The 120,000-nt window shown below is 39.9% G+C and overlaps 36 non-coding genes across 36 annotated transcripts; all 36 read left to right on the top strand.

The window, feature by feature from the left end:
• The first annotated feature begins 178 nt into the window (after window positions 1-178).
• On the top strand, window positions 179-251 carry TRNAF-GAA (transfer RNA phenylalanine (anticodon GAA)). The gene has a single exon. It is a non-coding gene; the product is annotated as a tRNA-Phe (tRNA).
• Window positions 252-1,340: 1,089 nt separating this feature from the next.
• TRNAF-GAA (transfer RNA phenylalanine (anticodon GAA)) lies at window positions 1,341-1,413 on the top strand. The gene has a single exon. It is a non-coding gene; the product is annotated as a tRNA-Phe (tRNA).
• A 2,046-nt stretch (window positions 1,414-3,459) lies between these two features.
• Window positions 3,460-3,532, top strand: TRNAF-GAA (transfer RNA phenylalanine (anticodon GAA)). Its single transcript has one exon. It is a non-coding gene; the product is annotated as a tRNA-Phe (tRNA).
• Window positions 3,533-4,042: 510 nt separating this feature from the next.
• TRNAF-GAA (transfer RNA phenylalanine (anticodon GAA)) lies at window positions 4,043-4,115 on the top strand. Its single transcript has one exon. It is a non-coding gene; the product is annotated as a tRNA-Phe (tRNA).
• A 510-nt stretch (window positions 4,116-4,625) lies between these two features.
• TRNAF-GAA (transfer RNA phenylalanine (anticodon GAA)) lies at window positions 4,626-4,698 on the top strand. The gene has a single exon. It is a non-coding gene; the product is annotated as a tRNA-Phe (tRNA).
• A 1,093-nt stretch (window positions 4,699-5,791) lies between these two features.
• Window positions 5,792-5,864, top strand: TRNAF-GAA (transfer RNA phenylalanine (anticodon GAA)). Its single transcript has one exon. It is a non-coding gene; the product is annotated as a tRNA-Phe (tRNA).
• Window positions 5,865-6,373: 509 nt separating this feature from the next.
• TRNAF-GAA (transfer RNA phenylalanine (anticodon GAA)) lies at window positions 6,374-6,446 on the top strand. The gene has a single exon. It is a non-coding gene; the product is annotated as a tRNA-Phe (tRNA).
• Window positions 6,447-8,121: 1,675 nt separating this feature from the next.
• TRNAF-GAA (transfer RNA phenylalanine (anticodon GAA)) lies at window positions 8,122-8,194 on the top strand. Its single transcript has one exon. It is a non-coding gene; the product is annotated as a tRNA-Phe (tRNA).
• A 4,003-nt stretch (window positions 8,195-12,197) lies between these two features.
• Window positions 12,198-12,270, top strand: TRNAF-GAA (transfer RNA phenylalanine (anticodon GAA)). Its single transcript has one exon. It is a non-coding gene; the product is annotated as a tRNA-Phe (tRNA).
• A 510-nt stretch (window positions 12,271-12,780) lies between these two features.
• Window positions 12,781-12,853, top strand: TRNAF-GAA (transfer RNA phenylalanine (anticodon GAA)). The gene has a single exon. It is a non-coding gene; the product is annotated as a tRNA-Phe (tRNA).
• A 2,838-nt stretch (window positions 12,854-15,691) lies between these two features.
• Window positions 15,692-15,764, top strand: TRNAF-GAA (transfer RNA phenylalanine (anticodon GAA)). Its single transcript has one exon. It is a non-coding gene; the product is annotated as a tRNA-Phe (tRNA).
• A 1,091-nt stretch (window positions 15,765-16,855) lies between these two features.
• On the top strand, window positions 16,856-16,928 carry TRNAF-GAA (transfer RNA phenylalanine (anticodon GAA)). The gene has a single exon. It is a non-coding gene; the product is annotated as a tRNA-Phe (tRNA).
• Window positions 16,929-30,493: 13,565 nt separating this feature from the next.
• On the top strand, window positions 30,494-30,566 carry TRNAF-GAA (transfer RNA phenylalanine (anticodon GAA)). Its single transcript has one exon. It is a non-coding gene; the product is annotated as a tRNA-Phe (tRNA).
• Window positions 30,567-32,818: 2,252 nt separating this feature from the next.
• On the top strand, window positions 32,819-32,891 carry TRNAF-GAA (transfer RNA phenylalanine (anticodon GAA)). The gene has a single exon. It is a non-coding gene; the product is annotated as a tRNA-Phe (tRNA).
• Window positions 32,892-42,711: 9,820 nt separating this feature from the next.
• On the top strand, window positions 42,712-42,784 carry TRNAF-GAA (transfer RNA phenylalanine (anticodon GAA)). The gene has a single exon. It is a non-coding gene; the product is annotated as a tRNA-Phe (tRNA).
• Window positions 42,785-46,783: 3,999 nt separating this feature from the next.
• Window positions 46,784-46,856, top strand: TRNAF-GAA (transfer RNA phenylalanine (anticodon GAA)). The gene has a single exon. It is a non-coding gene; the product is annotated as a tRNA-Phe (tRNA).
• Window positions 46,857-49,691: 2,835 nt separating this feature from the next.
• Window positions 49,692-49,764, top strand: TRNAF-GAA (transfer RNA phenylalanine (anticodon GAA)). The gene has a single exon. It is a non-coding gene; the product is annotated as a tRNA-Phe (tRNA).
• A 13,309-nt stretch (window positions 49,765-63,073) lies between these two features.
• On the top strand, window positions 63,074-63,146 carry TRNAF-GAA (transfer RNA phenylalanine (anticodon GAA)). Its single transcript has one exon. It is a non-coding gene; the product is annotated as a tRNA-Phe (tRNA).
• Window positions 63,147-64,817: 1,671 nt separating this feature from the next.
• TRNAF-GAA (transfer RNA phenylalanine (anticodon GAA)) lies at window positions 64,818-64,890 on the top strand. The gene has a single exon. It is a non-coding gene; the product is annotated as a tRNA-Phe (tRNA).
• Window positions 64,891-68,310: 3,420 nt separating this feature from the next.
• Window positions 68,311-68,383, top strand: TRNAF-GAA (transfer RNA phenylalanine (anticodon GAA)). Its single transcript has one exon. It is a non-coding gene; the product is annotated as a tRNA-Phe (tRNA).
• Window positions 68,384-68,893: 510 nt separating this feature from the next.
• TRNAF-GAA (transfer RNA phenylalanine (anticodon GAA)) lies at window positions 68,894-68,966 on the top strand. Its single transcript has one exon. It is a non-coding gene; the product is annotated as a tRNA-Phe (tRNA).
• Window positions 68,967-71,592: 2,626 nt separating this feature from the next.
• Window positions 71,593-71,665, top strand: TRNAF-GAA (transfer RNA phenylalanine (anticodon GAA)). The gene has a single exon. It is a non-coding gene; the product is annotated as a tRNA-Phe (tRNA).
• Window positions 71,666-72,175: 510 nt separating this feature from the next.
• TRNAF-GAA (transfer RNA phenylalanine (anticodon GAA)) lies at window positions 72,176-72,248 on the top strand. The gene has a single exon. It is a non-coding gene; the product is annotated as a tRNA-Phe (tRNA).
• A 3,421-nt stretch (window positions 72,249-75,669) lies between these two features.
• TRNAF-GAA (transfer RNA phenylalanine (anticodon GAA)) lies at window positions 75,670-75,742 on the top strand. The gene has a single exon. It is a non-coding gene; the product is annotated as a tRNA-Phe (tRNA).
• A 3,423-nt stretch (window positions 75,743-79,165) lies between these two features.
• Window positions 79,166-79,238, top strand: TRNAF-GAA (transfer RNA phenylalanine (anticodon GAA)). Its single transcript has one exon. It is a non-coding gene; the product is annotated as a tRNA-Phe (tRNA).
• Window positions 79,239-80,328: 1,090 nt separating this feature from the next.
• Window positions 80,329-80,401, top strand: TRNAF-GAA (transfer RNA phenylalanine (anticodon GAA)). Its single transcript has one exon. It is a non-coding gene; the product is annotated as a tRNA-Phe (tRNA).
• Window positions 80,402-81,492: 1,091 nt separating this feature from the next.
• TRNAS-GGA (transfer RNA serine (anticodon GGA)) lies at window positions 81,493-81,565 on the top strand. The gene has a single exon. It is a non-coding gene; the product is annotated as a tRNA-Ser (tRNA).
• A 1,674-nt stretch (window positions 81,566-83,239) lies between these two features.
• On the top strand, window positions 83,240-83,312 carry TRNAF-GAA (transfer RNA phenylalanine (anticodon GAA)). The gene has a single exon. It is a non-coding gene; the product is annotated as a tRNA-Phe (tRNA).
• A 5,165-nt stretch (window positions 83,313-88,477) lies between these two features.
• On the top strand, window positions 88,478-88,550 carry TRNAF-GAA (transfer RNA phenylalanine (anticodon GAA)). Its single transcript has one exon. It is a non-coding gene; the product is annotated as a tRNA-Phe (tRNA).
• A 1,091-nt stretch (window positions 88,551-89,641) lies between these two features.
• On the top strand, window positions 89,642-89,714 carry TRNAF-GAA (transfer RNA phenylalanine (anticodon GAA)). The gene has a single exon. It is a non-coding gene; the product is annotated as a tRNA-Phe (tRNA).
• Window positions 89,715-92,547: 2,833 nt separating this feature from the next.
• TRNAF-GAA (transfer RNA phenylalanine (anticodon GAA)) lies at window positions 92,548-92,620 on the top strand. Its single transcript has one exon. It is a non-coding gene; the product is annotated as a tRNA-Phe (tRNA).
• Window positions 92,621-100,435: 7,815 nt separating this feature from the next.
• TRNAF-GAA (transfer RNA phenylalanine (anticodon GAA)) lies at window positions 100,436-100,508 on the top strand. The gene has a single exon. It is a non-coding gene; the product is annotated as a tRNA-Phe (tRNA).
• Window positions 100,509-102,180: 1,672 nt separating this feature from the next.
• TRNAF-GAA (transfer RNA phenylalanine (anticodon GAA)) lies at window positions 102,181-102,253 on the top strand. Its single transcript has one exon. It is a non-coding gene; the product is annotated as a tRNA-Phe (tRNA).
• Window positions 102,254-110,903: 8,650 nt separating this feature from the next.
• On the top strand, window positions 110,904-110,976 carry TRNAF-GAA (transfer RNA phenylalanine (anticodon GAA)). Its single transcript has one exon. It is a non-coding gene; the product is annotated as a tRNA-Phe (tRNA).
• A 5,748-nt stretch (window positions 110,977-116,724) lies between these two features.
• Window positions 116,725-116,797, top strand: TRNAF-GAA (transfer RNA phenylalanine (anticodon GAA)). The gene has a single exon. It is a non-coding gene; the product is annotated as a tRNA-Phe (tRNA).
• A 458-nt stretch (window positions 116,798-117,255) lies between these two features.
• Window positions 117,256-117,328, top strand: TRNAF-GAA (transfer RNA phenylalanine (anticodon GAA)). Its single transcript has one exon. It is a non-coding gene; the product is annotated as a tRNA-Phe (tRNA).
• The last annotated feature ends 2,672 nt before the right edge of the window (window positions 117,329-120,000 follow it).

Genomic DNA, 120,000 nt, shown 5'->3' with positions numbered 1-120,000 from the left:
AAAAAACAACTACCTAACCTGGATCCCAAAAATGCTATTTACCCATTGCACCAGTTAATTGCGGAATGATACAGGACTCCTTAAAACATATCTCACCATATGAGGCTAAAAATCCAGGTCCTGCATCTGTTTTGTTAAATGGTTTAAATTAAAGTATGAAGACCACAGCTATAAGCAGGCCGAAATAGCTCAGTTGGGAGAGCGTTAGACTGAAGATCTAAAGGTCCCTGGTTCAATCCCGGGTTTCGGCACAGTTGAGAGGTTCCTTGCTTCTAACAAAATAGGTCTTGGAATCAGCTGTAGTACTTTTTTCTCTATCAACATTTTTATCAACTGATCTACAAAATGATCAATTCAACATAGACTTTGCTTTCTTTCCTCCTTTTAAACTTTCTTCCACCTATCTTGCCTTCAGGTTTGACTATGAATGTTTTCCATTTCGTCCTTTTTTGTAAAGTAAACTCTTGTCTGCATCACATTCCACTTCCCCTTGAACACAGATGTCAGTAGTCAGATGACATTGCTTACCTACTCATGCCAAATATATCTGGGTAATATAGTGCTAGTCCATTCAGAGTTAAAAAAACAACTACCTAACCTGGATCCCAAAAATGCTATTTACCCATTGCACCAGTTAACTGGGGAATGATACAGGACTCCTTAAAACATATCTCTACCATATGAGGTTAAAAACTCCAGGCCCTGCATCTATTTTGTTAAATGGTTCAAATTAAAGTATGAAGACCCCAGCTATCAGAAGGCCGAAATAGCTCAGTTGGGAGAGCGTTAGACTGAAGATCTAAAGGTCCCTGGTTCAATCCTGGGTTTCGGCACAGTTGAGAGGTTCCTTGCTTCTAGCAAAATAGGTCTTGGAATCAGCTGTAGTACTTTTTCTCTGTTAACATTTTTATCAACTGATCTACAAAATGATCAATTCAACATAGACTTTGCTTTCTGTCCTCCTTTTAATCTTTCTTCCACCTATCTTGCCTTCCGGTTTGACTATGAATGTTTTCCATTTCGTCCTTTTTTGTAAAGTAAACTCTTGTCTGCATCACATTCCACTTCCCCTTGAACACAGATGTCAGTAGTCAGATGACATTGCTTACCTACTCATGCCAAATATATCTGGGTAATATAGTGCTAGTCCATTCAGAGTTAAAAAAACAACTACCTAACCTGGATCCCAAAAATGCTATTTACCCATTGCACCAGTTAACTGGGGAATGATACAGGACTCCTTAAAACATATCTCTACCATATGAGGTTAAAAATCCAGGTCCTGCATCTATTTTGTTAAATGGTTCAAATTAAAGTATGAAGACCCCAACTATCAGAAGGCCGAAATAGCTCAGTTGGGAGAGCGTTAGACTGAAGATCTAAAGGTCCCTGGTTCAATCCCGGGTTTCGGCACAGTTGAGACGTTCCTTGCTTCTAACAAAATAGGTCTTGGAATCAGCTGTAGTACTTTTTCTCTATTCATCAAATTTTTTCCAACTGATCTACAACACAATCAATTCAACATAGACTTTGCTTTATGTCCTCCTTCTAAACTTGCTTCCACCTCTCTTATCTTCAGGTTTGACAATGAATATTTCCCATTTCATGCTTTTTTGTAAAGTAAACTCTTGTCTGCATTACCTTCCACTTCCCCTTGAACACAGATGTCAGTAGTCAGATGACATTGCTTACCTACTCATGCCAAATATATCTGGATAATATAGTGCTAGTCCATTCAGAGTTAAAAAAACAACTACCTATCCTGGATCCAAAAAATGCTATTTACCCATTGTACCAGTTAATTGCGGAATGATACAGGACTCCTTAAGACATATCTCTACCATATGAGGTTAAAAATCCAGGTCCTGCATCTATTTTGTTAAATGGTTTAAAATAAAGTATGAAGACCACAGCTATAAGCAGGCCGAAATAGCTCCGTTGGGAGAGCGTTAGACTGAAGATCTAAAGGTCCCTGGTTCAATCCCGGGTTTCGGCACAGTTGAGAGGTTCCTTGCTTCTAAAAAAATAGGTCTTGGAATCAGCTGTAGTACTTTTTCTCTATTCATCAAATTTTTTCCAACTGATCTACAACACAATCAATTTAACATAGACTTTGCTTTATGTCCTCCTTCTAAACTTGCTTCCACCTCTCTTACCTTCAGGTTTGACAATGAATATTTCCCATTTCATGCTTTTTTATAAAGTAAACTCTTGTCTGCATTACCTTCCACCTCCGCTTGAATACAGATGTCAGTAGTCAGATGACATTGCTTACCTACTCATGCCAAATATATCTGGGTAATATAGTGCTAGTCCATTCAGAGTTAAAAAAACAACTACCTAACCTGGATCCCAAAACTGCAATTTGCCCATTGCACCAGTTAATTGCGGAATGATACAGGACTCCTTAAAACATATGTCTACCATTTGAGGTTAGAAAATCCAGGTCCTGCATCTATTTTGTTAAATGGTTTAAATTAGAGTATGAAGACCACAGCTATAAGCTGGCCGCTATAGCTCAGTTGGGAGAGCGTTAGACTCTAGATCTAAAGGTCCCTGTTTCCATCCCGGGTTTCGGCACAGTTGAGAGGTTCCTTGCTTCTAACAAAATAGGTCTTGGAATCAGCTGTAGTACTTTTTTCTCTATCAACATTTTTATCAACTGATCTACAAAATGATCAATTCAACATAGACTTTGCTTTCTGTCCTCCTTTTAAACTTTCTTCCACCTATCTTGCCTTCAGGTTTGACAATGAATGTTTCCCATTTAGTCCTTTTTTGTAAAGTAAACTCTTGTCTGCATCACATTCCACTTCCCCTTGAACACAGATGTCAGTAGTCAGATGACATTGCTTACCTACTCATGCCAAATATATCTAGGTAATATAGTGCTAGTCCATTCAGAGTTAAAAAAACAACTACCTAACCTGGATCCCAAAAATGCTATTTACCCATTGCACCAGTTCCTTGCTTCTAACAAAATAGGTCTTGGAATCAGCTGTAGTACTTTTTCTCTGTTAACATTTTTATCAACTGATCTACAAAATGATCAATTCAACATAGACTTTGCTTTCTGTCCTCCTTTTAATCTTTCTTCCACCTATCTTGCCTTCCGGTTTGACTATGAATGTTTTCCATTTCGTCCTTTTTTGTAAAGTAAACTCTTGTCTGCATCACATTCCACTTCCCCTTGAACACAGATGTCAGTAGTCAGATGACATTGCTTACCTACTCATGCCAAATATATCTGGATAATATAGTGCTAGTCCATTCAGAGTTAAAAAAACAACTACCTATCCTGGATCCAAAAAATGCTATTTACCCATTGTACCAGTTAATTGCGGAATGATACAGGACTCCTTAAGACATATCTCTACCATATGAGGTTAAAAATCCAGGTCCTGCATCTATTTTGTTAAATGGTTTAAATTAAAGTATGAAGACCACAGCTATAAGCAGGCCGAAATAGCTCAGTTGGGAGAGCGTTAGACTGAAGATCTAAAGGTCCCTGGTTCAATCCCGGGTTTCGGCACAGTTGAGAGGTTCCTTGCTTCTAAAAAAATAGGTCTTGGAATCAGCTGTAGTACTTTTTCTCTATTCATCAAATTTTTTCCAACTGATCTACAACACAATCAATTTAACATAGACTTTGCTTTATGTCCTCCTTCTAAACTTGCTTCCACCTCTCTTATCTTCAGGTTTGACAATGAATATTTCCCATTTTCTGCTTTTTTGTAAAGTAAACTCTTGTCTGCATTACCTTCCACTTCCCCTTGAACACAGATGTCAGTAGTCAGATGACATTGCTTACCTACTCATGCCAAATATATCTGGGTAATATAGTGCTAGTCCATTCAGAGTTAAAAAAACAACTACCTATCCTGGATCCAAAAAATGCTATTTACCCATTGTACCAGTTAATTGCGGAATGATACAGGACTCCTTAAGACATATCTCTACCATATGAGGTTAAAAATCCAGGTCCTGCATCTATTTTGTTAAATGGTTCAAATTAAAGTATGAAGACCACAGCTATAAGCAGGCCGAAATAGCTCAGTTGGGAGAGCGTTAGACTGAAGATCTAAAGGTCCCTGGTTCAATCCCGGGTTTCGGCACAGTTGAGAGGTTCCTTGCTTCTAACAAAATAGGTCTTGGAATCAGCTGTAGTACTTTTTCTCTATTCATCAAATTTTTTCCAACTGATCTACAACACAATCAATTTAACATAGACTTTGCTTTATGTCCTCCTTCTAAACTTGCTTCCACCTCTCTTACCTTCAGGTTTGACAATGAATATTTCCCATTTCATGCTTTTTTGTAAAGTAAACTCTTGTCTGCATTACCTTCCACTTCCCCTTGAACACAGATGTCAGTAGTCAGATGACATTGCTTACCTACTCATGCCAAATATATCTGGATAATATAGTGCTAGTCCATTCAGAGTTAAAAAAACAACTACCTATCCTGGATCCAAAAAATGCTATTTACCCATTGTACCAGTTAATTGCGGAATGATACAGGACTCCTTAAGACATATCTCTACCATATGAGGTTAAAAATCCAGGTCCTGCATCTATTTTGTTAAATGGTTTAAATTAAAGTATGAAGACGACAGCTATAAGCAGGCCGAAATAGCTCAGTTGGGAGAGCGTTAGACTGAAGATCTAAAGGTCCCTGGTTCAATCCCGGGTTTCGGCACAGTTGAGAGGTTCCTTGCTTCTAAAAAAATAGGTCTTGGAATCAGCTGTAGTACTTTTTCTCTATTCATCAAATTTTTTCCAACTGATCTACAACACAATCAATTTAACATAGACTTTGCTTTATGTCCTCCTTCTAAACTTGCTTCCATCTCTCTTACCTTCAGGTTTGACAATGAATATTTCCCATTTCATGCTTTTTTGTAAAGTAAACTCTTGTCTGCATTACCTTCCACCTCCCCTTGAATACAGATGTCAGTAGTCAGATGACATTGCTTACCTACTCATGCCAAATATATCTGGATAATATAGTGCTAGTCCATTCAGAGTTAAAAAAACAACTACCTATCCTGGATCCAAAAAATGCTATTTACCCATTGTACCAGTTAATTGCGGAATGATACAGGACTCCTTAAGACATATCTCTACCATATGAGGTTAAAAATCCAGGTCCTGCATCTATTTTGTTAAATGGTTTAAATTAAAGTATGAAGACCACAGCTATAAGCAGGCCGAAATAGCTCAGTTGGGAGAGTGTTAGACTGAAGATCTAAAGGTCCCTGGTTCAATCCCGGGTTTCGGCACAGTTGAGAGGTTCCTTGCTTCTAAAAAAATAGGTCTTGGAATCAGCTGTAGTACTTTTTCTCTATTCATCAAATTTTTTCCAACTGATCTACAACACAATCAATTTAACATAGACTTTGCTTTATGTCCTCCTTCTAAACTTGCTTCCACCTCTCTTATCTTCAGGTTTGACAATGAATATTTCCCATTTTCTGCTTTTTTGTAAAGTAAACTCTTGTCTGCATTACCTTCCACTTCCCCTTGAACACAGATGTCAGTAGTCAGATGACATTGCTTACCTACTCATGCCAAATATATCTGGGTAATATAGTGCTAGTCCATTCAGAGTTAAAAAAACAACTACCTATCCTGGATCCAAAAAATGCTATTTACCCATTGTACCAGTTAATTGCGGAATGATACAGGACTCCTTAAGACATATCTCTACCATATGAGGTTAAAAATCCAGGTCCTGCATCTATTTTGTTAAATGGTTCAAATTAAAGTATGAAGACCACAGCTATAAGCAGGCCGAAATAGCTCAGTTGGGAGAGCGTTAGACTGAAGATCTAAAGGTCCCTGGTTCAATCCCGGGTTTCGGCACAGTTGAGAGGTTCCTTGCTTCTAACAAAATAGGTCTTGGAATCAGCTGTAGTACTTTTTCTCTATTCATCAAATTTTTTCCAACTGATCTACAACACAATCAATTTAACATAGACTTTGCTTTATGTCCTCCTTCTAAACTTGCTTCCACCTCTCTTACCTTCAGGTTTGACAATGAATATTTCCCATTTCATGCTTTTTTGTAAAGTAAACTCTTGTCTGCATTACCTTCCACTTCCCCTTGAACACAGATGTCAGTAGTCAGATGACATTGCTTACCTACTCATGCCAAATATATCTGGATAATATAGTGCTAGTCCATTCAGAGTTAAAAAAACACTACCTATCCTGGATCCAAAAAATGCTATTTACCCATTGTACCAGTTAATTGCGGAATGATACAGGACTCCTTAAGACATATCTCTACCATATGAGGTTAAAAATCAAGGTCCTGCATCTATTTTGTTAAATGGTTTAAATTAAAGTATGAAGACCACAGCTATAAGCAGGCCGAAATAGCTCAGTTGGGAGAGCGTTAGACTGAAGATCTAAAGGTCCCTGGTTCAATCCCGGGTTTCGGCACAGTTGAGAGGTTCCTTGCTTCTAAAAAAAATAGGTCTTGGAATCAGCTGTAGTACTTTTTCTCTATTCATCAAATTTTTTCCAACTGATCTACAACACAATCAATTTAACATAGACTTTGATTTATGTCCTCCTTCTAAACTTGCTTCCATCTCTCTTACCTTCAGGTTTGACAATGAATATTTCCCATTTCATGCTTTTTTGTAAAGTAAACTCTTGTCTGCATTACCTTCCACCTCCCCTTGAATACAGATGTCAGTAGTCAGATGACATTGCTTACCTACTCATGCCAAATATATCTGGGTAATATAGTGCTAGTCCATTCAGAGTTAAAAAAACAACTACCTAACCTGGATCCCAAAACTGCAATTTGCCCATTGCACCAGTTAATTGCGGAATGATACAGGACTCCTTAAAACATATCTCTACCATATGAGGTTAAAAATCCAGGTCCTGCATCTATTTTGTTAAATGGTTTAAATTAGAGTATGAAGACCACATCTATAAGCTGGCCGCTATAGCTCAGTTGGGAGAGCGTTAGACTCTAGATCTAAAGGTCCCTGGTTCCATCCCGGGTTTCGGCACAGTTGAGAGGTTCCTTGCTTCTAACAAAATAGGTCTTGGAAGCAGCTGTAGTACTTTTTTCTCTATCAACATTTTTATCAACTGATCTACAAAATGATCAATTCAACATAGACTTTGCTTTCTGTCCTCCTTTTAAACTTTCTTCCACCTATCTTGCCTTCAGGTTTGACAATGAATGTTTCCCATTTAGTCCTTTTTTGTAAAGTAAACTCTTGTCTGCATCACATTCCACTTCCCCTTGAACACAGATGTCAGTAGTCAGATGACATTGCTTACCTACTCATGCCAAATATATCTAGGTAATATAGTGCTAGTCCATTTAGAGTTAAAAAACAACTACCTAACCTGGATCCCAAAAATGCTATTTACCCATTGCACCAGTTAACTGGGGAATGATACAGGACTCCTTAAAACATATCTCTACCATATGAGGTTAAAAATCCAGGTCCTGCATCTATTTTGTTAAATGGTTTAAATTAAAGTGTGAAGACCACAGCTATAAGCAGGCTGAAATAGCTCAGCTGGGAGAGCGTTAGACTGAAGATCTAAAGGTCCCTGGTTCAATCTCGGGTTTCGGCACAGTTGAGAGGTTCCTTGCTTCTAACAAAATAGGTCTTGGAATCAGCTGTTGTACTTTTTCTCTATTCATCAATTTTTTTCCAACTGATCTACAACACAATCAATTTAACATAGACTTTGCTTTATGTCCTCCTTCTAAACTTGCTTCCACCTCTCTTACCTTCAGGTTTGACAATGAATATTTCCCATTTCATGCTTTTTTGTAAAGTAAACTCTTGTCTGCATTACCTTCCACCTCCCCTTGAATACAGATGTCAGTAGTCAGATGACATTGCTTACCTACTCATGCCAAATATATCTGGGTAATATAGTGCTAGTCCATTCAGAGTTAAAAAAACAACTACCTAACCTGGATCCCAAAAATGCTATTTACCCATTGCACCAGTTAACTGGGGAATGATACAGGACTCCTTAAAACATATCTCTACCATATGAGGTTAAAAACTCCAGGCCCTGCATCTATTTTGTTAAATGGTTCAAATTAAAGTATGAAGACCCCAGCTATCAGAAGGCCGAAATAGCTCAGTTGGGAGAGCGTTAGACTGAAGATCTAAAGGTCCCTGGTTCAATCCCGGGTTTCGGCACAGTTGAGAGGTTCCTTGCTTCTAAAAAAATAGGTCTTGGAATCAGCTGTAGTACTTTTTCTCTATTCATCAAATTTTTTCCAACTGATCTACAACACAATCAATTTAACATAGACTTTGCTTTATGTCCTCCTTCTAAACTTGCTTCCACCTCTCTTACCTTCAGGTTTGACAATGAATATTTCCCATTTCATGCTTTTTTGTAAAGTAAACTCTTGTCTGCATTACCTTCCACCTCCGCTTGAATACAGATGTCAGTAGTCAGATGACATTGCTTACCTACTCATGCCAAATATATCTGGGTAATATAGTGCTAGTCCATTCAGAGTTAAAAAAACAACTACCTAACCTGGATCCCAAAACTGCAATTTGCCCATTGCACCAGTTAATTGCGGAATGATACAGGACTCCTTAAAACATATCTCTACCATATGAGGTTAAAAATCCAGGTCCTGCATCTATTTTGTTAAATGGTTTAAATTAGAGTATGAAGACCACAGCTATAAGCTGGCCGCTATAGCTCAGTTGGGAGAGCGTTAGACTCTAGATCTAAAGGTCCCTGGTTCCATCCCGGGTTTCGGCACAGTTGAGAGGTTCCTTGCTTCTAACAAAATAGGTCTTGGAATCAGCTGTAGTACTTTTTTCTCTATCAACATTTTTATCAACTGATCTACAAAATGATCAATTCAACATAGACTTTGCTTTCTGTCCTCCTTTTAAACTTTCTTCCACCTATCTTGCCTTCAGGTTTGACAATGAATGTTTCCCATTTAGTCCTTTTTTGTAAAGTAAACTCTTGTCTGCATCACATTCCACTTCCCCTTGAACACAGATGTCAGTAGTCAGATGACATTGCTTACCTACTCATGCCAAATATATCTAGGTAATATAGTGCTAGTCCATTCAGAGTTAAAAAAACAACTACCTAACCTGGATCCCAAAAATGCTATTTACCCATTGCACCAGTTAACTGGGGAATGATACAGGACTCCTTAAAACATATCTCTACCATATGAGGTTAAAAATCCAGGTCCTGCATCTATTTTGTTAAATGGTTTAAATTAAAGTGTGAAGACCACAGCTATAAGCAGGCTGAAATAGCTCAGTTGGGAGAGCGTTAGACTGAAAATCTAAAGGTCCCTGGTTCAATCCCGGGTTTCGGCACAGTTGAGAGGTTCCTTGCTTCTAACAAAATAGGTCTTGGAATCAGCTGTTGTACTTTTTCTCTATTCATCAATTTTTTTCCAACTGATCTACAACACAATCAATTTAACATAGACTTTGCTTTATGTCCTCCTTCTAAACTTGCTTCCACCTCTCTTACCTTCAGGTTTGACAATGAATATTTCCCATTTCATGCTTTTTTGTAAAGTAAACTCTTGTCTGCATTACCTTCCACCTCCCCTTGAATACAGATGTCAGTAGTCAGATGACATTGCTTACCTACTCATGCCAAATATATCTGGGTAATATAGTGCTAGTCCATTCAGAGTTAAAAAAACAACTACCTAACCTGGATCCCAAAACTGCTATTTGCCCATTGCACCAGTTAATTGCGGAATGATACAGGACTCCTTAAAACATATCTCTACCATATGAGGTTAAAAATCCAAGTCCTGCATCTATTTTGTTAAATGGTTTAAATTAAAGTATGAAGACCACAGCTATAAGCAGGCCGCAATAGCTCAGTTGGGAGAGCGTTACACTGAAGATCTGAAGGTCCCTGGTTCAATCCCGGGTTTCGGCACAGTTGAGAGGTTCCTTGCTTCTAAAAAAAATAGGTCTTGGAATCAGCTGTAGTACTTTTTCTCTATTCATCAAATTTTTTCCAACTGATCTACAACACAATCAATTTAACATAGACTTTGATTTATGTCCTCCTTCTAAACTTGCTTCCATCTCTCTTACCTTCAGGTTTGACAATGAATATTTCCCATTTCATGCTTTTTTGTAAAGTAAACTCTTGTCTGCATTACCTTCCACCTCCCCTTGAATACAGATGTCAGTAGTCAGATGACATTGCTTACCTACTCATGCCAAATATATCTGGGTAATATAGTGCTAGTCCATTCAGAGTTAAAAAAACAACTACCTAACCTGGATCCCAAAACTGCAATTTGCCCATTGCACCAGTTAATTGCGGAATGACACAGGACTCCTTAAAACATATCTCTACCATATGAGGTTAAAAATCCAGGTCCTGCATCTATTTTGTTAAATGGTTTAAATTAGAGTATGAAGACCACATCTATAAGCTGGCCGCTATAGCTCAGTTGGGAGAGCGTTAGACTCTAGATCTAAAGGTCCCTGGTTCCATCCCGGGTTTCGGCACAGTTGAGAGGTTCCTTGCTTCTAACAAAATAGGTCTTGGAAGCAGCTGTAGTACTTTTTTCTCTATCAACATTTTTATCAACTGATCTACAAAATGATCAATTCAACATAGACTTTGCTTTCTGTCCTCCTTTTAAACTTTCTTCCACCTATCTTGCCTTCAGGTTTGACAATGAATGTTTCCCATTTAGTCCTTTTTTGTAAAGTAAACTCTTGTCTGCATCACATTCCACTTCCCCTTGAACACAGATGTCAGTAGTCAGATGACATTGCTTACCTACTCATGCCAAATATATCTAGGTAATATAGTGCTAGTCCATTCAGAGTTAAAAAAACAACTACCTAACCTGGATCCCAAAAATGCTATTTACCCATTGCACCAGTTAACTGGGGAATGATACAGGACTCCTTAAAACATATCTCTACCATATGAGGTTAAAAATCCAGGTCCTGCATCTATTTTGTTAAATGGTTTAAATTAAAGTGTGAAGACCACAGCTATAAGCAGGCTGAAATAGCTCAGTTGGGAGAGCGTTAGACTGAAGATCTAGAGGTCCCTGGTTCAATCCCGGGTTTCGGCACAGTTGAGAGGTTCCTTGCTTCTAACAAAATAGGTCTTGGAATCAGCTGTTGTACTTTTTCTCTATTCATCAATTTTTTTCCAACTGATCTACAACACAATCAATTTAACATAGACTTTGCTTTATGTCCTCCTTCTAAACTTGCTTCCACCTCTCTTACCTTCAGGTTTGACAATGAATATTTCCCATTTCATGCTTTTTTGTAAAGTAAACTCTTGTCTGCATTACCTTCCACCTCCCCTTGAATACAGATGTCAGTAGTCAGATGACATTGCTTACCTACTCATGCCAAATATATCTGGGTAATATAGTGCTAGTCCATTCAGAGTTAAAAAAACAACTACCTAACCTGGATCCCAAAAATGCTATTTACCCATTGCACCAGTTAACTGGGGAATGATACAGGACTCCTTAAAACATATCTCTACCATATGAGGTTAAAAACTCCAGGCCCTGCATCTATTTTGTTAAATGGTTCAAATTAAAGTATGAAGACCCCAGCTATCAGAAGGCCGAAATAGCTCAGTTGGGAGAGCGTTAGACTGAAGATCTAAAGGTACCTGGTTCAATCCCGGGTTTCGGCACAGTTGAGAGGTTCCTTGCTTCTAACAAAATAGGTCTTGGAATCAGCTGTAGTACTTTTTCTCTGTTAACATTTTTATCAACTGATCTACAAAATGATCAATTCAACATAGACTTTGCTTTCTGTCCTCCTTTTAATCTTTCTTCCACCTATCTTGCCTTCCGGTTTGACTATGAATGTTTTCCATTTCGTCCTTTTTTGTAAAGTAAACTCTTGTCTGCATCACATTCCACTTCCCCTTGAACACAGATGTCAGTAGTCAGATGACATTGCTTACCTACTCATGCCAAATATATCTGGGTAATATAGTGCTAGTCCATTCAGAGTTAAAAAAACAACTACCTAACCTGGATCCCAAAAATGCTATTTACCCATTGCACCAGTTAACTGGGGAATGATACAGGACTCCTTAAAACATATCTCTACCATATGAGGTTAAAAATCCAGGTCATGCCTCTATTTTGTTAAATGGTTCAAATTAAAGTATGAAGACCCCAACTATCAGAAGGCCGAAATAGCTCAGTTGGGAGAGCGTTAGACTGAAGATCTAAAGGTCCCTGGTTCAATCCCGGGTTTCGGCACAGTTGAGACGTTCCTTGCTTCTAACAAAATAGGTCTTGGAATCAGCTGTAGTACTTTTTCTCTATTCATCAAATTTTTTCCAACTGATCTACAACACAATCAATTCAACATAGACTTTGCTTTATGTCCTCCTTCTAAACTTGCTTCCACCTCTCTTATCTTCAGGTTTGACAATGAATATTTCCCATTTCATGCTTTTTTGTAAAGTAAACTCTTGTCTGCATTACCTTCCACTTCCCCTTGAACACAGATGTCAGTAGTCAGATGACATTGCTTACCTACTCATGCCAAATATATCTGGATAATATAGTGCTAGTCCATTCAGAGTTAAAAAAACAACTACCTATCCTGGATCCAAAAAATGCTATTTACCCATTGTACCAGTTAATTGCGGAATGATACAGGACTCCTTAAGACATATCTCTACCATATGAGGTTAAAAATCCAGGTCCTGCATCTATTTTGTTAAATGGTTTAAATTAAAGTATGAAGACCACAGCTATAAGCAGGCCGAAATAGCTCAGTTGGGAGAGCGTTAGACTGAAGATCTAAAGGTCCCTGGTTCAATCCCGGGTTTCGGCACAGTTGAGAGGTTCCTTGCTTCTAAAAAAATAGGTCTTGGAATCAGCTGTAGTACTTTTTCTCTATTCATCAAATTTTTTCCAACTGATCTACAACACAATCAATTTAACATAGACTTTGCTTTATGTCCTCCTTCTAAACTTGCTTCCACCTCTCTTACCTTCAGGTTTGACAATGAATATTTCCCATTTCATGCTTTTTTGTAAAGTAAACTCTTGTCTGCATTACCTTCCACCTCCGCTTGAATACAGATGTCAGTAGTCAGATGACATTGCTTACCTACTCATGCCAAATATATCTGGGTAATATAGTGCTAGTCCATTCAGAGTTAAAAAAACAACTACCTAACCTGGATCCCAAAACTGCAATTTGCCCATTGCACCAGTTAATTGCGGAATGATACAGGACTCCTTAAAACATATCTCTACCATATGAGGTTAAAAATCCAGGTCCTGCATCTATTTTGTTAAATGGTTTAAATTAGAGTATGAAGACCACAGCTATAAGCTGGCCGCTATAGCTCAGTTGGGAGAGCGTTAGACTCTAGATCTAAAGGTCCCTGGTTCCATCCCGGGTTTCGGCACAGTTGAGAGGTTCCTTGCTTCTAACAAAATAGGTCTTGGAATCAGCTGTAGTACTTTTTTCTCTATCAACATTTTTATCAACTGATCTACAAAATGATCAATTCAACATAGACTTTGCTTTCTGTCCTCCTTTTAAACTTTCTTCCACCTATCTTGCCTTCAGGTTTGACAATGAATGTTTCCCATTTAGTCCTTTTTTGTAAAGTAAACTCTTGTCTGCATCACATTCCACTTCCCCTTGAACACAGATGTCAGTAGTCAGATGACATTGCTTACCTACTCATGCCAAATATATCTAGGTAATATAGTGCTAGTCCATTCAGAGTTAAAAAAACAACTACCTAACCTGGATCCCAAAAATGCTATTTACCCATTGCACCAGTTAACTGGGGAATGATACAGGACTCCTTAAAACATATCTCTACCATATGAGGTTAAAAATCCAGGTCCTGCATCTATTTTGTTAAATGGTTTAAATTAAAGTGTGAAGACCACAGCTATAAGCAGGCTGAAATAGCTCAGTTGGGAGAGCGTTAGACTGAAAATCTAAAGGTCCCTGGTTCAATCCCGGGTTTCGGCACAGTTGAGAGGTTCCTTGCTTCTAACAAAATAGGTCTTGGAATCAGCTGTTGTACTTTTTCTCTATTCATCAATTTTTTTCCAACTGATCTACAACACAATCAATTTAACATAGACTTTGCTTTATGTCCTCCTTCTAAACTTGCTTCCACCTCTCTTACCTTCAGGTTTGACAATGAATATTTCCCATTTCATGCTTTTTTGTAAAGTAAACTCTTGTCTGCATTACCTTCCACCTCCCCTTGAATACAGATGTCAGTCGTCAGATGACATTGCTTACCTACTCATGCCAAATATATCTGGGTAATATAGTGCTAGTCCATTCAGAGTTAAAAAAACAACTACCTAACCTGGATCCCAAAACTGCTATTTGCCCATTGCACCAGTTAATTGCGGAATGATACAGGACTCCTTAAAACATATCTCTACCATATGAGGTTAAAAATCCAAGTCCTGCATCTATTTTGTTAAATGGTTTAAATTAAAGTATGAAGACCACAGCTATAAGCAGGCCGCAATAGCTCAGTTGGGAGAGCGTTACACTGAAGATCTGAAGGTCCCTGGTTCAATCCCGGGTTTCGGCACAGTTGAGAGGTTTCTTGCTTCTAACAAAATAGGTCTTGGAATAAGCTGTAGTACTTTTTTCTCTATCAACATTTTTATCAACTGATCTACAAAATGATCAATTCAACATAGACTTTGCTTTCTGTCCTCTTTTTAAACTTTCTTCCACCTATCTTGCCTTCAGGTTTGACAATGAATGTTTCCCATTTTGTCCTTTTTTGTAAAGTAAACTCTTGTCTGCATCACATTCCACTTCCCCTTGAACACAGATGTCAGTAGTCAGATGACATTGCTTACCTACTCATGCCAAATATATCTAGGTAATATAGTGCTAGTCCATTCAGAGTTAAAAAAACAACTACCTAACCTGGATCCCAAAAATGCTATTTACCCATTGCACCAGTTAACTGGGGAATGGTACAGGACTCCTTAAAACATATCTCTACCATATGAGGTTAAAAATCCAGGTCCTGCATCTATTTTGTTAAATGGTTCAAATTAAAGTATGAAGACCACAGCTATGAGAAGGCCGAAATAGCTCAGTTTGGAGAGCGTTAGACTGAAGATCTGAAGGTCCCTGGATCAATCCCAGGTTTCGGCACAGTTGAGAGGTTCCTTGCTTCTAGCAAAATAGGTCTTGGAATCAGCTGTAGAACTTTTTCTCTATTCATCAAATTTTTTCGAACTGATCTACAACACAATCAATTTAACATAGACTTTGCTTTATGTCCTCCTTCTAAACTTGCTTCCACCTCTCTTACCTTCAGGTTTGACAATGAATATTTCGCATTTCATGCTTTTTTGTAAAGTAAACTCTTGTCTGCATTACCTTCCACTTCCCCTTGAACACAGATGTCAGTAGTCAGATGACATTGCCTACCTACTCATGCCAAATATATCTGGGTAATATAGTGCTAGTCCATTCAGAGTTAAAAAAACAACTACCTAACCTGGATCCAAAAAATGCTATTTACCCATTGTACCAGTTAATTGCGGAATGATACAGGACTCCTTAAAACATATCTCTACCATATGAGGTTAAAAATCCAGGTCCTGCATCTATTTTTCTAAATGGTTTAAATTAAAGTATGAAGACCACAGCTATAAGCAGGCCGAAATAGCTCAGTTGGGAGAGCGTTAGACTGAAGATCTAAAGGTCCCTGGTTCAATCCCGGGTTTCGGCACAGTTGAGAGGTTCCTTGCTTCTAACAAAATAGGTCTTGGAATCAGCTGTAGTACTTTTTCTCTATTCATCAAATTATTTCCAACTGATCTACAACACAATCAATTTAACATAGACTTTGCTTTATGTCCTCCTTCTAAACTTGCTTCCACCTCTCTTACCTTCAGGTTTGACAATGAATATTTCCCATTTCATGCTTTTTTGTAAAGTAAACTCTTGTCTGCATTACCTTCCACCTCCCCTTGAATACAGATGTCAGTAGTCAGATGACATTGCTTACCTACTCATGCCAAATATATCTGGGTAATATAGTGCTAGTCCATTCAGAGTTAAAAAAACAACTACCTAACCTGGATCCCAAAAATGCTATTTGCCCATTGCACCAGTTAATTGCGGAATGATACAGGACTCCTTAAAACATATCTCTACCATATGAGGTTAAAAATCCAGGTCCTGCATCTATTTTGTTAAATAGTTTAAATTAAAGTATGAAGACCACAGCTATAAGCAGGCCGCAATAGCTCAGTGGGGAGAGCGTTAGACTGAAGATCTAAAGGTCCCTGGTTCCATCCCGGGTTTCGGCACAGTTGAGAGGTTCCTTGCTTCTAACAAAATAGGTCTTGGAATCAGCTGTAGTACTTTTTTCTCTATCAACATTTTTATCAACTGATCTACAAAATGATCAATTCAACATAGACTTTGCTTTCTGTCCTCCTTTTAAACTTTCTTCCACCTATCTTGCCTTCAGGTTTGACAATGAATGTTTCCCATTTCGTCCATTTTTGTAAAGTAAACTCTTGTCTGCATCACATTCCACTTCCCCTTGAACACAGATGTCAGTAGTCAGATGACATTGCTTACCTACTCATGCCAAATATATCTAGGTAATATAGTGCTAGTCCATTCAGAGTTAAAAAAACAACTACCTAACCTGGATCCCAAAAATGCTATTTACCCATTGCACCAGTTAACTGGGGAATTATACAGGACTCCTTACAACATATCTCTACCATATGAGGGTAAAAATCTAGGTCCTGCATCTATTTTGTTAAATGGTTTAAATTAAAGTATGAAGACCCCAGCTATAAGCAGGCCGAAATAGCTCAGTTGGGAGAGCATTAGACTGAAGATCTAAAGGTCCCTGGTTCAATCCCGGGTTTCGGCACAGTTGAGAGGTTCCTTGCTTCTAACAAAATAGGTCTTGGAATCAGCTGTAGTACTTTTTCTCTATTCATCAAATTTTTTCCAACTGATCTACAACACAATCAATTTAACATAGACTTTGCTTTATGTCCTCCTTCTAAACTTGCTTCCACCTCTCTTACCTTCAGGTTTGACAATGAATATTTCCCATTTCATGCTTTTTTGTAAAGTAAACTCTTGTCTGCATTACCTTCCACCTCCCCTTGAATACAGATGTCAGTAGTCAGATGACATTGCTTACCTACTCATGCCAAATATATCTGGGTAATATAGTGCTAGTCCATTCAGAGTTAAAAAAAACAACTACCTAACCTGGATCCCAAAACTGCTATTTGCCCATTGCACCAGTTAATTGCGGAATGATACAGGACTCCTTAAAACATATCTCTACCATATGAGGTTAAAAATCCAGGTCCTGCATCTATTTTGTTAAATGGTTTAAATTAAAGTATGAAGACCACAGCTATAAGCAGGCCGCAATAGCTCAGTTTGGAGAGCGTTAGACTGAAGATCTAAAGGTCCCTGGTTCAATCCCGGGTTTCGGCACAGTTGAGAGGTTCCTTGCTTCTAACAAAATAGGTCTTGGAATCAGCTGTAGTACTTTTTCTCTATTCATCAAATTTTTCCAACTGATCTACAACACAATCAATTTAACATAGACTTTGCTTTATGTACTCCTTCTAAACTTGCTTCCACCTCTCTTACCTTCAGGTTTGACAATGAATATTTCCCATTTCATGCTTTTTTGTAAAGTAAACTCTTGTCTGCATTACCTTCCACTTCCCCTTGAACACAGATGTCAGTAGTCAGATGACATTGCTTACCTACTCATGCCAAATATATCTGGGTAATATAGTGCTAGTCCATTCAGAGTTAAAAAAACAACTACCTAACCTGGATCCCAAAAATGCTATTAACCCATTGCACCAGTTAATTGCGGAATGATACAGGACTCCTTAAAACATATCTCACCATATGAGGTTAAAAATCCAGGTCCTGCATCTATTTTGTTAAATGGTTTAAATTAAAGTATGAAGACCACAGCTATAAGCAGGCCAAAATAGCTAAGCTGGGAGAGCGTTAGACTGAAGATCTAAAGGTCCCTGGTTCAATCCTGGGTTTCGGCACAGTTGAGAGGTTCCTTGCTTCTAACAAAATAGGTCTTGGAATCAGCTGTAGTACTCTTTTCTCTATCAACATTTTTATCAACTGATCTACAAAATGATCAATTCAACATAGACTTTGCTTTCTGTCCTCCTTTTAAACTTTCTTCCACCTATCTTGCCTTCAGGTTTGACTATTGTGAGAAGGTGGCCTGATATGCAGTGGTCACTATTCTAGTGCCCACTATGTATCAGTCCAGCAACCCTTATTGATGATTGGTTGTAAGTCAACCTTATAGACCAGCTATCCTAGTAGCATGGATACGAGCAGTCTAAGGCTAAAGACTCGAGAGGGCGTGTTAAGCCAGCTGTTTACCACACATATACCCCTTGAATACCAAGTGAAAGGACACCACACAAGTGTTATGAAAATAAACAGTTATTTATTTAAAGATCACAACAGCCCTGTACTCTTTATGAGGACAGGGTACTAAGCACAAACCAAAACTCTTACAAAAATACTTAAGTTAGCACAGTATATACAAATGCCCGAGGGGCACGGAAAACCATATACTCTGAAAGTGGAATGCGAAATTCCTAGCAGGTAAGTACAGTACTAATAGCTTTTGGAATCGCTAGGACTTGACTAGGGAATCGTTAGATTACTTCTAGGAGGCCTAGGGGACTCGGGTGCAGTGTGTGCACTCTCACGCGAGATGCGGGACAAAAGTCTATGGTAGCTAGGAAATAGAAAGTTAGTGTTCTCGGGCGAACCCGACCTGGTAGGGAGAAAACGAAAGTAGATTCTGACCCTTGGATAGTGAGGCTATGCTGGGGCACCGAAATGCCGAAGTTACCTAGCCCAGGGGCTGCAGCTGCATAGGTCTGAAAAGACGTCGGGAATCCTCGTAGACGGACCAGGAGCCGGAAGAAAAGATGCTGGCCGGTGACCAGTGAAGAAAGTTCAGTCGGATCCAAGCCTGGATCTTGAAGATAGATGACACCTGAAAGCAGAGGGGACCAAGTTCGAGACTACTAGCCAGTAGTCAGTGGGCACCAGGAGGGCACCGGATGGTAGCCACCTCGACTAGGTGAGTGGGTGACGCTTGACTCGAAGATCTCACGGACCAGGAGGCGTTGTCGGCGACCAGGATGGAGGATCGAGCTGTCCCACGAAGATGGAAGCTGTCGGCGTCGCTGAACCCAGGATTGGGCAACAAAGCCTTGGCAAATTCAAGCCCACGCGGTGGACCTAAAATGGCGTCTGGAGTGGACCAGGAGGGTCCGGGGTGCCTCTCTTGAACAAGGAAGCAAGGGCCAGCCTGGAGCAACCAGACCAGCAGTCGTGAAGTCGTTGGGCGTCGTTCAGAAGGCCACAAGCCAGCCGGCTAGTAGCCAAACAACGCGGTGCACAGCAAACAGCAGAAGGGCCCCACGCCGATCGTGGAGATGCAGGGAGGCTGATCTTGGGTGCTGGAGCTGCGCAGGGTCGGGGCTTCTCGGACCCCAAAGCACTCACCAGTGGAGGACACGGTGGGCTTGCAGTAAAGATGTCGTGCAGTCTTGGCGATCGTCGGTCCCTCGAGGTCTCGTCGCACTCACGGTTCTCAGCTTGGCTGTAGAGGTGAGTAGAGGTCAGAGGTGCCAGGGAAGCCGGGTCTCGTCGTGCTGGGTCGTCGGATTCGTGATGAAGGACTTGCAGCAGGCCGCAGTGTTCTTTAGGATGGTGCCTGCGGATGCAGGGTGACTACTCCTTAGCCACAAGGGAGAATCTTGAAGAAGAAATCGTGAAGTCCTTTCGAAGAAAGTGGTATCTTGATTCCAAAGATGATCTAATTTTAACAGGGGGCCCGCTCCCATCTTTATACTAAAAAAGGGGGCTGACCCGGTGACTAGGTCCTGCCTATGGGTGGGACTAGGTGGGGGGTGGTTACACCCCTCAGCCATGCCGGACTTCCCCAGGCCAGGGGCTGGTGTGCCCCTGGAACTGGTTCAGACCGGCCTATGCGTAGTGAGCACCGGGGTGCCACTCAGCAGTCACCTTCCTGTAAAGCCCTGCCTACCCAGGATACACAAAACCATGTCTGGGACGGTGCTAGCACCGCCCCTGACAGGAAACCCTTTGTCCAGGCTCCCCTCGCTGGAAGGACTCCCAGCTGCAGGGGGTCAGACTCGTGTCTGTGGTGGCAGCATCCATTTTGTGGAGCTGAGGCTTCAGTTAACTTTAACCGGGGTTCACAGTTACATACATGTCGTGTCCCTCTAGAAGGGTGGAATGCTAACCCCGTCGCCAGAATTGGCGAGGGGTTAGTATTCCAATTCGTATGACACCTTACTCGACATGTTTTGATAAAGCAATACCAAAGATAGCATTTAACCGCGAGGATTATAATGCACTTAAGAGTATATGGTATGCGATATCATGGAACAGCTATTAGGACTTGATTCCGCAAGCTGCAGACAGGCTCAGCTCATGCCAGAGCACCATCTCACATGATTCCAAGCACTCTGCCTTCAGGATTGTCAAGGCCTGCCATAGGAGTGACTGATAGGAATCTGTGTGTCCATTTTAGGGTTAGGTATAGGTATACTACACCTACAGCAAAGGGTGATTACACGACTTTGCCCCAGCTGTCATGCAGCCAGTTGTGTCAAATTTAGGAGGCCAGCCAGGGGTGGCACAATACGTGCTGCAGCCCCTGGCAGCCCTGGGTACACCTATGCCCTGAGTTACAGGGTCTGATAAGGTGGCCCAGTACCAATTGGTAGATGCACCTAGGGTACATGAGGTAATTTAGAAAGAGAACAGCCAGGCTGTGGGTCTGATTGGCAGGCCCACAGCCAGAGAAAGTCGTAAACCAGTGAAACAAAAGCAAAAAATCTGGGTGATCATAGGATTGCAGACCCTACTCTCCTACATGACCCCCCCCCAAACTTTGGGACAATAAGCTAACCTTGACCAGGTGAGTCTTCTTGTTCTAAGTGGAAATATCTGGAGAGCCCATCGGCATTGCCATGATCAGTACCAGGCCTATGTTCCACTGTAAAGTCCATCCCCTGTAGGGAAATGGACCACCTAAGCAGTTTGGGGTTTTCACCCTTCATCTGATTTAGCCACAAGAGGGGCTTATGGTCGGTCTGAATCTTGAAGTGAGTGCCAAACAAGTATGGCCTCAGCTTCTTCAGGGCCCAAACCACAGCAAAGGCCTCCCTCTCAATAGCTGACCAATTCTTCTCTCTGGGGGTCAGCCTTCTGCTTATAAAAGCAATGGGCTGATCCTGACCATCAAAATTCAGTTGAGAAAGAACAGCTCCCACACCCAACTCAGAAGCATCTGTTTGGACAATGAATGGTTTGGAGTAGTCTGGACTCTTAAGGATAGGTGCTGTGCACATGGCCTGCTTTAGGTCATCGAATGCTTTTTGACAGCCTGCTGTCCACTGAACCTTTTTTGGCATTTTCTTACTTGTCAGTTCATTTAATGGTGTCACAATGGAACCATAGTTCCTGACAAATTTTCTGTAGTATCCAGTCAGGCCCAAGAAAGCTCGAACCTGAGTCTGGGTGGTTGGAGGAGCCCAGTCCCTGATTGACTGTATTTTGCTCTCCAGTGGCTGAACCTGGCCTCCACCTACAAGGTGGCCCAGGTATACAACCTGTGTCTGCCCTATCTGGCACTTGGTGGCCTTGATAGTGAGGCCTGCTGCTTGCAGAGCCTCTAACACTTTCCTCAGGTGGACCAGGTGATCCTCCCAGGTGGAGCTAAAGACAGCAATATCATCTAGATATGCTGCACAGAAGTCATCCAGCCCAGTAAGGACTTGATTCACCAACCTTTGGAAGGTGGCGGTTGCATTTTTCAGACCAAAGGGCATTACCACAAATTGATAATGCCCACCAGGGGTTGAAAATGCTGTTTTGGGTTTGGCATCCTCAGCTAACCTGATTTGCCAATACCCAGCTGTTAAGTCAAATGTACTTAAGTAGTTGGCAGAAGCCAATCTATCTATAAGTTCATCTGCCCTTGGTATTGGATGGGCATCAGTCTTAGTGACTGCATTGAGACCCCTGTAGTCTACGCAAAACCTCATCTCTCTCTTACCATCTTGGGTGTGAGGCTTTGGCACTAGAACTACTGGACTAGCCCAAGGGCTATCTGAGGGTTCAATGACTCCCAATTCCAACATTTTCTGCACTTCAGTTTTTATGCAGTCTCTAACATGATCAGGCTGCCTGTAGATTTTACTCTTGACTGGCAGGCTGTCACCAGTGTCAACCTCATGGGTACACCAATTGGTCTGACTGGGTGTCAGAGAGAACATATGTCTGAAAGACTGAAGAACCTGTTTACAGTCTTTCTGCTGATGTTCAGAGAGGCTGCCACAAAAGACAACACCATCTACTGACCCATCATCAGGATTCTGAGTGAGCAGGTCTGGGAGAGGGTCACTCTCTTCCTCCTGTCCCTCATCTATGGCCATGAGCAAGCTCATGTCCTTCCTGTCGACATATGCTTTGAGCCTGTTGACATGGAGTACCCTGTGGGGACTCCTGGGAGTTCCAAGGTCCACCAGGTAGGTGACCTCTCCCTTTTGCTCAAGAATTGTGTGGGGCCCAGACCATTTGTCTTTGAGTGCTGCTGGGGCCACTGGCTCCAACACCCACACTTTCTGTCCAGGCTGATAAACAGTCAGGACAGCCTTTTGGTCATGCCAAGCTTTTTGAAGTTCTTGACTGGCCTTAAGGTTTTCTGATGCCTTCTCCATATACTCAGCCATCCTGGAGCGGAGACCAAGTACATAGTCCATTATGTTGGTTGCAGGCTTTTTGAGAGGTCTCTCCCATCCTTCCTTCACCAAACACAAGGGGCCTCTCACAGGATGCCCATACAAAAGTTCAAAAGGGCTGTAGCCAACCCCCTTTTGTGGGACCTCTCTGTAAGCAAACAGAAGGCAGGGCATCAGGACATCCCATCTACGCCTGAGTGTTTCAGGTAGTCCATGAATCATCCCTTTTAGGGTCCTGTTGAATCTTTCAACAAGCCCATTGCATTGTGGGTGATAGGGTGTAGTGAATTTGTAATTGACACCACACTCCTTCCACATAGCAGTTAAATAGCTTGACATGAAGTTTGCACCTCTGTCAGAGACAACCTCCTTAGGGAAGCCCACTCTGGAGAACACTCCAACTAGGGCCCTTGCCACCACAGGTGCTGTGGTGGTCCTAAGTGGAATAGCTTCAGGATACCTGGTGGCATGATCCACTACCACCAGTATAAACTTGTGCCCTGATGCTGTCTGGGGTTCCATTGGACCAACAATGTCAATCCCCACTCTTTCAAAGGGCACCCCCACCACAGGCATTGGTATAAGGGGGGCCTTTGTTGTGCCACCTGACTTACCACTGGCTTGGCAAGTGACACAGGAGCGACAAAACTCCTTGGTATCCTCATTCATGTGAGGCCAGTGAAAGTGTGAGACAAGCCTGTCCCAAGTCTTTGTCTGGCCTAAGTGTCCTGCTAAGGGAATCTCATGGGCCAAGGTAAGTAGGAAACCTCTCTGAGACAAGGGTACTACCAGCCTCCTGGTCATGCCAGGCTTGGGGTCTCTTGACTCAGTGTACAGGAGTCCATCTTCCCAGTATACCTTGTGGGTACCTGTGGCGTTCCCAGCAGCCTCAGCAGCAGCCTGCTGCCTGAGGGGTTCAAGAGAAGGGCAGCCTAACTGGTCCTTCCCCAGGTCTTCCCTTGAGGGTCCCCCTGAACCCAAGAATTCAACTTGATCAAGTTCAAACTCTCTAGGCTCAGTTTCCCTCAATTCCTGCAGGTCAGCCTCCTCTGAGACTTGATCCACAACCTGGGGCAAGGGGGAAGGCACAGCCTTAACCCTACTGCTCTTTTTCTTGGAAGGTGCCTGGTCCATTGTTCCAGGATCCAGCACCTGTTCAGTGGGGCATTTTCTGGCCTGTGACCTAGTCACAGCAAACACATGTGCTGGCAAACCTAACATTTCCAGATGAGTCCTCTGCTCCACTTCTGACCATTGTGATGACTCCAAATCATTGCCCAACAAACAATCCACTGGGAGGTCTGAACTAACTACAACCTTCTTTTGGCCAGTTACCCCTCCCCAGGAGAAAGCTACAATTGCCATACTATGATTGGTAGTGACATTGCTTGCATTGGTCACCAGGAATTCTGTACCTGGCATGATCTGTCCAGGGTCCACAAAGCTAGGTGTCACCATTGTGACACTGGCACAAGTGTCCCTATAGGCCTGAGCCATTTTTCCATTAATAAAAGGTGTCTGTCTGTATTTGCCCAAAGTATTGGGACTTATGTCAGGGGACATATCCACATCCCCTGTACAAACAAGGACAGCCTGAGTGAGTGTACCAACTAAGTTGTCACACCCCTCAGAACCCAGGGTTAACCCTACTAAACCCTTGGGAGGTGCACTACCACTGCTGGCTGTACTAGGGGGCACAGGTGCCTTAGGGGCTGCAGTGGCAGGAGTCTGCCCTCCTCCTTTCTTGGTGCACTCACTAAACCAGTGAGTTTTACTTTTACAGTATTGGCACCACCTTTTAGATTGGCCTTCTTTCTTCTTTTGGGGAGCCTGACCCCCACCCTCTTTGGGTTGTTGGGGACCTGTCGAAGACTTCTGGTCATTTTGTTCCCCTTTCGAATCCTTACCCTTCTGGTCTGCTTTCTTCTGACCACCTTGATTCTGGCCCTGGTTCTGTTTAACTCTTGTTCTAACCCATCTGTCTGCCTTCTTTCCCAATTCTTGGGGAGAGGTCAGATCTGAGTCAACAAGATGCTGATGCAACAACTGGTTCTGACAATTGTTTAAAATTTGCTCTCTCATCATCAAATTGTACAATCCTTTATAATCAGTAACCTTACTGCCCAGCAACCAGCCCTCAAAAGCCTTAGTGGCACAATCTACAAAGTCAGCCCAATCTTGAGACTGAGTTTTCTGGGTATCCCTGAACAGCACCCTGTACTGCTCAGTGGTTAGGCCAAACCCATCAACCAGTGCATTTTTCAAGACTTGGTAATCATTAGCATCCTCCACCCTTGTGGTGAGGAGCTTGTCTCTTCCTTTACCCTCAAAGGAGAGCCACAAGATAGCTGCCCACTGACTTGGGGGAACACCTTGCACAGTGCAGGCCCTCTCCAAAGCAGTAATCCATTTGTGGATGTCATCCCCTTGTTTAAAGGGGGGCACTATCTTACCAAGGTGTTTTGTATCAAAACTCCTTTCCCTATTGCTAGGTACAATGCTGCCACCAGTGGGGACTGTCCCACTCAATTGTTGCTCTCTAGCAAAGGCAAGCCTCTCTTTGGCCAGGGCAAGTTCTTCCCTTTCAATCCTCAGATTGGCTGCCTTTTCCTTAGCTTCATACATTCTCCTCTGGGGAGATGTCATTCCCCTTTGAGAGGAACGTTGAGAGCCATTGGTATGAAGGGATCTGATAGAGCCTCTTGATAGAGATCTATCTCGTCCATTCCCAATGTTAAGCTGACCTGAGAGTGGCCCCAAGGGTCCCCTAGTGCCCATCTCATGTCTGCTTAAGTTGGACCTGGTTAGTCTGCTGACTTCTACCTGTTCCTTTTCTGCCTCATCCCCTGATACCAAATCATCATCCTCATCATCAGCATCATCTGCTGCCTGAAGAGGATGGTCCTGGGCATCAAAGGGACCCTGTAAGGAGGGCATGTTGCCATCTGAATTAGAAGGGTCTGGGTTACCAGCCCTCCTTGCATCATGAGTCTCTAAGAGACCAATCAGAAAGGCAGTTGTGGGGTTAGACCCCTGCTTAATCTTCCTAGAGGTACACACTTGTCGTAACTCATGGAAGCTAAGCGCAGTATATCTTGAAGAGATGACCTGTGGAGGGTCAACTGACACAAGGGGAACCTCAGTGTTTCCTCCTTTGTCCGACATACTGTTTCTAGTGTGGTGTAAGTGATGCACCTACCTACACTATGTGTTACCTACTGGTCCCTTGCTAGAGTTGCAGCCGAGGTGTGCTAAGCCTTGAGGAGCTACAACAGCTGGTTCAGTAGAACTCAGAGTATTCTAAGCTTTAGTTATATGTACCTAACAGTACTTATGTGATCTTTCAACAAGATATTCTTAGGATACGTGTGGTAAAACAACAGCAAGCTCAAATCCCAACCGCTGCTCACCAATGTGAGAAGGTGGCCTGATATGCAGTGGTCACTATTCTAGTGCCCACTATGTATCAGTCCAGCAACCCTTATTGATGATTGGTTGTAAGTCAACCTTATAGACCAGCTATCCTAGTAGCATGGATACGAGCAGTCTAAGGCTAAAGACTCGAGAGGGCGTGTTAAGCCAGCTGTTTACCACACATATACCCCTTGAATACCAAGTGAAAGGACACCACACAAGTGTTATGAAAATAAACAGTTATTTATTTAAAGATCACAACAGCCCTGTACTCTTTATGAGGACAGGGTACTAAGCACAAACCAAAACTCTTACAAAAATACTTAAGTTAGCACAGTATATACAAATGCCCGAGGGGCACGGAAAACCATATACTCTGAAAGTGGAATGCGAAATTCCTAGCAGGTAAGTACAGTACTAATAGCTTTTGGAATCGCTAGGACTTGACTAGGGAATCGTTAGATTACTTCTAGGAGGCCTAGGGGACTCGGGTGCAGTGTGTGCACTCTCACGCGAGATGCGGGACAAAAGTCTATGGTAGCTAGGAAATAGAAAGTTAGTGTTCTCGGGCGAACCCGACCTGGTAGGGAGAAAACGAAAGTAGATTCTGACCCTTGGATAGTGAGGCTATGCTGGGGCACCGAAATGCCGAAGTTACCTAGCCCAGGGGCTGCAGCTGCATAGGTCTGAAAAGACGTCGGGAATCCTCGTAGACGGACCAGGAGCCGGAAGAAAAGATGCTGGCCGGTGACCAGTGAAGAAAGTTCAGTCGGATCCAAGCCTGGATCTTGAAGATAGATGACACCTGAAAGCAGAGGGGACCAAGTTCGAGACTACTAGCCAGTAGTCAGTGGGCACCAGGAGGGCACCGGATGGTAGCCACCTCGACTAGGTGAGTGGGTGACGCTTGACTCGAAGATCTCACGGACCAGGAGGCGTTGTCGGCGACCAGGATGGAGGATCGAGCTGTCCCACGAAGATGGAAGCTGTCGGCGTCGCTGAACCCAGGATTGGGCAACAAAGCCTTGGCAAATTCAAGCCCACGCGGTGGACCTAAAATGGCGTCTGGAGTGGACCAGGAGGGTCCGGGGTGCCTCTCTTGAACAAGGAAGCAAGGGCCAGCCTGGAGCAACCAGACCAGCAGTCGTGAAGTCGTTGGGCGTCGTTCAGAAGGCCACAAGCCAGCCGGCTAGTAGCCAAACAACGCGGTGCACAGCAAACAGCAGAAGGGCCCCACGCCGATCGTGGAGATGCAGGGAGGCTGATCTTGGGTGCTGGAGCTGCGCAGGGTCGGGGCTTCTCGGACCCCAAAGCACTCACCAGTGGAGGACACGGTGGGCTTGCAGTAAAGATGTCGTGCAGTCTTGGCGATCGTCGGTCCCTCGAGGTCTCGTCGCACTCACGGTTCTCAGCTTGGCTGTAGAGGTGAGTAGAGGTCAGAGGTGCCAGGGAAGCCGGGTCTCGTCGTGCTGGGTCGTCGGATTCGTGATGAAGGACTTGCAGCAGGCCGCAGTGTTCTTTAGGATGGTGCCTGCGGATGCAGGGTGACTACTCCTTAGCCACAAGGGAGAATCTTGAAGAAGAAATCGTGAAGTCCTTTCGAAGAAAGTGGTATCTTGATTCCAAAGATGATCTAATTTTAACAGGGGGCCCGCTCCCATCTTTATACTAAAAAAGGGGGCTGACCCGGTGACTAGGTCCTGCCTATGGGTGGGACTAGGTGGGGGGTGGTTACACCCCTCAGCCATGCCGGACTTCCCCAGGCCAGGGGCTGGTGTGCCCCTGGAACTGGTTCAGACCGGCCTATGCGTAGTGAGCACCGGGGTGCCACTCAGCAGTCACCTTCCTGTAAAGCCCTGCCTACCCAGGATACACAAAACCATGTCTGGGACGGTGCTAGCACCGCCCCTGACAGGAAACCCTTTGTCCAGGCTCCCCTCGCTGGAAGGACTCCCAGCTGCAGGGGGTCAGACTCGTGTCTGTGGTGGCAGCATCCATTTTGTGGAGCTGAGGCTTCAGTTAACTTTAACCGGGGTTCACAGTTACATACATGTCGTGTCCCTCTAGAAGGGTGGAATGCTAACCCCGTCGCCAGAATTGGCGAGGGGTTAGTATTCCAATTCGTATGACACCTTACTCGACATGTTTTGATAAAGCAATACCAAAGATAGCATTTAACCGCGAGGATTATAATGCACTTAAGAGTATATGGTATGCGATATCATGGAACAGCTATTAGGACTTGATTCCGCAAGCTGCAGACAGGCTCAGCTCATGCCAGAGCACCATCTCACATGATTCCAAGCACTCTGCCTTCAGGATTGTCAAGGCCTGCCATAGGAGTGACTGATAGGAATCTGTGTGTCCATTTTAGGGTTAGGTATAGGTATACTACACCTACAGCAAAGGGTGATTACACGACTTTGCCCCAGCTGTCATGCAGCCAGTTGTGTCAAATTTAGGAGGCCAGCCAGGGGTGGCACAATACGTGCTGCAGCCCCTGGCAGCCCTGGGTACACCTATGCCCTGAGTTACAGGGTCTGATAAGGTGGCCCAGTACCAATTGGTAGATGCACCTAGGGTACATGAGGTAATTTAGAAAGAGAACAGCCAGGCTGTGGGTCTGATTGGCAGGCCCACAGCCAGAGAAAGTCGTAAACCAGTGAAACAAAAGCAAAAAATCTGGGTGATCATAGGATTGCAGACCCTACTCTCCTACAACTATGAATGTTTTCCATTTTGTCCTTTTTTGTAAAGTAAACTCTTGTCTGCATCACATTCCACTTCCCCTTGAACACAGATGTCAGTAGTCAGATGACATTGCTTACCTACTCATGCCAAATATATCTGGGTAATATAGTGCTAGTCCATTCAGAGTTAAAAAAACAACTACCTAACCTGGATCCCAAAAATGCTATTTACACATTGCACCAGTTAACTGGGGAATGATACAGGACTCCTTAAAACATAACCTACCATATGAGGTTAAAAATCCAGGTCCTGCATCTATTTTGTTAAATGGTTTAAATTAAAGTATGAAGACCACAGCTCTAAGCAGGCCGAAATAGCTCAGTTGGGCGAGCGTTAGACTGAAGATCTAAAGGTCCCTGGTTCAATCCCGGGTTTCGACACAGTTGAGAGGTTCCTTGCTTCTAACATAATAGGTCTTGGGATCAGCTGTAGTTCTTTTTCTCTTTCATCAAATTTTTTCCAACTGATCTACAACACAATCAATTTAACATAGACTTTGCTTTATGTCCTCCTTCTAAACTTGCTTCCACCTCTCTTACCTTCAGGTTTGACAATGAATATTTCCCATTTCATGCTTTTTTGTAAAGTAAACTCTTGTCTGCATTACCTTCCACTTCCCCTTGAACACAGATGTCAGTAGTCAGATGACATTGCTTACCTACTCATGCCAAATATATCTGGGTAATATAGTGCTAGTCCATTCAGAGTTAAAAAAACAACTACCTAACCTGGATCCAAAAAATGCTATTTACCCATTGCACCAGTTAATTGCGGAATGATACAGGACTCCTTAAAACATATCTCTACCATGTGAGGTTAAAAATCCAGGTCCTGCATCTATTTTGTTAAATGGTTTAAATTAAAGTATGAAGACCACAGCTATAAGCAGGCTGAAATAGCTCAGTTGGGAGAGCGTTAGACTGAAGATCTGAAGGTCCCTGGTTCAATCCCGGGTTTCGGCACAGTTGAGAGGTTCCTTGCTTCTAACAAAATAGGTCTTTGAATCAGCTGTAGTACTTTTTCTCTATTCATCAAATTTTTTCCAACTGATCTACAACACAATCAATTTAACATAGACTTTGCTTTATATCCTCCTTCTAAACTTGCTTCCACCTCTCTTACCTTCAGGTTTGACAATGAATATTTCCCATTTCATGCTTTTTTGTAAAGTAAACTCTTGTCTGCATTACCTTCCACTTCCCCTTGAACACAGATGTCAGTAGTCAGATAACATTGCTTACCTACTCATGCCAAATATATCTGGGTAATATAGTGCTAGTCCATTCAGAGTTAAAAAAACAACTACCTAACCTGGATCCCAAAAATGCTATTTACCCATTGCACCAGTTAATTGCGGAATGATACAGGACTCCTTAAAACATATCTCACCATATGAGGTTAAAAATCCAGGTCCTGCATCTGTTTTGTTAAATGGTTTAAATTAAAGTATGAAGACCACAGCTATAAGCAGGCCGAAATAGCTCAGTTGGGAGAGCGTTAGACTGAAGATCTAAAGGTCCCTGGTTCAATCCCGGGTTTCGGCACAGTTGTGAGGTTCCTTGGTTCTAACAAAATAGGTCTTGGAATCAGCTGTAGTACTTTTTTCTCTATCAACATTTTTATCAACTGATCTACAAAATGATCAATTCAACATAGACTTTGCTTTCTGTCCTCCTTTTAAACTTTCTTCCACCTATCTTGCCTTCAGGTTTGACTATGAATGTTTTCCATTTCGTCCTTTTTTGTAAAGTAAACTCTTGTCTGCATCACATTCCACTTCCCCTTGAACACAGATGTCAGTAGTCAGATGACATTGCTTACCTACTCATGCCAAATATATCTGGGTAATATAGTGCTAGTCCATTCAGAGTTAAAAAAACAACTACCTAACCTGGATCCCAAAAATGCTATTTACCCATTGCACCAGTTAACTGGGGAATGATACAGGACTCCTTAAAACATATCTCTACCATATGAGGTTAAAAATCCAGGTCCTGCATCTATTTTGTTAAATGGTTCAAATTAAAGTATGAAGACCCCAGCTATCAGAAGGCTGAAATAGCTCAGTTGGGAGAGCGTTAGACTGAAGATCTAAAAGTCCCTGGTTCAATCCCGGGTTTCGGCACAGTTGAGAGGTTCCTTGCTTCTAACAAAATAGGTCTTGGAATCAGCTGTAGTACTTTTTCTCTATTAACATTTTTATCAACTGATCTACAAAATGATCAATTCAACATAGACTTTGCTTTCTGTCCTCCTTTTAAACTTTCTTCCACCTATCTTGCCTTCCGGTTTGACTATGAATGTTTTCCATTTCGTCCTTTTTTGTAAAGTAAACTCTTGTCTGCATCACATTCCACTTCCCCTTGAACACAGATGTCAGTAGTCAGATGACATTGCTTACCTACTCATGCCAAATATATCTGGGTAATATAGTGCTAGTCCATTCAGAGTTAAAAAAACAACTACCTAACCTGGATCCCAAAAATGCTATTTACCCATTGCACCAGTTAACTGGGGAATGATACAAGACTCCTTAAAACATATCTCTACCATATGAGGTTAAAAATCCAGGTCCTGCATCTATTTTGTTAAATGGTTCAAATTAAAGTATGAAGACCCCAGCTATCAGAAGGCTGAAATAGCTCAGTTGGGAGAGCGTTAGACTGAAGATCTAAAGGTCCCTGGTTCAATCCTGGGTTTCGGCACAGTTGAGACGTTCCTTGCTTCTAACAAAATAGGTCTTGGATGCAGCTGTAGTACTTTTTCTCTATTCATCAAATTTTTTCCAACTGATCTACAACACAATCAATTTAACATAGACTTTGCTTTATGTCCTCCTTCTAAACTTGCTTCCACCTCTCTTATCTTCAGGTTTAACAATGAATATTTCCCATGTCATGCTTTTTTGTAAAGTAAACTCTTGTCTGCATTACCTTCCACTTCCCCTTGAACACAGATGTCAGTAGTCAGATGACATTGCTTACCTACTCATGCCAAATATATCTGGGTAATATAGTGCTAGTCCATTCAGAGTTAAAAAAACAACTACCTAACCTGGATCCCAAAACTGCAATTTGCCCATTGCACCAGTTAATTGCGGAATGATACAGGACTCCTTAAAACATATCTCTACCATATGAGGTTAAAAATCCAGGTCCTGCATCTATTTTGTTAAATGGTTTAAATTAGAGTATGAAGACCACAGCTATAAGCTGGCCGCTATAGCTCAGTTGGGAGAGCGTTAGACTCTAGATCTAAAGGTCCCTGGTTCCATCCCGGGTTTCGGCACAGTTGAGAGGTTCCTTGCTTCTAACAAAATAGGTCTTGGAATCAGCTGTTGTACTTTTTTCTCTATCAACATTTTTATCAACTGACCTACAAAATGATCAATTCAACATAGACTTTGCTTTCTGTCCTCCTTTTAAACTTACTTCCACCTATCTTGCCTTCAGGTTTGACAATGAATGTTTCCCATTTAGTCATTTTTTGTAAAGTAAACTCTTGTCTGCATCACATTCCACTTCCCCTTGAACACAGATGTCAGTAGTCAGATGACATTGCTTACCTACTCATGCCAAATATATCTAGGTAATATAGTGCTAGTCCATTCAGAGTTAAAAAAACAACTACCTAACCTGGATCCCAAAAATGCTATTTACCCATTGCACCAGTTAACTGGGGAATGATACAGGACTCCTTAAAACATATCTCTACCATATGAGGTTAAAAATCCAGGTACTGCATCTATTTTGTTAAATCGTTTAAATTAAAGTATGAAGACCACAGCTATAAGCAGGCCGAAATAGCTCAGTTGGGAGAGCGTTAGACTGAAGATCTAAAGGTCCCTGGTTCAATCCCGGGTTTCGGCACAGTTGAGAGGTTCCTTGCTTCTAACAAAATAGGTCTTGGAATCAGCTGTTGTACTTTTTCTCTATTCATCAAATTTTTTCCAACTGATCTACAACACAATCAATTTAACATAGACTTTGCTTTATGTCCTCCTTCTAAACTTGCTTCCACCTCTCTTACCTTCAGGTTTGACAATGAATATTTCCCATTTCATGCTTTTTTGTAAAGTAAACTCTTGTCTGCATTACCTTCCACCTCCCCTTGAATACAGATGTCAGTAGTCAGATGACATTGCTTACCTACTCATGCCAAATATATCTGGGTAATATAGTGCTAGTCCATTCAGAGTTAAAAAAACAACTACCTAACCTGGATCCCAAAACTGCTATTTGCCCATTGCACCAGTTAATTGCGGAATGATACAGGACTCCTTAAAACATATCTCTACCATATGAGGTTAAAAATCCAGGTCCTGCATCTATTTTGTTAAATGGTTTAAATTAAAGTATGAAGACCACAGCTATAAGCAGGCCGCAATAGCTCAGTTGGGAGAGCGTTAGACTGAAGATCTAAAGGTCCCTGGTTCAATCCCGGGTTTCGGCACAGTTGAGAGGTTCCTTGCTTCTAACAAAATAGGTCTTGACATAAGCTGTAGTACTTTTTTCTCTATCAACATTTTTATCAACTGATCTACAAAATGATCAATTCAACATAGACTTTGCTTTCTGTCCTCTTTTTAAACTTTCTTCCACCTATCTTGCCTTCAGGTTTGACAATGAATGTTTCCCATTTCGTCCTTTTTTGTAAAGTAAACTCTTGTCTGCATCACATTCCACTTCCCCTTGAACACAGATGTCAGTAGTCAGATGACATTGCTTACCTACTCATGCCAAATATATCTAGGTAATATAGTGCTAGTCCATTCAGAGTTAAAAAAACAACTACCTAACCTGGATCCCAAAAATGCTATTTACCCATTGCACCAGTTAACTGGGGAATGGTACAGGACTCCTTAAAACATATCTCTACCATATGAGGTTAAAAATCCAGGTCCTGCATCTATTTTGTTAAATGGTTCAAATTAAAGTATGAAGACCACAGCTATGAGAAGGCCGAAATAGCTCAGTTTGGAGAGCGTTAGACTGAAGATCTAAAGGTCCCTGTTCAATCCCGGGTTTCGGCACAGTTGAGAGGTTCCTTGCATCTAGAAAAATAGGTCTTGGAATCAGCTGTAGAACTTTTTCTCTATTCATCAAATTTTTTCCAACTGATCTACAACACAATCAATTTAACATAGACTTTGCTTTATATCCTCCTTCTAAACTTGCTTCCACCTCCCTTACCTTCAGGTTTGACAATGAATATTTCCCATTTCATGCTTTTTTGTAAAGTAAACTCTTGTCTGCATTACCTTCCACTTCCCCTTGAACACAGATGTCAGTAGTCAGATGACATTGCTTACCTACTCATGCCAAATATATCTGGGTAATATAGTGCTAGTCCATTCAGAGTTAAAAAAACAACTACCTAAACTGGATCCCAAAAATGCTATTTACCCATTGCACCAGTTAATTGCGGAATGATACAGGACTCCTTAAAACATATCTCACCATATGAGGTTAAAAATCCAGGTCCTGCATCTGTTTTGTTAAATGGTTTAAATTAAAGTATGAAGACCATAGCTATAGGCAGGCCAAAATAGCTCAGTTGGGAGAGCGTTAGACTGAAGATCTAAAGGTCCCTGGTTCAATCCCGGGTTTCGGCACAGTTGAGAGGTTCCTTGCTTCTAACAAAATAGGTCTTGGAATCAGCTGTAGTACTTTTTTCTCTATCAACATTTTTATCAACTGATCTACAAAATGATCAATTCAACATAGACTTTGCTTTCTGTCCTCCTTTTAAACTTTCTTCCACCTATCTTGCCTTCAGGTTTGACTATGAATGTTTTCCATTTCGTCCTTTTTTGTAAAGTAAACTCTTGTCTGCATCACATTCCACTTCCCCTTGAACACAGATGTCAGTAGTCAGATGACATTGCTTACCTACTCATGCCAAATATATCTGGGTAATATAGTGCTAGTCCATTCAGAGTTAAAAAAACAACTACCTAACCTGGATCCCAAAAATGCTATTTACCCATTGCACCAGTTAACTGGGGAATGATACAGGACTCCTTAAAACATATCTCTACCATATGAGGTTAAAAATCCAGGTCCTGCATCTATTTTGTTAAATGGTTCAAATTAAAGTATGAAGACCCCAGCTATCAGAAGGCCGAAATAGCTCAGTTAGGAGAGCGTTAGACTGAAGATCTAAAGGTCCCTGGTTCAATCCCGGGTTTCGGCAGAGTTGAGAGGTTCCTTGCTTCTAACAAAATAGGTCTTGGAATCAGCTGTAGTACTTTTTCTCTATTAACATTTTTATCAACTGATCTACAAAATGATCAATTCAACATAGACTTTGCTTTCTGTCCTCCTTTTAAACTTTCTTCCACCTATCTTGCCTTCCGGTTTGACTATGAATGTTTTCCATTTCGTCCTTTTTTGTAAAGTAAACTCTTGTCTGCATCACATTCCACTTCCCCTTGAACACAGATGTCAGTAGTCAGATGACATTGCTTACCTACTCATGCCAAATATATCTAGGTAATATAGTGCTAGTCCATTCAGAGTTAAAAAAACAACTACCTAACCTGGATCCCAAAAATGCTATTTACCCATTGCACCAGTTAACTGGGGAATGGTACAGGACTCCTTAAAACATATCTCTACCATATGAGGTTAAAAATCCAGGTCCTGCATCTATTTTGTTAAATGGTTCAAATTAAAGTATGAAGACCACAGCTATGAGAAGGCCGAAATAGCTCAGTTTGGAGAGCGTTAGACTGAAGATCTAAAGGTCCCTGGTTAAAACCCTGGGTTTCGGCACAGTTGAGAGGTTCCTTGCTTCTAGCAAAATAGGTCTTGGAATCAGCTGTAGAACTTTTTCTCTATTCATCAAATTTTTTCCAACTGATCTACAACACAATCAATTTAACATAGACTTTGCTTTATATCCTCCTTCTAAACTTGCTTCCACCTCTCTTACCTTCAGGTTTGACAATGAATATTTCCCATTTCATGCTTTTTTGTAAAGTAAACTCTTGTCTGCATTACCTTCCACTTCCCCTTGAACACAGATGTCAGTAGTCAGATGACATTGCTTACCTACTCATGCCAAATATATCTGGGTAATATAGTGCTAGTCCATTCAGAGTTACAAAAACAACTACCTAACCTGGATCCCAAAAATGCTATTTACCCATTGCACCAGTTAATTGCGGAATGATACAGGACTCCTTAAAACATATCTCACCATATGAGGTTAAAAATCCAGGTCCTGCATCTATTTTGTTAAACGGTTCAAATTAAAGTATGAAGACCACAGCTATGAGAAGGCTGAAATAGCTCAGTTTGGAGAGCGTTAGACTGAAGATCTAAAGGTCCCTGGTTCAATCCCGGGTTTCGGCACAGTTGAGAGGTTCCTTGCTTCTAACAAAATAGGTCTTGGAATCAGCTGTAGTACTTTTTCTCTATTCATCAAATTTTTTCCAACTGATCTACAACACAATCAATTTAACATAGACTTTGCTTTATATCCTCCTTCTAAACTTGCTTCCACCTCTCTTACCTTCAGGTTTGACAATGAATATTTCCCATTTCATGCTTTTTTGTAAAGTAAACTCTTGTCTGCATTACCTTCCACTTCCCCTTGAACACAGATGTCAGTAGTCAGATGACATTGCTTACCTACTCATGCCAAATATATCTGGTTAATATAGTGCTAGTCCATTCAGAGTTAAAAAAACAACTACCTAACCTGGATCCCAAAAATGCTATTTACCCATTGCACCAGTTAATTGCGGAATGATACAGGACTCCTTAAAAAATATCTCACCATATGAGGTTAAAAATCCAGGTCCTGCATCTATTTTGTTAAATGGTTTAAATTAAAGTATGAAGACCACAGCTATAAGCAGGCCAAAATAGCTAAGCTGGGAGAGCGTTAGACTGAAGATCTAAAGGTCCCTGGTTCAATCCCGGGTTTCGGCACAGTTGAGAGGTTCCTTGCTTCTAACAAAATAGGTCTTGGAATCAGCTTTAGTACTCTTTTCTCTATCAACATTTTTATCAACTGATCTACAAAATGATCAATTCAACATAGACTTTGCTTTCTGTCCTCCTTTTAAACTTTCTTCCACCTATCTTGCCTTCAGGTTTGACCATGAATGTTTTCCATTTTGTCCTTTTTTGTAAAGTAAACTCTTGTCTGCATCACATTCCACTTCCCCTTGAACACAGATGTCAGTAGTCAGATGACATTGCTTACCTACTCATGCCAAATATATCTGGGTAATATAGTGCTAGTCCATTCAGAGTTAAAAAAACAACTACCTAAACTGGATCCCAAAAATGCTATTTACCCATTGCACCAGTTAACTGGGGAATGATACAGGACTCCTTAAAACATATCTCTACCATATGAGGTTAAAAATCCAGGTCCTGCATCTATTTTGTTAAATGGTTCAAATTAAAGTATGAAGACCCCAGCTATCAGAAGGCCGAAATAGCTCAGTTGGCCGAGCGTTAGACTGAAGATCTAAAGGTCCCTGGTTCAATCCCGGATTTCGGCACAGTTGAGAGGTTCCTTGCTTCTAACAAAATAGGTCTTGGAATCAGCTGTAGTACTTTTTCTCTATTCATCAAATTTTTTCCAACTGATCTACAACACAATCAATTTAACATAGACTTTGCTTTATGTACTCCTTCTAAACTTGCTTCCACCTCTCTTACCTTCAGGTTTGACAATGAATATTTCCCATTTCATGCTTTTTTGTAAAGTAAACTCTTGTCTGCATTACCTTCCACTTCCCCTTGAACACAGATGTCAGTAGTCAGATGACATTGCTTACCTACTCATGCCAAATATATCTGGGTAATACAGTGCTAGTCCATTCAGAGTTAAAAAAACAACTACCTAACCTGGATCCAAAAAATGCTATTTACCCATTGTACCAGTTAATTGCGGAATGATACAGGACTCATTAAAACATATCTCTACCATATGAGGTTAAAAATCCAGGTCCTGCATCTATTTTGTTAAATGGTTTAAATTAAAGTATGAAGACTACAGCTATAAGCAGGCCGAAATAGCTCAGTTGGGAGAGTGTTAGACTGAAGATCTAAAGGTCCCTGGTTCAATCCCGGGTTTCGGCACAGTAGAGAGGTTCCTTGCTTCTAACAAAATAGGTCTTGGAATCAGCTGTAGTACTTTTTCTCTATTCATCAAATTTTTTCCAACTGATCTACAACACAATCAATTTAACATAGACTTTGCTTTATGTCCTCCTTCTAAACTTGCTTCCACCTCTCTTACCTTCAGGTTTGACAATGAATATTTCCCATTTCATGCTTTTTTGTAAAGTAAACTCTTGTCTGCATTACCTTCCACCTCCCCTTGAATACAGATGTCAGTAGTCAGATGACATTGCTTACCTACTCATGCCAAATATATCTGGGTAATATAGTGCTAGTCCATTCAGAGTTAAAAAAACAACTACCTAACCTGGATCCCAAAACTGCTATTTGCCCATTGCACCAGTTAATTGTGGAATGATACAGGACTCCTTAAAACATATCTCTACCATATGAGGTTAAAAATCCAGGTCCTGCATCTATTTTGTTAAATGGTTTAAATTAAAGTATGAAGACCACAGCTATAAGCAGGCCGCAATAGCTCAGTTGGGAGAGCGTTAGACTGAAGATCTAAAGGTCCCTGGTTCAATCCCGGGTTTCGGCACAGTTGAGAGGTTCCTTGCTTCTAATAAAATAGGTCTTGGAATCAGCTGTAGTACTTTTTTCTCTATCAACATTTTTATCAACTGATCTACAAAATGATCAATTCAACATAGACTTTGCTTTCTGTCCTCCTTTTAAACTTTCTTCCACCTATCTTGCCTTCAGGTTTGACAATGAATGTTTCCCATTTCGTCCTTTTTTGTAAAGTAAACTCTTGTCTGCATCACATTCCACTTCCCCTTGAACACAGATGTCAGTAGTCAGATGACATTGCTTACCTACTCATGCCAAATATATCTAGGTAATATAGTGCTAGTCCATTTCGAGTTAAAAAAACAACTACCTAACCTGGATCCCAAAAATGCTATTTACCCCTTGCACCAGTTAACTGGGGAATGATACAGGACTCCTTAAAACATATCTCTACCATATGAGGTTAAAAATCCAGGTCCTGCATCTATTTTGTTAAATGGTTTAAATTAAAGTATGAAGACCACAGCTATAAGCAGGCCGAAATAGCTCAGTTGGGAGAGCGTTAGACTGAAGATCTAAAGGTCCCTGATTCAATCTCGGGTTTCGGCACAGTTGAGAGGTTCCTTGCTTCTAACAAAATAGGTCTTGGAATCAGCTGTAGTACTTTTTCTCTATTCATCAAATTTTTTCCAACTGATCTACAACACAATCAATTTAACATAGACTTTGCTTTATGTACTCCTTCTAAACTTGCTTCCACCTCTCTTACCTTCAGGTTTGACAATGAATATTTCCCATTTCATGCTTTTTTGTAAAGTAAACTCTTGTCTGCATTACCTTCCACTTCCCCTTGAACACAGATGTCAGTAGTCAGATGACATTGCTTACCTACTCATGCCAAATATATCTGGGTAATATAGTGCTAGTCCATTCAGAGTTAAAAAAACAACTACCTAACCTGGATCCCAAAAATGCTATTTACCCATTGCACCAGTTAATTGCGGAATGATACAGGACTCCTTAAAACATATCTCACCATATGAGGTTAAAAATCCAGGTCCTGCATCTATTTTGTTAAATGGTTTAAATTAAAGTATGAAGACCACAGCTATAAGCAGGCCAAAATAGCTAAGCTGGGAGAGCGTTAGACTGAAGATCTAAAGGTCCCTGGTTCAATCCCGGGTTTCGGCACAGTTGAGAGGTTCCTTGCTTCTAACAAAATAGGTCTTGGAATCAGCTGTAGTACTCTTTTCTCTATCAACATTTTTATCAACTGATCTACAAAATGATCAATTCAACATAGACTTTGCTTTCTGTCCTCCTTTTAAACTTTCTTCCACCTATCTTGCCTTCAGGTTTGACCATGAATGTTTTCCATTTTGTCCTTTTTTGTAAAGTAAACTTTTGTCTGCATCACATTCCACTTCCCCTTGAACACAGATGTCAGTAGTCAGATGACATTGCTTACCTACTCATGCCAAATATATCTGGGTAATATAGTGCTAGTCCATTCAGAGTTAAAAAAACAACTACCTAACCTGGATCCCAAAAATGCTATTTACCCATTGCACCAGTTAACTGGGGAATGATACAGGACTCCTTAAAACATATCTCTACCATATGAGGTTAAAAATCCAGGTCCTGCATCTATTTTGTTAAATGGTTCAAATTAAAGTATGAAGACCCCAGCTATCAGAAGGCCGAAATAGCTCAGTTGGCCGAGCGTTAGACTGAAGATCTAAAGGTCCCTGGTTCAATCCCGGGTTTCGGCACAGTTGAGAGGTTCCTTGCTTCTAACAAAATAGGTCTTGGGATCAGCTGTAGTTCTTTTTCTCTATTCATCAAATTTTTTTCCAACTGATCTACAACACAATCAATTTAACATAGACTTTGCTTTATGTCCTCCTTCTAAACTTGCTTCCACCTCTCTTACCTTCAGGTTTGACAATGAATATTTCCCATTTCATGCTTTTTTGTAAAGTAAACTCTTGTCTGCATTACCTTCCACTTCCCCTTGAACACAGATGTCAGTAGTCAGATGACATTGCTTACCTACTCATGCCAAATATATCTGGGTAATATAGTGCTAGTCCATTCAGAGTTAAAAAAACAACTACCTAACCTGGATCCCAAAAATGCTATTTACCCATTGCACCAGTTAACTGGGGAATGATACAGGACTCCTTAAAACATATCTCTACCATATGAGGTTAAAAATCCAGGTCCTGCATCTATTTTGTTAAATGGTTTAAATTAAAGTGTGAAGACCACAGCTATAAGCAGGCTGAAATAGCTCAGTTGGGAGAGCGTTAGACTGAAAATCTAAAGGTCCCTGGTTCAATCCCGGGTTTCGGCACAGTTGAGAGGTTCCTTGCTTCTAACAAAATAGGTCTTGGAATCAGCTGTTGTACTTTTTCTCTATTCATCAATTTTTTTCCAACTGATCTACAACACAATCAATTTAACATAGACTTTGCTTTATGTCCCCCTTCTAAACTTGCTTCCACCTCTCTTACCTTCAGGTTTGACAATGAATATTTCCCATTTCATGCTTTTTTGTAAAGTAAACTCTTGTCTGCATTACCTTCCACCTCCCCTTGAATACAGATGTCAGTAGTCAGATGACATTGCTTACCTACTCATGCCAAATATATCTGGGTAATATAGTGCTAGTCCATTCAGAGTTAAAAAAACAACTACCTAACCTGGATCCCAAAACTGCTATTTGCCCATTGCACCAGTTAATTGCGGAATGATACAGGACTCCTTAAAACATATCTCTACCATATGAGGTTAAAAATCCAAGTCCTGCATCTATTTTGTTAAATGGTTTAAATTAAAGTATGAAGACCACAGCTATAAGCAGGCCGCAATAGCTCAGTTGGGAGAGCGTTACACTGAAGATCTGAAGGTCCCTGGTTCAATCCCGGGTTTCGGCACAGTTGAGAGGTTTCTTGCTTCTAACAAAATAGGTCTTGGAATAAGCTGTAGTACTTTTTTCTCTATCAACATTTTTATCAACTGATCTACAAAATGATCAATTCAACATAGACTTTGCTTTCTGTCCTCTTTTTAAACTTTCTTCCACCTATCTTGCCTTCAGGTTTGACAATGAATGTTTCCCATTTTGTCCTTTTTTGTAAAGTAAACTCTTGTCTGCATCACATTCCACTTCCCCTTGAACACAGATGTCAGTAGTCAGATGACATTGCTTACCTACTCATGCCAAATATATCTAGGTAATATAGTGCTAGTCCATTCAGAGTTAAAAAAACAACTACCTAACCTGGATCCCAAAAATGCTATTTACCCAGTGCACCAGTTAACTGGGGAATGGTACAGGACTCCTTAAAACATATCTCTACCATATGAGGTTAAAAATCCAGGTCCTGCATCTATTTTGTTAAATGGTTCAAATTAAAGTATGAAGACCACAGCTATGAGAAGGCCGAAATAGCTCAGTTTGGAGAGCGTTAGACTGAAGATCTGAAGGTCCCTGGATCAATCCCAGGTTTCGGCACAGTTGAGAGGTTCCTTGCTTCTAGCAAAATAGGTCTTGGAATCAGCTGTAGAACTTTTTCTCTATTCATCAAATTTTTTCGAACTGATCTACAACACAATCAATTTAACATAGACTTTGCTTTATGTCCTCCTTCTAAACTTGCTTCCACCTCTCTTACCTTCAGGTTTGACAATGAATATTTCGCATTTCATGCTTTTTTGTAAAGTAAACTCTTGTCTGCATTACCTTCCACTTCCCCTTGAACACAGATGTCAGTAGTCAGATGAGATTGCCTACCTACTCATGCCAAATATATCTGGGTAATATAGTGCTAGTCCATTCAGAGTTAAAAAAACAACTACCTAACCTGGATCCAAAAAATGCTATTTACCCATTGTACCAGTTAATTGCGGAATGATACAGGACTCCTTAAAACATATCTCTACCATATGAGGTTAAAAATCCAGGTCCTGCATCTATTTTGCTAAATGGTTTAAATTAAAGTATGAAGACCACAGCTATAAGCAGGCCGAAATAGCTCAGTTGGGAGAGCGTTAGACTGAAGATCTAAAGGTCCCTGGTTCAATCCCGGGTTTCGGCACAGTTGAGAGGTTCCTTGCTTCTAACAAAATAGGTCTTGGAATCAGCTGTAGTACTTTTTCTCTATTCATCAAATTATTTCCAACTGATCTACAACACAATCAATTTAATATAGACTTTGCTTTATGTCCTCCTTCTAAACTTGCTTCCACCTCTCTTACCTTCAGGTTTGACAATGAATATTTCCCATTTCATGCTTTTTTGTAAAGTAAACTCTTGTCTGCATTACCTTCCACCTCCCCTTGAATACAGATGTCAGTAGTCAGATGACATTGCTTACCTACTCATGCCAAATATATCTGGGTAATATAGTGCTAGTCCATTCAGAGTTAAAAAAACAACTACCTAACCTGGATCCCAAAAATGCTATTTGCCCATTGCACCAGTTAATTGCGGAATGATACAGGACTCCTTAAAACATATCTCTACCATATGAGGTTAAAAATCCAGGTCCTGCATCTATTTTGTTAAATAGTTTAAATTAAAGTATGAAGACCACAGCTATAAGCAGGCCGCAATAGCTCAGTGGGGAGAGCGTTAGACTGAAGATCTAAAGGTCCCTGGTTCCATCCCGGGTTTCGGCACAGTTGAGAGGTTCCTTGCTTCTAACAAAATAGGTCTTGGAATCAGCTGTAGTACTTTTTTCTCTATCAACATTTTTATCAACTGATCTACAAAATGATCAATTCAACATAGACTTTGCTTTCTGTCCTCCTTTTAAACTTTCTTCCACCTATCTTGCCTTCAGGTTTGACAATGAATGTTTCCCATTTCGTCCATTTTTGTAAAGTAAACTCTTGTCTGCATCACATTCCACTTCCCCTTGAACACAGATGTCAGTAGTCAGATGACATTGCTTACCTACTCATGCCAAATATATCTAGGTAATATAGTGCTAGTCCATTCAGAGTTAAAAAAACAACTACCTAACCTGGATCCCAAAAATGCTATTTACCCATTGCACCAGTTAACTGGGGAATTATACAGGACTCCTTAAAACATATCTCTACCATATGAGGGTAAAAATCTAGGTCCTGCATCTATTTTGTTAAATGGTTTAAATTAAAGTATGAAGACCCCAGCTATAAGCAGGCCGAAATAGCTCAGTTGGGAGAGTATTAGACTGAAGATCTAAAGGTCCCTGGTTCAATCCCGGGTTTCGGCACAGTTGAGAGGTTCCTTGCTTCTAACAAAATAGGTCTTGGAATCAGCTGTAGTACTTTTTCTCTATTCATCAAATTTTTTCCAACTGATCTACAACACAATCAATTTAACATAGACTTTGCTTTATGTCCTCCTTCTAAACTTGCTTCCACCTCTCTTACCTTCAGGTTTGACAATGAATATTTCCCATTTCATGCTTTTTTGTAAAGTAAACTCTTGTCTGCATTACCTTCCACCTCCCCTTGAATACAGATGTCAGTAGTCAGATGACATTGCTTACCTACTCATGCCAAATATATCTGGGTAATATAGTGCTAGTCCATTCAGAGTTAAAAAAAACAACTACCTAACCTGGATCCCAAAACTGCTATTTGCCCATTGCACCAGTTAATTGCGGAATGATACAGGACTCCTTAAAACATATCTCTACCATATGAGGTTAAAAATCCAGGTCCTGCATCTATTTTGTTAAATGGTTTAAATTAAAGTATGAAGACCACAGCTATAAGCAGGCCGCAATAGCTCAGTTTGGAGAGCGTTAGACTGAAGATCTAAAGGTCCCTGGTTCAATCCCGGGTTTCGGCACAGTTGAGAGGTTCCTTGCTTCTAACAAAATAGGTCTTGGAATCAGCTGTAGTACTTTTTCTCTATTCATCAAATTTTTCCAACTGATCTACAACACAATCAATTTAACATAGACTTTGCTTTATGTACTCCTTCTAAACTTGCTTCCACCTCTCTTACCTTCAGGTTTGACAATGAATATTTCCCATTTCATGCTTTTTTGTAAAGTAAACTCTTGTCTGCATTACCTTCCACTTCCCCTTGAACACAGATGTCAGTAGTCAGATGACATTGCTTACCTACTCATGCCAAATATATCTGGGTAATATAGTGCTAGTCCATTCAGAGTTAAAAAAACAACTACCTAACCTGGATCCCAAAAATGCTATTAACCCATTGCACCAGTTAATTGCGGAATGATACAGGACTCCTTAAAACATATCTCACCATATGAGGTTAAAAATCCAGGTCCTGCATCTATTTTGTTAAATGGTTTAAATTAAAGTATGAAGACCACAGCTATAAGCAGGCCAAAATAGCTAAGCTGGGAGAGCGTTAGACTGAAGATCTAAAGGTCCCTGGTTCAATCCTGGGTTTCGGCACAGTTGAGAGGTTCCTTGCTTCTAACAAAATAGGTCTTGGAATCAGCTGTAGTACTCTTTTCTCTATCAACATTTTTATCAACTGATCTACAAAATGATCAATTCAACATAGACTTTGCTTTCTGTCCTCCTTTTAAACTTTCTTCCACCTATCTTGCCTTCAGGTTTGACTATGAATGTTTTCCATTTTGTCCTTTTTTGTAAAGTAAACTCTTGTCTGCATCACATTCCACTTCCCCTTGAACACAGATGTCAGTAGTCAGATGACATTGCTTACCTACTCATGCCAAATATATCTGGGTAATATAGTGCTAGTCCATTCAGAGTTAAAAAAACAACTACCTAACCTGGATCCCAAAAATGCTTTTACACATTGCACCAGTTAACTGGGGAATGATACAGGACTCCTTAAAACATAACCTACCATATGAGGTTAAAAATCCAGGTCCTGCATCTATTTTGTTAAATGGTTTAAATTAAAGTATGAAGACCACAGCTCTAAGCAGGCCGAAATAGCTCAGTTGGGCGAGCGTTAGACTGAAGATCTAAAGGTCCCTGGTTCAATCCCGGGTTTCGACACAGTTGAGAGGTTCCTTGCTTCTAACATAATAGGTCTTGGGATCAGCTGTAGTTCTTTTTCTCTTTCATCAAATTTTTTCCAACTGATCTACAACACAATCAATTTAACATAGACTTTGCTTTATGTCCTCCTTCTAAACTTGCTTCCACCTCTCTTACCTTCAGGTTTGACAATGAATATTTCCCATTTCATGCTTTTTTGTAAAGTAAACTCTTGTCTGCATTACCTTCCACTTCCCCTTGAACACAGATGTCAGTAGTCAGATGACATTGCTTACCTACTCATGCCAAATATATCTGGGTAATATAGTGCTAGTCCATTCAGAGTTAAAAAAACAACTACCTAACCTGGATCCAAAAAATGCTATTTACCCATTGCACCAGTTAATTGCGGAATGATACAGGACTCCTTAAAACATATCTCTACCATGTGAGGTTAAAAATCCAGGTCCTGCATCTATTTTGTTAAATGGTTTAAATTAAAGTATGAAGACCACAGCTATAAGCAGGCTGAAATAGCTCAGTTGGGAGAGCGTTAGACTGAAGATCTGAAGGTCCCTGGTTCAATCCCGGGTTTCGGCACAGTTGAGAGGTTCCTTGCTTCTAACAAAATAGGTCTTTGAATCAGCTGTAGTACTTTTTCTCTATTCATCAAATTTTTTCCAACTGATCTACAACACAATCAATTTAACATAGACTTTGCTTTATATCCTCCTTCTAAACTTGCTTCCACCTCTCTTACCTTCAGGTTTGACAATGAATATTTCCCATTTCATGCTTTTTTGTAAAGTAAACTCTTGTCTGCATTACCTTCCACTTCCCCTTGAACACAGATGTCAGTAGTCAGATAACATTGCTTACCTACTCATGCCAAATATATCTGGGTAATATAGTGCTAGTCCATTCAGAGTTAAAAAAACAACTACCTAACCTGGATCCCAAAAATGCTATTTACCCATTGCACCAGTTAATTGCGGAATGATACAGGACTCCTTAAAACATATCTCACCATATGAGGTTAAAAATCCAGGTCCTGCATCTGTTTTGTTAAATGGTTTAAATTAAAGTATGAAGACCACAGCTATAAGCAGGCCGAAATAGCTCAGTTGGGAGAGCGTTAGACTGAAGATCTAAAGGTCCCTGGTTCAATCCCGGGTTTCGGCACAGTTGAGAGGTTCCTTGGTTCTAACAAAATAGGTCTTGGAATCAGCTGTAGTACTTTTTTCTCTATCAACATTTTTATCAACTGATCTACAAAATGATCAATTCAACATAGACTTTGCTTTCTGTCCTCCTTTTAAACTTTCTTCCACCTATCTTGCCTTCAGGTTTGACTATGAATGTTTTCCATTTCGTCCTTTTTTGTAAAGTAAACTCTTGTCTGCATCACATTCCACTTCCCCTTGAACACAGATGTCAGTAGTCAGATGACATTGCTTACCTACTCATGCCAAATATATCTGGGTAATATAGTGCTAGTCCATTCAGAGTTAAAAAAACAACTACCTAACCTGGATCCCAAAAATGCTATTTACCCATTGCACCAGTTAACTGGGGAATGATACAGGACTCCTTAAAACATATCTCTACCATATGAGGTTAAAAATCCAGGTCCTGCATCTATTTTGTTAAATGGTTCAAATTAAAGTATGAAGACCCCAGCTATCAGAAGGCTGAAATAGCTCAGTTGGGAGAGCGTTAGACTGAAGATCTAAAAGTCCCTGGTTCAATCCCGGGTTTCGGCACAGTTGAGAGGTTCCTTGCTTCTAACAAAATAGGTCTTGGAATCAGCTGTAGTACTTTTTCTCTATTAACATTTTTATCAACTGATCTACAAAATGATCAATTCAACATAGACTTTGCTTTCTGTCCTCCTTTTAAACTTTCTTCCACCTATCTTGCCTTCCGGTTTGACTATGAATGTTTTCCATTTCGTCCTTTTTTGTAAAGTAAACTCTTGTCTGCATCACATTCCACTTCCCCTTGAACACAGATGTCAGTAGTCAGATGACATTGCTTACCTACTCATGCCAAATATATCTGGGTAATATAGTGCTAGTCCATTCAGAGTTAAAAAAACAACTACCTAACCTGGATCCCAAAAATGCTATTTACCCATTGCACCAGTTAACTGGGGAATGATACAAGACTCCTTAAAACATATCTCTACCATATGAGGTTAAAAATCCAGGTCCTGCATCTATTTTGTTAAATGGTTCAAATTAAAGTATGAAGACCCCAGCTATCAGAAGGCTGAAATAGCTCAGTTGGGAGAGCGTTAGACTGAAGATCTAAAGGTCCCTGGTTCAATCCTGGGTTTCGGCACAGTTGAGACGTTCCTTGCTTCTAACAAAATAGGTCTTGGATGCAGCTGTAGTACTTTTTCTCTATTCATCAAATTTTTTCCAACTGATCTACAACACAATCAATTTAACATAGACTTTGCTTTATGTCCTCCTTCTAAACTTGCTTCCACCTCTCTTATCTTCAGGTTTAACAATGAATATTTCCCATGTCATGCTTTTTTGTAAAGTAAACTCTTGTCTGCATTACCTTCCACTTCCCCTTGAACACAGATGTCAGTAGTCAGATGACATTGCTTACCTACTCATGCCAAATATATCTGGATAATATAGTGCTAGTCCATTCAGAGTTAAAAAAACAACTACCTAACCTGGATCAAAAAAATGCTATTTACCCATTGTACCAGTTAATTGCGGAATGATACAGGACTCCTTAAAACATATCTCTACCATATGAGGTTAAAAATCCAGGTCCTGCATCTATTTTGTTAAATGGTTTAAATTAAAGTATGAAGACCACAGCTATAAGCAGGCCAAAATAGCTCAGTTGGGAGAGCGTTAGACTGAAGATCTAAAGGTCCCTGGTTCAATCCCGGGTTTCGGCACAGTTGAGAGGTTCCTTGCTTCCAAAAAAATAGGTCTTGGAATCAGCTGTAGTACTTTTTCTCTATTCATCAAACTTTTTCCAACTGATCTACAACACAATCAATTTAACATAGACTTTGCTTTATGTCCTCCTTCTAAACTTGCTTCCACCTCTCTTACCTTCAGGTTTGACAATGAATATTTCCCATTTCATGCTTTTTTGTAAAGTAAACTCTTGTCTGCATTACCTTCCACCTCCCCTTGAATACAGATGTCAGTAGTCAGATGACATTGCTTACCTACTCATGCCAAATATATCTGGGTAATATAGTGCTAGTCCATTCAGAGTTAAAAAAACAACTACCTAACCTGGATCCCAAAACTGCAATTTGCCCATTGCACCAGTTAATTGCGGAATGATACAGGACTCCTTAAAACATATCTCTACCATATGAGGTTAAAAATCCAGGTCCTGCATCTATTTTGTTAAATGGTTTAAATTAGAGTATGAAGACCACAGCTATAAGCTGGCCGCTATAGCTCAGTTGGGAGAGCGTTAGACTCTAGATCTAAAGGTCCCTGGTTCCATCCCGGGTTTCGGCACAGTTGAGAGGTTCCTTGCTTCTAACAAAATAGGTCTTGGAATCAGCTGTTGTACTTTTTTCTCTATCAACATTTTTATCAACTGATCTACAAAATGATCAATTCAACATAGACTTTGCTTTCTGTCCTCCTTTTAAACTTACTTCCACCTATCTTGCCTTCAGGTTTGACAATGAATGTTTCCCATTTAGTCATTTTTTGTAAAGTAAACTCTTGTCTGCATCACATTCCACTTCCCCTTGAACACAGATGTCAGTAGTCAGATGACATTGCTTACCTACTCATGCCAAATATATCTAGGTAATATAGTGCTAGTCCATTCAGAGTTAAAAAAACAACTACCTAACCTGGATCCCAAAAATGCTATTTACCCATTGCACCAGTTAACTGGGGAATGATACAGGACTCCTTAAAACATATCTCTACCATATGAGGTTAAAAATCCAGGTACTGCATCTATTTTGTTAAATCGTTTAAATTAAAGTATGAAGACCACAGCTATAAGCAGGCCGAAATAGCTCAGTTGGGAGAGCGTTAGACTGAAGATCTAAAGGTCCCTGGTTCAATCCCGGGTTTCGGCACAGTTGAGAGGTTCCTTGCTTCTAACAAAATAGGTCTTGGAATCAGCTGTTGTACTTTTTCTCTATTCATCAAATTTTTTCCAACTGATCTACAACACAATCAATTTAACATAGACTTTGCTTTATGTCCTCCTTCTAAACTTGCTTCCACCTCTCTTACCTTCAGGTTTGACAATGAATATTTCCCATTTCATGCTTTTTTGTAAAGTAAACTCTTGTCTGCATTACCTTCCACCTCCCCTTGAATACAGATGTCAGTAGTCAGATGACATTGCTTACCTACTCATGCCAAATATATCTGGGTAATATAGTGCTAGTCCATTCAGAGTTAAAAAAACAACTACCTAACCTGGATCCCAAAACTGCTATTTGCCCATTGCACCAGTTAATTGCGGAATGATACAGGACTCCTTAAAACATATCTCTACCATATGAGGTTAAAAATCCAGGTCCTGCATCTATTTTGTTAAATGGTTTAAATTAAAGTATGAAGACCACAGCTATAAGCAGGCCGCAATAGCTCAGTTGGGAGAGCGTTAGACTGAAGATCTAAAGGTCCCTGGTTCAATCCCGGGTTTCGGCACAGTTGAGAGGTTCCTTGCTTCTAACAAAATAGGTCTTGACATAAGCTGTAGTACTTTTTTCTCTATCAACATTTTTATCAACTGATCTACAAAATGATCAATTCAACATAGACTTTGCTTTCTGTCCTCTTTTTAAACTTTCTTCCACCTATCTTGCCTTCAGGTTTGACAATGAATGTTTCCCATTTCGTCCTTTTTTGTAAAGTAAACTCTTGTCTGCATCACATTCCACTTCCCCTTGAACACAGATGTCAGTAGTCAGATGACATTGCTTACCTACTCATGCCAAATATATCTAGGTAATATAGTGCTAGTCCATTCAGAGTTAAAAAAACAACTACCTAACCTGGATCCCAAAAATGCTATTTACCCATTGCACCAGTTAACTGGGGAATGGTACAGGACTCCTTAAAACATATCTCTACCATATGAGGTTAAAAATCCAGGTCCTGCATCTATTTTGTTAAATGGTTCAAATTAAAGTATGAAGACCACAGCTTTGAGAAGGCCGAAATAGCTCAGTTTGGAGAGCGTTAGACTGAAGATCTAAAGGTCCCTGTTCAATCCCGGGTTTCGGCACAGTTGAGAGGTTCCTTGCATCTAGAAAAATAGGTCTTGGAATCAGCTGTAGAACTTTTTCTCTATTCATCAAATTTTTTCCAACTGATCTACAACACAATCAATTTAACATAGACTTTGCTTTATATCCTCCTTCTAAACTTGCTTCCACCTCCCTTACCTTCAGGTTTGACAATGAATATTTCCCATTTCATGCTTTTTTGTAAAGTAAACTCTTGTCTGCATTACCTTCCACTTCCCCTTGAACACAGATGTCAGTAGTCAGATGACATTGCTTACCTACTCATGCCAAATATATCTGGGTAATATAGTGCTAGTCCATTCAGAGTTAAAAAAACAACTACCTAAACTGGATCCCAAAAATGCTATTTACCCATTGCACCAGTTAATTGCGGAATGATACAGGACTCCTTAAAACATATCTCACCATATGAGGTTAAAAATCCAGGTCCTGCATCTGTTTTGTTAAATGGTTTAAATTAAAGTATGAAGACCATAGTTATAGGCAGGCCAAAATAGCTCAGTTGGGAGAGCGTTAGACTGAAGATCTAAAGGTCCCTGGTTCAATCCCGGGTTTCGGCACAGTTGAGAGGTTCCTTGCTTCTAACAAAATAGGTCTTGGAATCAGCTGTAGTACTTTTTTCTCTATCAACATTTTTATCAACTGATCTACAAAATGATCAATTCAACATAGACTTTGCTTTCTGTCCTCCTTTTAAACTTTCTTCCACCTATCTTGCCTTCAGGTTTGACTATGAATGTTTTCCATTTCGTCCTTTTTTGTAAAGCAAACTCTTGTCTGCATCACATTCCACTTCCCCTTGAACACAGATGTCAGTAGTCAGATGACATTGCTTACCTACTCATGCCAAATATATCTGGGTAATATAGTGCTAGTCCATTCAGAGTTAAAAAAACAACTACCTAACCTGGATCCCAAAAATGCTATTTACCCATTGCACCAGTTAACTGGGGAATGATACAGGACTCCTTAAAACATATCTCTACCATATGAGGTTAAAAATCCAGGTCCTGCATCTATTTTGTTAAATGGTTCAAATTAAAGTATGAAGACCCCAGCTATCAGAAGGCCGAAATAGCTCAGTTAGGAGAGCGTTAGACTGAAGATCTAAAGGTCCCTGGTTCAATCCCGGGTTTCGGCAGAGTTGAGAGGTTCCTTGCTTCTAACAAAATAGGTCTTGGAATCAGCTGTAGTACTTTTTCTCTATTAACATTTTTATCAACTGATCTACAAAATGATCAATTCAACATAGACTTTGCTTTCTGTCCTCCTTTTAAACTTTCTTCCACCTATCTTGCCTTCCGGTTTGACTATGAATGTTTTCCATTTCGTCCTTTTTTGTAAAGTAAACTCTTGTCTGCATCACATTCCACTTCCCCTTGAACACAGATGTCAGTAGTCAGATGACATTGCTTACCTACTCATGCCAAATATATCTAGGTAATATAGTGCTAGTCCATTCAGAGTTAAAAAAACAACTACCTAACCTGGATCCCAAAAATGCTATTTACCCATTGCACCAGTTAACTGGGGAATGGTACAGGACTCCTTAAAACATATCTCTACCATATGAGGTTAAAAATCCAGGTCCTGCATCTATTTTGTTAAATGGTTCAAATTAAAGTATGAAGACCACAGCTATGAGAAGGCCGAAATAGCTCAGTTTGGAGAGCGTTAGACTGAAGATCTAAAGGTCCCTGGTTAAAACCCTGGGTTTCGGCACAGTTGAGAGGTTCCTTGCTTCTAGCAAAATAGGTCTTGGAATCAGCTGTAGAACTTTTTCTCTATTCATCAAATTTTTTCCAACTGATCTACAACACAATCAATTTAACATAGACTTTGCTTTATATCCTCCTTCTAAACTTGCTTCCACCTCTCTTACCTTCAGGTTTGACAATGAATATTTCCCATTTCATGCTTTTTTGTAAAGTAAACTCTTGTCTGCATTACCTTCCACTTCCCCTTGAACACAGATGTCAGTAGTCAGATGACATTGCTTACCTACTCATGCCAAATATATCTGGGTAATATAGTGCTAGTCCATTCAGAGTTACAAAAACAACTACCTAACCTGGATCCCAAAAATGCTATTTACCCATTGCACCAGTTAATTGCGGAATGATACAGGACTCCTTAAAACATATCTCACCATATGAGGTTAAAAATCCAGGTCCTGCATCTATTTTGTTAAACGGTTCAAATTAAAGTATGAAGACCACAGCTATGAGAAGGCTGAAATAGCTCAGTTTGGAGAGCGTTAGACTGAAGATCTAAAGGTCCCTGGTTCAATCCCGGGTTTCGGCACAGTTGAGAGGTTCCTTGCTTCTAACAAAATAGGTCTTGGAATCAGCTGTAGTACTTTTTCTCTATTCATCAAATTTTTTCCAACTGATCTACAACACAATCAATTTAACATAGACTTTGCTTTATATCCTCCTTCTAAACTTGCTTCCACCTCTCTTACCTTCAGGTTTGACAATGAATATTTCCCATTTCATGCTTTTTTGTAAAGTAAACTCTTGTCTGCATTACCTTCCACTTCCCCTTGAACACAGATGTCAGTAGTCAGATGACATTGCTTACCTACTCATGCCAAATATATCTGGTTAATATAGTGCTAGTCCATTCAGAGTTAAAAAAACAACTACCTAACCTGGATCCCAAAAACTGCTATTTACCCATTGCACCAGTTAATTGCGGAATGATACAGGACTCCTTAAAACATATCTCACCATATGAGGTTAAAAATCCAGGTCCTGCATCTATTTTGTTAAATGGTTTAAATTAAAGTATGAAGACCACAGCTATAAGCAGGCCAAAATAGCTAAGCTGGGAGAGCGTTAGACTGAAGATCTAAAGGTCCCTGGTTCAATCCCGGGTTTCGGCACAGTTGAGAGGTTCCTTGCTTCTAACAAAATAGGTCTTGGAATCAGCTTTAGTACTCTTTTCTCTATCAACATTTTTATCAACTGATCTACAAAATGATCAATTCAACATAGACTTTGCTTTCTGTCCTCCTTTTAAACTTTCTTCCACCTATCTTGCCTTCAGGTTTGACCATGAATGTTTTCCATTTTGTCCTTTTTTGTAAAGTAAACTCTTGTCTGCATCAAATTCCACTTCCCCTTGAACACAGATGTCAGTAGTCAGATGACATTGCTTACCTACTCATGCCAAATATATCTGGGTAATATAGTGCTAGTCCATTCAGAGTTAAAAAAACAACTACCTAACCTGGATCCCAAAAATGCTATTTACCCATTGCACCAGTTAACTGGGGAATGATACAGGACTCCTTAAAACATATCTCTACCATATGAGGTTAAAAATCCAGGTCCTGCATCTATTTTGTTAAATGGTTCAAATTAAAGTATGAAGACCCCAGCTATCAGAAGGCCGAAATAGCTCAGTTGGCCGAGCGTTAGACTGAAGATCTAAAGGTCCCTGGTTCAATCCCGGATTTCGGCACAGTTGAGAGGTTCCTTGCTTCTAACAAAATAGGTCTTGGAATCAGCTGTAGTACTTTTTCTCTATTCATCAAATTTTTTCCAACTGATCTACAACACAATCAATTTAACATAGACTTTGCTTTATGTACTCCTTCTAAACTTGCTTCCACCTCTCTTACCTTCAGGTTTGACAATGAATATTTCCCATTTCATGCTTTTTTGTAAAGTAAACTCTTGTCTGCATTACCTTCCACTTCCCCTTGAACACAGATGTCAGTAGTCAGATGACATTGCTTACCTACTCATGCCAAATATATCTGGGTAATACAGTGCTAGTCCATTCAGAGTTAAAAAAACAACTACCTAACCTGGATCCAAAAAATGCTATTTACCCATTGTACCAGTTAATTGCGGAATGATACAGGACTCATTAAAACATATCTCTACCATATGAGGTTAAAAATCCAGGTCCTGCATCTATTTTGTTAAATGGTTTAAATTAAAGTATGAAGACTACAGCTATAAGCAGGCCGAAATAGCTCAGTTGGGAGAGTGTTAGACTGAAGATCTAAAGGTCCCTGGTTCAATCCCGGGTTTCGGCACAGTAGAGAGGTTCCTTGCTTCTAACAAAATAGGTCTTGGAATCAGCTGTAGTACTTTTTCTCTATTCATCAAATTTTTTCCAACTGATCTACAACACAATCAATTTAACATAGACTTTGCTTTATGTCCTCCTTCTAAACTTGCTTCCACCTCTCTTACCTTCAGGTTTGACAATGAATATTTCCCATTTCATGCTTTTTTGTAAAGTAAACTCTTGTCTGCATTACCTTCCACCTCCCCTTGAATACAGATGTCAGTAGTCAGATGACATTGCTTACCTACTCATGCCAAATATATCTGGGTAATATAGTGCTAGTCCATTCAGAGTTAAAAAAACAACTACCTAACCTGGATCCCAAAACTGCTATTTGCCCATTGCACCAGTTAATTGTGGAATGATACAGGACTCCTTAAAACATATCTCTACCATATGAGGTTAAAAATCCAGGTCCTGCATCTATTTTGTTAAATGGTTTAAATTAAAGTATGAAGACCACAGCTATAAGCAGGCCGCAATAGCTCAGTTGGGAGAGCGTTAGACTGAAGATCTAAAGGTCCCTGGTTCAATCCCGGGTTTCGGCACAGTTGAGAGGTTCCTTGCTTCTAATAAAATAGGTCTTGGAATCAGCTGTAGTACTTTTTTCTCTATCAACATTTTTATCAACTGATCTACAAAATGATCAATTCAACATAGACTTTGCTTTCTGTCCTCCTTTTAAACTTTCTTCCACCTATCTTGCCTTCAGGTTTGACAATGAATGTTTCCCATTTCGTCCTTTTTTGTAAAGTAAACTCTTGTCTGCATCACATTCCACTTCCCCTTGAACACAGATGTCAGTAGTCAGATGACATTGCTTACCTACTCATGCCAAATATATCTAGGTAATATAGTGCTAGTCCATTTCGAGTTAAAAAAACAACTACCTAACCTGGATCCCAAAAATGCTATTTACCCCTTGCACCAGTTAACTGGGGAATGATACAGGACTCCTTAAAACATATCTCTACCATATGAGGTTAAAAATCCAGGTCCTGCATCTATTTTGTTAAATGGTTTAAATTAAAGTATGAAGACCACAGCTATAAGCAGGCCGAAATAGCTCAGTTGGGAGAGCGTTAGACTGAAGATCTAAAGGTCCCTGATTCAATCTCGGGTTTCGGCACAGTTGAGAGGTTCCTTGCTTCTAACAAAATAGGTCTTGGAATCAGCTGTAGTACTTTTTCTCTATTCATCAAATTTTTTCCAACTGATCTACAACACAATCAATTTAACATAGACTTTGCTTTATGTACTCCTTCTAAACTTGCTTCCACCTCTCTTACCTTCAGGTTTGACAATGAATATTTCCCATTTCATGCTTTTTTGTAAAGTAAACTCTTGTCTGCATTACCTTCCACTTCCCCTTGAACACAGATGTCAGTAGTCAGATGACATTGCTTACCTACTCATGCCAAATATATCTGGGTAATATAGTGCTAGTCCATTCAGAGTTAAAAAAACAACTACCTAACCTGGATCCCAAAAATGCTATTTACCCATTGCACCAGTTAATTGCGGAATGATACAGGACTCCTTAAAACATATCTCACCATATGAGGTTAAAAATCCAGGTCCTGCATCTATTTTGTTAAATGGTTTAAATTAAAGTATGAAGACCACAGCTATAAGCACGCCAAAATAGCTAAGCTGGGAGAGCGTTAGACTGAAGATCTAAAGGTCCCTGGTTCAATCCCGGGTTTCGGCACAGTTGAGAGGTTCCTTGCTTCTAACAAAATAGGTCTTGGAATCAGCTGTAGTACTCTTTTCTCTATCAACATTTTTATCAACTGATCTACAAAATGATCAATTCAACATAGACTTTGCTTTCTGTCCTCCTTTTAAACTTTCTTCCACCTATCTTGCCTTCAGGTTTGACTATGAATGTTTTCCATTTTGTCCTTTTTTGTAAAGTAAACTTTTGTCTGCATCACATTCCACTTCCCCTTGAACACAGATGTCAGTAGTCAGATGACATTGCTTACCTACTCATGCCAAATATATCTGGGTAATATAGTGCTAGTCCATTCAGAGTTAAAAAAACAACTACCTAACCTGGATCCCAAAAATGCTATTTACCCATTGCACCAGTTAACTGGGGAATGATACAGGACTCCTTAAAACATATCTCTACCATATGAGGTTAAAAATCCAGGTCCTGCATCTATTTTGTTAAATGGTTCAAATTAAAGTATGAAGACCCCAGCTATCAGAAGGCCGAAATAGCTCAGTTGGCCGAGCGTTAGACTGAAGATCTAAAGGTCCCTGGTTCAATCCCGGGTTTCGGCACAGTTGAGAGGTTCCTTGCTTCTAACAAAATAGGTCTTGGGATCAGCTGTAGTTCTTTTTCTCTATTCATCAAATTTTTTTCCAACTGATCTACAACACAATCAATTTAACATAGACTTTGCTTTATGTCCTCCTTCTAAACTTGCTTCCACCTCTCTTACCTTCAGGTTTGACAATGAATATTTCCCATTTCATGCTTTTTTGTAAAGTAAACTCTTGTCTGCATTACCTTCCACTTCCCCTTGAACACAGATGTCAGTAGTCAGATGACATTGCTTACCTACTCATGCCAAATATATCTGGGTAATATAGTGCTAGTCCATTCAGAGTTAAAAAAACAACTACCTAACCTGGATCCAAAAAATGCTATTTACCCATTGCACCAGTTAATTGCGGAATGATACAGGTCTCCTTAAAACATATCTCTACCATATGAGGTTAAAAATCCAGGTCCTGCATCTATTTTGTTAAATGGTTTAAATTAAAGTATGAAGACCACAGCTATAAGCAGGCCGCAATAGCTCAGTTTGGAGAGCGTTAGACTGAAGATCTAAAGGTCCCTGGTTCAATCCCGGGTTTCGGCACAGTTGAGAGGTTCCTTGCTTCTAACAAAATAGGTCTTGGAATCAGCTGTAGTACTTTTTCTCTATTCATCAAATTTTTTCCAACTGATTTACAACACAATCAATTTAACATAGACTTTGCTTTATGTACTCCTTCTAAACTTGCTTCCACCTCTCTTACCTTCAGGTTTGACAATGAATATTTCCCATTTCATGCTTTTTTGTAAAGTAAACTCTTGTCTGCATTACCTTCCACTTCCCCTTGAACACAGATGTCAGTAGTCAGATGACATTGCTTACCTACTCATGCCAAATATATCTGGGTAATATAGTGCTAGTCCATTCAGAGTTAAAAAAACAACTACCTAACCTGGATCCCAAAAATGCTATTTACCCATTGCACCAGTTAATTGCGGAATGATACAGGACTCCTTAAAACATATCTCACCATATGAGGTTAAAAATCCAGGTTCTGCATCTATTTTGTTAAATGGTTTAAATTAAAGTATGAAGACCACAGCTATAAGCAGGCCAAAATAGCTAAGCTGGGAGAGCGTTAGACTGAAGATCTAAAGGTCCCTGGTTCAATCCCGGGTTTTGGCACAGTTGAGAGGTTCCTTGCTTCTAACAAAATAGGTCTTGGAATCAGCTGTAGTACTCTTTTCTCTATCAACATTTTTATCAACTGATCTACAAAATGATCAATTCAACATAGACTTTGCTTTCTGTCCTCCTTTTAAACTTTCTTCCACCTATCTTGCCTTCAGGTTTGACTATGAATGTTTTCCATTTTGTCCTTTTTTGTAAAGTAAACTTTTGTCTGCATCACATTCCACTTCCCCTTGAACACAGATGTCAGTAGTCAGTTGACATTGCTTACCTACTCATGCCAAATATATCTGGGTAATATAGTGCTAGTCCATTCAGAGTTAAAAAAACAACTACCTAACCTGGATCCCAAAAATGCTATTTACCCATTGCACCAGTTAACTGGGGAATGATACAGGACTCCTTAAAACATATCTCTACCATATGAGGTTAAAAATCCAGGTCCTGCATCTATTTTGTTAAATGGTTCAAATTAAAGTATGAAGACCCCAGCTATCAGAAGGCCGAAATAGCTCAGTTGGCCGAGCGTTAGACTGAAGATCTAAAGGTCCCTGGTTCAATCCCGGGTTTCGGCACAGTTGAGAGGTTCCTTGCTTCTAACAAAATAGGTCTTGGGATCAGCTGTAGTTCTTTTTCTCTATTCATCAAATTTTTTTCCAACTGATCTACAACACAATCAATTTAACATAGACTTTGCTTTATGTCCTCCTTCTAAACTTGCTTCCACCTCTCTTACCTTCAGGTTTGACAATGAATATTTCCCATTTCATGCTTTTTTGTAAAGTAAACTCTTGTCTGCATTACCTTCCACTTCCCCTTGAACACAGATGTCAGTAGTCAGATGACATTGCTTACCTACTCATGCCAAATATATCTGGGTAATATAGTGCTAGTCCATTCAGAGTTAAAAAAACAACTACCTAACCTGGATCCAAAAAATGCTATTTACCCATTGCACCAGTTAATTGCGGAATGATACAGGTCTCCTTAAAACATATCTCTACCATATGAGGTTAAAAATCCAGGTCCTGCATCTATTTTGTTAAATGGTTTAAATTAAAGTATGAAGACCACAGCTATAAGCAGGCCGCAATAGCTCAGTTTGGAGAGCGTTAGACTGAAGATCTAAAGGTCCCTGGTTCAATCCCGGGTTTCGGCACAGTTGAGAGGTTCCTTGCTTCTAACAAAATAGGTCTTGGAATCAGCTGTAGTACTTTTTCTCTATTCATCACATTTTTTCCAACTGATCTACAACACAATCAATTTAACATAGACTTTGCTTTATGTACTCCTTCTAAACTTGCTTCCACCTCTCTTACCTTCAGGTTTGACAATGAATATTTCCCATTTCATGCTTTTTTGTAAAGTAAACTCTTGTCTGCATTACCTTCCACTTCCCCTTGAACACAGATGTCAGTAGTCAGATGACATTGCTTACCTACTCATGCCAAATATATCTGGGTAATATAGTGCTAGTCCATTCAGAGTTAAAAAAACAACTACCTAACCTGGATCCCAAAAATGCTATTAACCCATTGCACCAGTTAATTGCGGAATGATACAGGACTCCTTAAAACATATCTCACCATATGAGGTTAAAAATCCAGGTCCTGCATCTATTTTGTTAAATGGTTTAAATTAAAGTATGAAGACCACAGCTATAAGCAGGCCAAAATAGCTAAGCTGGGAGAGCGTTAGACTGAAGATCTAAAGGTCCCTGGTTCAATCCTGGGTTTCGGCACAGTTGAGAGGTTCCTTGCTTCTAACAAAATAGGTCTTGGAATCAGCTGTAGTACTCTTTTCTCTATCAACATTTTTATCAACTGATCTACAAAATGATCAATTCAACATAGACTTTGCTTTCTGTCCTCCTTTTAAACTTTCTTCCACCTATCTTGCCTTCAGGTTTGACTATGAATGTTTTCCATTTTGTCCTTTTTTGTAAAGTAAACTCTTGTCTGCATCACATTCCACTTCCCCTTGAACACAGATGTCAGTAGTCAGATGACATTGCTTACCTACTCATGCCAAATATATCTGGGTAATATAGTGCTAGTCCATTCAGAGTTAAAAAAACAACTACCTAACCTGGATCCCAAAAATGCTATTTACACATTGCACCAGTTAACTGGGGAATGATACAGGACTCCTTAAAACATAACCTACCATATGAGGTTAAAAATCCAGGTCCTGCATCTATTTTGTTAAATGGTTTAAATTAAAGTATGAAGACCACAGCTCTAAGCAGGCCGAAATAGCTCAGTTGGGCGAGCGTTAGACTGAAGATCTAAAGGTCCCTGGTTCAATCCCGGGTTTCGGCACAGTTGAGAGGTTCCTTGCTTCTAACATAATAGGTCTTGGGATCAGCTGTAGTTCTTTTTCTCTTTCATCACATTTTTTCCAACTGATCTACAACACAATCAATTTAACATAGACTTTGCTTTATGTACTCCTTCTAAACTTGCTTCCACCTCTCTTACCTTCAGGTTTGACAATGAATATTTCCCATTTCATGCTTTTTTGTAAAGTAAACTCTTGTCTGCATTACCTTCCACTTCCCCTTGAACACAGATGTCAGTAGTCAGATGACATTGCTTACCTACTCATGCCAAATATATCTGGGTAATATAGTGCTAGTCCATTCAGAGTTAAAAAAACAACTACCTAACCTGGATCCCAAAAATGCTATTAACCCATTGCACCAGTTAATTGCGGAATGATACAGGACTCCTTAAAACATATCTCACCATATGAGGTTAAAAATCCAGGTCCTGCATCTATTTTGTTAAATGGTTTAAATTAAAGTATGAAGACCACAGCTATAAGCAGGCCAAAATAGCTAAGCTGGGAGAGCGTTAGACTGAAGATCTAAAGGTCCCTGGTTCAATCCTGGGTTTCGGCACAGTTGAGAGGTTCCTTGCTTCTAACAAAATAGGTCTTGGAATCAGCTGTAGTACTCTTTTCTCTATCAACATTTTTATCAACTGATCTACAAAATGATCAATTCAACATAGACTTTGCTTTCTGTCCTCCTTTTAAACTTTCTTCCACCTATCTTGCCTTCAGGTTTGACTATGAATGTTTTCCATTTTGTCCTTTTTTGTAAAGTAAACTCTTGTCTGCATCACATTCCACTTCCCCTTGAACACAGATGTCAGTAGTCAGATGACATTGCTTACCTACTCATGCCAAATATATCTGGGTAATATAGTGCTAGTCCATTCAGAGTTAAAAAAACAACTACCTAACCTGGATCCCAAAAATGCTATTTACACATTGCACCAGTTAACTGGGGAATGATACAGGACTCCTTAAAACATAACCTACCATATGAGGTTAAAAATCCAGGTCCTGCATCTATTTTGTTAAATGGTTTAAATTAAAGTATGAAGACCACAGCTCTAAGCAGGCCGAAATAGCTCAGTTGGGCGAGCGTTAGACTGAAGATCTAAAGGTCCCTGGTTCAATCCCGGGTTTCGGCACAGTTGAGAGGTTCCTTGCTTCTAACATAATAGGTCTTGGGATCAGCTGTAGTTCTTTTTCTCTTTCATCAAATTTTTTCCAACTGATCTACAACACAATCAATTTAACATAGACTTTGCTTTATGTCCTCCTTCTAAACTTGCTTCCACCTCTCTTACCTTCAGGTTTGACAATGAATATTTCCCATTTCATGCTTTTTTGCAAAGTAAACTCTTGTCTGCATTACCTTCCACTTCCCCTTGAACACAGATGTCAGTAGTCAGATGACATTGCTTACCTACTCATGCCAAATATATCTGGGTAATATAGTGCTAGTCCATTCAGAGTTAAAAAAAACAACTACCTAACCTGGATCCAAAAAATGCTATTTACCCATTGCACCAGTTAATTGCGGAATGATACAGGACTCCTTAAAACATATCTCTACCATGTGAGGTTAAAAATCCAGGTCCTGCATCTATTTTGTTAAATGGTTTAAATTAAAGTATGAAGACCACAGCTATAAGCAGGCTGAAATAGCTCAGTTGGGAGAGCGTTAGACTGAAGATCTGAAGGTCCCTGGTTCAATCCCGGGTTTCGGCACAGTTGAGAGGTTCCTTGCTTCTAACAAAATAGGTCTTGGAATCAGCTGTAGTACTTTTTCTCTATTCATCAAATTTTTTCCAACTGATCTACAACACAATCAATTTAACATAGACTTTGCTTTATATCCTCCTTCTAAACTTGCTTCCACCTCTCTTACCTTCAGGTTTGACAATGAATATTTCCCATTTCATGCTTTTTTGTAAAGTAAACTCTTGTCTGCATTACCTTCCACTTCCCCTTGAACACAGATGTCAGTAGTCAGATGACATTGCTTACCTACTCATGCCAAATATATCTGGGTAATATAGTGCTAGTCCATTCAGAGTTAAAAAAACAACTACCTAACCTGGATCCCAAAAATGCTATTTACCCATTGCACCAGTTAATTGCGGAATGATACAGGACTCCTTAAAACATATCTCACCATATGAGGTTAAAAATCCAGGTCCTGCATCTGTTTTGTTAAATGGTTTAAATTAAAGTATGAAGACCACAGCTATAAGCAGGCCGAAATAGCTCAGTTGGGAGAGCGTTAGACTGAAGATCTAAAGGTCCCTGGTTCAATCCCGGGTTTCGGCACAGTTGAGAGGTTCCTTGCTTCTAACAAAATAGGTCTTGGAATCAGCTGTAGTACTTTTTTCTCTATCAACATTTTTATCAACTGATCTACAAAATGATCAATTCAACATAGACTTTGCTTTCTGTCCTCCTTTTAAACTTTCTTCCACCTATCTTGCCTTCAGGTTTGACTATGAATGTTTTCCATTTCGTCCTTTTTTGTAAAGTAAACTCTTGTCTGCATCACATTCCACTTCCCCTTGAACACAGATGTCAGTAGTCAGATGACATTGCTTACCTACTCATGCCAAATATATCTGGGTAATATAGTGCTAGTCCATTCAGAGTTAAAAAAACAACTACCTAACCTGGATCCCAAAAATGCTATTTACCCATTGCACCAGTTAACTGGGGAATGATACAGGACTCCTTAAAACATATCTCTACCATATGAGGTTAAAAATCCAGGTCCTGCATCTATTTTGTTAAATGGTTCAAATTAAAGTATGAAGACCCCAGCTATCAGAAGGCTGAAATAGCTCAGTTGGGAGAGCGTTAGACTGAAGATCTAAAAGTTCTTGGTTCAATCCCGGGTTTCGGCACAGTTGAGAGGTTCCTTGCTTCTAACAAAATAGGTCTTGGAATCAGCTGTAGTACTTTTTCTCTATTAACATTTTTATCAACTGATCTACAAAATGATCAATTCAACATAGACTTTGCTTTCTGTCCTCCTTTTAAACTTTCTTCCACCTATCTTGCCTTCCGGTTTGACTATGAATGTTTTCCATTTCGTCCTTTTTTGTAAAGTAAACTCTTGTCTGCATCACATTCCACTTCCCCTTGAACACAGATGTCAGTAGTCAGATGACATTGCTTACCTACTCATGCCAAATATATCTGGGTAATATAGTGCTAGTCCATTCAGAGTTAAAAAAACAACAACCTAACCTGGATCCCAAAAATGCTATTTACCCATTGCACCAGTTAACTGGGGAATGATACAAGACTCCTTAAAACATATCTCTACCATATGAGGTTAAAAATCCAGGTCCTGCATCTATTTTGTTAAATGGTTCAAATTAAAGTATGAAGACCCCAGCTATCAGAAGGCTGAAATAGCTCAGTTGGGAGAGCGTTAGACTGAAGATCTAAAGGTCCCTGGTTCAATCCCGGGTTTCGGCACAGTTGAGACGTTCCTTGCTTCTAACAAAATAGGTCTTGGATTCAGCTGTAGTACTTTTTCTCTATTCATCAAATTTTTTCCAACTGATCTACAACACAATCAATTTAACATAGACTTTGCTTTATGTCCTCCTTCTAAACTTGCTTCCACCTCTCTTATCTTCAGGTTTAACAATGAATATTTCCCATTTCATGCTTTTTTGTAAAGTAAACTCTTGTCTGCATTACCTTCCACTTCCCCTTGAACACAGATGTCAGTAGTCAGATGACATTGCTTACCTACTCATGCCAAATATATCTGGATAATATAGTGCTAGTCCATTCAGAGTTAAAAAAACAACTACCTAACCTGGATCCAAAAAATGCTATTTACCCATTGTACCAGTTAATTGCGGAATGATACAGGACTCCTTAAAACATATCTCTACCATATGAGGTTAAAAATCCAGGTCCTGCATCTATTTTGTTAAATGGTTTAAATTAAAGTATGAAGACCACAGCTATAAGCAGGCCGAAATAGCTCAGTTGGGAGAGCGTTAGACTGAAGATCTAAAGGTCCCTGGTTCAATCCCGGGTTTCGGCACAGTTGAGAGGTTCCTTGCTTCCAAAAAAATAGGTCTTGGAATCAGCTGTAGTACTTTTTCTCTATTCATCAAATTTTTTCCAACTGATCTACAACACAATCAATTTAACATAGACTTTGCTTTATGTCCTCCTTCTAAACTTGCTTCCACCTCTCTTACCTTCAGGTTTGACAATGAATATTTCCCATTTCATGCTTTTTTGTAAAGTAAACTCTTGTCTGCATTACCTTCCACCTCCCCTTGAATACAGATGTCAGTAGTCAGATGACATTGCTTACCTACTCATGCCAAATATATCTGGGTAATATAGTGCTAGTCCATTCAGAGTTAAAAAAACAACTACCTAACCTGGATCCCAAAACTGCAATTTGCCCATTGCACCAGTTAATTGCGGAATGATACAGGACTCCTTAAAACATATCTCTACCATATGAGGTTAAAAATCCAGGTCCTGCATCTATTTTGTTAAATGGTTTAAATTAGAGTATGAAGACCACAGCTATAAGCTGGCCGCTATAGCTCAGTTGGGAGAGCGTTAGACTCTAGATCTAAAGGTCCCTGGTTCCATCCCGGGTTTCGGCACAGTTGAGAGGTTCCTTGCTTCTAACAAAATAGGTCTTGGAATCAGCTGTAGTACTTTTTTCTCTATCAACATTTTTATCAACTGATCTACAAAATGATCAATTCAACATAGACTTTGCTTTCTGTCCTCTTTTTAAACTTTCTTCCACCTATCTTGCCTTCAGGTTTGACAATGAATGTTTCCCATTTCGTCCTTTTTTGTAAAGTAAACTCTTGTCTGCATCACATTCCACTTCCCCTTGAACACAGATGTCAGTAGTCAGATGACATTGCTTACCTACTCATGCCAAATATATCTAGGTAATATAGTGCTAGTCCATTCAGAGTTAAAAAAACAACTACCTAACCTGGATCCCAAAAATGCTATTTACCCATTGCACCAGTTAACTGGGGAATGGTACAGGACTCCTTAAAACATATCTCTACCATATGAGGTTAAAAATCCAGGTCCTGCATCTATTTTGTTAAATGGTTCAAATTAAAGTATGAAGACCACAGCTATGAGAAGGCCGAAATAGCTCAGTTTGGAGAGCGTTAGACTGAAGATCTAAAGGTCCCTGTTCAATCCCGGGTTTCGGCACAGTTGAGAGGTTCCTTGCATCTAGCAAAATAGGTCTTGGAATCAGCTGTAGAACTTTTTCTCTATTCATCAAATTTTTTCCAACTGATCTACAACACAATCAATTTAACATAGACTTTGCTTTATATCCTCCTTCTAAACTTGCTTCCACCTCTCTTACCTTCAGGTTTGACAATGAATATTTCCCATTTCATGCTTTTTTGTAAAGTAAACTCTTGTCTGCATTACCTTCCACTTCCCCTTGAACAGAGATGTCAGTAGTCAGATGACATTGCTTACCTACTCATGCCAAATATATCTGGGTAATATAGTGCTAGTCCATTCAGAGTTAAAAAAACAACTACCTAACCTGGATCCCAAAAATGCTATTTACCCATTGCACCAGTTAATTGCGGAATGATACAGGACTCCTTAAAACATATCTCACCATATGAGGTTAAAAATCCAGGTCCTGTATCTGTTTTGTTAAATGGTTTAAATTAAAGTATGAAGACCATAGCTATAGGCAGGCCAAAAAAGCTCAGTTGGGAGAGCGTTAGACTGAAGATCTAAAGGTCCCTTGTTCAATCCCGGGTTTCGGCACAGTTGAGAGGTTCCTTGCTTCTAACAAAATAGGTCTTGGAATCAGCTGTAGTACTTTTTCTCTATTCATCAAATTTTTTCCAACTGATCTACAACACAATCAATTTAACATAGACTTTGCTTTATGTCCTCCTTCTAAACTTGCTTCCACCTCTCTTACCTTCAGGTTTGACAATGAATATTTCCCATTTCATGCTTTTTTGTAAAGTAAACTCTTGTCTGCATTACCTTCCACCTCCGCTTGAATACAGATGTCAGTAGTCAGATGACATTGCTTACCTACTCATGCCAAATATATCTGGGTAATATAGTGCTAGTCCATTCAGAGTTAAAAAAACAACTACCTAACCTGGATCCCAAAACTGCAATTTGCCCATTGCACCAGTTAATTGCGGAATGATACAGGACTCCTTAAAACATATGTCTACCATTTGAGGTTAGAAAATCCAGGTCCTGCATCTATTTTGTTAAATGGTTTAAATTAGAGTATGAAGACCACAGCTATAAGCTGGCCGCTATAGCTCAGTTGGGAGAGCGTTAGACTCTAGATCTAAAGGTCCCTGTTTCCATCCCGGGTTTCGGCACAGTTGAGAGGTTCCTTGCTTCTAACAAAATAGGTCTTGGAATCAGCTGTAGTACTTTTTTCTCTATCAACATTTTTATCAACTGATCTACAAAATGATCAATTCAACATAGACTTTGCTTTCTGTCCTCCTTTTAAACTTTCTTCCACCTATCTTGCCTTCAGGTTTGACAATGAATGTTTCCCATTTAGTCCTTTTTTGTAAAGTAAACTCTTGTCTGCATCACATTCCACTTCCCCTTGAACACAGATGTCAGTAGTCAGATGACATTGCTTACCTACTCATGCCAAATATATCTAGGTAATATAGTGCTAGTCCATTCAGAGTTAAAAAAACAACTACCTATCCTGGATCCAAAAAATGCTATTTACCCATTGTACCAGTTAATTGCGGAATGATACAGGACTCCTTAAGACATATCTCTACCATATGAGGTTAAAAATCCAGGTCCTGCATCTATTTTGTTAAATGGTTTAAATTAAAGTATGAAGACCACAGCTATAAGCAGGCCGAAATAGCTCAGTTGGGAGAGCGTTAGACTGAAGATCTAAAGGTCCCTGGTTCAATCCTGGGTTTCGGCACAGTTGAGAGGTTCCTTGCTTCTAAAAAAATAGGTCTTGGAATCAGCTGTAGTACTTTTTCTCTATTCATCAAATTTTTTCCAACTGATCTACAACACAATCAATTTAACATAGACTTTGCTTTATGTCCTCCTTCTAAACTTGCTTCCACCTCTCTTATCTTCAGGTTTGACAATGAATATTTCCCATTTTCTGCTTTTTTGTAAAGTAAACTCTTGTCTGCATTACCTTCCACTTCCCCTTGAACACAGATGTCAGTAGTCAGATGACATTGCTTACCTACTCATGCCAAATATATCTGGGTAATATAGTGCTAGTCCATTCAGAGTTAAAAAAACAACTACCTATCCTGGATCCAAAAAATGCTATTTACCCATTGTACCAGTTAATTGTGGAATGATACAGGACTCCTTAAGACATATCTCTACCATATGAGGTTAAAAATCCAGGTCCTGCATCTATTTTGTTAAATGGTTCAAATTAAAGTATGAAGACCACAGCTATAAGCAGGCCGAAATAGCTCAGTTGGGAGAGCGTTAGACTGAAGATCTAAAGGTCCCTGGTTCAATCCCGGGTTTCGGCACAGTTGAGAGGTTCCTTGCTTCTAACAAAATAGGTCTTGGAATCAGCTGTAGTACTTTTTCTCTATTCATCAAATTTTTTCCAACTGATCTACAACACAATCAATTTAACATAGACTTTGCTTTATGTCCTCCTTCTAAACTTGCTTCCACCTCTCTTACCTTCAGGTTTGACAATGAATATTTCCCATTTCATGCTTTTTTGTAAAGTAAACTCTTGTCTGCATTACCTTCCACTTCCCCTTGAACACAGATGTCAGTAGTCAGATGACATTGCTTACCTACTCATGCCAAATATATCTGGATAATATAGTGCTAGTCCATTCAGAGTTAAAAAAACAACTACCTATCCTGGATCCAAAAAATGCTATTTACCCATTGTACCAGTTAATTGCGGAATGATACAGGACTCCTTAAGACATATCTCTACCATATGAGGTTAAAAATCCAGGTCCTGCATCTATTTTGTTAAATGGTTTAAATTAAAGTATGAAGACGACAGCTATAAGCAGGCCGAAATAGCTCAGTTGGGAGAGCGTTAGACTGAAGATCTAAAGGTCCCTGGTTCAATCCCGGGTTTCGGCACAGTTGAGAGGTTCCTTGCTTCTAAAAAAATAGGTCTTGGAATCAGCTGTAGTACTTTTTCTCTATTCATCAAATTTTTTCCAACTGATCTACAACACAATCAATTTAACATAGACTTTGCTTTATGTCCTCCTTCTAAACTTGCTTCCATCTCTCTTACCTTCAGGTTTGACAATGAATATTTCCCATTTCATGCTTTTTTGTAAAGTAAACTCTTGTCTGCATTACCTTCCACCTCCCCTTGAATACAGATGTCAGTAGTCAGATGACATTGCTTACCTACTCATGCCAAATATATCTGGATAATATAGTGCTAGTCCATTCAGAGTTAAAAAAACAACTACCTATCCTGGATCCAAAAAATGCTATTTACCCATTGTACCAGTTAATTGCGGAATGATACAGGACTCCTTAAGACATATCTCTACCATATGAGGTTAAAAATCCAGGTCCTGCATCTATTTTGTTAAATGGTTTAAATTAAAGTATGAAGACCACAGCTATAAGCAGGCCGAAATAGCTCAGTTGGGAGAGCGTTAGACTGAAGATCTAAAGGTCCCTGGTTCAATCCCGGGGTTCGGCACAGTTGAGAGGTTCCTTGCTTCTAACAAAATAGGTCTTGACATAAGCTGTAGTACTTTTTTCTCTATCAACATTTTTATCAACTGATCTACAAAATGATCAATTCATTATAGACTTTGCTTTCTGTCCTCTTTTTAAACTTTCTTCCACCTATCTTGCCTTCAGGTTTGACAATGAATGTTTCCCATTTCGTCCTTTTTTGTAAAGTAAACTCTTGTCTGCATCACATTCCACTTCCCCTTGAACACAGATGTCAGTAGTCAGATGACATTGCTTACCTACTCATGCCAAATATATCTAGGTAATATAGTGCTAGTCCATTCAGAGTTAAAAAAACAACTACCTAACCTGGATCCCAAAAATGCTATTTACCCATTGCACCAGTTAACTGGGGAATGGTACAGGACTCCTTAAAACATATCTCTACCATATGAGGTTAAAAATCCAGGTCCTGCATCTATTTTGTTAAATGGTTCAAATTAAAGTATGAAGACCACAGCTATGAGAAGGCCGAAATAGCTCAGTTTGGAGAGCGTTAGACTGAAGATCTAAAGGTCCCTGTTCAATCCCGGGTTTCGGCACAGTTGAGAGGTTCCTTGCATCTAGCAAAATAGGTCTTGGAATCAGCTGTAGAACTTTTTCTCTATTCATCAAATTTTTTCCAACTGATCTACAACACAATCAATTTAACATAGACTTTGCTTTATATCCTCCTTCTAAACTTGCTTCCACCTCTCTTACCTTCAGGTTTGACAATGAATATTTCCCATTTCATGCTTTTTTGTAAAGTAAACTCTTGTCTGCATTACCTTCCACTTCCCCTTGAACAGAGATGTCAGTAGTCAGATGACATTGCTTACCTACTCATGCCAAATATATCTGGGTAATATAGTGCTAGTCCATTCAGAGTTAAAAAAACAACTACCTAACCTGGATCCCAAAACTGCAATTTGCCCATTGCACCAGTTAATTGCGGAATGATACAGGACTCCTTAAAACATATGTCTACCATTTGAGGTTAGAAAATCCAGGTCCTGCATCTATTTTGTTAAATGGTTTAAATTAGAGTATGAAGACCACAGCTATAAGCTGGCCGCTATAGCTCAGTTGGGAGAGCGTTAGACTCTAGATCTAAAGGTCCCTGTTTCCATCCCGGGTTTCGGCACAGTTGAGAGGTTCCTTGCTTCTAACAAAATAGGTCTTGGAATCAGCTGTAGTACTTTTTTCTCTATCAACATTTTTATCAACTGATCTACAAAATGATCAATTCAACAAAGACTTTGCTTTCTGTCCTCCTTTTAAACTTTCTTCCACCTATCTTGCCTTCAGGTTTGACAATGAATGTTTCCCATTTAGTCCTTTTTTGTAAAGTAAACTCTTGTCTGCATCACATTCCACTTCCCCTTGAACACAGATGTCAGTAGTCAGATGACATTGCTTACCTACTCATGCCAAATATATCTAGGTAATATAGTGCTAGTCCATTCAGAGTTAAAAAAACAACTACCTAACCTGGATCCCAAAAATGCTATTTACCCATTGCACCAGTTCCTTGCTTCTAACAAAATAGGTCTTGGAATCAGCTGTAGTACTTTTTCTCTGTTAACATTTTTATCAACTGATCTACAAAATGATCAATTCAACATAGACTTTGCTTTCTGTCCTCCTTTTAATCTTTCTTCCACCTATCTTGCCTTCCGGTTTGACTATGAATGTTTTCCATTTCGTCCTTTTTTGTAAAGTAAACTCTTGTCTGCATCACATTCCACTTCCCCTTGAACACAGATGTCAGTAGTCAGATGACATTGCTTACATACTCATGCCAAATATATCTGGATAATATAGTGCTAGTCCATTCAGAGTTAAAAAAACAACTACCTATCCTGGATCCAAAAAATGCTATTTACCCATTGTACCAGTTAATTGCGGAATGATACAGGACTCCTTAAGACATATCTCTACCATATGAGGTTAAAAATCCAGGTCCTGCATCTATTTTGTTAAATGGTTTAAATTAAAGTATGAAGACCACAGCTATAAGCAGGCCGAAATAGCTCAGTTGGGAGAGCGTTAGACTGAAGATCTAAAGGTCCCTGGTTCAATCCCGGGTTTCGGCACAGTTGAGAGGTTCCTTGCTTCTAAAAAAATAGGTCTTGGAATCAGCTGTAGTACTTTTTCTCTATTCATCAATTTTTTTCCAACTGATCTACAACACAATCAATTTAACATAGACTTTGCTTTATGTCCTCCTTCTAAACTTGCTTCCACCTCTCTTATCTTCAGGTTTGACAATGAATATTTCCCATTTTCTGCTTTTTTGTAAAGTAAACTCTTGTCTGCATTACCTTCCACTTCCCCTTGAACACAGATGTCAGTAGTCAGATGACATTGCTTACCTACTCATGCCAAATATATCTGGGTAATATAGTGCTAGTCCATTCAGAGTTAAAAAAACAACTACCTATCCTGGATCCAAAAAATGCTATTTACCCATTGTACCAGTTAATTGCGGAATGATACAGGACTCCTTAAGACATATCTCTACCATATGAGGTTAAAAATCCAGGTCCTGCATCTATTTTGTTAAATGGTTCAAATTAAAGTATGAAGACCACAGCTATAAGCAGGCCGAAATAGCTCAGTTGGGAGAGCGTTAGACTGAAGATCTAAAGGTCCCTGGTTCAATCCCGGGTTTCGGCACAGTTGAGAGGTTCCTTGCTTCTAACAAAATAGGTCTTGGAATCAGCTGTAGTACTTTTTCTCTATTCATCAAATTTTTTCCAACTGATCTACAACACAATCAATTTAACATAGACTTTGCTTTATGTCCTCCTTCTAAACTTGCTTCCACCTCTCTTACCTTCAGGTTTGACAATGAATATTTCCCATTTCATGCTTTTTTGTAAAGTAAACTCTTGTCTGCATTACCTTCCACTTCCCCTTGAACACAGATGTCAGTAGTCAGATGACATTGCTTACCTACTCATGCCAAATATATCTGGATAATATAGTGCTAGTCCATTCAGAGTTAAAAAAACAACTACCTATCCTGGATCCAAAAAATGCTATTTACCCATTGTACCAGTTAATTGCGGAATGATACAGGACTCCTTAAGACATATCTCTACCATATGAGGTTAAAAATCCAGGTCCTGCATCTATTTTGTTAAATGGTTTAAATTAAAGTATGAAGACCACAGCTATAAGCAGGCTGAAATAGCTCAGTTGGGAGAGCGTTAGACTGAAGATCTAAAGGTCCCTGGTTCAATCCCGGGTTTCGGCACAGTTGAGAGGTTCCTTGCTTCTAAAAAAAATAGGTCTTGGAATCAGCTGTAGTACTTTTTCTCTATTCATCAAATTTTTTCCAACTGATCTACAACACAATCAATTTAACATAGACTTTGATTTATGTCCTCCTTCTAAACTTGCTTCCATCTCTCTTACCTTCAGGTTTGACAATGAATATTTCCCATTTCATGCTTTTTTGTAAAGTAAACTCTTGTCTGCATTACCTTCCACCTCCCCTTGAATACAGATGTCAGTAGTCAGATGACATTGCTTACCTACTCATGCCAAATATATCTGGGTAATATAGTGCTAGTCCATTCAGAGTTAAAAAAACAACTACCTAACCTGGATCCCAAAACTGCAATTTGCCCATTGCACCAGTTAATTGCGGAATGATACAGGACTCCTTAAAACATATCTCTACCATATGAGGTTAAAAATCCAGGTCCTGCATCTATTTTGTTAAATGGTTTAAATTAGAGTATGAAGACCACATCTATAAGCTGGCCGCTATAGCTCAGTTGGGAGAGCGTTAGACTCTAGATCTAAAGGTCCCTGGTTCCATCCCGGGTTTCGGCACAGTTGAGAGGTTCCTTGCTTCTAACAAAATAGGTCTTGGAAGCAGCTGTAGTACTTTTTTCTCTATCAACATTTTTATCAACTGATCTACAAAATGATCAATTCAACATAGACTTTGCTTTCTGTCCTCCTTTTAAACTTTCTTCCACCTATCTTGCCTTCAGGTTTGACAATGAATGTTTCCCATTTAGTCCTTTTTTGTAAAGTAAACTCTTGTCTGCATCACATTCCACTTCCCCTTGAACACAGATGTCAGTAGTCAGATGACATTGCTTACCTACTCATGCCAAATATATCTAGGTAATATAGTGCTAGTCCATTCAGAGTTAAAAAACAACTACCTAACCTGGATCCCAAAAATGCTATTTACCCATTGCACCAGTTAACTGGGGAATGATACAGGACTCCTTAAAACATATCTCTACCATATGAGGTTAAAAATCCAGGTCCTGCATCTATTTTGTTAAATGGTTTAAATTAAAGTGTGAAGACCACAGCTATAAGCAGGCTGAAATAGCTCAGTTGGGAGAGCGTTAGACTGAAGATCTAAAGGTTCCTGGTTCAATCCCGGGTTTCGGCACAGTTGAGAGGTTCCTTGCTTCTAACAAAATAGGTCTTGGAATCAGCTGTTGTACTTTTTCTCTATTCATCAATTTTTTTCCAACTGATCTACAACACAATCAATTTAACATAGACTTTGCTTTATGTCCTCCTTCTAAACTTGCTTCCACCTCTCTTACCTTCAGGTTTGACAATGAATATTTCCCATTTCATGCTTTTTTGTAAAGTAAACTCTTGTCTGCATTACCTTCCACCTCCCCTTGAATACAGATGTCAGTAGTCAGATGACATTGCTTACCTACTCATGCCAAATATATCTGGGTAATATAGTGCTAGTCCATTCAGAGTTAAAAAAACAACTACCTAACCTGGATCCCAAAAATGCTATTTACCCATTGCACCAGTTAACTGGGGAATGATACAGGACTCCTTAAAACATATCTCTACCATATGAGGTTAAAAACTCCAGGCCCTGCATCTATTTTGTTAAATGGTTCAAATTAAAGTATGAAGACCCCAGCTATCAGAAGGCTGAAATAGCTCAGTTGGGAGAGCGTTAGACTGAAGATCTAAAGGTCCCTGGTTCAATCCCGGGTTTCGGCACAGTTGAGAGGTTCCTTGCTTCTAACAAAATAGGTCTTGGAATCAGCTGTAGTACTTTTTCTCTGATAACATTTTTATCAACTGATCTACAAAATGATCAATTCAACATAGACTTTGCTTTCTGTCCTCCTTTTAATCTTTCTTCCACCTATCTTGCCTTCCGGTTTGACTATGAATGTTTTCCATTTCGTCCTTTTTTGTAAAGTAAACTCTTGTCTGCATCACATTCCACTTCCCCTTGAACACAGATGTCAGTAGTCAGATGACATTGCTTACCTACTCATGCCAAATATATCTGGGTAATATAGTGCTAGTCCATTCAGAGTTAAAAAAACAACTACCTAACCTGGATCCCAAAAATGCTATTTACCCATTGCACCAGTTAACTGGGGAATGATACAGGACTCCTTAAAACATATCTCTACCATATGAGGTTAAAAATCCAGGTCCTGCCTCTATTTTGTTAAATGGTTCAAATTAAAGTATGAAGACCCCAACTATCAGAAGGCCGAAATAGCTCAGTTGGGAGAGCGTTAGTCTGAAGATCTAAAGGTCCCTGGTTCAATCCCGGGTTTCGGCACAGTTGAGACGTTCCTTGCTTCTAACAAAATAGGTCTTGGAATCAGCTGTAGTACTTTTTCTCTATTCATCAAATTTTTTCCAACTGATCTACAACACAATCAATTCAACATAGACTTTGCTTTATGTCCTCCTTCTAAACTTGCTTCCACCTCTCTTATCTTCAGGTTTGACAATGAATATTTCCCATTTCATGCTTTTTTGTAAAGTAAACTCTTGTCTGCATTACCTTCCACTTCCCCTTGAACACAGATGTCAGTAGTCAGATGACATTGCTTACCTACTCATGCCAAATATATCTGGATAATATAGTGCTAGTCCATTCAGAGTTAAAAAAACAACTACCTATCCTGGATCCAAAAAATGCTATTTACCCATTGTACCAGTTAATTGCGGAATGATACAGGACTCCTTAAGACATATCTCTACCATATGAGGTTAAAAACCCAGGTCCTGCATCTATTTTGTTAAATGGTTTAAATTAAAGTATGAAGACCACCGCTATAAGCAGGCCGAAATAGCTCAGTTGGGAGAGCGTTAGACTGAAGATCTAAAGGTCCCTGGTTCAATCCCGGGTTTCGGCACAGTTGAGAGGTTCCTTGCTTCTAAAAAAATAGGTCTTGGAATCAGCTGTAGTACTTTTTCTCTATTCATCAAATTTTTTCCAACTGATCTACAACACAATCAATTTAACATAGACTTTGCTTTATGTCCTCCTTCTAAACTTGCTTCCACCTCTCTTACCTTCAGGTTTGACAATGAATATTTCCCATTTCATGCTTTTTTGTAAAGTAAACTCTTGTCTGCATTACCTTCCACCTCCGCTTGAATACAGATGTCAGTAGTCAGATGACATTGCTTACCTACTCATGCCAAATATATCTGGGTAATATAGTGCTAGTCCATTCAGAGTTAAAAAAACAACTACCTAACCTGGATCCCAAAACTGCAATTTGCCCATTGCACCAGTTAATTGCGGAATGATACAGGACTCCTTAAAACATATCTCTACCATATGAGGTTAAAAATCCAGGTCCTGCATCTATTTTGTTAAATGGTTTAAATTAGAGTATGAAGACCACAGCTATAAGCTGGCCGCTATAGCTCAGTTGGGAGAGCGTTAGACTCTAGATCTAAAGGTCCCTGGTTCCATCCCGGGTTTCGGCACAGTTGAGAGGTTCCTTGCTTCTAACAAAATAGGTCTTGGAATCAGCTGTAGTACTTTTTTCTCTATCAACATTTTTATCAACTGATCTACAAAATGATCAATTCAACATAGACTTTGCTTTCTGTCCTCCTTTTAAACTTTCTTCCACCTATCTTGCCTTCAGGTTTGACAATGAATGTTTCCCATTTAGTCCTTTTTTGTAAAGTAAACTCTTGTCTGCATCACATTCCACTTCCCCTTGAACACAGATGTCAGTAGTCAGATGACATTGCTTACCTACTCATGCCAAATATATCTAGGTAATATAGTGCTAGTCCATTCAGAGTTAAAAAAACAACTACCTAACCTGGATCCCAAAAATGCTATTTACCCATTGCACCAGTTAACTGGGGAATGATACAGGACTCCTTAAAACATATCTCTACCATATGAGGTTAAAAATCCAGGTCCTGCATCTATTTTGTTAAATGGTTTAAATTAAAGTGTGAAGACCACAGCTATAAGCAGGCTGAAATAGCTCAGTTGGGAGAGCGTTAGACTGAAAATCTAAAGGTCCCTGGTTCAATCCCGGGTTTCGGCACAGTTGAGAGGTTCCTTGCTTCTAACAAAATAGGTCTTGGAATCAGCTGTTGTACTTTTTCTCTATTCATCAATTTTTTTCCAACTGATCTACAACACAATCAATTTAACATAGACTTTGCTTTATGTCCTCCTTCTAAACTTGCTTCCACCTCTCTTACCTTCAGGTTTGACAATGAATATTTCCCATTTCATGCTTTTTTGTAAAGTAAACTCTTGTCTGCATTACCTTCCACCTCCCCTTGAATACAGATGTCAGTAGTCAGATGACATTGCTTACCTACTCATGCCAAATATATCTGGGTAATATAGTGCTAGTCCATTCAGAGTTAAAAAAACAACTACCTAACCTGGATCCCAAAACTGCTATTTGCCCATTGCACCAGTTAATTGCGGAATGATACAGGACTCCTTAAAACATATCTCTACCATATGAGGTTAAAAATCCAAGTCCTGCATCTATTTTGTTAAATGGTTTAAATTAAAGTATGAAGACCACAGCTATAAGCAGGCCGCAATAGCTCAGTTGGGAGAGCGTTACACTGAAGATCTGAAGGTCCCTGGTTCAATCCCGGGTTTCGGCACAGTTGAGAGGTTCCTTGCTTCTAAAAAAAATAGGTCTTGGAATCAGCTGTAGTACTTTTTCTCTATTCATCAAATTTTTTCCAACTGATCTACAACACACTCAATTTAACATAGACTTTGATTTATGTCCTCCTTCTAAACTTGCTTCCATCTCTCTTACCTTCAGGTTTGACAATGAATATTTCCCATTTCATGCTTTTTTGTAAAGTAAACTCTTGTCTGCATTACCTTCCACCTCCCCTTGAATACAGATGTCAGTAGTCAGATGACATTGCTTACCTACTCATGCCAAATATATCTGGGTAATATAGTGCTAGTCCATTCAGAGTTAAAAAAACAACTACCTAACCTGGATCCCAAAACTGCAATTTGCCCATTGCACCAGTTAATTGCGGAATGACACAGGACTCCTTAAAACATATCTCTACCATATGAGGTTAAAAATCCAGGTCCTGCATCTATTTTGTTAAATGGTTTAAATTAGAGTATGAAGACCACATCTATAAGCTGGCCGCTATAGCTCAGTTGGGAGAGCGTTAGACTCTAGATCTAAAGGTCCCTGGTTCCATCCCGGGTTTCGGCACAGTTGAGAGGTTCCTTGCTTCTAACAAAATAGGTCTTGGAAGCAGCTGTAGTACTTTTTTCTCTATCAACATTTTTATCAACTGATCTACAAAATGATCAATTCAACATAGACTTTGCTTTCTGTCCTCCTTTTAAACTTTCTTCCACCTATCTTGCCTTCAGGTTTGACAATGAATGTTTCCCATTTAGTCCTTTTTTGTAAAGTAAACTCTTGTCTGCATCACATTCCACTTCCCCTTGAACACAGATGTCAGTAGTCAGATGACATTGCTTACCTACTCATGCCAAATATATCTAGGTAATATAGTGCTAGTCCATTCAGAGTTAAAAAAACAACTACCTAACCTGGATCCCAAAAATGCTATTTACCCATTGCACCAGTTAACTGGGGAATGATACAGGACTCCTTAAAACATATCTCTACCATATGAGGTTAAAAATCCAGGTCCTGCATCTATTTTGTTAAATGGTTTAAATTAAAGTGTGAAGACCACAGCTATAAGCAGGCTGAAATAGCTCAGTTGGGAGAGCGTTAGACTGAAGATCTAAAGGTCCCTGGTTCAATCCCGGGTTTCGGCACAGTTGAGAGGTTCCTTGCTTCTAACAAAATAGGTCTTGGAATCAGCTGTTGTACTTTTTCTCTATTCATCAATTTTTTTCCAACTGATCTACAACACAATCAATTTAACATAGACTTTGCTTTATGTCCTCCTTCTAAACTTGCTTCCACCTCTCTTACCTTCAGGTTTGACAATGAATATTTCCCATTTCATGCTTTTTTGTAAAGTAAACTCTTGTCTGCATTACCTTCCACCTCCCCTTGAATACAGATGTCAGTAGTCAGATGACATTGCTTACCTACTCATGCCAAATATATCTGGGTAATATAGTGCTAGTCCATTCAGAGTTAAAAAAACAACTACCTAACCTGGATCCCAAAAATGCTATTTACCCATTGCACCAGTTAACTGGGGAATGATACAGGACTCCTTAAAACATATCTCTACCATATGAGGTTAAAAACTCCAGGCCCTGCATCTATTTTGTTAAATGGTTCAAATTAAAGTATGAAGACCCCAGCTATCAGAAGGCCGAAATAGCTCAGTTGGGAGAGCGTTAGACTGAAGATCTAAAGGTCCCTGGTTCAATCCCGGGTTTCGGCACAGTTGAGAGGTTCCTTGCTTCTAACAAAATAGGTCTTGGAATCAGCTGTAGTACTTTTTCTCTGTTAACATTTTTATCAACTGATCTACAAAATGATCAATTCAACATAGACTTTGCTTTCTGTCCTCCTTTTAATCTTTCTTCCACCTATCTTGCCTTCCGGTTTGACTATGAATGTTTTCCATTTCGTCCTTTTTTGTAAAGTAAACTCTTGTCTGCATCACATTCCACTTCCCCTTGAACACAGATGTCAGTAGTCAGATGACATTGCTTACCTACTCATGCCAAATATATCTGGGTAATATAGTGCTAGTCCATTCAGAGTTAAAAAAACAACTACCTAACCTGGATCCCAAAAATGCTATTTACCCATTGCACCAGTTAACTGGGGAATGATACAGGACTCCTTAAAACATATCTCTACCATATGAGGTTAAAAATCCAGGTCATGCCTCTATTTTGTTAAATGGTTCAAATTAAAGTATGAAGACCCCAACTATCAGAAGGCCGAAATAGCTCAGTTGGGAGAGCGGTAGACTGAAGATCTAAAGGTCCCTGGTTCAATCCCGGGTTTCGGCACAGTTGAGACGTTCCTTGCTTCTAACAAAATAGGTCTTGGAATCAGCTGTAGTACTTTTTCTCTATTCATCAAATTTTTTCCAACTGATCTACAACACAATCAATTCAACATAGACTTTGCTTTATGTCCTCCTTCTAAACTTGCTTCCACCTCTCTTATCTTCAGGTTTGACAATGAATATTTCCCATTTCATGCTTTTTTGTAAAGTAAACTCTTGTCTGCATTACCTTCCACTTCCCCTTGAACACAGATGTCAGTAGTCAGATGACATTGCTTACCTACTCATGCCAAATATATCTGGATAATATAGTGCTAGTCCATTCAGAGTTAAAAAAACAACTACCTATCCTGGATCCAAAAAATGCTATTTACCCATTGTACCAGTTAATTGCGGAATGATACAGGACTCCTTAAGACATATCTCTACCATATGAGGTTAAAAATCCAGGTCCTGCATCTATTTTGTTAAATGGTTTAAATTAAAGTATGAAGACCACAGCTATAAGCAGGCCGAAATAGCTCAGTTGGGAGAGCGTTAGACTGAAGATCTAAAGGTCCCTGGTTCAATTCCGGGTTTCGGCACAGTTGAGAGGTTCCTTGCTTCTAAAAAAATAGGTCTTGGAATCAGCTGTAGTACTTTTTCTCTATTCATCAAATTTTTTCCAATTGATCTACAACACAATCAATTTAACATAGACTTTGCTTTATGTCCTCCTTCTAAACTTGCATCCACCTCTCTTACCTTCAGGTTTGACAATGAATATTTCCCATTTCATGCTTTTTTGTAAAGTAAACTCTTGTCTGCATTACCTTCCACCTCCGCTTGAATACAGATGTCAGTAGTCAGATGACATTGCTTACCTACTCATGCCAAATATATCTGGGTAATATAGTGCTAGTCCATTCAGAGTTAAAAAAACAACTACCTAACCTGGATCCCAAAACTGCAATTTGCCCATTGCACCAGTTAATTGCGGAATGATACAGGACTCCTTAAAACATATCTCTACCATATGAGGTTAAAAATCCAGGTCCTGCATCTATTTTGTTAAATGGTTTAAATTAGAGTATGAAGACCACAGCTATAAGCTGGCCGCTATAGCTCAGTTGGGAGAGCGTTAGACTCTAGATCTAAAGGTCCCTGGTTCCATCCCGGGTTTCGGCACAGTTGAGAGGTTCCTTGCTTCTAACAAAATAGGTCTTGGAATCAGCTGTAGTACTTTTTTCTCTATCAACATTTTTATCAACTGATCTACAAAATGATCAATTCAACATAGACTTTGCTTTCTGTCCTCCTTTTAAACTTTCTTCCACCTATCTTGCCTTCAGGTTTGACAATGAATGTTTCCCATTTAGTCCTTTTTTGTAAAGTAAACTCTTGTCTGCATCACATTCCACTTCCCCTTGAACACAGATGTCAGTAGTCAGATGACATTGCTTACCTACTCATGCCAAATATATCTAGGTAATATAGTGCTAGTCCATTCAGAGTTAAAAAAACAACTACCTAACCTGGATCCCAAAAATGCTATTTACCCATTGAACCAGTTAACTGGGGAATGATACAGGACTCCTTAAAACATATCTCTACCATATGAGGTTAAAAATCCAGGTCCTGCATCTATTTTGTTAAATGGTTTAAATTAAAGTGTGAAGACCACAGCTATAAGCAGGCTGAAATAGCTCAGTTGGGAGAGCGTTAGACTGGAAATCTAAAGGTCCCTGGTTCAATCCCGGGTTTCGGCACAGTTGAGAGGTTCCTTGCTTCTAACAAAATAGGTCTTGGAATCAGCTGTTGTACTTTTTCTCTATTCATCAATTTTTTTCCAACTGATCTACAACACAATCAATTTAACATAGACTTTGCTTTATGTCCTCCTTCTAAACTTGCTTCCACCTCTCTTACCTTCAGGTTTGACAATGAATATTTCCCATTTCATGCTTTTTTGTAAAGTAAACTCTTGTCTGCATTACCTTCCACCTCCCCTTGAATACAGATGTCAGTAGTCAGATGACATTGCTTACCTACTCATGCCAAATATATCTGGGTAATATAGTGCTAGTCCATTCAGAGTTAAAAAAACAACTACCTAACCTGGATCCCAAAACTGCTATTTGCCCATTGCACCAGTTAATTGCGGAATGATACAGGACTCCTTAAAACATATCTCTACCATATGAGGTTAAAAATCCAAGTCCTGCATCTATTTTGTTAAATGGTTTAAATTAAAGTATGAAGACCACAGCTATAAGCAGGCCGCAATAGCTCAGTTGGGAGAGCGTTACACTGAAGATCTGAAGGTCCCTGGTTCAATCCCGGGTTTCGGCACAGTTGAGAGGTTTCTTGCTTCTAACAAAATAGGTCTTGGAATAAGCTGTAGTACTTTTTTCTCTATCAACATTTTTATCAACTGATCTACAAAATGATCAATTCAACATAGACTTTGCTTTCTGTCCTCTTTTTAAACTTTCTTCCACCTATCTTGCCTTCAGGTTTGACAATGAATGTTTCCCATTTCGTCCTTTTTTGTAAAGTAAACTCTTGTCTGCATCACATTCCACTTCCCCTTGAACACAGATGTCAGTAGTCAGATGACATTGCTTACCTACTCATGCCAAATATATCTAGGTAATATAGTGCTAGTCCATTCAGAGTTAAAAAAACAACTACCTAACCTGGATCCCAAAAATGCTATTTACCCATTGCACCAGTTAACTGGGGAATGGTACAGGACTCCTTAAAACATATCTCTACCATATGAGGTTAAAAATCCAGGTCCTGCATCTATTTTGTTAAATGGTTCAAATTAAAGTATGAAGACCACAGCTATGAGAAGGCCGAAATAGCTCAGTTTGGAGAGCGTTAGACTGAAGATCTGAAGGTCCCTGGATCAATCCCAGGTTTCGGCACAGTTGAGAGGTTCCTTGCTTCTAGCAAAATAGGTCTTGGAATCAGCTGTAGAACTTTTTCTCTATTCATCAAATTTTTTCGAACTGATCTACAACACAATCAATTTAACATAGACTTTGCTTTATGTCCTCCTTCTAAACTTGCTTCCACCTCTCTTACCTTCAGGTTTGACAATGAATATTTCGCATTTCATGCTTTTTTGTAAAGTAAACTCTTGTCTGCATTACCTTCCACTTCCCCTTGAACACAGATGTCAGTAGTCAGATGACATTGCCTACCTACTCATGCCAAATATATCTGGGTAATATAGTGCTAGTCCATTCAGAGTTAAAAAAACAACTACCTAACCTGGATCCAAAAAATGCTATTTACCCATTGTACCAGTTAATTGCGGAATGATACAGGACTCCTTAAAACATATCTCTACCATATGAGGTTAAAAATCCAGGTCCTGCATCTATTTTGCTAAATGGTTTAAATTAAAGTATGAAGACCACAGCTATAAGCAGGCCGAAATAGCTCAGTTGGGAGAGCGTTAGACTGAAGATCTAAAGGTCCCTGGTTCAATCCCGGGTTTCGGCACAGTTGAGAGGTTCCTTGCTTCTAACAAAATAGGTCTTGGAATCAGCTGTAGTACTTTTTCTCTATTCATCAAATTATTTCCAACTGATCTACAACACAATCAATTTAACATAGACTTTGCTTTATGTCCTCCTTCTAAACTTGCTTCCACCTCTCTTACCTTCAGGTTTGACAATGAATATTTCCCATTTCATGCTTTTTTGTAAAGTAAACTCTTGTCTGCATTACCTTCCACCTCCCCTTGAATACAGATGTCAGTAGTCAGATGACATTGCTTACCTACTCATGCCAAATATATCTGGGTAATATAGTGCTAGTCCATTCAGAGTTAAAAAAACAACTACCTAACCTGGATCCCAAAAATGCTATTTGCCCATTGCACCAGTTAATTGCGGAATGATACAGGACTCCTTAAAACATATCTCTACCATATGAGGTTAAAAATCCAGGTCCTGCATCTATTTTGTTAAATAGTTTAAATTAAAGTATGAAGACCACAGCTATAAGCAGGCCGCAATAGCTCAGTGGGGAGAGCGTTAGACTGAAGATCTAAAGGTCCCTGGTTCCATCCCGGGTTTCGGCACAGTTGAGAGGTTCCTTGCTTCTAACAAAATAGGTCTTGGAATCAGCTGTAGTACTTTTTTCTCTATCAACATTTTTATCAACTGATCTACAAAATGATCAATTCAACATAGACTTTGCTTTCTGTCCTCCTTTTAAACTTTCTTCCACCTATCTTGCCTTCAGGTTTGACAATGAATGTTTCCCATTTCGTCCATTTTTGTAAAGTAAACTCTTGTCTGCATCACATTCCACTTCCCCTTGAACACAGATGTCAGTAGTCAGATGACATTGCTTACCTACTCATGCCAAATATATCTAGGTAATATAGTGCTAGTCCATTCAGAGTTAAAAAAACAACTACCTAACCTGGATCCCAAAAATGCTATTTACCCATTGCACCAGTTAACTGGGGAATTATACAGGACTCCTTAAAACATATCTCTACCATATGAGGGTAAAAATCTAGGTCCTGCATCTATTTTGTTAAATGGTTTAAATTAAAGTATGAAGACCCCAGCTATAAGCAGGCCGAAATAGCTCAGTTGGGAGAGCATTAGACTGAAGATCTAAAGGTCCCTTGTTCAATCCCGGGTTTCGGCACAGTTGAGAGGTTCCTTGCTTCTAACAAAATAGGTCTTGGAATCAGCTGTAGTACTTTTTCTCTATTCATCAAATTTTTTCCAACTGATCTACAACACAATCAATTTAACATAGACTTTGCTTTATGTCCTCCTTCTAAACTTGCTTCCACCTCTCTTACCTTCAGGTTTGACAATGAATATTTCCCATTTCATGCTTTTTTGTAAAGTAAACTCTTGTCTGCATTACCTTCCACCTCCCCTTGAATACAGATGTCAGTAGTCAGATGACATTGCTTACCTACTCATGCCAAATATATCTGGGTAATATAGTGCTAGTCCATTCAGAGTTAAAAAAAACAACTACCTAACCTGGATCCCAAAACTGCTATTTGCCCATTGCACCAGTTAATTGCGGAATGATACAGGACTCCTTAAAACATATCTCTACCATATGAGGTTAAAAATCCAGGTCCTGCATCTATTTTGTTAAATGGTTTAAATTAAAGTATGAAGACCACAGCTATAAGCAGGCCGCAATAGCTCAGTTTGGAGAGCGTTAGACTGAACATCTAAAGGTCCCTGGTTCAATCCCGGGTTTCGGCACAGTTGAGAGGTTCCTTGCTTCTAACAAAATAGGTCTTGGAATCAGCTGTAGTACTTTTTCTCTATTCATCAAATTTTTTCCAACTGATCTACAACACAATCAATTTAACATAGACTTTGCTTTATTTACTCCTTCTAAACTTGCTTCCACCTCTCTTACCTTCAGGTTTGACAATGAATATTTCCCATTTCATGCTTTTTTGTAAAGTAAACTCTTGTCTGCATTACCTTCCACTTCCCCTTGAACACAGATGTCAGTAGTCAGATGACATTGCTTACCTACTCATGCCAAATATATCTGGGTAATATAGTGCTAGTCCATTCAGAGTTAAAAAAACAACTACCTAACCTGGATCCCAAAAATGCTATTAACCCATTGCACCAGTTAATTGCGGAATGATACAGGACTCCTTAAAACATATCTCACCATATGAGGTTAAAAATCCAGGTCCTGCATCTATTTTGTTAAATGGTTTAAATTAAAGTATGAAGACCACAGCTATAAGCAGGCCAAAATAGCTAAGCTGGGAGAGCGTTAGACTGAAGATCTAAAGGTCCCTGGTTCAATCCTGGGTTTCGGCACAGTTGAGAGGTTCCTTGCTTCTAACAAAATAGGTCTTGGAATCAGCTGTAGTACTCTTTTCTCTATCAACATTTTTATCAACTGATCTACAAAATGATCAATTCAACATAGACTTTGCTTTCTGTCCTCCTTTTAAACTTTCTTCCACCTATCTTGCCTTCAGGTTTGACTATGAATGTTTTCCATTTTGTCCTTTTTTGTAAAGTAAACTCTTGTCTGCATCACATTCCACTTCCCCTTGAACACAGATGTCAGTAGTCAGATGACATTGCTTACCTACTCATGCCAAATATATCTGGGTAATATAGTGCTAGTCCATTCAGAGTTAAAAAAACAACTACCTAACCTGGATCCCAAAAATGCTATTTACACATTGCACCAGTTAACTGGGGAATGATACAGGACTCCTTAAAACATAACCTACCATATGAGGTTAAAAATCCAGGTCCTGCATCTATTTTGTTAAATGGTTTAAATTAAAGTATGAAGACCACAGCTCTAAGCAGGCCGAAATAGCTCAGTTGGGCGAGCGTTAGACTGAAGATCTAAAGGTCCCTGGTTCAATCCCGGGTTTCGGCACAGTTGAGAGGTTCCTTGCTTCTAACATAATAGGTCTTGGGATCAGCTGTAGTTCTTTTTCTCTTTCATCAAATTTTTTCCAACTGATCTACAACACAATCAATTTAACATAGACTTTGCTTTATGTCCTCCTTCTAAACTTGCTTCCACCTCTCTTACCTTCAGGTTTGACAATGAATATTTCCCATTTCATGCTTTTTTGTAAAGTAAACTCTTGTCTGCATTACCTTCCACTTCCCCTTGAACACAGATGTCAGTAGTCAGATGACATTGCTTACCTACTCATGCCAAATATATCTGGGTAATATAGTGCTAGTCCATTCAGAGTTAAAAAAACAACTACCTAACCTGGATCCAAAAAATGCTATTTACCCATTGCACCAGTTAATTGCGGAATGATACAGGACTCCTTAAAACATATCTCTACCATGTGAGGTTAAAAATCCAGGTCCTGCATCTATTTTGTTAAATGGTTTAAATTAAAGTATGAAGACCACAGCTATAAGCAGGCTGAAATAGCTCAGTTGGGAGAGCGTTAGACTGAAGATCTGAAGGTCCCTGGTTCAATCCCGGGTTTCGGCACAGTTGAGAGGTTCCTTGCTTCTAACAAAATAGGTCTTTGAATCAGCTGTAGTACTTTTTCTCTATTCATCAAATTTTTTCCAACTGATCTACAACACAATCAATTTAACATAGACTTTGCTTTATATCCTCCTTCTAAACTTGCTTCCACCTCTCTTACCTTCAGGTTTGACAATGAATATTTCCCATTTCATGCTTTTTTGTAAAGTAAACTCTTGTCTGCATTACCTTCCACTTCCCCTTGAACACAGATGTCAGTAGTCAGATAACATTGCTTACCTACTCATGCCAAATATATCTGGGTAATATAGTGCTAGTCCATTCAGAGTTAAAAAAACAACTACCTAACCTGGATCCCAAAAATGCTATTTACCCATTGCACCAGTTAATTGCGGAATGATACAGGACTCCTTAAAACATATCTCACCATATGAGGTTAAAAATCCAGGTCCTGCATCTGTTTTGTTAAATGGTTTAAATTAAAGTATGAAGACCACAGCTATAAGCAGGCCAAAATAGCTCAGTTGGGAGAGCGTTAGACTGAAGATCTAAAGGTCCCTGGTTCAATCCTGGGTTTCGGCACAGTTGAGAGGTTCCTTGGTTCTAACAAAATAGGTCTTGGAATCAGCTGTAGTACTTTTTTCTCTATCAACATTTTTATCAACTGATCTACAAAATGATCAATTCAACATAGACTTTGCTTTCTGTCCTCCTTTTAAACTTTCTTCCACCTATCTTGCCTTCAGGTTTGACTATGAATGTTTTCCATTTCGTCCTTTTTTGTAAAGTAAACTCTTGTCTGCATCACATTCCACTTCCCCTTGAACACAGATGTCAGTAGTCAGATGACATTGCTTACCTACTCATGCCAAATATATCTGGGTAATATAGTGCTAGTCCATTCAGAGTTAAAAAAACAACTACCTAACCTGGATCCCAAAAATGCTATTTACCCATTGCACCAGTTAACTGGGGAATGATACAAGACTCCTTAAAACATATCTCTACCATATGAGGTTAAAAATCCAGGTCCTGCATCTATTTTGTTAAATGGTTCAAATTAAAGTATGAAGACCCCAGCTATCAGAAGGCTGAAATAGCTCAGTTGGGAGAGCGTTAGACTGAAGATCTAAAGGTCCCTGGTTCAATCCTGGGTTTCGGCACAGTTGAGACGTTCCTTGCTTCTAACAAAATAGGTCTTGGATTCAGCTGTAGTACTTTTTCTCTATTCATCAAATTTTTTCCAACTGATCTACAACACAATCAATTTAACATAGACTTTGCTTTATGTCCTCCTTCTAAACTTGCTTCCACCTCTCTTATCTTCAGGTTTAACAATGAATATTTCCCATGTCATGCTTTTTTGTAAAGTAAACTCTTGTCTGCATTACCTTCCACTTCCCCTTGAACACAGATGTCAGTAGTCAGATGACATTGCTTACCTACTCATGCCAAATATATCTGGATAATATAGTGCTAGTCCATTCAGAGTTAAAAAAACAACTACCTAACCTGGATCAAAAAAATGCTATTTACCCATTGTACCAGTTAATTGCGGAATGATACAGGACTCCTTAAAACATATCTCTACCATATGAGGTTAAAAATCCAGGTCCTGCATCTATTTTGTTAAATGGTTTAAATTAAAGTATGAAGACCACAGCTATAAGCAGGCCGAAATAGCTCAGTTGGGAGAGCGTTAGACTGAAGATCTAAAGGTCCCTGGTTCAATCCCGGGTTTCGGCACAGTTGAGAGGTTCCTTGCTTCCAAAAAAATAGGTCTTGGAATCAGCTGTAGTACTTTTTCTCTATTCATCAAACTTTTTCCAACTGATCTACAACACAATCAATTTAACATAGACTTTGCTTTATGTCCTCCTTCTAAACTTGCTTCCACCTCTCTTACCTTCAGGTTTGACAATGAATATTTCCCATTTCATGCTTTTTTGTAAAGTAAACTCTTGTCTGCATTACCTTCCACCTCCCCTTGAATACAGATGTCAGTAGTCAGATGACATTGCTTACCTACTCATGCCAAATATATCTGGGTAATATAGTGCTAGTCCATTCAGAGTTAAAAAAACAACTACCTAACCTGGATCCCAAAACTGCAATTTGCCCATTGCACCAGTTAATTGCGGAATGATACAGGACTCCTTAAAACATATCTCTACCATATGAGGTTAAAAATCCAGGTCCTGCATCTATTTTGTTAAATGGTTTAAATTAGAGTATGAAGACCACAGCTATAAGCTGGCCGCTATAGCTCAGTTGGGAGAGTGTTAGACTCTAGATCTAAAGGTCCCTGGTTCCATCCCGGGTTTCGGCACAGTTGAGAGGTTCCTTGCTTCTAACAAAATAGGTCTTGGAATCAGCTGTAGTACTTTTTTCTCTATCAACATTTTTATCAACTGATCTACAAAATGATCAATTCAACATAGACTTTGCTTTCTGTCCTCCTTTTAAACTTACTTCCACCTATCTTGCCTTCAGGTTTGACAATGAATGTTTCCCATTTAGTCATTTTTTGTAAAGTAAACTCTTGTCTGCATCACATTCCACTTCCCCTTGAACACAGATGTCAGTAGTCAGATGACATTGCTTACCTACTCATGCCAAATATATCTAGGTAATATAGTGCTAGTCCATTCAGAGTTAAAAAAACAACTACCTAACCTGGATCCCAAAAATGCTATTTACCCATTGCACCAGTTAACTGGGGAATGATACAGGACTCCTTAAAACATATCTCTACCATATGAGGTTAAAAATCCAGGTACTGCATCTATTTTGTTAAATCGTTTAAATTAAAGTATGAAGACCACAGCTATAATCAGGCCGAAATAGCTCAGTTGGGAGAGCGTTAGACTGAAGATCTAAAGGTCCCTGGTTCAATCCCGGGTTTCGGCACAGTTGAGAGGTTCCTTGCTTCTAACAAAATAGGTCTTGGAATCAGCTGTTGTACTTTTTCTCTATTCATCAAATTTTTTCCAACTGATCTACAACACAATCAATTTAACATAGACTTTGCTTTATGTCCTCCTTCTAAACTTGCTTCCACCTCTCTTACCTTCAGGTTTGACAATGAATATTTCCCATTTCATGCTTTTTTGTAAAGTAAACTCTTGTCTGCATTACCTTCCACCTCCCCTTGAATACAGATGTCAGTAGTCAGATGACATTGCTTACCTACTCATGCCAAATATATCTGGGTAATATAGTGCTAGTCCATTCAGAGTTAAAAAAACAACTACCTAACCTGGATCCCAAAACTGCTATTTGCCCATTGCACCAGTTAATTGCGGAATGATACAGGACTCCTTAAAACATATCTCTACCATATGAGGTTAAAAATCCAGGTCCTGCATCTATTTTGTTAAATGGTTTAAATTAAAGTATGAAGACCACAGCTATAAGCAGGCCGCAATAGCTCAGTTGGGAGAGCGTTAGACTGAAGATCTAAAGGTCCCTGGTTCAATCCCGGGTTTCGGCACAGTTGAGAGGTTCCTTGCTTCTAACAAAATAGGTCTTGACATAAGCTGTAGTACTTTTTTCTCTATCAACATTTTTATCAACTGATCTACAAAATGATCAATTCAACATAGACTTTGCTTTCTGTCCTCTTTTTAAACTTTCTTCCACCTATCTTGCCTTCAGGTTTGACAATGAATGTTTCCCATTTCGTCCTTTTTTGTAAAGTAAACTCTTGTCTGCATCTCATTCCACTTCCCCTTGAACACAGATGTCAGTAGTCAGATGACATTGCTTACCTACTCATGCCAAATATATCTAGGTAATATAGTGCTAGTCCATTCAGAGTTAAAAAAACAACTACCTAACCTGGATCCCAAAAATGCTATTTACCCATTGCACCAGTTAACTGGGGAATGGTACAGGACTCCTTAAAACATATCTCTACCATATGAGGTTAAAAATCCAGGTCCTGCATCTATTTTGTTAAATGGTTCAAATTAAAGTATGAAGACCACAGCTATGAGAAGGCCGAAATAGCTCAGTTTGGAGAGCGTTAGACTGAAGATCTAAAGGTCCCTGTTCAATCCCGGGTTTCGGCACAGTTGAGAGGTTCCTTGCATCTAGCAAAATAGGTCTTGGAATCAGCTGTAGAACTTTTTCTCTATTCATCAAATTTTTTCCAACTGATCTACAACACAATCAATTTAACATAGACTTTGCTTTATATCCTCCTTCTAAACTTGCTTCCACCTCCCTTACCTTCAGGTTTGACAATGAATATTTCCCATTTCATGCTTTTTTGTAAAGTAAACTCTTGTCTGCATTACCTTCCACTTCCCCTTGAACACAGATGTCAGTAGTCAGATGACATTGCTTACCTACTCATGCCAAATATATCTGGGTAATATAGTGCTAGTCCATTCAGAGTTAAAAAAACAACTACCTAAACTGGATCCCAAAAATGCTATTTACCCATTGCACCAGTTAATTGCGGAATGATACAGGACTCCTTAAAACATATCTCACCATATGAGGTTAAAAATCCAGGTCCTGCATCTGTTTTGTTAAATGGTTTAAATTAAAGTATGAAGACCATAGCTATAGGCAGGCCAAAATAGCTCAGTTGGGAGAGCGTTAGACTGAAGATCTAAAGGTCCCTGGTTCAATCCCGGGTTTCGGCACAGTTGAGAGGTTCCTTGCTTCTAACTAAATAGGTCTTGGAATCAGCTGTAGTACTTTTTTCTCTATCAACATTTTTATCAACTGATCTACAAAATGATCAATTCAACATAGACTTTGCTTTCTGTCCTCCTTTTAAACTTTCTTCCACCTATCTTGCCTTCAGGTTTGACTATGAATGTTTTCCATTTCGTCCTTTTTTGTAAAGTAAACTCTTGTCTGCATCACATTCCACTTCCCCTTGAACACAGATGTCAGTAGTCAGATGACATTGCTTACCTACTCATGCCAAATATATCTGGGTAATATAGTGCTAGTCCATTCAGAGTTAAAAAAACAACTACCTAACCTGGATCCCAAAAATGCTATTTACCCATTGCACCAGTTAACTGGGGAATGATACAGGACTCCTTAAAACATATCTCTACCATATGAGGTTAAAAATCCAGGTCCTGCATCTATTTTGTTAAATGGTTCAAATTAAAGTATGAAGACCCCAGCTATCAGAAGGCCGAAATAGCTCAGTTAGGAGAGCGTTAGACTGAAGATCTAAAGGTCCCTGGTTCAATCCCGGGTTTCGGCAGAGTTGAGAGGTTCCTTGCTTCTAACAAAATAGGTCTTGGAATCAGCTGTAGTACTTTTTCTCTATTAACATTTTTATCAACTGATCTACAAAATGATCAATTCAACATAGACTTTGCTTTCTGTCCTCCTTTTAAACTTTCTTCCACCTATCTTGCCTTCCGGTTTGACTATGAATGTTTTCCATTTCGTCCTTTTTTGTAAAGTAAACTCTTGTCTGCATCACATTCCACTTCCCCTTGAACACAGATGTCAGTAGTCAGATGACATTGCTTACCTACTCATGCCAAATATATCTGGGTAATATAGTGCTAGTCCATTCAGAGTTAAAAAAACAACTACCTAACCTGGATCCCAAAAATGCTATTTACCCATTGCACCAGTTAACTGGGGAATGATACAGGACTCCTTAAAACATATCTCTACCATATAAGGTTAAAAATCCAGGTCCTGCATCTATTTTGTTAAATGGTTCAAATTAAAGTATGAAGACCCTAGCTATCAGAAGGCCGAAATAGCTCAGTTGGGAGAGCGTTAGACTGAAGATCTAAAGGTCCCTGGTTCAATCCCGGGTTTCGGCACAGTTGAGACGTTCCTTGCTTCTAACAAAATAGGTCTTGGAATCAGCTGTAGTACTTTTTCTCTATTCATCAAATTTTTTCCAACTGATCTACAACACAATCAATTTAACATAGACTTTGCTTTATGTCCTCCTTCTAAACTTGCTTCCACCTCTCTTATCTTCAGGTTTGACAATGAATATTTCCCATTTCATGCTTTTTTGTAAAGTAAACTCTTGTCTGCATTACCTTCCACTTCCCCTTGAACACAGATGTCAGTAGTCAGATGACATTGCTTACCTACTCATGCCAAATATATCTGGATAATATAGTGCTAGTCCATTCAGAGTTAAAAAAACAACTACCTAACCTGGATCCCAAAACTGCAATTTGCCCATTGCACCAGTTAATTGCGGAATGATACAGGACTCCTTAAAACATATCTCTACCATATGAGGTTAAAAATCCAGGTCCTGCATCTATTTTGTTAAATGGTTTAAATTAAAGTATGAAGACCATAGCTATAAGCAGGCCAAAATAGCTAAGCTGGGAGAGCGTTAGACTGAAGATCTAAAGGTCCCTGGTTCAATCCTGGGTTTCGGCACAGTTGAGAGGTTCCTTGCTTCTAACAAAATAGGTCTTGGAATCAGCTGTAGTACTTTTTCTCTATTCATCAAATTTTTTCCAACTGATCTACAACACAATCAATTTAACATAGACTTTGCTTTATGTACTCCTTCTAAACTTGCTTCCACCTCTCTTACCTTCAGGTTTGACAATGAATATTTCCCATTTCATGCTTTTTTGTAAAGTAAACTCTTGTCTGCATCACATTCCACTTCCCCTTGAACACAGATGTCAGTAGTCAGATGACATTGCTTACCTACTCATGCCAAATATATCTAGGTAATATAGTGCTAGTCCATTCAGAGTTAAAAAAACAACTACCTAACCTGGATCCCAAAAATGCTATTTACCCATTGCACCAGTTAACTGGGGAATGGTACAGGACTCCTTAAAACATATCTCTACCATATGAGGTTAAAAATCCAGGTCCTGCATCTATTTTGTTAAATGGTTCAAATTAAAGTATGAAGACCACAGCTATGAGAAGGCCGAAATAGCTCAGTTTGGAGAGCGTTAGACTGAAGATCTAAAGGTCCCTGGTTCAATCCTGGGTTTCGGCACAGTTGAGAGGTTCCTTGCTTCTAACATAATAGGTCTTGGGATCAGCTGTAGTTCTTTTTCTCTTTCATCAAATTTTTTCCAACTGATCTACAACACAATCAATTTAACATAGACTTTGCTTTATGTCCTCCTTCTAAACTTGCTTCCACCTCTCTTACCTTCAGGTTTGACAATGAATATTTCCCATTTCATGCTTTTTTGCAAAGTAAACTCTTGTCTGCATTACCTTCCACTTCCCCTTGAACACAGATGGAAAGGGGCGACCACTCGGTCCCCCCGAACGTATGGCGGAGTGCCTCGATCCCCCCGGGAGGCCATTTTTGGGCGGGAGGCGCGTCTCGGCTGGTATGCCCGAAGCGGCGTAGCCGGGGCGCGTCTTTTCCCGCCCTAGAGTGGGCTGGCCTAGACACCGACGTAGCCAGCCCCGCCCTAGGGGCAGGCAGGGGCGGGTTTACGCCCGCCCTGAAGACGGATAAAAAGAGACGCAAGACCGGAAGACGTCCTCTTGTTCTTGTGCTCCGAAGTTGCACCTCCTCGCTACACGTGAGCTCGGGACAGAACGAAGAGCCAATTTTGAGCGTTTTGATCTTTTTCTTTGTCTTCTAGATACTTCGTCGGAGAGATGCCCAAGAAAGGCGCAAAGAGAATGACGACTGAGCAGATGGTTCGGGCCCTCTTTAAGGATATGTCCGACATAAAGAAGCGGCTGGCGGAGCGAGACGGGGAGGAGGGATCGGGCCAACCACCGGCTGGAGGGAGACCTAAGAGGCCGAGAAGGGTTCCAGCCGGGGGAAGTGTCCCGGCTCCCTCTGCCCCGCTCGAGGTGCCGACCCCGCTACCGATGGAGGGGAATCCAATCCCCGTTGTCATCACCCCGACATCCAACGAGGATATGCCCCCCGAGCTGGCAGCACAGCTAGCAGCGTGGTTGGGCGATAGTACTGAGGGCGCCATGGCTGCCGAGGCACAGGCGCTGATAAGAAAGCTGCGTAAGGAAAAAGAAGCAGCCAAGGTGACCGCACCGGTGGCGGTGATAGAAAAGCCGCAAGTGGTAGACGCAGCATCCGGTTCAGGTAAGCGGCCATTGCCGATCGCAAGGGACGAGTCAGCACCCTCTCGTAGAGAAAGATTGGGGCAGCATGTTCCCTTAGCAATAAAAGAAAAGATTTGGGCGGGGGAATACGTGAATATATTCTCCTTGCTTGTCGATCATTATGAGTTAGAGCATGTCAAGAGTCAGAAGGACCTAATGCATCCAAGTGTTTGGCGCGCAAAAATGGCCGCCTTCAAGGTAAATGAGAATATTGGCAACTGGGGCAATGCGTGGGGTATTTTCACATCGATTTTGGGGGAACGTAGGCCCGAGTTGCTTCCTGAGTTTCCCATTTATCAATCACGAATTATGGGTTACTCGACAGCGTATCAAGGTAACCATTGGTTCTGTTATGACAATCTGTTCAGGAAAGAAAAGGAGCATAACAAGAGTTTGACTTGGGATTGTTACGATTCTGTGACATGGGATAAAATGAAAGAATCAGGAATGTTAAAAATGCCATTGGTTGGGAGCAATGTTGTTGATTACTCCCGCCAAAATGTGGGGACGCCCTTTCGACCAAGTACGAGCACCGACGATTATTCGAGACCCGCAGGCAATACAGGGAAAAAGGGTTTCTGCTTTAATTTCAACAAGGGGAAATGTACCAGGCCTCCGGGATCGTGTAAATTCAAACATGAATGTAGTACTTGTGGGTCGTCCCATCCTGAGTCATCGTGCAGAGCCAGAACGAGTGAGAATGGGGGTAAGGGAAGCGCCAAACAGGTCTAAGATAGTCCGAGGGGCGCCTTTACCAACCCCGATTGATACCTTGGCAATGATTCCCTGGCTCAGCGAATACCCGGATCGTACTTCTGCTGGGGTGCTGCGGAACGGTTTTACACATGGTTTCCGCATCCCGGTGGGGGACTTTCAGGGTGTAGGGACGTGCAAAAATCAACTTTCCGTTTTACAACATACATCTGTAGTGCAAGAGAAAATTCAGAAAGAGGTTAGCCGGGGACGGGTCGCCGGCCCGTTTAGTGTACCCCCGGTACCGCATTTTATCTGTTCTCCGTTAGGGGTGGTCCCCAAGAAGGACCCAGGTGAGTTTCGTTTGATCCATAATCTGTCTGCTCCACATGGTCTTTCGGTGAACGATGCAATTGATCCAGAGCTTTGTTCGGTGCGATACGCATCGTTTGATGAGGCAGTAGCCATCTTGAATCGCCTGGGGCCCGGGACGTTGATGGCGAAATCAGATATCGAGTCAGCGTTCCGGTTGCTCCCGGTACACCCAGACGACCAGCGTCTTCTGGGATTCGGGTTTCAGGGGTCATTTTACATGGATAGGTGTATGCCAATGGGATGCTCTATATCATGTGCTTATTTTGAGAAATTCGGTACTTTCCTGCAATGGGTGTTCACTATGAAAACGGGTTTCCGAAATGTAATGCACTACCTTGACGACTTTCTGTTCCTTGGCCCCGCCGGAAATCCCGAATGTGCCCAGGCCTTAGCTGAATTCTGTGTGTTGATGGGTCATTTTGGCGTGCCATTGGCACCAGGTAAAACTATGGGTCCCACGACTTGCCTCGAGTTTTTGGGGATCGAGTTGGACTCTAGGGAGGGGTGTTTCCGTTTACCAGCTAGCAAAGTGTTGAAGTTTAGGGCAGCCCTCCAAGTATGTTTAACTGCATCTAAGGTTACACTGCATCAGTTGCAACAATTGGTGGGGAAGTTGAACTTTGCCTTGAGAGTAATCCCAATGGCCCGCCCCTTTTCCCGCTCAATCGCCCAAGCAATGGTTGGCCTAAAGGAGGGTCATCATCGCACGAGGTTATCGGCCGAGGTCCGCCAGGACATGCGTATTTGGTTAGCATTTTTGGCGGACTTCAATGGTCGAGTCGTCTGGAACAAGCCAGCCGTATCCTCCGAGGAGCTTGGGCTATGGACAGATTCAGCGGGAAGCATAGGCTTTGGCGCCATCTTCGGCACAAAATGGTCTGCACAAAGGTGGCCCCTATGGTGGCACGAGAAGGGGCTGACGAGTAATATTGCTTTCCTTGAACTGTTTCCCATTCTGGTGGCCCTGAGAACCTGGCCTGAAGGGTTCAGAGATCATTCTGTCGTGTTCTGGTCTGACAATATGACCGTTGTAGAATGCATCAATAGTCAGGCAGCCCGTTGTAAACTGATTTTGAGGCTGCTCAAAGAAATTGTCCTACTGTGTATGCAACTGAACGTAATATTCAGAGCAAAACATGTCCCGGGGGTGATGAATCAGGCGGCTGATGCACTGTCTCGTTTTCACATGCAGGCTTTCTCGGGTTTCCTTCCTTCAGCGGACCCAGAGCCGGCACCCTTCCCCGAAGCTCTCTGGTCTCTCGGTGCCCCGAACTTCGTCACCTCGTGGGAGAGAGTCTAGCACCCAGGACAAGGAAGGCATATGAAGGGGCGTTTCAGGCCTATTTAGCCTTTTTGGGGACTGAGAGAGGGGGGCTTTGGGGTCGGGAAGAGTGGGTTGTACATTTTCTGATGTCCTTACGTAGGGCTGGGAAATGGGTGGCTACGGCCCAAAGGCATCGTGCCGCCATTTCCTTTGTTGCCAGGGCCCATAATATCCAGGACCCGACAGCGTCTTTTGCAGTACAAAAGGCGCTGCGCGGGTGGCAACGCCTTGAGGGTCGCAGAGTAGATGTGAGACGACCGATAGGTCTGGATAGGTTGTCCCAGTTGCTGGCCACACTCCCTACCACATGCTCGTCTCCTTTCGAGACGTGTTTGTTCCGGACTGCATTTACGCTGGCATTTCACGGGGCTATGAGGATAAGTGAGCTGGTTGCAAGAAACAAACAGGATGTGGTGGGGGGGTTGTGCCGGGAACACGTTCAGATCAGGGGCGATGCGATGATTGTCTCCTTTCTCAGGTCCAAGACCGACCAAGATGGGAGGGGGGACTGCACGATCATTCGCAGGACCCCCGGGTCCTCCATGTGTCCGGTACAGTGTTTAGAAGATTACCTAGCACGAAGGGTGGCATCATGGGGGGGGACTTTGTTGAGGCATGCAGACGCCACCCCGCTGACGAGGTTTCAGTTTCAGCGGGTGCTTGCAATGGCCATTGCCGCAGCGGGCTTGGACCCGGGCGAATTCGGGACCCATTCCTTTCGAATAGGGGCTGCCACTGAAGCTACAGCCAGGGGTCTTACTGTAGAGCAAGTGAAACGAGTGGGGCGTTGGTCCTCCAATTGTTATAAGAGATATGTGCGATTGCACATGTTGTGAAGCTGTAATCATATACTCACGCTTCTTGTCTTTTGTTTGTTTTCAGTTGCGCAAGCCTACGCGGCAGGGCGGACTATGCAGTCGACCCAACACCAGGCCAGCGGTCAGACATCACCGGCTGTGAGAAAGGAGGTGTGGGTCGTGGGCCACTCATACGTGAGACGGGCCGCAGACGTATTCAAAGCAGGTGACATGGTTCACGTACCTGGGGAATACGGGTACAGAGTGTCCTTCTACGGAAGAGGCGGTCTCTGTATTGACCAGTTTCAAGCATTCTTTGAGGGTTTGTTAGGGCGGATGAGGTCACCGCCGTCCATAGTCATAGTGCATTTAGGGGGCAATGATTTGGTCACCACCGGTAGACGACTTCTCCTGGAGGCTATGCTTTCCACGGTAAGTTGGTTAGCGAGGAGAGTTCCGGGGTGCATAATTGCGTGGTCTCATATGATCCCACGAAAAGTGTGGCGGGGGGCTATCTCGATCCCTGCTTTGAATCATTCTGTTAAAAAATTGAATAACAAAGTGAGTAGGTTGTTCCATTCCAAGACATTGCATTCGATCTCGCATAGTTGTATTAATGATGACAGTATGTATTTGGGGGATGGTGTGCATTTGTCAAGGGTGGGGAATGAGTTACTCATAGGAGACTTCTTAGCTTGGTTAAAAACGTTAAAACATGACCTTTAGGTAGGAGTCTTGTGGGGGGTCCGGATAGCCGGTCAACTATCCGGACCTGTGGCGGTAAGGTCATGATCGGTGAGCACTAATTAGAAGATCCCTATGAGTGGGCGTCACCCAACACGGATGGGAGCGCTCGGGAGAGGTGGCCATTGGCCCCTCAGTGGGGAGGCGGTCCCGTCTAAGGGTGGGTCGCCGGAAGTAAAGGAAAGGCGGTCAAGGCCCCTTCCTTTGTAGGAGGGGTTACAGCCCCCTCCTGGGGAATTTCCCGGGGCCAGTGTCATCTGCGACGGCAGATGCGGTAAGTTGTGTGGGGTGGGGGGAGGTCCACGATACCTTCTAGATACCTCACACGAGTCTTCGAACGACCTTTAAATGGCGTCGAGTCTTAAGTGCCCCCGTCAAGTCAAGGGAAATTGTTAGTAGTTGCACTTGAGGTAAGCCTCTGTGCTGTCGCCCCTCCCAAGTGGGAGGGGTAAGTCTGGTTAGGGATCTTGACACCGGTTATGACCTTGCCGTTGGCCCTTAAACGTTAGGATGTACAATTTCAGTATTTCTAGAGAATGTTTTGTAGGATGCTAGTTCGGCTAGGAGAACCTCTGTATTAGAGAATATGTTAAGGTTAGCCAAACATCGCAATGTGTTAATGAAATTGTACATAACATGAAACGTTTAATGTTTTTAATTTTGTTTAATAAATACGGCCGGGAGGGTCACTCCCTCCCACTTCCAAAAACTTTAAGAACTGTTTCCGGTTTCCCTCCTTTTGGGGATTGTGTTGAGAGGGGGTGGCGGGTATCTCAGCCATATGTCAGTAGTCAGATGACATTGCTTACCTACTCATGCCAAATATATCTGGGTAATATAGTGCTAGTCCATTCAGAGTTAAAAAAACAACTACCTAACCTGGATCCAAAAAATGCTATTTACCCATTGCACCAGTTAATTGCGGAATGATACAGGACTCCTTAAAACATATCTCTACCATGTGAGGTTGAAAATCCAGGTCCTGCATCTATTTTGTTAAATGGTTTAAATTAAAGTATGAAGACCACAGCTATAAGCAGGCTGAAATAGCTCAGTTGGGAGAGCGTTAGACTGAAGATCTGAAGGTCCCTGGTTCAATCCCGGGTTTCGGCACAGTTGAGAGGTTCCTTGCTTCTAACAAAATAGGTCTTGGAATCAGCTGTAGTACTTTTTCTCTATTCATCAAATTTTTTCCAACTGATCTACAACACAATCAATTTAACATAGACTTTCCTTTATATCCTCCTTCTAAACTTGCTTCCACCTCTCTTACCTTCAGGTTTGACAATGAATATTTCCCATTTCATGCTTTTTTGTAAAGTAAACTCTTGTCTGCATTACCTTCCACTTCCCCTTGAACACAGATGTCAGTAGTCAGATGACATTGCTTACCTACTCATGCCAAATATATCTGGGTAATATAGTGCTAGTCCATTCAGAGTTAAAAAAACAACTACCTAACCTGGATCCCAAAAATGCTATTTACCCATTGCACCAGTTAATTGCGGAATGATACAGGACTCCTTAAAACATATCTCACCATATGAGGTTAAAAATCCAGGTCCTGCATCTGTTTTGTTAAATGGTTTAAATTAAAGTATGAAGACCACAGCTATAAGCAGGCCGAAATAGCTCAGTTGGGAGAGCGTTAGACTGAAGATCTAAAGGTCCCTGGTTCAATCCCGGGTTTCGGCACAGTTGAGAGGTTCCTTGCTTCTAACAAAATAGGTCTTGGAATCAGCTGTAGTACTTTTTTCTCTATCAACATTTTTATCAACTGATCTACAAAATGATCAATTCAACATAGACTTTGCTTTCTGTCCTGCTTTTAAACTTTCTTCCACCTATCTTGCCTTCAGGTTTGACTATGAATGTTTTCCATTTCGTCCTTTTTTGTAAAGTAAACTCTTGTCTGCATCACATTCCACTTCCCCTTGAACACAGATGTCAGTAGTCAGATGACATTGGCTTACCTACTCATGCCAAATATATCTGGGTAATATAGTGCTAGTCCATTCAGAGTTAAAAAAACAACTACCTAACCTGGATCCCAAAAATGCTATTTACCCATTGCACCAGTTAACTGGGGAATGATACAGGACTCCTTAAAACATATCTCTACCATATGAGGTTAAAAATCCAGGTCCTGCATCTATTTTGTTAAATGGTTCAAATTAAAGTATGAAGACCCCAGCTATCAGAAGGCTGAAATAGCTCAGTTGGGAGAGCGTTAGACTGAAGATCTAAAAGTTCTTGGTTCAAATCCGGGTTTCGGCACAGTTGAGAGGTTCCTTGCTTCTAACAAAATAGGTCTTGGAATCAGCTGTAGTACTTTTTCTCTATTAACATTTTTATCAACTGATCTACAAAATGATCAATTCAACATAGACTTTGCTTTCTGTCCTCCTTTTAAACTTTCTTCCACCTATCTTGCCTTCCGGTTTGACTATGAATGTTTTCCATTTCGTCCTTTTTTGTAAAGTAAACTCTTGTCTGCATCACATTCCACTTCCCCTTGAACACAGATGTCAGTAGTCAGATGACATTGCTTACCTACTCATGCCAAATATATCTGGGTAATATAGTGCTAGTCCATTCAGAGTTAAAAAAACAACTACCTAACCTGGATCCCAAAAATGCTATTTACCCATTGCACCAGTTAACTGGGGAATGATACAAGACTCCTTAAAACATATCTCTACCATATGAGGTTAAAAATCCAGGTCCTGCATCTATTTTGTTAAATGGTTCAAATTAAATTATGAAGACCCCAGCTATCAGAAGGCTGAAATAGCTCAGTTGGGAGAGCGTTAGACTGAAGATCTAAAGGTCCCTGGTTCAATCCCGGGTTTCGGCACAGTTGAGACGTTCCTTGCTTCTAACAAAATAGGTCTTGGATTCAGCTGTAGTACTTTTTCTCTATTCATCAAATTTTTTCCAACTGATCTACAACACAATCAATTTAACATAGACTTTGCTTTATGTCCTCCTTCTAAACTTGCTTCCACCTCTCTTATCTTCAGGTTTAACAATGAATATTTCCCATTTCATGCTTTTTTGTAAAGTAAACTCTTGTCTGCATTACCTTCCACTTCCCCTTGAACACAGATGTCAGTAGTCAGATGACATTGCTTACCTACTCATGCCAAATATATCTGGATAATATAGTGCTAGTCCATTCAGAGTTAAAAAAACAACTACCTAACCTGGATCCAAAAAATGCTATTTACCCATTGTACCAGTTAATTGCGGAATGATACAGGACTCCTTAAAACATATCTCTACCATATGAGGTTAAAAATCCAGGTCCTGCATCTATTTTGTTAAATGGTTTAAATTAAAGTATGAAGACCACAGCTATAAGCAGGCCGAAATAGCTCAGTTGGGAGAGCGTTAGACTGAAGATCTAAAGGTCCCTGGTTCAATCCCGGGTTTCGGCACAGTTGAGAGGTTCCTTGCTTCCAAAAAAATAGGTCTTGGAATCAGCTGTAGTACTTTTTCTCTATTCATCAAATTTTTTCCAACTGATCTACAACACAATCAATTTAACATAGACTTTGCTTTATGTCCTCCTTCTAAACTTGCTTCCACCTCTCTTACCTTCAGGTTTGACAATGAATATTTCCCATTTCATGCTTTTTTGTAAAGTAAACTCTTGTCTGCATTACCTTCCACCTCCCCTTGAATACAGATGTCAGTAGTCAGATGACATTGCTTACCTACTCATGCCAAATATATCTGGGTAATATAGTGCTAGTCCATTCAGAGTTAAAAAAACAACTACCTAACCTGGATCCCAAAACTGCAATTTGCCCATTGCACCAGTTAATTGCGGAATGATACAGGACTCCTTAAAACATATCTCTACCATATGAGGTTAAAAATCTAGGTCCTGCATCTATTTTGTTAAATGGTTTAAATTAGAGTATGAAGACCACAGCTATAAGCTGGCCGCTATAGCTCAGTTGGGAGAGCGTTAGACTCTAGATCTAAAGGTCCCTGGTTCCATCCCGGGTTTCGGCACAGTTGAGAGGTTCCTTGCTTCTAACAAAATAGGTCTTGGAATCAGCTGTAGTACTTTTTTCTCTATCAACATTTTTATCAACTGATCTACAAAATGATCAATTCAACATAGACTTTGCTTTCTGTCCTCCTTTTAAACTTACTTCCACCTATCTTGCCTTCAGGTTTGACAATGAATGTTTCCCATTTAGTCATTTTTTGTAAAGTAAACTCTTGTCTGCATCACATTCCACTTCCCCTTGAACACAGATGTCAGTAGTCAGATGACATTGCTTACCTACTCATGCCAAATATATCTAGGTAATATAGTGCTAGTCCATTCAGAGTTAAAAAAACAACTACCTAACCTGGATCCCAAAAATGCTATTTACCCATTGCACCAGTTAACTGGGGAATGATACAGGACTCCTTAAAACATATCTCTACCATATGAGGTTAAAAATCCAGGTCCTGCATCTATTTTGTTAAATCGTTTAAATTAAAGTATGAAGACCACAGCTATAAGCAGGCCGAAATAGCTCAGTTGGGAGAGCGTTAGACTGAAGATCTAAAGGTCCCTGGTTCAATCCTGGGTTTCGGCACAGTTGAGAGGTTCCTTGCTTCTAACAAAATAGGTCTTGGAATCAGCTGTTGTACTTTTTCTCTATTCATCAAATTTTTTCCAACTGATCTACAACACAATCAATTTAACATAGACTTTGCTTTATGTCCTCCTTCTAAACTTGCTTCCACCTCTCTTACCTTCAGGTTTGACAATGAATATTTCCCATTTCATGCTTTTTTGTAAAGTAAACTCTTGTCTGCATTACCTTCCACCTCCCCTTGAATACAGATGTCAGTAGTCAGATGACATTGCTTACCTACTCATGCCAAATATATCTGGGTAATATAGTGCTAGGCCATTCAGAGTTAAAAAAACAACTACCTAACCTGGATCCCAAAACTGCTATTTGCCCATTGCACCAGTTAATTGCGGAATGATACAGGACTCCTTAAAACATATCTCTACCATATGAGGTTAAAAATCCAGGTCCTGCATCTATTTTGTTAAATGGTTTAAATTAAAGTATGAAGACCACAGCTATAAGCAGGCTGCAATAGCTCAGTTGGGAGAGCGTTAGACTGAAGATCTAAAGGTCCCTGGTTCAATCCCGGGTTTCGGCACAGTTGAGAGGTTCCTTGCTTCTAACAAAATAGGTCTTGACATAAGCTGTAGTACTTTTTTCTCTATCAACATTTTTATCAACTGATCTACAAAATGATCAATTCAACATAGACTTTGCTTTCTGTCCTCTTTTTAAACTTTCTTCCACCTATCTTACCTTCAGGTTTGACAATGAATGTTTCCCATTTCGTCCTTTTTTGTAAAGTAAACTCTTGTCTGCATCACATTCCACTTCCCCTTGAACACAGATGTCAGTAGTCAGATGACATTGCTTACCTACTCATGCCAAATATATCTGGGTAATATAGTGCTAGTCCATTCAGAGTTAAAAAAAACAACTACCTAACCTGGATCCCAAAAATGCTATTTACCCATTGCACCAGTTAATTGCGGAATGATACAGGACTCCTTAAAACATATCTCACCATATGAGGTTAAAAATCCAGGTCCTGTATCTGTTTTGTTAAATGGTTTAAATTAAAGTATGAAGACCATAGCTATAGGCAGGCCAAAATAGCTCAGTTGGGAGAGCGTTAGACTGAAGATCTAAAGGTCCCTTGTTCAATCCCGGGTTTTGGCACAGTTGAGAGGTTCCTTGCTTCTAACAAAATAGGTCTTGGAATCAGCTGTAGTACTTTTTTCTCTATCAACATTTTTATCAACTGATCTACAAAATGATCAATTCAACATAGACTTTGCTTTCTGTCCTCCTTTTAAACTTTCTTCCACCTATCTTGCCTTCAGGTTTGACTATGAATGTTTTCCATTTCGTCCTTTTTTGTAAAGTAAACTCTTGTCTGCATCACATTCCACTTCCCCTTGAACACAGATGTCAGTAGTCAGATGACATTGCTTACCTACTCATGCCAAATATATCTGGGTAATATAGTGCTAGTCCATTCAGAGTTAAAAAAACAACTACCTAACCTGGATCCCAAAAATGCTATTTACCCATTGCACCAGTTAACTGGGGAATGATACAGGACTCCTTAAAACATATCTCTACCATATGAGGTTAAAAATCCAGGTCCTGCATCTATTTTGTTAAATGGTTCAAATTAAAGTATGAAGACCCCAGCTATCAGAAGGCCGAAATAGCTCAGTTAGGAGAGCGTTAGACTGAAGATCTAAAGGTCCCTGGTTCAATCCCGGGTTTCGGCACAGTTGAGAAGTTCCTTGCTTCTAACAAAATAGGTCTTGGAATCAGCTGTAGTACTTTTTCTCTATTAACATTTTTATCAACTGATCTACAAAATGATCAATTCAACATAGACTTTGCTTTCTGTCCTCCTTTTAAACTTTCTTCCACCTATCTTGCCTTCAGGTTTGACTATGAATGTTTTCCATTTCGTCCTTTTTTGTAAAGTAAACTCTTGTCTGCATCACATTCCACTTCCCCTTGAACACAGATGTCAGTAGTCAGATGACATTGGCTTACCTACTCATGCCAAATATATCTGGGTAATATAGTGCTAGTCCATTCAGAGTTAAAAAAACAACTACCTAACCTGGATCCCAAAAATGCTATTTACCCATTGCACCAGTTAACTGGGGAATGATACAGGACTCCTTAAAACATATCTCTACCATATGAGGTTAAAAATCCAGGTCCTGCATCTATTTTGTTAAATGGTTCAAATTAAAGTATGAAGACCCCAGCTATCAGAAGGCTGAAATAGCTCAGTTGGGAGAGCGTTAGACTGAAGATCTAAAAGTTCTTGGTTCAATCCCGGGTTTCGGCACAGTTGAGAGGTTCCTTGCTTCTAACAAAATAGGTCTTGGATTCAGCTGTAGTACTTTTTCTCTATTCATCAAATTTTTTCCAACTGATCTACAACACAATCAATTTAACATAGACTTTGCTTTATGTCCTCCTTCTAAACTTGCTTCCACCTCTCTTATCTTCAGGTTTAACAATGAATATTTCCCATTTCATGCTTTTTTGTAAAGTAAACTCTTGTCTGCATTACCTTCCACTTCCCCTTGAACACAGATGTCAGTAGTCAGATGACATTGCTTACCTACTCATGCCAAATATATCTGGATAATATAGTGCTAGTCCATTCAGAGTTAAAAAAACAACTACCTAACCTGGATCCAAAAAATGCTATTTACCCATTGTACCAGTTAATTGCGGAATGATACAGGACTCCTTAAAACATATCTCTACCATATGAGGTTAAAAATCCAGGTCCTGCATCTATTTTGTTAAATGGTTTAAATTAAAGTATGAAGACCACAGCTATAAGCAGGCCGAAATAGCTCAGTTGGGAGAGCGTTAGACTGAAGATCTAAAGGTCCCTGGTTCAATCCTGGGTTTCGGCACAGTTGAGAGGTTCCTTGCTTCCAAAAAAATAGGTCTTGGAATCAGCTGTAGTACTTTTTCTCTATTCATCAAATTTTTTCCAACTGATCTACAACACAATCAATTTAACATAGACTTTGCTTTATGTCCTCCTTCTAAACTTGCTTCCACCTCTCTTACCTTCAGGTTTGACAATGAATATTTCCCATTTCATGCTTTTTTGTAAAGTAAACTCTTGTCTGCATTACCTTCCACCTCCCCTTGAATACAGATGTCAGTAGTCAGATGACATTGCTTACCTACTCATGCCAAATATATCTGGGTAATATAGTGCTAGTCCATTCAGAGTTAAAAAAACAACTACCTAACCTGGATCCCAAAACTGCAATTTGCCCATTGCACCAGTTAATTGCGGAATGATACAGGACTCCTTAAAACATATCTCTACCATATGAGGTTAAAAATCTAGGTCCTGCATCTATTTTGTTAAATGGTTTAAATTAGAGTATGAAGACCACAGCTATAAGCTGGCCGCTATAGCTCAGTTGGGAGAGCGTTAGACTCTAGATCTAAAGGTCCCTGGTTCCATCCCGGGTTTCGGCACAGTTGAGAGGTTCCTTGCTTCTAACAAAATAGGTCTTGGAATCAGCTGTAGTACTTTTTTCTCTATCAACATTTTTATCAACTGATCTACAAAATGATCAATTCAACATAGACTTTGCTTTCTGTCCTCCTTTTAAACTTACTTCCACCTATCTTGCCTTCAGGTTTGACAATGAATGTTTCCCATTTAGTCATTTTTTGTAAAGTAAACTCTTGTCTGCATCACATTCCACTTCCCCTTGAACACAGATGTCAGTAGTCAGATGACATTGCTTACCTACTCATGCCAAATATATCTAGGTAATATAGTGCTAGTCCATTCAGAGTTAAAAAAACAACTACCTAACCTGGATCCCAAAAATGCTATTTACCCATTGCACCAGTTAACTGGGGAATGATACAGGACTCCTTAAAACATATCTCTACCATATGAGGTTAAAAATCCAGGTCCTGCATCTATTTTGTTAAATCGTTTAAATTAAAGTATGAAGACCACAGCTATAAGCAGGCCGAAATAGCTCAGTTGGGAGAGCGTTAGACTGAAGATCTAAAGGTCCCTGGTTCAATCCTGGGTTTCAGCACAGTTGAGAGGTTCCTTGCTTCTAACAAAATAGGTCTTGGAATCAGCTGTTGTACTTTTTCTCTATTCATCAAATTTTTTCCAACTGATCTACAACACAATCAATTTAACATAGACTTTGCTTTATGTCCTCCTTCTAAACTTGCTTCCACCTCTCTTACCTTCAGGTTTGACAATGAATATTTCCCATTTCATGCTTTTTTGTAAAGTAAACTCTTGTCTGCATTACCTTCCACCTCCCCTTGAATACAGATGTCAGTAGTCAGATGACATTGCTTACCTACTCATGCCAAATATATCTGGGTAATATAGTGCTAGTCCATTCAGAGTTAAAAAAACAACTACCTAACCTGGATCCCAAAACTGCTATTTGCCCATTGCACCAGTTAATTGCGGAATGATACAGGACTCCTTAAAACATATCTCTACCATATGAGGTTAAAAATCCAGGTCCTGCATCTATTTTGTTAAATGGTTTAAATTAAAGTATGAAGACCACAGCTATAAGCAGGCTGCAATAGCTCAGTTGGGAGAGCGTTAGACTGAAGATCTAAAGGTCCCTTGTTCAATCCCGGGTTTCGGCACAGTTGAGAGGTTCCTTGCTTCTAACAAAATAGGTCTTGACATAAGCTGTAGTACTTTTTTCTCTATCAACATTTTTATCAACTGATCTACAAAATGATCAATTCAACATAGACTTTGCTTTCTGTCCTCTTTTTAAACTTTCTTCCACCTATCTTGCCTTCAGGTTTGACAATGAATGTTTCCCATTTCGTCCTTTTTTGTAAAGTAAACTCTTGTCTGCATCACATTCCACTTCCCCTTGAACACAGATGTCAGTAGTCAGATGACATTGCTTACCTACTCATGCCAAATATATCTGGGTAATATAGTGCTAGTCCATTCAGAGTTAAAAAAACAACTACCTAACCTGGATCCCAAAAATGCTATTTACCCATTGCACCAGTTAATTGCGGAATGATACAGGACTCCTTAAAACATATCTCACCATATGAGGTTAAAAATCCAGGTCCTGTATCTGTTTTGTTAAATGGTTTAAATTAAAGTATGAAGACCATAGCTATAGGCAGGCCAAAATAGCTCAGTTGGGAGAGCGTTAGACTGAAGATCTAAAGGTCCCTTGTTCAATCCCGGGTTTCGGCACAGTTGAGAGGTTCCTTGCTTCTAACAAAATAGGTCTTGGAATCAGCTGTAGTACTTTTTTCTCTATCAACATTTTTATCAACTGATCTACAAAATGATCAATTCAACATAGACTTTGCTTTCTGTCCTCCTTTTAAACTTTCTTCCACCTATCTTGCCTTCAGGTTTGACTATGAATGTTTTCCATTTCGTCCTTTTTTGTAAAGTAAACTCTTGTCTGCATCACATTCCACTTCCCCTTGAACACAGATGTCAGTAGTCAGATGACATTGCTTACCTACTCATGCCAAATATATCTGGGTAATATAGTGCTAGTCCATTCAGAGTTAAAAAAACAACTACCTAACCTGGATCCCAAAAATGCTATTTACCCATTGCACCAGTTAACTGGGGAATGATACAGGACTCCTTAAAACATATCTCTACCATATGAGGTTAAAAATCCAGGTCCTGCATCTATTTTGTTAAATGGTTCAAATTAAAGTATGAAGACCCCAGCTATCAGAAGGCCGAAATAGCTCAGTTAGGAGAGCGTTAGACTGAAGATCTAAAGGTCCCTGGTTCAATCCCGGGTTTCGGCACAGTTGAGAAGTTCCTTGCTTCTAACAAAATAGGTCTTGGAATCAGCTGTAGTACTTTTTCTCTATTAACATTTTTATCAACTGATCTACAAAATGATCAATTCAACATAGACTTTGCTTTCTGTCCTCCTTTTAAACTTTCTTCCACCTATCTTGCCTTCCGGTTTGACTATGAATGTTTTCCATTTCGTCCTTTTTTGTAAAGTAAACTCTTGTCTGCATCACATTCCACTTCCCCTTGAACACAGATGTCAGTAGTCAGATGACATTGCTTACCTACTCATGCCAAATATATCTGGGTAATATAGTGCTAGTCCATTCAGAGTTAAAAAAACAACTACCTAACCTGGATCCCAAAACTGCTATTTGCCCATTGCACCAGTTAATTGCGGAATGATACAGGACTCCTTAAAACATATCTCTACCATATGAGGTTAAAAACTCCAGGTCCTGCATCTATTTTGTTAAATGGTTTAAATTAAAGTATGAAGACCATAGCTATAGGCAGGCCAAAATAGCTCAGTTGGGAGAGCATTAGACTGAAGATCTAAAGGTCCCTTGTTCAATCCCGGGTTTCGGCACAGTTGAGAGGTTCCTTGCTTCTAACAAAATAGGTCTTGGAATCAGCTGTAGTACTTTTTTCTCTATCAACATTTTTATCAACTGATCTACAAAATGATCAATTCAACATAGACTTTGCTTTCTGTCCTCCTTTTAAACTTTCTTCCACCTATCTTGCCTTCAGGTTTGACTATGAATGTTTTCCATTTCGTCCTTTTTTGTAAAGTAAACTCTTGTCTGCATCACATTCCACTTCCCCTTGAACACAGATGTCAGTAGTCAGATGACAATGCTTACCTACTCATGCCAAATATATCTGGGTAAAATAGTGCTAGTCCATTCAGAGTTAAAAAAACAACTACCTAACCTGGATCCCAAAAATGCTATTTACCCATTGCACCAGTTAACTGGGGAATGATACAGGACTCCTTAAAACATATCTCTACCATATGAGGTTAAAAATCCAGGTCCTGCATCTATTTTGTTAAATGGTTCAAATTAAAGTATGAAGACCCCAGCTATCAGAAGGCCGAAATAGCTCAGTTAGGAGAGCGTTAGACTGAAGATCTAAAGGTCCCTGGTTCAATCCCGGGTTTCGGCACAGTTGAGAGGTTCCTTGCTTCTAACAAAATAGGTCTTGGAATCAGCTGTAGTACTTTTTCTCTATTAACATTTTTATCAACTGATCTACAAAATGATCAATTCAACATAGACTTTGCTTTCTGTCCTCCTTTTAAACTTTCTTCCACCTATCTTGCCTTCAGGTTTGACTATGAATGTTTTCCATTTCGTCCTTTTTTGTAAAGTAAACTCTTGTCTGCATCACATTCCACTTCCCCTTGAACACAGATGTCAGTAGTCAGATGACATTGCTTACCTACTCATGCCAAATATATCTGGGTAATATAGTGCTAGTCCATTCAGAGTTAAAAAAACAACTACCTAACCTGGATCCCAAAAATGCTATTTACCCATTGCACCAGTTAACTGGGGAATGATACAGGACTCCTTAAAACATATCTCTACCATATAAGGTTAAAAATCCAGGTCCTGCATCTATTTTGTTAAATGGTTCAAATTAAAGTATGAAGACCCCAGCTATCAGAAGGCCGAAATAGCTCAGTTGGGAGAGCGTTAGACTGAAGATCTAAAGGTCCCTGGTTCAATCCCGGGTTTCGGCACAGTTGAGACGTTCCTTGCTTCTAACAAAATAGGTCTTGGAATCAGCTGTAGTACTTTTTCTCTATTCATCAAATTTTTTCCAACTGATCTACAACACAATCAATTTAACATAGACTTTGCTTTATGTCCTCCTTCTAAACTTGCTTCCACCTCTCTTATCTTCAGGTTTGACAATGAATATTTCCCATTTCATGCTTTTTTGTAAAGTAAACTCTTGTCTGCATTACCTTCCACTTCCCCTTGAACACAGATGTCAGTAGTCAGATGACATTGCTTACCTACTCATGCCAAATATATCTGGATAATATAGTGCTAGTCCATTCAGAGTTAAAAAAACAACTACCTAACCTGGATCCCAAAACTGCAATTTGCCCATTGCACCAGTTAATTGCGGAATGATACAGGACTCCTTAAAACATATCTCTACCATATGAGGTTAAAAATCCACGTCCTGCATCTATTTTGTTAAATGGTTTAAATTAGAGTATGAAGACCACAGCTATAAGCTGGCCGCTATAGCTCAGTTGGGAGAGCGTTAGACTCTAGATCTAAAGGTCCATGGTTCCATCCCGGGTTTCGGCACAGTTGATAGGTTCCTTTCTTCTAACAAAATAGGTCTTGGAATAAGCTGTAGTACTTTTTTCTCTATTAACATTTTTATCAACTGATCTACAAAATGATCAATTCAACATAGACTTTGCTTTCTGTCCTCTTTTTAAACTTTCTTCCACCTATCTTGCCTTCAGGTTTGGCAATGAATGTTTCCCATTTCGTCCTTTTTTGTAAAGTAAACTCTTGTCTGCATCACATTCCACTTCCCCTTGAACACAGATGTCAGTAGTCAGATGACATTGCTTACCTACTCATGCCAAATATATCTAGGTAATATAGTGCTAGTCCATTCAGAGTTAAAAAAACAACTACCTAACCTGGATCCCAAAAATGCTATTTACCCATTGCACCAGTTAACTGGGGAATGGTACAGGACTCCTTAAAACATATCTCTACCATATGAGGTTAAAAATCCAGGTCCTGCATCTATTTTGTTAAATGGTTCAAATTAAAGTATGAAGACCACAGCTATGAGAAGGCCGAAATAGCTCAGTTTGGAGAGCGTTAGACTGAAGATCTAAAGGTCCCTGGTTAAAACCCTGGGTTTCGGCACAGTTGAGAGGTTCCTTGCTTCTAGCAAAATAGGTCTTGGAATCAGCTGTAGAACTTTTTCTCTATTCATCAAATTTTTTCCAACTGATCTACAACACAATCAATTTAACATAGACTTTGCTTTATATCCTCCTTCTAAACTTGCTTCCACCTCTCTTACCTTCAGGTTTGACAATGAATATTTCCCATTTCATGCTTTTTTGTAAAGTAAACTCTTGTCTGCATTACCTTCCACTTCCCCTTGAACACAGATGTCAGTAGTCAGATGACATTGCTTACCTACTCATGCCAAATATATCTGGGTAATATAGTGCTAGTCCATTCAGAGTTACAAAAACAACTACCTAACCTGGATCCCAAAAATGCTATTTACCCATTGCACCAGTTAATTGCGGAATGATACAGGACTCCTTAAAACATATCTCACCATATGAGGTTAAAAATCCAGGTCCTGCATCTATTTTGTTAAACGGTTCAAATTAAAGTATGAAGACCACAGCTATGAGAAGGCTAAAATAGCTCAGTTTGGAGAGCGTTAGACTGAAGATCTAAAGGTCCCTGGTTCAATCCCGGGTTTCGGCACAGTTGAGAGGTTCCTTGCTTCTAACAAAATAGGTCTTGGAATCAGCTGTAGTACTTTTTCTCTATTCATCAAATTTTTTCCAACTGATCTACAACACAATCAATTTAACATAGACTTTGCTTTATATCCTCCTTCTAAACTTGCTTCCACCTCTCTTACCTTCAGGTTTGACAATGAATATTTCCCATTTCATGCTTTTTTGTAAAGTAAACTCTTGTCTGCATTACCTTCCACTTCCCCTTGAACACAGATGTCAGTAGTCAGATGACATTGCTTACCTACTCATGCCAAATATATCTGGGTAATATAGTGCTAGTCCATTCAGAGTTAAAAAAACAACTACCTAACCTGGATCCCAAAAATGCTATTTACCCATTGCACCAGTTAATTGCGGAATGATACAGGACTCCTTAAAACATATCTCACCATATGAGGTTAAAAATCCAGGTCCTGCATCTATTTTGTTAAATGGTTTAAATTAAAGTATGAAGACCACAGCTATAAGCAGGCCAAAATAGCTAAGCTGGGAGAGCGTTAGACTGAAGATCTAAAGGTCCCTGGTTCAATCCCGGGTTTCGGCACAGTTGAGAGGTTCCTTGCTTCTAACAAAATAGGTCTTGGAATCAGCTGTAGTACTCTTTTCTCTATCAACATTTTTATCAACTGATCTACAAAATGATCAATTCAACATAGACTTTGCTTTCTGTCCTCCTTTTAAACTTTCTTCCACCTATCTTGCCTTCAGGTTTGACCATGAATGTTTTCCATTTTGTCCTTTTTTGTAAAGTAAACTCTTGTCTGCATCACATTCCACTTCCCCTTGAACACAGATGTCAGTAGTCAGATGACATTGCTTACCTACTCATGCCAAATATATCTGGGTAATATAGTGCTAGTCCATTCAGAGTTAAAAAAACAACTACCTAACCTGGATCCCAAAAATGCTATTTACCCATTGCACCAGTTAACTGGGGAATGATACAGGACTCCTTAAAACATATCTCTACCATATGAGGTTAAAAATCCAGGTCCTGCATCTATTTTGTTAAATGGTACAAATTAAAGTATGAAGACCCCAGCTATCAGAAGGCCGAAATAGCTCAGTTGGCTGAGCGTTAGACTGAAGATCTAAACTCCCTGGTTCAATCCAGGGTTTCGGCACAGTTGAGAGGTTCCTTGCTTCTAACAAAATAGGTCTTGGAATCAGCTGTAGTACTTTTTCTCTATTCATCAAATTTTTTCCAACTGATCTACAACACAATCAATTTAACATAGACTTTGCTTTATGTACTCCTTCTAAACTTGCTTCCACCTCTCTTACCTTCAGGTTTGACAATGAATATTTCCCATTTCATGCTTTTTTGTAAAGTAAACTCTTGTCTGCATTACCTTCCACTTCCCCTTGAACACAGATGTCAGTAGTCAGATGACATTGCTTACCTACTCATGCCAAATATATCTGGGTAATACAGTGCTAGTCCATTCAGAGTTAAAAAAACAACTACCTAACCTGGATCCAAAAAATGCTATTTACCCATTGTACCAGTTAATTGCGGAATGATACAGGACTCCTTAAAACATATCTCTACCATATGAGGTTAAAAATCCAGGTCCTGCATCTATTTTGTTAAATGGTTTAAATTAAAGTATGAAGACTACAGCTATAAGCAGGCCGAAATAGCTCAGTTGGGAGAGTGTTAGACTGAAGATCTAAAGGTCCCTGGTTCAATCCCGGGTTTCGGCACAGTAGAGAGGTTCCTTGCTTCTAACAAAATAGGTCTTGGAATCAGCTGTAGTACTTTTTCTCTATTCATCAAATTTTTTCCAACTGATCTACAACACAATCAATTTAACATAGACTTTGCTTTATGTCCTCCTTCTAAACTTGCTTCCACCTCTCTTACCTTCAGGTTTGACAATGAATATTTCCCATTTCATGCTTTTTTGTAAAGTAAACTCTTGTCTGCATTACCTTCCACCTCCCCTTGAATACAGATGTCAGTAGTCAGATGACATTGCTTACCTACTCATGCCAAATATATCTGGGTAATATAGTGCTAGTCCATTCAGAGTTAAAAAAACAACTACCTAACCTGGATCCCAAAACTGCTATTTGCCCATTGCACCAGATAATTGCGGAATGATACAGGACTCCTTAAAACATATCTCTACCATATGAGGTTAAAAATCCAGGTCCTGCATCTATTTTGTTAAATGGTTTAAATTAAAGTATGAAGACCACAGCTATAAGCAGGCCGCAATAGCTCAGTTGGGAGAGCGTTAGACTGAAGATCTAAAGGTCCCTGATTCAATCTCGGGTTTCGGCACAGTTGAGAGGTTCCTTGCTTCTAACAAAATAGGTCTTGGAATCAGCTGTAGTACTTTTCTCTATTCATCAAATTTTTTCCAACTGATCTACAACACAATCAATTTAACATAGACTTTGCTTTATGTACTCCTTCTAAACTTGCTTCCACCTCTCTTACCTTCAGGTTTGACAATGAATATTTCCCATTTCATGCTTTTTTGTAAAGTAAACTCTTGTCTGCATTACCTTCCACTTCCCCTTGAACACAGATGTCAGTAGTCAGATGACATTGCTTACCTACTCATGCCAAATATATCTGGGTAATATAGTGCTAGTCCATTCAGAGTTAAAAAAACAACTACCTAACCTGGATCCCAAAAATGCTATTTACCCATTGCACCAGTTAATTGCGGAATGATACAGGACTCCTTAAAACATATCTCACCATATGAGGTTAAAAATCCAGGTCCTGCATCTATTTTGTTAAATGGTTTAAATTAAAGTATGAAGACCACAGCTATAAGCAGGCCAAAATAGCTAAGCTGGGAGAGCGTTAGACTGAAGATCTAAAGGTCCCTGGTTCAATCCCGGGTTTCGGCACAGTTGAGAGGTTCCTTGCTTCTAACAAAATAGGTCTTGGAATCAGCTGTAGTACTCTTTTCTCTATCAACATTTTTATCAACTGATCTACAAAATGATCAATTCAACATAGACTTTGCTTTCTGTCCTCCTTTTAAACTTTCTTCCACCTATCTTGCCTTCAGGTTTGACTATGAATGTTTTCCATTTTGTCCTTTTTTGTAAAGTAAACTTTTGTCTGCATCACATTCCACTTCCCCTTGAACACAGATGTCAGTAGTCAGATGACATTGCTTACCTACTCATGCCAAATATATCTGGGTAATATAGTGCTAGTCCATTCAGAGTTAAAAAAACAACTACCTAACCTGGATCCCAAAAATGCTATTTACCCATTGCACCAGTTAACTGGGGAATGATACAGGACTCCTTAAAACATATCTCTACCACATGAGGTTAAAAATCCAGGTCCTGCATCTATTTTGTTAAATGGTTCAAATTAAAGTATGAAGACCCCAGCTATCAGAAGGCCGAAATAGCTCAGTTGGCCGAGCGTTAGACTGAAGATCTAAAGGTCCCTGGTTCAATCCCGGGTTTCGGCACAGTTGAGAGGTTCCTTGCTTCTAACAAAATAGGTCTTGGGATCAGCTGTAGTTCTTTTTCTCTATTCATCAAATTTTTTTCCAACTGATCTACAACACAATCAATTTAACATAGACTTTGCTTTATGTCCTCCTTCTAAACTTGCTTCCACCTCTCTTACCTTCAGGTTTGACAATGAATATTTCCCATTTCATGCTTTTTTGTAAAGTAAACTCTTGTCTGCATTACCTTCCACTTCCCCTTGAACACAGATGTCAGTAGTCAGATGACATTGCTTACCTACTCATGCCAAATATATCTGGGTAATATAGTGCTAGTCCATTCAGAGTTAAAAAAACAACTACCTAACCTGGATCCAAAAAATGCTATTTACCCATTGCACCATTTAATTGCGGAATGATACAGGTCTCCTTAAAACATATCTCTACCATATGAGGTTAAAAATCAAGGTCCTGCATCTATTTTGTTAAATGGTTTAAATTAAAGTATGAAGACCACAGCTATAAGCAGGCCGAAATAGCTCAGTTGGGAGAGCGTTAGACTGAAGATCTAAAGGTCCCTGGTTCAATCCCGGGTTTCGGCACAGTTGAGAGGTTCCTTGCTTCTAACAAAATAGGTCTTGGAATCAGCTGTAGTACTTTTTCTCTATTCATCAAATTTTTTCCAACTGATCTACAACACAATCAATTTAACATAGACTTTGCTTTATGTCCTCCTTCTAAACTTGCTTCCACCTCTCTTACCTTCAGGTTTGACAATGAATATTTCCCATTTCATGCTTTTTTGTAAAGTAAACTCTTGTCTGCATTACCTTCCACCTCCCCTTGAATACAGATGTCAGTAGTCAGATGACATTGCTTACCTACTCATGCCAAATATATCTGGATCCCAAAAATGCTATTTACCCATTGCACCAGTTAATTGCGGAATGATACAGGACTCCTTAAAACATATCTCACCATATGAGGTTAAAAATTCAGGTCCTGCATCTATTTTGTTAAATGGTTTAAATTAAAGTATGAAGACCCCAGCTATCAGAAGGCCGAAATAGCTCAGTTGGGAGAGCGTTAGACTGAAGATCTAAAGGTCCCTGGTTCAATCCCGGGTTTCGGCACAGTTGAGAGGTTCCTTGCTTCTAACAAAATAGGTCTTGGAATCAGCAGTAGTACTTTTTTCTCTATCAACATTTTTATCAACTGATCTACAAAATGATCAATTCAACATAGACTTTTCTTTCTGTCCTCCTTTTAAACTTTCTTCCACCTATCTTGCCTTCAGGTTTGACTATGAATGTTTTCCATTTCGTCCTTTTTTGTAAAGTGAACTCTTGTCTGCATCACATTCCACTTACCCTTGAACACAGATGTCAGTAGTCAGATGACATTGCTTACCTACTCATGCCAAATATATCTGGGTAATATAGTGCTAGTCCATTCAGAGTTAAAAAAAACAACTACCTAACCTGGATCCCAAAAATGCTATTTACCCATTGCACCAGTTAACTGGGGAATGATACAGGACTCCTTAAAACATATCTCTACCATATGAGGTTAAAAATCCAGGTCCTGCATCTATTTTGTTAAATCGTTCAAATTAAAGTATGAAGACCCCAGCTATCAGAAGGCCGAAATAGCTCAGTTGGGAGAGCGTTAGACTGAAGATCTGAAGGTCCCTGGTTCAATCCCGGGTTTCGGCACAGTTGAGAGGTTCCTTGCTTCTAACAAAATAGGTCTTGTAATCAGCTGTAGTACTTTTTTCTCTATCAACATTTTTATCAACTGATCTACAAAATGATCAATTCAACATAGACTTTGCTTTCTGTCCTCCTTTTAAACTTTCTTCCACCTATCTTGCCTTCAGGTTTGACTATGAATGTTTTCCATTTCGTCCTTTTTTGTAAAGTAAACTCTTGTCTGCATCACATTCCACTTCCCCTTGAACACAGATGTCAGTAGTCAGATGACATTGCTTACCTACTCATGCCAAATATATCAGGGTAATATAGTGCTAGTCCATTCAGAGTTAAAAAAACAACTACCTAACCTGGATCCCAAAAATGCTATTTACCCATTGCACCAGTTAACTGGGGAATGATACAGGACTCCTTAAAACATATCTCTACCATATGAGGTTAAAAATCCAGGTCCTGCATCTATTTTGTTAAATGGTTTAAATTAAAGTATGAAGACCACAGCTTTAAGCAGGCCGAAATAGCTCAGTTGGGCGAGCGTTAGACTGAAGATCTAAAGGTCCCTGGTTCAATCCCGGATTTCGGCACAGTTGAGAGGTTCCTTGCTTCTAACAAAATAGGTCTTGGGATCAGCTGTAGTTCTTTTTCTCTATTCATCAAATTTTTTCCAACTGATCTACAACACAATCAATTTAACATAGACTTTGCTTTATGTCCTCCTTCTAAACTTGCTCCCACCTCTCTTACCTTCAGTTTTGACAATGAATATTTCCCATTTCATGCTTTTTTGTAAAGTAAACTCTTGTCTGCATTACCTTCCACTTCCCCTTGAACACAGATGTCAGTAGTCAGATGACATGGCTTACCTACTCATGCCAAATATATCTGGGTAATATAGTGCTAGTCCATTCAGAGTTAAAAAAACAACTACCTAACCTGGATCAAAAAAATGCTATTTACCCATTGCACCAGTTAATTGCGGAATGATACAGGACTCCTTAAAACATATCTCTACCATGTGAGGTTAAAAATCCAGGTCCTGCATCTATTTTGTTAAATGGTTTAAATTAAAGTATGAAGACCACAGCTATTAGCAGGCCGAAATAGCTCTGTTGGGAGAGCGTTAGACTGAAGATCTGAAGGTCCCTGGTTCAATCCCGGGTTTCGGCACAGTTGAGAGGTTCCTTGCTTCTAACAAAATAGGTCTTGGAGTCAGCTGTAGTACTTTTTCTCTATTCATCAAATTTTTTCCAACTGATCTACAACACAATCAATTTAACATAGACTTTGCTTTATGTCCTCCTTCTAAACTTGCTTCCACCTCTCTTACCTTCAGGTTTGACAATGAATATTTCCCATTTCATGCTTTTTTGTAAAGTAAACTCTTGTCTGCATTACCTTCCACTTCCCCTTGAACACAGATGTCAGTAGTCAGATGACATTACTTACCTACTCATGCCAAATATATCTGGGTAATATAGTGCTAGTCCATTCAGAGTTAAAAAAACAACTACCTAACCTGGATCCCAAAAATGCTATTTGCCCATTGCACCAGTTAATTGCGGAATGATACATGACTCCTTAAAACATATCTCTACCATATGAGGTTAAAAATCCAGGTCCTGCATCTATTTTGTTAAATGGTTTAAATTAAAGTATGAAGACTACAGCTAGCAGGAGGCAGAAATAGCTCAGTTGGGAGAGCGTTAGACTGAAGATCTAAAGGTCCCTGGTTTAATCCCGGGTTTCGGCACTGTTGAGAGGTTCCTTGCTTCTCACAAAATAAGTCTTGGAATCAGCTGTAGTACTTTTTTCTCTATCAACATTTTTATCAACTGATCCACAAAATTATCAATTCAACATAGACTTTGCTTTCTGTCCTCCTTTTAAACTTTCTTCCACCTATATTTCCTTCAGGTTTGACTATGAATGTTTCCCATTTCGTCCTTTTTTGTAAAGTAAACTCTTGTCTGCATCACATTCCACTTCCCCTTGAACACAGATGTCAGTAGTCAGATGACATTGCTTACCTACTCATGCCAAATATATCTGGGTAATATAGTGCTAGTCCATTCAGAGTTAAAAAAACAACTACC

Source organism: Lissotriton vulgaris, chromosome 8 (genome assembly GCF_964263255.1).
Source record: "Lissotriton vulgaris chromosome 8, aLisVul1.2, whole genome shotgun sequence".
NCBI classification, from domain to species: Eukaryota; Metazoa; Chordata; class Amphibia; order Caudata; family Salamandridae; genus Lissotriton; species Lissotriton vulgaris.
Note: the sequence above shows the minus strand (reverse complement) of the source record. Positions and strands in the feature narration are given on the sequence as shown.